This window comes from Haemaphysalis longicornis, unplaced genomic scaffold (genome assembly GCF_048455015.1).
Source record: "Haemaphysalis longicornis isolate Haplotype H1 unplaced genomic scaffold, Haemaphysalis longicornis Haplotype H1 scaffold_1, whole genome shotgun sequence".
Taxonomy (NCBI): Eukaryota; Metazoa; Arthropoda; class Arachnida; order Ixodida; family Ixodidae; genus Haemaphysalis; species Haemaphysalis longicornis.
Window position 1 is genome coordinate 327,220,024 of NW_027526203.1, and position 144,179 is coordinate 327,364,202.

Genomic DNA, 144,179 nt, shown 5'->3' on the forward strand with positions numbered 1-144,179 from the left:
GGCTGAGAAGCCCCTGCTGCAACCACGTTGACTGCAATCTTCAAGAGAGCAGAAGAAGTCGCCATAGTCCTCGCCCTCGTCATACATCAAGAGTACATCTATATAATCACGGACTATCAAACAGCCAGCCGTAACCATCTCATTGGCCGCATCTCAACTCACGCACTCGACATTCTCCGGCAACTACCCAAACCCTGACTCGGTAACATTGTGCGGACCGCGCCCTGGAAGGGCCTGGGGGCCAACGAAGCACACACGCTGTGGTTCATGATGACATAAAGCACACACTTGGCCCCCCACCCACGAGAACTCATCATTTCCCTCATCTCAACTGACTGTTTCCCTCCTCACCTTTACAGACATAGTTTCCCACTACCGAATATTCCGCCAGAAATTCCCACCATCATATCGACATTCTCTCGACACGAAGGTACTACCCTTCAGAAACAGGAGACTAACATGTACCCTCACAATACCCTCTTCGACACCATATTTCGCACACAATACACCGCTACATGACAACGCTGCCCACAAGTAGGCACACTCTTTCACGCTACAGTTGCATGCCCATCGCACACCAACTTTCTCCCCGCTCCCTAACATTACACCACATCCGTGGAAAGAGCTGCTGACCAGCCTGGACCTTGCCGTCAAGCGTACGCTGGGGGAGAGGGCCCATTTCCTCAGAAAGCACCAACGTATCCTGGACGTAGGGCCCCTGTCATTGAGAGAGCACCCCAAGATCGCACTTGCTGCTGTATAAAGTTTATTCGCTCGTTCGCACACTCACTCACTCCCTCACTCATTTACTCACTCACTCACTCACGCACTCACTCACTCACTCACTCACTCACTCACTCACTCACTCACTCACTCACTCACTCACTCACTCACTCACTCACTCACTCACTCACTCACTCACTCACTCACTCACTCACTCACTCACTCACTCACTCACTCACACCTAAAAATTATTGAGATCTACGTATGCGGCATAATTTTCAACTTTTCAAAGAACCGAGAGCTGGGCAAATAGGCGAAGGTTCATTGTAGGCAAAGCGCTATCAAACTAAAAACTAGTTCCTTGCGCTCTGTACCTTGCTTAAACACCGTGTTTCGAGCGTTTTTATCCCAAGAATATCTGAAATTGCTAACACGTCATTCTAGTAGCTGCAGGAAGCAGATATTACGGTAAATGTGTCATGCAACCTCTGCCCGGATGTTTTTTTACCATGGTTTATCGCAAGAAAAAGGAAAAAGAAAAAAAAAACGTTCAGAAGGCCCACTCAGATCTTCCTCCCCACATTAGTATGAGCGGATTTCGCGTATAGGAGCCGGTGACACGACCTGGTTCCCCAAGATAAGAGGCATCCCTCTCCTCAAGACGGGACTCCTCCATCTGGTGATCTGTCTCATAATGAGCACGATCGCGCTTCACGTTCCTTTGCCATATAAGAAAAAACAGGGATAGCTGTCCCTGCCATTGATTTGTCGAACAAGATTTTGTAATTTTTACTCAATGGGGGTCCTGGTTGGGAAACCATAATTGGCTCACGGATGACTTTGTGCTGTTTTTGTAGGAATGGCTAGCTCCTGTGATATCTTATCAGGTATGTCAGGTACTTATGCTGAGTGCTCAAGAAGTACATGCGTGGAGGCGTGAACCGGGATACTTGACCCGTAAAAGAATATTCAACTATATTTTTCTTCGATACATGTTTTTGCAGACCCCGTTTTTATAAACCGCCTGCTTAGCTTTGTCATTGACTAACTTTGATTGCAATGATTGGCTGTGCAGAAACGTTATAGTGAACCTCAGCGACGGCAGTTTCCAAGAGTGTTCCGCGCAGAGATAAGGGCAAGTATGTCCAGCGCCATCACTTGGTGATTTACAGTCCATGGCATAAAAATATCGGCACTTTTCGTTTGGCAGTACAAGGTGCGGTAAGACTTGCCAGGGGTTTATTTTTCTAGTGTTATTCTTTGTTACTGAGTTTTCCAAGTAGGGAATATGATATTCAGGATGTTTATGCATCGCTGTTCTTTTTACTTTGACACTAATAATCCCCAAAACAGTCAAATTTTAATGAAATAGGATACCTCTAGCCCATCGGCGTACAGATACAGCTATAGTTTTCCTTTCAGCCATGCGTCCTCAACTTCTTTGTCTAGAATGCTATTTCGTTACATTCACTCATTTTTACACGCTTGACTTGCTAGAGTACCGGCCACAGCAGCAGCGTATATATTTCCGCAGTGACGTGTTGGTGGCAGGTTTGCAGCCCCCTTCTGTCCACAAATCGATCGCAAGTCGGTCCATTAATTTCGGTACCAGGAGTATTTATCCATCTTCCCCCCCCCCCCCCCAAAAAAAAAAAAACGGTAGATATCAAAATTCGGTTCCTTTTGGAGTAAGATGAGTGGCACGAACAGAACAAAGACGGACCGAGGGGACCTAAAGGTGCGAATAAGGGTGGCGTGAAAAAATGGGCTGCGTTTATTCCCCGTCAGTGCAGCGAGCCCGTTGGAGTGTCTTTTGCGAACAGCGATATGTGTACGAATTGGCACGAAATCAGCGTCTAGATGGAAGTTCACCCCGAAGTTCTCTCAATGAGGATTCATTTTTCAAAGCTCCTTCCTTATCTCACGTATGAGACATGGGACACCATTGTATCCTTGACCCCGTCTCCCATCTCTCCAAGCTTGCGGCAAAGCTAAGCGTGCGGCAAAGCTAAGCGTGCGGCGTTCATTGTTTGTTCGGGAGAGAAGGACTTCCTCTTCACGCGTGGTATAAAAATGATAACGTTACGTTCACGCACAAAAAGCCAGCCTAACGCGTCAAAGATACCTGCAGGCGACGATCCTGCAACGGCGGTACACGAGACGATGCTGCTGCCCGTAACCACGGCAGCTTCCACCAGCCAGGCAATCAAACTGGTGCTGCTCTCCCTGCACGTCGCTCTTATCTCGAAGATCGTTGCGGTCTTAGCCCGCTGGATGCGCATGTAGTGGTGCCTGTGCAACGTGCCACACCCAAAGCAGCGGTGGCCCTTCTCACTCGCAATCGAAATGTGGATGAGCCTGGCCAAAATGGACCCCAATCTCAAGGTGACCGCAAGTACGTTTTTGTTGAAAACGCCGAAAAGCGCCAGCTTGCTGCATGTTGCCTTAGGAAACATTTTTGGTCCCACAACAAACCCCGTCCCTTACTCCTGATCACCAACCTACTTATGAGCAAAATTCGGGAGGGGGGGGGGGGGGGGGGGGCGGTTGGCATGGCTGACGAGCTCCGACCACTCCTCTCCGCGTAGCCTGGTGGAGAGGGCCCGGGTGGCCAGCGAAGGGTGAGGGTGTCCCGGACTAGAGTAAAGCGCCACCAGGAAGGTGCGGAGACATCAGTAACTAAGGGTCGCCTAAATAAAGGTTACTCCTCCTCCTGCAATGAACCTTTTTTACAGGTAGTAAACATAGAATGAATGTGTCGCAAACTTCATTGTTGGAGTGCAACTTTCGCTTGAAGCCGCATTTAGCCTTCGATGGAAAAATTTATGCCAGAACCAGTGATGAATTTTCACTAATACATAACCAAATGGCACTTTCTATATAATCGTGCTTTTCTACTTTTTGGAATGTTGTTGTAGCGCAGGAAGATCAAGCTTTTTGTTGTCTATGCTTTCGTAGGCTTGGTATTCCCCCAGTTGTAAACCTCCATACTTTCCTCGTCAATGACTGACCTTCCGAGAAGGAAAGGTGCGCGCTGTACACCTGGGCCATGGTACAACGGTCACGCTCCAATAACAAGGCAGGTGTTCAGATTTTCTCACCGCAAGAATTCTAGTGTTGCTCAGTATCGCCAAGATATCCTGCGTAATGTACTTTCAAAGACACATTTTAGCGCACCAGAGTTACGCTGCTAGGCAAAGGGCGAAGTGGCAGTTTCACTGCAGTCGTACACGAATTCTCTGTTAAAAAATTAATATAGGTCGCAGCTAGTCATAGGCTGCTTGTGATACTGCGCAGATGGGGTCGCAAGCGCTGTAAAGTGAACACCCTACCTTTCCTTTTACATATTCTCCATATAATTGAGACATTTCAGGCACTTTCCCAGCACTGGGAAAAAGTGATCTTGAGGTTTCATATCTAGTGCTCTCCTTACTCATTCCCATTTGCGATATTACGCCCAGCCTAAAATCGTTCTGCAGATAATGTTTACGCGTTCGTTATGTAGTTCTCCTGTAAGTTGGTTCGATTTTAGCCTGGAAGGGAGCGCTTTTCATCCAAGTGCTTAGTGCAGAGTTCTGAGGTTAACATAAGCGGAGCGAAAATCAGGTATTTTATTTATTTTTAAAGACCTTTGGCCGAGTAACAAAGCCCACTGCGATGTCGAAGGACAATTGTTGAACCATACCTCCTCCGTTTAGTGCGCGTATCCATAAGCGCCTTGGTGCCACTGTATGAAAAAGTATGCTCCAATGGAGTTGGGGGCCTCCCGCTCACTATCTCTGCATGTCGACCGAAACAATAGACGTTGGCGGCCGGAACATAGTGTGGCGATCTGACAGCCATTACGCGCTAATGAAGCGAGAAATAGGAGTTGCGAAGGAAGCACGTGCCGTGGTTTCCCGACGTGTGGCCCTTGTTTATGTCGAAATCACCCTGCCAGTTTTCTGTTCGGGTTTCTTCGGAAATTTCCGGTCACATGCCCTATACGCGAAGAACATGGAGCAGCAAGCATGAAGACTTGGATTTTTAGTTATAAAATTGAAACCAAGTATAACATTAAAAGCCACTAAGAAATTTAGAAACAAACGAAAAAGAAAGTTAATGGCGCCAAATTTCATTTATCGATGTTCAATGGGAAGAATACAGGGCGAGTCTCGAAAGATAACTTAAATAAAACAGCCTTCCTGCAAGCAGACTTTAAGCAAAACAGCAACACAAGATGTGCACTCTCGGGTATAATCAAGAATTATTATTCGAAAAGACGCCCACGCAAATATACACGCTTGCCTTTATACTGCAATGCGCTTGCGTGCTATATCTTTCTCTTTTATCTTTGGAGACAGCGCTAGGGGTGCAGATCGACGAAGCAGAGGTGCAGCGGATGCTACTACTGGAGATCAACGACGAGTAAGGTCGAAACGCTTCTTTTCACTAAAAAGATTCCATTCAGCGCTAGTCCTTTTATTACAGCGCTAGCCTAGCAAACATATACTTTCCCCAAACGTGGAATACACATCGAATGTGCATCGGCGGTTTGGGGGAAAGTGTGAAAGTATAAGTCTTTCCTTTTAAAAAACACAGGCCACCACAGAACTACTCAATGATTATTGTGTCTTTCTTGCAGCGTTTCGTATTTTTGACCATAAACAATGGCCCCTTAGCTGTAACAGTCATGACTTACCCATTCTAAAAGTAAGAATGAGCTCCTTGTCGCCATCAGTCAAATTTCTCTGCATTTTGTGTTTCCGTGACATCACACTCTTCATAAGTTCTAGCCCACCAGACACATGAAATTATGCAATAGCACATCAATGTTCCTGAACCTGAAAATAACTTGCCCAGTAAGAAGACAATGCAATCCTTCTTGCTCTCCATCAATAGGATTAGCGCGAGCGTAATAGCCCGAATGTTGAATCCCGCGCTCTGGTTTGACGCAATTGACAACTTGACTCAAGGATCGAGCGACTTTAGAAAAAGCGTCGAATTATCCACGAGTACAACAAGAGGATAAGTGCATGAAGATATTTCTGTTCAATTCTTTTTTTTTAAATTCTACTTCTTTCTTTCCGGTTTACTACCCCCTTCGTTGAATTGCTACGGCGATCACGACACTAACGAATGAACAGGAGTGTACGATAATTCTAAAAGGAGGGTGTGTCTGCCATACACAAAAGTGTCCTCCTTACTATCGCAGACAAACATAGGTTGGTACACAGTGCCTAAGAACTATTGGACCTTTCCAGATCGTGAAACAACGGTTAGCTGAATACAATCTGGGGAAAGTCGGATATTACTTGAAGCAATCTTCTATGGACCTTCTCATCCACATGCGCATGGTCGCTCAAAGGCTTGCTGAAGAAGAGGTGAAGAACGAAGTGGCGTCAATATTTATTGGGGTACTTTATCTTTCGCGGTCTCACTGCGGCAGAAAATAGTGTGTGCCTGTGCGTGTGTGTCTGTGTGCGGTCGTACGTGCACGCGCGCACGTGCTACAGGAAGTGATAGGTAATTGGGATAAGTACGATTCTGTACTTCAACCAAATGTTCGGTGAACATAAATACGTTCTGATCTATCGCCTCCATCTTGAATGCGGCCGTATTGCGTGGAAGAAAAAAAAAGGAAGGCACAGGGATTAAAAGCGAATGACAACCAAGAATGAAATAATAATAAAATTAATAGTATCACAGACGCAGCAGCAACAACAGCAACAACCATAATAATAATAATAATCAATCAATCAATCATTTATTTAACGTGCCCAGGAACAATAATAATAACAATAATAACAATAATAATAATAATAATAATAATAATAATAATAATCAATCAATCAATCAATCAATCAATCAATCATGTTTATTTACGTGCCCAGGAACAGCCAGAGGCCTGAGTGCTGGCGCACGGGTAGTTACATGAAAACAAAATACAAGAAACATATAGCAAGAAACAAACAAGCGACAAGACACACACAAATTGAAGTAGTGAAAATGACAGAAATAAAGCACAGGCGGAGCCTGGGTACAGGTAAAAAAATAAAAAAAGAAGATGCCTATGTTGCTCTGCCCGTCGTAAAGGCCACACGACAGGCAGAGCAACAAAGTTTGACAGTAATACAACAAAAACAACGGCAAGAGTGTAGAGACAAATTAAAAAACGAACAAATCACAGTAAACAGTTTCAAACATAGGCAACTATCAGTTGGATAGACACAACTGCAGAGAAATCAAATTCCAGAAAAAAAAAGAACGACAGACATATCATAGGTGTTTAACATACTGTATTCAACAGCGTTGTACGGTAAACTGTAAAGGATTTCTGAAAGATGTCAAGGCGTTCAAAGAAGCGGTTGTAACAATTCTGTATTCTGCGCACAGGAGAATGATTGGAGTTGCGCGCAGCGGTCAAGAACGGGCGATGCGACCTGGTGGGCCTTTGTGGTACACTAAACTCTAAACAGTTAAGCAGGTCTGCGCAAGAAAGGTCACCATGAACAATTTTGTGAAGAAATGTAAGGTCTGCACGCATACGTCTGCAGTTCAAGGAAGGGATGGAAGGGACTATGGATAAGTCAGAATCAGGATGAAAACTGTGATTGTGATGACGGTGCTTAAATATGGATAAAAACTTCTTCTGCACACGTTCTATTAATTCACTACTAGATTTGGAGATGCCGTTCCAGGCAACAGAAGCATATTCTAACTGTGGTATACATATTGCATTGTATAGCATTAGAAATGGATCTGGAGAAGAGAATTCCTTTGTAATCCGACACACATTTCCAAGGCTTCGGAGTGCTCGCCGGGTGATGAGCCTAATATGAGGAGAAAAAGAGAGGGTACTGTCGAAAAGCACCCCTAAGTCCCTAATCTCCTCAACCCTTTGCAGAGGAGCTCCCTCAATACTGTAGGAAAACAGCAGACGGTGGGTTTTCCGGCTGTAGGTGACAACCTTTGTTTTAATAATAATAATAATAATAATAATAATAATAATAATAATAATAATAGGAATAAGAAGAAGAAGAAGAAGAAGAAGATGAAGGACTAATCAATCCATCATTTATTTGCGTTCCTGGGAACAACCTTCGTGCTGGCTGGCGGAAACAAAACCACACGAAACATGATGTGCATATCTCACAAAGAAAAAATATGAGGGTAATAGTTGCGGGTACACACGATTAAAACTACAAATTTTGACATAATCACGCACAAACACACACACTTACAAGCACGCAGTCATGCACACAAGTAATGTCTAACAGTGAGGCATATCTGACTGAACTAAGACGAGACAAATAAAAAGTGAATAAAGAAGAAAAGAACGAAACAATGGCTTATGCTGAAGTCACAGAGTTTTGATAGTAAGTAAATCAAGTTCATTAACGCTGGGGTAAAAGACAAATAAAGAACAAGTAAACTTGACAGTTACGCCAATACAGCGTGTTTGCGAAACCGAGTCGGGTAATCATTGAATATATCCAGGTAATCCGAGTAGCGATTGTAGGTACATTGTTGTCGGAACATAAGGCACAAGACACGCAGACATTTGGTATTGGAAAAGGTATCATATTTCCTGGTCAAATTTTGCGACACGTAAAGAGGCAAATGTTGTAGGAGCTCATCACAAGACACCGTGCCGTGAGTAATTTTTAAGAGAAAGAGAATTTCAGCCTTATTCCGCCTGGAGGTTAAGCATTATAGAGTCAATGAAGAGCGTGATCCAGGGTAATAATTAATACTATCGTCGATGCGGTGGTTGAAAGTTGATAACTATTTTAGACCCTTTCGATAAGCATACGGTTTGTTTTGCACGTGCTATTCCATGCTACATGTGCATACTCAAGCTGAGTTCGACATATAGTTGTGTAAAGCTTGAGAAGAGAATCCGGCGCCTTGAACCCCTTCGACACGCGACACACAACGCCAAGTGATTGAAGACCTCTACGAGTAATTACCTGGATATCTGGAGAGAAGCTCAGTTTACTCTCGAAATTGAGGCCTAGGTCATTAACCTATACCACACGTGGTAGTAATTCACAGTTGATGCTATAGGAGAACAAGATGTAAGTTTTTTGTGTATGTCATTACCTTAGTTTTAGATGTGTTGATGAGGAGCTGGTTGCAGGAAAACCATTGCGAAAAGGACTAGATTGCTCTCTGGAGAGCGGAACAGCTTGTAGTGTTTGAAACAGATTGAAATATTTTAAAATAATAGGCATATAAAAGAAAATCAGAATCATAAAATACTGGGGACACATCATTTATAAAGATTGAGAAGAGAAGTGGCCCGAAAGCTAAACCCTGAGGGACACCACTGGTGGCCTCATAGAAAGAAGACTACTGGCCTTTTACACGAACGAAACATGACCTCTCACATAAATAATTGCATAGATTGATTGATTGTATGGTTTAACGCGCCGACGCAACGCAGGCGATGAGGCGAGCCGTAGTGGAGGGCTCCGGATTAATTTGACCACCTGGGGATCTTTAACGTGCGCCGAAATCTCGTAAACACGGGCGTTTTTGCTTTTCGTCTCCATCAGAAAAGCGGCCACCGCGGCCGGGAATCGAACCCGCGACCTCGTGCTCAGTAGCGCAACGCCTGAGCCACTGAGCCACCGCGGCGGGTAAATAATTGCATATCAGGGATATGAGGGATGGTTGTATATCAAGGTAAGACAGTTTTTTGAATAAGAGCTCGTGGCAGACGATATCAAAAGCCTTGATCAAATCAATGTCGACGACATCAAGTTGGCCTCTCCTTGCAGAGCTTGCAAACCATGCAGCATAAAGTTTGCGAGATTGGCAGTGGTCGATCGCCCTGCGAAAAAGCCATGCGTTTAAGGTAGTGATATGGTTTTTATATTGAACGTGAGTAGTTTATGGAGTATGGACTCAAACAGTTTAGGGGCAGCACATAGAACAGATATCGGTCAGTAGCTCGTGGAGTCCAATTTTCAATCTTACTCAAATACAGGAGCAACCCTTGCATTCTTCCACCTAGCGGGGACCCTGCCTGTCTTGAGGGAAGTTTGAAATCTTCACGTCAAGACTGGAACAAGGATATCATCAAACGCTTTCAGTACTGCGGAAGGAATGCCGTCAGGGAGGCACGAAAATTATTATCTTAATTGTTTTAGAGTTTTCGAAACAAGACTTTCCGAAACCCGAACTTCCGAGCATTTATAGTAACCTAGAGACAGTCGAGGAAGGGAAGCTGCGTTTTTTTTTTTTTTGCCATATGCATAACACAATTGTTGCGCAAAGGCCTTGGCCACGTCCGATATGCTATCTCTTCGTTCATCGAGGAGGTTCATGTTTCCCGGTGAATTGTTAGAGCTTTGTGAACAGACGTGGCGCCAAAGAGCTTTGACATTGCATGTTGCATCATCCTTGACCGCGGCAATGTTACTCGACCTATCGCGCTTAACCAGACATTTACAAAGAGATCTAAGTTGACGAAACTCGTTCTGCTACCTTTATTGCCCCGTTTTATTAGCTTCCTTGTGCGCTCCATTTTTTCACCCCAAAGCTAGTTTCAGTTCAGCCGAAAACCAACGCGGAAAATTGCTTTCTTTTTAATTTTTTTGGAACAAAGCTACTCAAGCCATAGTAAAGAAGTTCAGTACAAAATCGGTCTGTTCGTCAAAGTCGTTGAGGTTAGTTATTGGGGACAAGTCAGTGTTATTAAAAAAGTGAAATAAACCAATGTAGTCTCCACGACCAAAATGCAAACCGGGTGACTGTGATGAACGAGAGATACGTTATCTAATGAAATATATAATTGTGGGCAAAAATTATCAGCTTTTACAGTAAAAGGTTAGAATTACTGCGCGAGACCCCGACAACTTCCAAGTGGGTCTAGGTCTTTTCGGTTAAGGGCGGTTCGGTACAGGGCGTTTCGGTACGGTGTTTTCGGTACACGGGCATTTCGGGACACGGATATTTTGGGACACGGGCGTTTCGGGACACGGGCGTTTCGGGACACGGCCGCTGCGGGACGCGGCCGTTTTGGTACAGAACATTTCGGTACAAGGCGGTTCGGTACAGGTAGTTTCGGTACCAAAACGAATTCGAGCGAGCGTTTGAGGCAGCAAAATTCGCGTGCGTTTTTAACATGGAGGTGTCAAGCACGCAAATTTAACCTGTTTATTACAGCGGTTGTTGCTGGTATTTCTGCATTATTTCAGGCCAGCAAACATATATGTGGCCTTGCCAAAACACGCCTATCTAATTGCGGAACAGTAGCCAGAAAAAGTATAGCTCGTTTATTACTTCGTTTCTTTAGCGACAGTATCAACATGTATTTTCTCTCGCTTATTTTATCAATAATTGGCGACAGTAACTATTTTTTGCCCTTTTCAGAAACTACAATAACAGCTGCGTAATTAAAGGCCAACTGCACTCAAATTTTCGACAACGTAAAAATAATGTCACGCAACACTTCATATAAAAAGGGCGCGAAATGCAAAATACTGCGCTTCAAACATCAACGCGCGCGACGCAAACGGCTCGCGACATTCGCGTTTTCGGAAGCCAAACTGAATAGAAAAGGTGGCCATAGCGGCGGCCGGACGTGACGTACGTGAGGGAACGGAAGCGACCGCGCCAGAGCCGGGGGCCGCTCAGAGGCGCCTTCAAATGCGCGTGGTAGCGCCCCGTTTCGCTTTTTTATTTCCACAGAACAACTTCCACTAACGTTTGCCCATGATAATGGAGTTGGGCGCAATTCCGGCATCCCGTTGCTATCAATCGAGATGAAGTAGACCACCCGACACTAATTTTTTCCATCATAACTGCCGGAATAGCAATTTTTGGCATTGCAAGTAGAAAATGGACCCTGATTTACAAAGCTATTTGCTCGTATACGATATCGAAAAGCAGCTTTTATTATAGCCGACCCCTCGGCCATTACGTCGCCCTCTCTGAAGGGAACAAATCGCACGCGGGCGGAGATAAATCACTATTTCTACTATACATTACATGCAAACAGCTTCGTGAATATCGGCCCAGTATTTGTTCCCCTGTGTGCACATCGAGAATCGCATTATAAAAGGGATCTGAAACTATAAGCCCGCCTCCAGAGCTAAATGACGCACTAAAACACGAAAACACTTCCTATCTACCGCTGTTTTCTACTTTAACCAGAGACGGGTACTGTTGAAATCGTTTTACTTTCAAATAAACTAAATCTAACGCTCAAAGTAAACACTTCACTTGGGAATCGAACAAAAATATAATCTATTGTTTAGGAGAGGAGCAGTTTAGTTTTCGCACTTCCCAAATACGACGGCCAATATTTCTGCGGGTGTGTTTGTTACTACGAGAAAGGCTGATTTTGGTTCACTTAGCTAGGGAGACAAATGTCGCACAAATGTTTATAGCCGCGTGTACAGGAACTCTATTTGGGTCGTAAAACTTTTGGAGATGTCTAAAGGATAGAGGTGGCGTTGGGCCAGCCCAAATGAGGCCAATATTGGACGCGGAAGTGCAAGTGGTCAATAATTTATAATATATATTTTTTTTCTGTGGTAAATGCAATAGGAATGACAAATGTAAGGCAAGTGCTCCTTTCGCGCTATTTTTCTCTTTGAGTAAAAATATTACTTTCAAGTAAAAAGAGTTTTGCTAACTCCAACACGTTCGCAAGCGCCTGAATAGGTTTAGGCTTCTAATCATTTTTTTTTTTTGCATTGAGAAAAATGGGGGATATTACTGCCTATGCGGTTAGTTTAAACACTTGATGGCGACGCCGATACAGCGCGCTGGTGCAGCAGAGAAACCCCGGGCGAACGCATCCCTGCGCCCGGCGGAGCGCCCTGCAAGTCGCCGGAGAAGCGCGAGCTTCACGGGACAGGTTCCCCAACCTCCGTCACAGGCCGCTCGAAACTTGTTACGGCGACTCTCCGCCAGGTGCAAACGTCGTCTGCTCGGAGGTACTTTGAACGGCGGTACCTAGCGCTCTCTGTGATTACGAAGCTAAGGATTTCGCCATAATGATTTTAAGAGCATAGCCTACTTATTTCGACAAAAAAAATTTTGAGTGCAGTTGCCCGTTAAGCGCCACCGGAGGGGCAATGGAACATCTATCTTTCCAACGTAATGATGAAGAAGATCCCGCAATATTCTGGCATTCTGTATTTGTGGGCGTTGCTTTCTCCTGATAATGCAATGCATATACCAAGTCATTATCAATTCATTACCGAAGGCAACTGTTGTACCTTGTCACACGCTTCCGTCCCGGCCTTATCGTCTTTAGCAGTTAGTATGCTGCGTTCACTGTGTTTGTGAATTGTAAGTTGGAAAGATTCTTGTATCATAATCACAGCCATCTGCAATGTCTTCTGCAACCTACATAGACATATACTTGTGCCAGGACTGGTCACCTGTGATTTTCAGAGTTCTGCGGCAAATTATACTTGTCATAATTTGGAGAGATAAATGGCACCTACAGCTCCCCGCCATCAGTATTTTTAAAGACGATAGTCCTTCTTGGGCTCATTACACGCGGAAAATTTGGCCTCTCTGCATGTCAGTTTGTCTGCCTGTCTGCATGTCCCTCGGTTCAGACGCTCGGCCAAAGTTAAGGCAGAGGTTGAACGATAAGTTTAGAGGTAGCATTTTATAAACGCGTTGTTGATTAACGTGTAGTGGCTGTGTTGATTAGCTCGCATCATACATTCGCGGGTACTTCAAACGTATCGGGGCATGTAAAGTCCGCGGATCTGCCAGTCCACTCTGGTTACATGCCCCTCTTAAACAGCAAATCACAAAATTTCCACGAATCATGGCAAGCAGCTTATATTTTTAGTGTTTTGTAAACCTTCGCTCCACCTCCCACATAGCTACAGAAAAACTGTCCACCCAGAATAACCACCCCTATGATTTTGACGGTCGAAATTTGTGTGTGGGCTTTTCAAAATTTACTTTCGTTGGACTGCTTAAAATTTCATTATTCAAGTGAAAAGCTCCGATCTTTTATTCTCAGTGTTGCTGAAACAATTTGAACAGAGTGATTGTTCGTTGATTTTCCGCCTTGCACGTCTTTGCGATCTTCCGGGTACGGAGCTTCCGGTCGACAAAGTAAAATGAAGGCCATTAAACCGAAGTTTGAAGTATAGCGAAAAAATTTATGTGCACTGATTTACATTCGTACAAAATAATAAAAAGGGGGGAAAGCATTGGGATTGACTACTAGGGAAGGAATCTCTCTTCGGCGAAGCCGATGGGGCAGCGCACCGTACACAAAAATACAGAAATACTCAAATATTCGTCCTCTCGCGGGGTAGGATTTTTCTACACCTTCGCGTTTCCCATCCACGTCGTCGCCCACGTGATCGCTTTTGCTTCGGCGCATTTAGTGAAAAAAACGTGCCTTGGCACCCCGAACGGGTTGCCTCAGAAACACTAAATAAGCTAAGCTTAAGAGTAACGACACTGACCAACGGCGGCAGCCATTTTGGTGTCTGACGCCAGGGTGGCCAGCTTTATGCGCCCTATTGCGGCTTACGTTGACGGGCAGAATTGGTCCGGGCGCCGCTTGGCAACCATGGCAGCTGTGTTTACTTTTCGAACATTTAGAGACAGCGCGCCGGTGCGATGGGGTCAGGCTCGGTTACGGAAGCGTAGCTCATTTAGTGGCTGTAAGGTACACTAGAGCCACAAATTAAGCTACGCTTTTTAAGTGGATATAAGTTACGCTAGGCCACTCTCGTTCTTTCCCAGCGCGAAGCGATGCAGGCGTTTTCACCTTCCCGGCGGTTGAAAAGCCCAGTACAGGGCAGCACAGCATCGCTACTCTGTCTGGGGGCTTAAAACCTTACTCCCAACGTGTCATACAGCCACACTGCACTCCGAAAATCCGACTTATCGAAGACCGCGCACGCGGTAATACTAAGGCACCGAAATGTCAGCGCCCATGGGTCTTCCGAGGTAAACAAATGTCACGTGGCGCGGTTCGACCAATGGCCGCTGTCGGCGGCATAGAAAAATGACAGAAAAGAGTTCCGATACTCTGACACCTCCTCTAGTTGTTCTTGGTTCCCTTGGCCAACTGAAGCTGTAGCGCGTACTTAGCGGCATGAATGGCAAAGGAGGCCCGATAAAAGCGCGAGCAATTTAGGCGAGCTTCCACGAAAGCCGGCGCCATTCACGCTCCTTCCCTACTTCCCGTGCGGCCAGAGGAATCCGGGGAAGACAGGTGGCTTACCCCCAGGGCGAACGTGCATCGGGACTCCGCAGACTCTTCGGTCCAGAATGTCGGTCCAGAATAACAGATTTACGGGTTTTAAGGAGTTTTCAGGGCACAACACAGTTTGTTCTTGGTTTGATTTCTTTTGACAGGATCTTTAGGATATAATTTTGTAAAGACGGCATTTGGGCTCTTATGTGATTATTTAACGCCTACTTATGAATCCGCATACTTTTCAAGTGATTTCTCCTGTATATTTCTTGAGGATAGTTCCTCGATCCTCTTTTATTTGTTTACTTTTGGCATAAATGTTTTTGAATCGATTATTCAATTATTTAAACACATTCTTTTAATTTTTTTCTCTAAGTAGCGAGGTTTTTTTCACCAAAGTACCGAATGTGAGCTTCAGAGGTACCAATGGACTGCGATCCAATGTCGCTCCTATTCGGGGACGCTGCTTCGACGTGCATGATTGCTGCAAAAAATGTTGCTCGCGCACTAAGCGCTCTTCAGTGCAGTTAAACTAAATAAACACCTATCTTATAAATAAGAATGAAATGCTTTAACATTGTAGTTAGAAAAAAATTATCAGTTGGAATAGTAGCGCTAAAGTGTTACACTGGATTTTGCACTTACATCATCCCACGCGATTTTAGTTGCAGAGGCTGATTATAACCTGCAGCATGCCTGTTGCAGTCGGCACTTTTCTTTGTATATACCATGTGTAATGTTGCACCGACACCTGCTTTAGCGACCATCATTTTAATGGTTAATGTTGTGCTGCTCAAAAAGGTACTGATGATGGGGAGCTGAAGGTGACATTAGTCTCAGATCATGACCATATTATGGGAATTATACTATGCGGCAAAACGCTAAGAGTTACAGATGAGCAGCCTTAGCGAAGATGAATAACTGTATGTATGCTGCACAAAACATTGCAGAGGGCTTTCAGCGTCATTACACAGCATTTCCAACTTTTGATTCCCAAACACAATAAACCCGCCGCAGTCCCTGCTAACTACGAATAAGTCGGGACGGAAACGTGCGGCAAGAAAGAATAGGTGCATTCGGTAATGTATTGCTAATAAAGCCTCACGTACTTGCGTTACCAGAAGAAAGCAAAGCACACAATGCAGAATGCCAAGAAATTGCAACCTTTTCGTCATTACTTTATAAAATCACAGGTTTTGGCACTCATTTACGCAGCCGCTGTCGAAGGGACTCCGCAAAGTGCAAAAAGAGTTACTCTCACTGATTTTCGAAAAAAAGCAATTTATAATAGGTCGCCAAAAAACGAGTGAAAAACAATGATACTGTCACTGATCTGTTATATAAAAAATTAAGTTGCTAAAAACAAAATAATGAACAATTAGGTTTTATAAATGCTGCAAATATCCTAGCTAATATTTAACACATAAACCGACGTTTTTTCTGGGTATGACCATCCCCTTTCCTAAAATAACGCACAATTACGAACAAGAACATAACGTGCGCCGCCTTAAACGTTTCGCCAGAATTAGTCTTTGTACCGAAACACCCGTTCCCCGAAAGGTCCGTGTCCCGAAACGCCTGTGTCCCGAAACGCCCTGTGCCGAAACGTCCTGTACGGAAAATAACGGAGCCGCTTCCAAGCTATAGCCATACACAAGTCTAGGACGTTACCACACGAATTCATTATAAAGTTGCACTGATGCAAAGAAGTAAAAGTAACGAAATCTAGTAGAAAGTCACACTTGTAAGATGTTGGATGAGACGCCTGACTGACCAGCTGAGTCTCCAACGAAATTCCTGGTGCGCTAAAGACCCCAGTTACCACGAAATGATGATCATGCTGAGATATTACAGTAGTTTCGATTGTGCTTTGGGGTTTTTTGAAACAGTGGCATGTGTCTCGGGTGAAATGTAGTAAGTGCACACTAAAAGGCGTTTGCCCCGGGCACAAAGCACCTCTAACCAAATACACTCACTCTCTAATACAAGGTAGAGTCCGCGTTTACACTTAATGGAGTCATGTAGGGCAACAAGCACACCATCACCCCGTTGTTTACCGCGCAGAAGGCCACCGTCATTGCGGAAAACTTGGTAATGGGGAGGGAACAAGGTATTGCAGCTTATTTCCGGGCACAACCACGTTTCGGTCAGAATAATAACCGGCCAGTAAGAACTGACGAGATTTGAGAAAAATGCCGCTGACTTACTGCGAAGTACCCGGACGTTCTGGTAAAAGCAATCAAACTTGTTATTACTTGCCATTATCATCAAGTCCGTGCTGCTCAGCATGAATCATTTTCCCATATAAATCTCCACGGAAAGGGTAGAAGAGACTCTGCCGAGGTCAGAGCGGAGGGTCTTGGAGCCGCTCAAAACACGAGTCGTCCACGGCGACTTAGAAACAGGCATAAGAGTCATGCTTAGTCTTCAGGCGTTGGCACATAATCATGGCGGCCCCCACGCTGGACATGTGCGCAAAAACGTGAGCTGAAATTGTAAAAGGAACCTGTTTTGGGACAAACACAGCTTTTGGGGGCTGAGACGGCTGACAGCCACCAGTCCAGATCCCTCAGAGACCCCAACAGCCAGGGAACGCGGTACGGAGTGCTTGAGGGTGCATTGCTGCATGGGTAGGTCCACGCGAGGATGGTCCGGGCGAGGATGGGATTCCGAAGAAACCATCTTCGAGCTGGCATCGGTTGATACCCTAGTTACACGGGCACAGTTAACCACGGTTAATCGAATTGCGGTTAAGCGAACTGCGGTTTGCTGCGTTACACGACAGACGAAACTGCGGTTACCCCGCTAACCATGGTTAACGCAAACTGAGCTTGGCCACCTCAGTTCGGTCCCGCTAACCGCAGTTCCCGCAGCCTCAGTGCTCAAAATCTCCCAAGTTCGGACGCAAGTGGCGGCGCATCAGCGGAGACGAAAACAAACAAATCACCCGGCGTTCGGAGGAGTCGAAGGTTCTCAAATAGCGGATGCCCCAAAGCTACCCCAAGAGGCGCTTGCGTTCTTTGCGTCGCTCTCGCAATCAGCGCGACTGCCCGTCAGCAGCGGCTCGTTTCCCGATCCACCCGATCAACTACGACAGAAACTGTGCTAAATTTGTACATTCCACGCGTAGTTCGCCAACAAAATGGATAAAGAGGCAATCATGAAGCGTTTTCAGCATTCGGAAACGATCGGCGCACACGTCGGCCGTGCCTGCAAACACGCCGGCGCTCCTGCCCACATGGCACTGCAAGCGGCACGAACCCGCCGAGACCACGGGAGCAACAGCTTATCGCCACTCTTCGAATCATTCTGATCGCGGAAAAGAACTTCCACATGTGAGAAAGTAGATGTTAGTACGGCGAAAAATTGTGCTATGGATTGTAATTCGCAGGTTTAGAAATAGCCGTGGTCAAATATCCACCGTGATGCTCAGCCTGAAGATCCCAACACCGAGCAGACCTGAGCGAACCAAGCCGGTTGCGAGCTCTTAGGGAAGCCCCTCTCCTCACCGCGCGCGAGTGCGTTGCGTTTGGGTCTGAAGAGAATGCTTTAGCGATATTTCCTTTTGTCTAAACTGCTTCTGTGTTGTTTGTTATCGTGAAGATAAAAGTGTGGTAATTTATTTTTGTTACTCTCACAACCAAGTGACCGCGGTCACCACACTTGAAATTTCGCGTGTAACAGCCAAACCCGCAGTTTGTGATAGCCGCGGTTAAAGTTTAGTAAGCACGGTTAAACTTAACTGCGGTTACTTCCGCCGTGTAACTATTGTATGAGAGATGCGATGCCGAACGCGAAGCGCTCAGCGGCAACGGTCGGGGGGGCATTGTTTCCGCGGTCGACACGGTTGCCAGCGGCGGAAACTCGGCTAGCCGAAAGAGGGAGGGAGGCACGCCCCGCAACCGAGTCAAATCAGTGCGCAGTGCACGCACCTCCTGGCGCAGGGTCTTCAAGACGTCAGCTTGAGCTTCAGCGTTTGTCACGTTGTCCCAGCGAAACCACTTCTTTTCCTCCCCAAATTGGAAACCTGGTCGGAGAGAAAGAAAATTCCTTCCAGGGAGTCCACGAGAAGGGCGCACAAGGACAGCAGCTCGGCGCCTAGGTCAACAGGTGGGGTTGTGGCGGCTGTGCGGGAAGGGGTCGAGGAAAGGGCCGTGGTCGAAGAGACGCTGTAGTTTTTAGGGATAGCCAGCGCACAGGGCGACGTGGAAGTCTTGCAGGCATTACGGATGAAGCGCCGCGCACCAGACTTAATTGGCTGGAGGTCCTCGTCCGGCAACGTTTTGCATTTTGCGTGGGCACACGTGTTGCACTCACCGCAAAGAAAGTTCTGTTTTCCGTAAAAAACGCAGGAGAACAGGACATACGCATCCTTCCTGGGCGCCATCTTTGGAAAAAATAATAATAATAGTAATCAATCAATCAATCAATCAATCAATCAATCAATCAATCAATCAATCAATCAATCAATCAATCAATCAATTATTTAAAGTGCTCAGGAACCACCGAGAGGTCTTGATGCCGGCGCACACACACACAAAAAAGAAACACAAAAAAACTAAGTAAGAATAACACAATAGAATAAGATGACAATATTCAGAAGAAAACTATAAGAGACAGAATGAGTAGAGAAATATCAGGACGACAGAGCAAAAGTACATTAACACAGTATGAGAAATAGGTAATGACAATGGAAAAAAGTCAGATTATACTATACACACACACACACACACACACACACACACACACACACATATATATATATATATATATATATATATTTATATATATATATATATATATTTATATATATATATATATATATATATTTATATATATATATATATATATATATATATATATATATATATATATATATATATATATATATATATATATATAACAATGCGCCAGACAAACTGAAAGAAAAGAATGTAACAAATTGTACAATATGTGATGTTATCTTATAACGGTACAAACCTCGGATGAAAACGATAACTGTGACCCATCAAAAACATCGAGGTGAAGGAGATAAAAATTGTAAAGACTTTGTATCCTGTTGAGTGTTGAGTGCTGACAGAGGCGGGTAGTTACAAGAAACTGCCTGTGCTCTCTTGTTAGCTTAAGCGGAATCCGAAATTTAATACTATTGAGCAGTATAGGACAGGATATAGTACCGTGAACGAGCTTGAAAAGAAAGAAGAGATCAGCGCGATTTCGCCGGCAGCGAAGTGAAGGCAGTGACAATAGTTCAATGATGTCGGAACAAGATCCAGAGTCATGTTTAGCGAAGCGATGGTTGTATGAGCTTATAATTTTTTTCTGGATACGGTCAATGACGTTACTTTAGGAATTAGAGATGCCATTCCAGATCACTGACGCATACTCAAGTTGAGGAAGACATATTGCGGTGTACAATTTGCGGAGGGGCATAGGAGAATTGAATTCTCTTGATATTCTACAAACACAGCCGAGACAACGAAGACCCCGTATAACAGCGCGCTTAGTATGAGCTGAAAAATGCAAGGTGCAATCAAAGAGAACGCCGAGATCATTGACCTCGCAAACCCTGCATAAAGATACAAAATTGACAAAGTATAAAAGTGACATGCTAGGTGATTTGGGAGTGAAACTCATGACTTTGGTCTTTGAAATATTGAGAGAAAGGTTATTGTTTTCGCACCATTCTGAAAAAGAACACAAATCAGACTGCAACAAGCGACAGTGGTTAAATGAATGAATTTCCCTAAATATCTTTATATCATCCGCATACAAAAGGAAAAAAGAATTCCGAATGGCGGGAGAAACGTCATTAACATACATTAAAAAGAGGAGTGGGCCTAATGCCGAAACCTGAGGTACACCACTGGTCGCTTTGTTAAAGGAGGACGTTTGGCCATTGACGGCAACATTACATGATCTGTCACGAAGATAGCTGTGGAATAGATTCACAACAGTGGTGTCAACATCAAAGTGAGCAAGTTTAACCATAAGCATTGAATGACTGACTACATCAAAAGCTTGGCGGAGGTCACAGTAAATGGTATCTACCTGTCCTCTCTGGAATACAGGTGTAGATATTTGCGTCATGAAACTGGCAAGATAAGTGACGGTTTAGCGGCCAGGGACAAACCATAATAATAATAATAATCAATCAATCAATCAATCAATCAATCAATCAATGTTTATTATAGTGCCCAGGAACAGCGGAGGCCTTCGTGCTGGAGCACTCAGAGGGGAAAATGCAGCACTGTAGTACATCAACAATTTGCTAATAAACACTCAGTGAGCAAAAAAAAAAGACAGAAAGACTTACAAAAAACGGCAAAGAAGATTAGTAATAAAATAGTGCAATCCAACCGACTTTACACAATCAAGTCATGCTGGCGCACAGAAAAGGTATAAGACAGCAATGAAATGCATCAACAGCTGGCAAAAGAACAGTGAGCGAGCAAAAAATATGAAGAAACTACAACTTCAAAGAAGAATAAAAATACCATAGTGTAATTTTAGGCAACATTACACAATCAATAGAAACTGTAATGTCTGGTCAATTGCAAGAAGACATCTTACAATAAGCGTAACTATACGGAAGGGTGAGTGAAAAGAAGAAAGTTTTTATAAGATTCGGGAAGCGTACATTTTCAGTTTCAAATGGACGCATGAAGTGAATATAGCAACTTTTAATAATAAAAGCGGCAGAAAAAGAAAAATTCTACGATAATTACAGTCCCAGTATCAGCACAATACACGAATAACAGGAACAAGAACACGCTCGGTGAAGTCAATGCACACGTCAGGACGACAAGTGAAGAAAAAGAGCACTGCCAAGATGAACCTAGTGTGTCAGAGCTGACAACCCGGCCAAAAACTCCCGAAGAGGACGCTGAAAGATATCGAGCTTCTCGGAGTGAACATTATGCAGATGCTGCATCCTTTGAAGAGGAGAACGTGTGCTGAGAGCTCCAGCTGCTTTAAAAGGGTGGGCGAGCCTTGTAGCTTTTTGTGGAACGCGAAAACTGATTGATTCAAGTAGTTCCGGGCATAAAATAATACCATGAAGCAATTTGTACATGAAAATAAGGTCTGAGTGGGTCCGCCGGGAACTTAGAGAAACCGTTATAGGGATAGGCTCCGAAGGAAAACGATGCCTAAATATTGATGAAAATTTGGTTTGTACACGCTCTATACGTTGACAGTTGGAACTACAGGTTCCATTCCAAACGACAGAAGCATATTCTAGTTGCCGAATACAAAGCGTTCTGAATAGTTTTAGGAATGAAGAAGGAAACCGGAATTCTCGAGAAAACCTGCAAACAGCCCCAAGAGAGCGTAGCGCCCGCCTAGTAAGTTGAGTGACATGAGGTGAGAAAGTTAAGGCACTGTCGAAAAGCACGCCGAGGTCTCTGATCTCTTCAACTCTAGACAAGTAACCGCCGTTAATACTGTAGCAAAATAAAGTGCGGTTCGTTTTCCTGCTATAAGACATGACCTTTGTTTTTGTAGAGTTAAGATTTAATCTATTGTCTGAGCACCACTTGGAAAATGAGGATATATCTTGCTCCAGGGCAATGCAGTCATTAATGGACTCAATCCGTCTGAATATTTTAATGTCGTCAGCGTAAAGAAGGAAAGAAGACATCTTAATTGCGGCTGACACATCATTAACAAAAATGGAGAACAAGAGAGGCCCCAACACGGAGCCTTGAGGCACATCGCTTGTTGATCTGTACAGAGCAGACGTCTGCCCGTTAACGCTAACGAAACTGAACCGGTTATCTAGATAACTACCCAACAATGCCACGAGTGGTGTATCAATTCCTACCTGTAAAAGCTTTTTAAGTAACAGCGTGTGGCAAACAACGTCAAATGCTTTGCTCAGATCACAGTAGACAACGTCGAGCTGGCCCCTCTCAGAAATGGCTGCCGAGGCCTGTTCCATGAAGCAGGAGAGATTAGTCGTTGTCGACCTTCCTGATATAAAGCCGTGCTGTTTACTTACAAGAAGATTCTGTACAGAACTTGACAGTAATTTGTACAGCGCTGTCTCAAACAGCTTGGAACAAGCACAAAGGAGAGAAATTGCTCTGTAGTTTGTTGCATCCGATTTGGAGCCTGACTTGAAAATAGGACGCACTCGAGAAATTTTCCACGCGAGAGGAAACACGTTTGTTTTTAGACACTGGTTAAATATCACCGTCAAAACAGGTACAAAAATGCTGCCGTATGTTTTGAGAATAGCTGGAGGTATTCCGTCAGCTCCGCACGACAATGACGGTTTCATGCGCTTTAGGCTCTCCAAAACCAACTGCTCGTCCAAAAGCACTAAGCTAGAGCCCTGCACGCGATTTAACAATATGTTCATTTCAGAGACGTCACGCTGGCCGCATGTGGCACTGAAGTGCTGAGCAAAGTGGTTGGCGACATTATGAACTTCTTCCCCAGAGGAATCTACAAGATTGATAAGATCATGTGAGTTGTTCTTACGGGACCGGATGCATCTCCAAAATGTTTCAGGCTGAGAATTCGCACTACTCTCTACAGAATCGAGATAGAAGCGCTGGTCCCGCTCATAAAGGTTTTTACATAATTTACGGTAAGAGCAGAAGTTCTGTTTCCATTCGTCACTCCCGGTTTTCTTATACTTTCTGTGGCAGCGGTCTTTTAATTTAAGAGTCGTACGAAGTTCTTTCGAAAACCAATGTGGGGGCTTGGAGTGGTTTGGTTTATACTTGGGAATAAATTGGTCCATACCGCTTTTGACAATTTCGGTGAACCGTTCGACCTGTGCATTGCAATCAGGGAGTTCTTGAATTTCCGACCAATCAAACGAAGAAAAAAAGCTATACAAGCCAATGTAATCCCCACGTGCATAACAGAAGGGAGAGAGTTCATTATACTTTAGTGAGGTACCACAATGCCGAATCGAAACGGGAGCCGAAACTGAAAATGGAGGATGAAGCTTGTCGGGTTTGACAAGAGAGATATCCACCATTGATACTCGCGCGTTCTGAATGTTTGAGAAGCAGAGGTCTAAAATATTTTCGGAGCAGTTTTTGATGTTATTCAGTTGTGTCATGGATGTGAAATCTAGGAAGTCTAAAACAATGCGAGATTTTTGCTGTACGTAATAATTGTAATGATGGTTAGTTAGACTGTCCCATTGTACACCAGGTGCATTGAAATCCCCCAGAATGATAAACTGGTGATTTTGGTGTGAAGCGCAAACTTCTTCTACAGAAGTAAGTAGCTCATTGAACGAAGAAATAGGAACATCGGGGGGAATATAAAACGCCCCTATTAAGAGCCTCTCGCCCCCAGTCAGTCGGATGTCCAGCCAGACACACTCATTGTCGCCCTCAAGGTCTTGTCGCCTCTTACACTGAAGATCACAATCGACCGCAACTAATACGCCCCCTCCCTTTTATTTAGCCCCAGTAAAATTCCTATCTTTGCGGAAAACTTGGTAATTTGGAGGGAAATAATCATTTGAGCTAATGTCGCTACAGAGCCAGGATTCAGAAATTACAATAATTGGAAAATTTGAGGAAAGTACATTAGCAAAAAATTCGGACGCTTTAGTGCGAAGGCCGCGCGCATTTTGATAGTAAATGTCCACCCTATTGTTAGTTTTTTTTCACAATAATAATAATATTATTAATAATAATAATAATAATAATAATAATAATAATAATAATAATCAATCAATCAATCAATCAACCTTTATTTTTGGTGCCCAGGAACAACCCTAGGGTCTTGGTACTGGTACACCATATACAAGCATTCATAAAAACAAACTAAAATCAAGACAACACAACACAGAAAACCGTATATATGAAAGAAACAATAAGATAAAAATAGTTACAGAGATCCCAGAAAGCAAAAGAGCAAAAAAAAAAGGAAGCCTAGTGTTAGAAGCCATGACACCCGGCCAGCAAAACGTTGAAGGCACGTGAAAAATTGAAAATACACAAGCAAATACTCAATGCACATGACGGAGATAGATTATACACATAAAACAAAGGCTTTGTAACAAAATGTCAGGAAGTTTCAAAATGGAAAAACGAAGTTCAGCGTTACAAGCACTGACACTTAAACCGACAGAAATTCAAGCAACACAAAATCAGGAAAAGTGAAAAACAAACAAGCAAGATGATGATTTGCATAAAATAAATACGGAACAGAAATACGGCACATAAATGGCATAAAGGCACTTAAGTTACAACAGTTTTCAATTCATTAGAGAACAAAGACAAAGAGCTCTGGAATATATCAAGACGATCGGAATATTCATTATATGCACATTGTATTCTGCAGATGGACGAGCATCGTTTACTTAAAGCATCTGTTCTGAAAGTTCGAAATCTTCGGAAAAGTTTGTTCGGCAAGTTGACAGTGATAAGTGCAACCAAGTCATCACACAAAATATCACCATGAAGAAGTTTATAAAGAAAGATAATGTCAGCTCTCATTCGTCGACACCAAAGGGAAGGAATACTTTTGAGACAAGACGTGCTGCCGTTTGCGTCTTCTTGTACATGACGGAAACGGTGCCTAAAGATAGACAGGAACTTATTTTGAACCCTTTCGATGCGGTCACTATTGGACTTGCAAGTTCCATTCCAAACAACAGAACCGTATTCGAGAAGAGGTAAGCACAGAGCCGAATACAACTTTAAGAAAGGAAGAGGACTTTTAAACTCTCTAGAATACCTGCAGACAGCACCCAGACATCGAAGAGAGCGTCCGGTAATTTGTGTAACGTGGGAAGAGAAAGTCAGTGAAGAATCAAATAGTACTCCCAAGTCCCGAATTTCGGTCACCCTCAGCAGTGCAGTGCTTGCTATTTTATAGGAGTATTGCAGCTGTTGAGTTTTCCTACTATAGGAAACAACTTTCGTTTTTGAGGGGTTCAAAATTAAGTCGTTTTTGGTGCACCAACGATGGAATGACACGATATCAGCCTGAAGAGAATTACAGTCCTGAACATTACGCACTTCTCTGAAGATTTTCACATCATCAGCATACAACAAAAAAGAAGAATTTTTAATGGCAGAAGCAACATCGTTAATGAAAATGGAAAAAAGAAGGGGGCCCAGAACGGAGCCCTGGGGTACACCACTGGTTGCTTTGTACCTAAATGATGTTTGATCATTAACACTTACATAGCAATATCGCTCCTCGAGATAGCAACGTATAAGACCCCCTAAGGAAGCGTGAACATCTAACAGAATGAGCTTGGCAAGCAATAACGAGTGGTTGACTACATCAAAGGCCTTGCTCATGTCACAGTAGACCGCATCAAGCTGGCTTCTACCAATGACTGCTGGGACAGCCTGCTCCATGAAGCATGCGAGGTTTGTGGAAGTTGAGCGACCACGCATGAAGCCATGTTGATTAGGAATGAGGACGTGTTTAAGTGAGAAAGACAAGACCTTATGAAGAGATAACTCGAATATTTTAGAGGCAGAACAAAGAAGCGACACTGGCCTATAGTTCATGGGGTCGGTTTTTGGGCCTGACTTGAAAACAGGGAATACACGACAGATTTTCCATGATCGAGGGTACGTGCCAGACCGGAGACAGTTATTAAATATTGAGGTGAACACAGGAACAAATATATTTGCATACGTTTTTAGAATTGCAGCAGGAATACCATCTGGCCCAGAAGAAAACGAGGGCTTTAGCCGCTTGATGCTGGCCCGCACGATGTTCTCATCCAATTGGAAACAAGCGGAGTAACCGTCCTGGTGACAAGAGAGAATAATAATAATAATAATAATAATAATAATAATAATAATAATAATAATAATAATAATAATAATAATAATATAATAATAATAATAATAATAATAATAATATTCAATCAGACAATCATGTATATATATTGTGTCCAGGAACAGCCGTGAGGCCTTGGTGCTGGCACACAGATGGATATAAGTGAAAAAAAAGGAAAAAGTGAAAGGAAAGAACACTTTGACAACGTATAAGGTAAAAGAGTAAAAAAATAACTTTTACAATGTATATTACAAAGTATACCGCACAAACCACTACAAAACGTAGATAGCGTATACACTCCATGCAATGAACACAAACAAAACTGACAGGTTACAACAGAATTTGAAATTACATCGTACAGATAAAACAGAACATCTGCACACTACAGATAATCGTGGAACGTTATAACAGCAATCCATAAAATGGAAAACAACAAAAAGTCATATAAACAGCATACTATCCATATAGTAAGGCAAGCAGGTAAAAAGAAGTTACTACAATCAGAACAAGATCCATTCAGTATGGCGGAACAAAGAAATATTCCATATAGTTCCATGTAAGAGAATAAGAGGGAGCGTATTAGCGAATGAAAATTCTGCAAGTGTCTGAACTGAACTTATTGAGGGAGCTGTTAAAAATATCTACGTCTGCAGAATAGAAGTTACACGTCCTCTGCAGCCTGAACAGCGGGCAATGTCGGTTACAGGAACTGAGAGTACGAAACGGATGACATTTTCTGGTGGTTTTAAGAGGCACTGTTAGCTGGAGCTCAGAAAGAAGTTCCGCACTGCTAATTTGTCCATGTATGAGCTTAAAAATAAATAAGAGGTCAGCTGTATCGCGCCTAGCCTTTAGATCAGGCAGCACTTGCAAGTACCGTGGTCCGGAGCCAAGACGGTGATACTCGCGAGGGAAGCGATGTCTAAGTATTGACAGTAGCTTATTCTGCACTTTATCAATGGCCCCGCTGTTAGATTTGCATACGCCATTCCAGACAACCGAGGCATATTCCAGCACGGGACGACAGACAGTGGAGTACAGTTTCAGGAAGGACTTTGCACTACGGAATTCCCCAGACATCCGGCAGATTATGCCCAAGCCGCGGAGAGCTCGCTGTTTGATGGATCTAACGTGCGGTGTAAAAGTCAGCTGGTTATCAAAGCGCACGCCAAGATCAGTTGTCGTCGAGATTCGAGGCAAAGTAACATGATGAACTGAGTAGTGATAAAGCAGGCAGTCGGTTTTACGCGTGTACGACAACATTTTGGTTTTCACTGCTTTCACTATCAGTTCGTTCTCTTTACACCAAAGTGTAAATGCATCCATGTCTCTTTGCAAATGCCCGCAGTCGCTAAGACACGAAACTTCCTTAAAAAACTTGATAAAAAAATTAATAATCAATGTTTATTAGAGTGCTCAGGAACAGCGGAGGCCTTGGTTCTGGCGCACTGAGGAAGAGAAAATGTGGCACTAATATACAGCAAAAGCTCACAATAAGAACAGTCAACGAGAAGGACGAGCGAAGAAAAAAAGCAATAAAAATAAACCCAAAGGATAATAAAAAGGTATTCCAACCAAAATTAGACGATTAAGAAACTCTAATGGTGGATCAATGGCAAAAGTATGTGGAACAATAGTCACAGCATTTGGGTGAAGCAAGCAGACATAAAAACATATTCGCAGATATACGCGAAAATACGAAGCTTCAATTAAACATGAATGTATGAAACAAAATACAGGAAATGATTTATGAAATCACAGCAACAGAAGACCAAAAGTACCAGACCACTGTGGTTCCTCGCCGCACGATAAATCGTGTGCGATGGAAGGCAAGTAGCTTACCGTAATATATGACAAGTCAATCAAGCAATTACAGCCACAAAGCCACGAACATACAGGAATTAGAAACAAGAAACAAGAACTACGAAGACATTGCACACATAAAATTGACATAAAAAACTGTAATAATAATAATCAATCAATCAATCAATCAATCAATCATGTTTATTTACGTGCCCAGGAACAGCCAGAGGCCTGAGTGCTGGCGCACGGGTAGTTACATGAAAACAAAATACAAGAAACATATAGCAAGAAACAAACAAGCGACAAGACACACACAAATTGAAGTAGTGAAAATGACAGAAATAAAGCACAGGCGGAGCCTGGGTACAGGTAAAAAATAAAAAAAGAAGATGCCTATGTTGCTCTGCCCGTCGTAAAGGCCACACGACAGGCAGCGCAACAAAGTTTGACAGTAATACAACAAAATTAACGCCAAGAGTGTAGAGACAAATGAAAAAACGAACAAATGACAGTAAACAGTTTCAAAAATAGGCAACTATCAGTTGGATAGACACAACCGCAGAGAAATCAAATTCCAGAAAAAAAAGAACGACAGACATATCATAGGTGTTTAACATACTGTATTCAACAGCGTTGTACGGTAAACTGTAAAGGATTTCTGAAAGATGTCAAGGCGTTCAAAGAAGCGGTTGTAACAATTCTGTATTCTGCGCACAGGAGAATGATTGGAGTTGCGCGCAGCGGTCAAGAACAGGCGATGGGACCTGGTGGGCCTTTGTGGTACACTAAACTCTAAACAGTTAAGCAGGTCTGCGCAAGAAAGGTCACCATGAACAATTTTGTGAAGAAATGTAAGGTCTGCACGCATACGTCTGCAGTTCAAGGAAGGGATGGAAGGGACTATGGATAAGTCAGAATCAGGATGAAAACTGTGATTGTGATGACGGTGCTTAAATATGGATGAAAACTTCTTCTGCACACGTTCTATTAATTCACTACTAGATTTGGAGATGCCGTTCCAGGCAACAGAAGCATATTCTAGCTGTGGTATACATTGTGCATTGTATAGCATTAGAAATGGATCTGGAGAAGAGAATTCCTTTGTAATCCGACACACATTTCCAAGGCTTCGGAGTGCTCGCCGGGTGATGAGCCTAATATGAGGAGAAAAAGAGAGGGTACTGTCGAAAAGCACCCCTAGGTCCCTAATCTCCTCAACCCTTTGCAGAGGAGCTCCCTCAATACTGTAGGAAAACAGCAGACGGTGGGTTTTCCGGCTGTAGGTGACAACCTTTGTTTTAGTGGGATTTAAAATTAGGCAGTTTTTCCTGCACCAGACCGATAATTCCGACACATCCCTCTGCAAGGCACAGCAGTCCTGAACACCGCTAATGTGCCTAAATAGTTTGACATCATCAGCATAGAGAAGAAAAGAAGAGTTTGTTAACACTGTTGAAACATCATTGATAAAGACAGAAAACAATAATGGACCCAGCACGGAACCCTGGGGTACACCACTTGTTGCAGGGTAAACACTAGACTTTTTGTAGTTAACATCTACATAAAAGGACCGGTCAAGGAGATAGTTGGACAACAAGGCAACAAGGCTTGCGTCTACACCGGACTGAGCAAGCTTGTTAATTAATAACTGATGGTTCACCACATCAAACGCCTTACTGAGGTCAAAATAAATAACGTCCAACTGGCCGTTTTCACAAACTGCAGCCGAAGCCTGTGTCATAAAGCTTGCAAGATTTGTGACCGTCGATCGACCCGAGAAAAAGCCGTGCTGATTTGGTATCACAACGTTCTTGACGCAGGCAGCAAGAACTTTGTGCAGAGCTGACTCAAAGAGTTTTGAGGCGACACAAAGGAGTGAGATCGGGCGATAGTTAGAAACGGCTGACTTATCACCAGACTTAAATATTGGAAATATTGGAAAAATTCGAGCGATCTTCCATGCACGAGGAAATTTACCTAAAAGTAAGCAGTTATTATAAATGGAAGTTAAGACAGGCACAAAAATGTTCCCGTAAGCCTTCATGAGGGCTGCTGGAATTCCATCTGCACCACAGGAAAATGATGGTTTCATCCGTTGAAGGTTATCATTGACAATTTTTTCATCGAACCTAAGTGTGTTAAAATTAGAGTTATTAAACGATAGGCGTTCGTCGTTGCCATCTGGCAGTTGAAAGACAGAATGAAAGTACTGAGCAAAACTGGTGGCAACATCCTCAACCTCTTCACCATCGGAATTAAGCCGGCTAACGTGTTCTTTAGACGCCTTAGAACGGCCGCGTACATACCTCCAGAATTCAGCCGGTTTCTGAGACGCAGCAGCCTCTAACGATTCTATATAGAGCTGGTGGTCACGCCGGTAGAGGATTTTACAAAGTGAGCGATACCGACTAAACTCCGCTTTCCACTTGTCAAGCCCAGAACGCTTGGCCTTTTTGTGGGCGCTATCCTTAAGTTTAAGCGAACTTCGAAGTTCTTTAGAAAACCAGTGGGGAAATTTGGAAGGAACAGGCTTATAACAGGGAATATACTTTTCCATGCCACTTCTGAATATTTCGGTAAAACGTCGAACCTGTTCGTCAACATCATTGACATCCAAAACACTAGACCATTCAGCAGATGAATAAAAGTGATACAGCCCAGCATAATCTCCACGCTGGAAAGCATATCGCGGGACTGAACAATTGTCAACACCGCCAGAGCGATGCTGGGTCGCGACCGAGACAGAGACAATAAGAGGGGGGTGAAACTTGTCGGGGTGCACAAGGGATATTTCGGAGGCACACACTTGTACGTTTTTTAAGTTTGAGAAGCACACATCTAGAACATTACCACAAGAGTTTTCTATGCGGCAAAACTGCTGCATGGAGGTGAACGACTGAAAATCTAATAGCATGCTGCATTTCTGCGCTGCATAATGGTTTTTGTGCTCAAAGGAAAGACTGTTCCAGCGAATACCTGGGGTGTTGAAGTCTCCAAGTATGATGAGCTTATGGTTGGAGTGTGCATTTGAGACATTTTCTATGGATGTGAGTGTTCGATTAAATTCAGAAGGTAATACATCCGGGGATATATAGAATGCACCGACGAGTAGCTTCTCGCCCTTCGTGAGGCCTACCTCAAGCCAGACTGATTCGTCTAGGGTCTCGAGGTCAGCACGCCGCATGCAATGCTGTGAATGATCTACGGCAACGAGAACCCCGCCACCTTTTTGTTTAGGTCCAGTTAATTTTCTGTCGCTTCTAAAGATTTGATAGTTAGAAGGGAAATAGTCGGAAGACGAGATATCTTCGGAAAGCCAGGTTTCAGTAATGACAACAGCAGAAAATTTAGAGCATACAATATTTCTAATAAATTCAGAGGACTTAGTTCGTAGACCTCGAGTGTTTTGATAGTATATGTCGAAACTCTCGTTCTTACTGATCATTTTCAGTTATTTTAGAGCTGTGCAGCATACCAGGGTGGACCTTGCCTTGAAACGGCTTGAAAAGGCAGCCTTTTGGCCACATAGACGGGTCGCTCAGGCGCCTAAAACACTCCCCGTTAACAGTTACGCAAAAAGAATAGGAGTCGTACTTAGTCCTAAGGCGTTTGCACGACAATGGCGTAACTTGCACAGTTGACAAGTGGGCCAACAGTTGAGCAGATGTGGTGTTAGACGACAGTTTTGAAACAAAGATGGCCCTGGAGCTGCGTGGTCGGTGTACCACAACCAACTGAGAAGCTTCCGACGCACCCACGCGGGGAGGGCTCCTTTTCTTCTGCAAGTTCGTCAGCGGGCCATTAAACGCAGTGTCGGACCTAGGAGGCGGGGGCAGAGGGTGGACCGAAGGGGAAACCAAAGTGCTCAAGGCCGTAGCAGGTTGACTGCTGGGGCGGTCAACGAACGGCGAAGCGGTGGTAGAGGACAGGAAGGGGGCACATTCACCAGCTGCACCGGCAGCGGCTTCGGCGAACGACGACCTCGTAGGGTTACCAGACTGCGGTGACGTCACCGGCGGCATGAAAGGATTAGCAGGCTTCGAGGAAGCAGGCGGAGAAGGCGGGGGACGCGCGAGCTCCCCTCGCAGGCAGCGAACCTCCTCGCGCAGGGAAGCGACGATTGCAGCCTGCTGGGCAAGCCCAGCCACATTATCCCGTCGAAGAAGCCGGTTTTCCTCGCGCAGCTCGGTGACAACATCCCCGAGAAAAGAGAGGCTGGCGCAGGCTTCGGACAGGAGATTCTTCAACGCAGCTACCTCTGCGCGTAGGTCCGCCGAAGGGTTGAAACTTGCTCCGACAGGGGACGCCACTCGTTTGGCCGAGATGTTCGCTGGCTCACCGTCTTCGCTAGCTTGGTCACCGGGGTCGCTAGGCCTAGCGGGTGACGCCGCAGCCACACACAGATTGCAGACGAACGGCTGCTCACCGGAGATCAAACGCTGCAGTTCCTCGTCCGGAAGAACAATGCACTTTCCGTGCGCACGGTGTTTACACGCAGAACATCGAAAAAACTCCTGCCTGCCGAAGAAAGCGAGGCAGCAGAGGAGGCACTTGTCCTTACTGGGCGCCATCATGCAAAAAAAAAAAATAATAATAATAATAAAACAATAATATTGTAATTATAGCAGTAATAATAATAACACGACCGAGACAAGCAATCCCATACATGGTAGAATCTTTAATATATACGTCCACCCTGGCACAATTCGTTAAATGCTGACCTACCGACCTGCTATTGTGTCGTAACGACCGACGTCCTCAAATCATCGATAAGAGTGGAGTAAAAGAACGTGCAACTCGAAGAGATTTGATTGGTCACAGAATCTGTGCCAACGGTTCGAAATACTCTAAATACTCGTAACACTCTAAAAACAGTAATCTTAAACAGTACTTAGACAAGGCTGAGAACTGTTTTCGGGATCATGCATTCATGGGATAAAGGGACACTGAATGCAGTTATATTCACATATTATTTAATTCATCAGGTTAAACTCTACAGGGACTATAAGGCTGCGAGGAAGTTTTTTCGGCTCATTTATAGCCGTGTTTTGCAAGGATTGTGCGTTCCAATGATTTTTTTTTTGCACCACCCTCCTGCATATCCTGTTGATATCTATTTTGAAAGCACGCTAGCATATCCGCACGGGAGAATTAAAATATGTTGCGAAAGGGGGTATGTTAGCATGTTCTGGTGTTGTGTAGGTCACCGGGTTTCCAGGGTGAACGGAACACAGTCGGGACAGAAAGAGAACATGGTGCTCAAGCAAAACTGGAGTGTATTGACCCGGTGACGAGGTGAGAGAGAGGTCGATAAAAAAGAACCCTGTATTGGTGCAGTCGCAATTGCAAAGATTTTCTAGGTTTACCCCAGCCTGTGGGCGCATTTCTACACGCCCCGACTACACGAGAAGAAGTTCGCAAATACTATAGCTGCACCCCTGCACATATACAGGCGTAGCTAATTGGATTTTTACAGCAGCTTATGTTGCACGCCCACGCCACAGTGGTTCCTCGTGGATGCAGAGCCCAACCAGAACCACCAAAAACAGGCTCGCCAAATCTAGCATGTACCGGCAGGCAACTGCAGCCCGCCATCCCCACAGTCCGAGGAAAAAAGGAGGGGGACCTAAAAGGAGGGGGACGTAATTAAAAGTGGCGACATTTCGCCTGTGTGAGCGGCCCAGCCCACGGACGGCCTTATATGCTGGCGCCAATCTTAACACCTATGTGCCTGAGGGAAAGATCCCAATTAACGTTTTCATGCACTCAACCTCAAAAGGATTCTTGCAACCGCCTACCTTAAGGAACCAGCTCGAACAGTAGGACAGCGTCCTGTAGAGTTCAGCCCTGCAGGAATATCGTGCATGAGGAGACCCGTCACCGCATACATCCATCCAGTTACCAGAACGCGATCCCCCAAGGATCCAGAACGGCGGCACACATTGTGAAGGCATGGCAAGCAGTCCATTAGAAACGATCTACAGTCATGCCCGCGGGTGGGACTAGTGAAATGTTCCTCCAGCAGAGACCCTAGAAACTTCATTTACCTTCAAGGCGATGTACTTTCTTAGAAAAACAATCAGCGCACCCGAACGTGATACACGAACGCTGGAAGCATACAGCGCTTAGATAACCAAAGCATTCCTCCCAACTCAACAAAAATTACAACAAAAATTACAACAAGAAAGAAGTGATCAGACACGCAATAAGGAGAAATTAAGCTCAGTAACATGAGGCGTTACCGCATAAGGGGAAAAGACAAAGAAAATCCCGCTACATTTTAAACCCTTCAAAATAACCCCAACAGGATCTTTGAAGCAAGTCAGAAACAAAATAATAAGCACTTGAGCGTTGCCAAGGGTTCGAAGACGGCATTATTGCGGTTCCAATGCAAGCGCTCACGCTCTGTCTTGCCTGGCAAAGTCCTCTCCAGCAAAACATGAACGACTACCCCAGCCGTTGCTCTTCTCAGGCAAGAGGTAGTACCCTCACATTTTCCACAAACAGTTTTACGAGAAATCGTAATGCGACAACTACACCAACACTGTCAGAAAGCTCACGCAACGCTTGAGCTCCGCTTCAATCCTGGCTAACGACACTACCTTCAGTTGAGGTGCTACTAACCTACCTCTACGGAACTCTAGGTAGACTTCGAAGTGGACTACCTTGAAACAAATCTTAAGTTGGCACTTAGAGCGGTGGAAAAAAATGTCGGAATAGCTTTTATGCATATCAGGAGAGCGTTATAGGATTAAGGAACCAACTAGGGTCGAAGGTCATCATCATCATCAGCCTGTCTACACCCACTGCAGGGCAAAGGCCTCTCCCATAGATCTCTAATTATCCCGGTCCTGGGATAACTGCGACCAAGTTATCCCCGCAAACTTCTTGATTTCATCTGCCCACCTAACTTTGTGCCGCCCCTGCAACGCTTGCCTTCTCGAGGGATCCACACTGTTACTTTTAATGACCAATGGTTATCTTGCCTTCGCATTACACGGCCTGCCAACGTCCATTTCTTCTTAATTTTTACTATCATGTCCTTAACACGCGTTTGTTCCCTGACCCACTCCGCTGTCTTCTTGTCCCGTAATAATACATCTATAATCTTCCGTTCCATTGCTCGCCCAGTCATCCTAAACTTAAGTAATACACTTTCAGTGAGCCTCGAAATTTCTGCCCCGTAGGTGAGTACCGGTAAGATGCAGCGTTTATACACTTTCCTCTTCAGGGACAATGGTAGGCTGCCATTCATTATGTGAGAATTCCTGCCGAATGCACTCCACCCATTCTTATCCTTCCAATTATCTCCGCCTCATGAATGGAATCCGGGGTCACTACTTGGGCTAAGTAGATAGAATCGCTTACCACTTCGATTGCCTCGCCACATATCTCAAGCAGCCGTGCTCTCCCGAGCCTATTAAGCATTAATTTAGATTTCTGCAGAATAATTTTGAGGCCCATGATTCTACTCTGCTTTTCCAGTGCGGTAATCATGCTTTGCAATTCGGCCCCCCTGTGTTACTTTGCAAGGCAACGTCCGCAGCAAATCTGAGGTTACTGAAGTATTCTCCATTACCCCTCACGCTCACTGGATCTCAATCCACTGTTCGAAATACCTCTTGTAAACATGCTGTGCATAACATTGGACAGATTGTGTCTCGTTGTCTGACACCCTTTCTTATAGGTATTTTACTGCTCTCCTTATGGAGGACAATGGTAGCTGTGGACCCATTGTAGATGTCCTCTAGTATTCTTACTAGGGGTGTGGGAATATTCGAAAATTTCAAATATTACTCGAACATTAAATATGTTATATTTGTATTCGCTTCGAAAACTATCTATTCGAAACATTAAGAATGCTCAAACGGGTTGGAATAATCGGCTATTATCGAATATTTGGATTGATTACTTTAAGTCGGGGCATGTCTTTCAACTTCGGAAAAGGGACCACAACATCGTTTTCTTTAAAGCCACATATTTCGGCTTCTATGTTTTCTTTCCTGTGCGTTTGCAAAGTTTGTCCGCTGAAAACCGTCGCAAAGTGGTATAAAGAATACTTTTGCCAGCTGCGGTGACAAAATGTCAGTGGAAATGGCCGAAAAAACGGCAATTTTCGGAGTGCTGTATCTCCGCAACGGTGCCACCGGGCGTGGCCGTTTTGGTACCATTGGACCTGCCGAGCGAGAGCCTCTTTCCGGTTCTTACCGTGTCTTTTATCTTCGTTCATTCACAAATGCATGAATGGCAGAAAAAGAAATGCGCACAAACGAAGCCATAATTAGATGCTGAAGCGTGGTTGGCCTTCCGGCCGCGGCGCGCGTTGAAACGGCCCTCCTAATTGGGCGTCCCGGCGGCAATGCAATCTGGCGGCCGCCTGAACTGTGTAGTGCGCGTTTCTGGGTTCATTTGCACTGCCTCGCTCACCCAAGTTTCTGTTCGATCATTTTATCTGCTATGGTGTTCAACACGGGCATTATAGCGATGGCAATTCCTAAGATCACAAGCCGTATTAGGGGAAGTTGCGTGGTTCGAAAGGCGGAGATCATCGAACGCTTCGTTGTGCGCGTGACTTTACCTTGGAGGGTGAAGCCCAGTGTGCGCGCTTGTGATAGCGGTTCGCGCAGTGAACGTTTCGTCTTATTTGAGATGCTTGCACGCTTAGTTATTGCTAAGCTTGGCAGTAGGCTCGCTAGCCTTAGGAAAGAAACGGCCTACGCGTCAAAAGCTTCGGAGCGCACGGCGTAGCCGCTGTGCGTTGGAGCATCGCTGGCTGCACAACCTGGTACGATTGAACGCCAGTAGTTGTAATTAAAGGGACACTGAAGTAATTTGTAAACATTGCGGGATTACTTGCGCAAATTGTAGTCCGGAGTCCCCAGGCCATGTTACGACCACTCTGGGCGCGTTTACGCGATTGTATGCTGTCCTCCTCTCTTTAATGCTGTCCTCCTCTCTTTACGCTCGCCCATTTTCTGCGGCGTTTTCGTGTGACGTCGAGAGGAGCCGAGCTCGCAATTGGCTGCGCTACTGCACGGCTCCCCGGCCTTCAGACAGAGTCAGTCGGCCCAGCGTTTCGTCCGCCGGCCGCCGACGGGTCGTCGCAATTCGTTCGCTCAGTTGAAACGAAGGCAGGACACGTTTGTGAATGGAAGAATTGGCCTTTCTTTACTTGGTTAGTTTGTACACTGTATCTAGCTCCAAGTCAAGGTCGCTTCACACAAGCGCTGCACAAGCGCACATGCGACGCTTCGCTGACTGGTACGCCAGTAGGAAAATATAAGGCCTCTTGAAGGCGGGAGAAGAGTCAGCGAAGTCAATATAGGTACTAAGGAAATAAAATCAACTGATATTTTTACCGTACAGCGTAAAAATAGGGTGCGGGAAGCACTTTTTTGCGCTGGGCGAACAAGCACAGCGGTCAGCAGCACGACTAAGCATCTGCGAACGCTTTTCCGTCTACGAAATGCAATTGCTAGACCTGAGCTATTGGAAACTCGGGGGACGCTTACTGCACGAGCGCAATACAACAAATAGTCACCTAAGCTGCTTGAAATGCCAAAACCCGCCGCGGTGGCTCAGTGGCTAAGGCGTTGCGCTGCTGAGCACGAGGTCGCGGGTTCGATTCCCGGCCGCGGCGGCCGCTTTTCTGATGGAGGCGAAAAGCAAAAACGCCCGTGTGTACGAGATTTCGGCGCACGATAAAGATCCCCAGGTGGTCAAAATTAATCCGGAGCCCTCCACTACGGCGCGCCTCATCGCCTGCGTTGCGTCGGCGCGTTAAACCTTATAATCAATCAATCAATTGAAATGCCAAAACTAAATAAAAGTGTAAACTTGTTGTACAATATATACCTTATATTACAAAGGCCAGAAGAGCCCGTTCCGTGGCCGAGTGTTCTGAGGCGCTAGGTATGTTGTCGCAAGTGTTTTGCAAGTCACGAGTTCGAGTCCCCGTGGGTACGTGCTTTTTTTTTTTTTGTAAGCTAACTTTTTCGTTTTCTGCCGATGTTTTCTACATTGAGTTCACCTTTTTTTGGGCCGCAACGTTCATGGCTCCACGAACTAGCTCCACGAAGCTGGCACTGGCGCACTAGCGAATTCTCGTTGGCGTGCTGTTGCCATAAGCGCCGACTGCTTGCGGGCAGTGGGCACGGGCCAGAATGAACAGACCCTTGGCCTGGTGCGAACACGCTTTTTACGGTACATTCATGAGTGAGGCAAGCTCCAAATATGGGGGAAAAGCGCATGACATTTGGGCGTCTGCGGGTACGCGGAGGGCGTCCATGCACTGTGTAGGCCTCGGCTAGTGAATGCTACGATTCCAAGCCGTCCTGGGAGGCTTATCTTTATGCATATTTACGGCTGACAACATGGCAGAAGCGCGGTACGATGATTACTGAGTTATTGAGAATGCCCATCCAACAACGCCACCGGTTGTGTTTTACAGAACCGAAACCGAAACCGAAACTTGTTTGGTTGCTCACCTTGGACATCGTCCAATCATATGGTGCGGCTCCTCCTAACGTCACAGCTTTAGTTGGTGCGGCCGCCGCAAACCGCGCATGGTAGTTTTTCTTCATTCGTGCTTTGTAAAATAATTACCGATTTGTCAACCGGATAAACGCTGAAAAGTGTGCTAATTTGAGCCAGTCTACGCAGTGCAAGCAAAAACGGGAGCTTGACAAATTCACTTCAGTGTCCCTTTAATGCTTGTCACTTCAGATTTACTCTTAGGAGCGACCTGGCGGGCCATGTCAGGGATAAAAAAAGTATGACATGTTGCGGTATACGAGTGCTGCGATTCGGTCGAGCCATATCGCTTTCTTGCGCAACGTAAGACTGTCATGACCTCGTCCATTCATTTGGGAATGCAAACCACTTTGAACAAGTTTTCTATCATGTTTTATAGGCCGCTTAAGCTCGGTGCAAGATGGACAGAAAGAAACTTTTGTGAATAAAAAGTTTTCAGAATATTACTTTGAAATTTTTGTGGTGTTATCACAGAAGCACTTCCAGTTGCTATGCTAATTTTTATCAAAATTTACAAAAAAATCTAAAGGTTGATTTCGAACGCCACATTCCCCCTTAATTATTCGATATTCGATTCGATATTCGAAGCTAGATATTCGTATTCGATTCCTGTTCGAAAATTTTGATATTCGCACACCCCTAATTCTTACGTAATGCTCGCCTACACCCTGATCCCGCAATGCCTGTATAACAGCTGAGGTTCCTACCGAGTCAAATGCTTTCTCATCTATGAAAGCTATATATTTGTGGTGAGAGGTTTGAGTTGCTCCCCCTGACTCCTGACGTCAGCTTTGGGACTCGCACCGCGGTCGCCAGCTACACTACGCTTGTGAGGGGCCCCAGTGCCTATGCTAGAAATCGCCCGCTTTGATGCTTTACTGCATTAAAATATGGATTTACAGTAATGCAGTTGTTTTGTCAGCTTCTGACACCTCTGAACAATATCAAGCTTTATCCCGCACAAGCATGCAACACACGAGGAGAGGGAAAACAGCTTTCTTCAGAGCATCGGGCAAAAGGTAGTGTGTAAACCTTTCTAGGTTATTTTCGAGGTTCAGTGCTCAGAGCGTCTCGACAAGCATTCAAAATTCCTAGGGTTCCCTGATGTATTTTTGAGAGGCTTTTATGAAGGCTCAACAATCTAATGCTACACACCAAGCTGCAGCCCCTGCACTCGCATCGCAGAGTAGGTAATAAAACGGCTGTATTCCATTTCTTTCGTTGTTGAGTCGTATCAGATGAAACGTTTTATCTGTACCCAACACATTAATTTTTCTCCACCGACACAAACGTCTTATTAGGAGGTTTGGCTACGTTTGGGTGACTCACAAAGTTTGTGTGGATATTTTCTTCAGCGTGTATGGCATACATTTCCATCTTCCAAAATTGGCTTTCGTTATGGCTGCGTGCAAGAAGGTGCATATCCGTAGCGTACGTTGTTATTCACGTGCAAATACAATAAGAATTGTGCTACGCCACCGCGAAACGGTGCTGACAACATTGTCCAGAGTACTCGAAGGCGGCTTTTGTGCCCCGAAAGTCTATCGTACCCATCGTTATCATAACAAACTGACACTCAACCCGAGCGTTTATGATATGATTGCGGTAGTGAAGGCTTGATACACTCGCTAATGAACGCAATAAATAGTATACGTGCCGCTTTCCAGCATAACAAGAATCGAAACCGACGACATGTCAAAGGAAACTTTATGGTTTTATATACACCGTCAGACGTAAAGAACGAGTGCTTGCCTATTCGGGATGGTGCTCAACGAATTGAAGAAGATTACTCTTGTTCCCTTGTCCTGAACTGAGGACCCCGCCAAATAACCAGCTATGTTTTGCTGTCAAAAAGGTTTTCTCCTCCTCATTCTCTTGAGTGCAGTTGTACTATAACCCATTTCTAAATATTGGGAAGATACAGCAGTGGGAAATGTACCATAAATATTCCTTCAGGTCTGAACAAACAGTGTTGATGTATTGTTACTGTGCACGTGACTAGCATGCGTGTGTGCGTGTGCGTGTGCATGTGCGTGCGTGTGTGTGTGTGATATGGCGGAAACATGTAATGGTGGCGCACCTGCAGAAATTATGGAAACCGACTAGCTATAGGTCCTCTCCGTACTTCCTTTTTACACTAAGCACTGATTTTTATAAGGACAGAAAAGCAGTAATAAAAACTGGGCCTGTCATTCCTAAGTCCTGCAGGTACTTCTGCCTACCGAAGGGGGTCTAAGCAACACCCTTGTCATAACATTACCGCACTGAAAGTTGCAAGATGAAGCAGGTGATTTACTGATGCAGCAGACATAAAACATAAATGGCACATGAGATACATTCGCAACAGCATTTCCATGTTCGGAGCCTTACAGCACGGCGGCACAGACGGCTGTCGCTTGCTGTCGCGCGGGCTCCTTGAAGGTGGCTGGCGGCGGCTTGTCTCTTCTGGCATGCGGCACTACAGGACGACGACCCCACGGCGACTTCCCAGGGCTGACAAGCGCCGCTGCGCTTATCTAGCGTGCACAGAACGAGCCACGTCACCCTCCATCGCAAAGTCTTTCCACCGTACGTCCATAGATGGCAGTAAAGGTGGCGCGCGCCAGTTCAAACGGAACAACGCGACAGTTCAGAGGAGCGAATCCCTACATTAGCTGTGATTGGGTTTACACCTACAGATACCAGACGTGGTTGAAACAGCGACTGCTTTCTTGATTGATCGTAGGGTTTAACGCGCAGACGCAACGCAGGTGATGAGGCGCGCCGTAGTGGAGGGCTCCGGAACAATTTTGACCACCTGGGGATCTTTAACGTGCGCCGAATTCTCGTACACACGGGCGTTTTTGCTTTTCGCCTCCATCAGAAAAGCGGCCGCCACGGCCGGGAATCGAACCCGCGACCTCGTGCTCAGCAGCGCAACGCCTTAGCCACTGAGCCACCGCGGCGGGTAGCGATTGCTTTCTGGATGAAGCATTATGGCGCCGTCCCGTGCATATGAGCGCAGCCTCCGAGATTGAACCGACCACGTTATTGGTACCGTGCACAATTGCTAATGTTTTGCTCAATAAGCCCCCACATTGATCAAAAACCAGCACGCGCATATATACACACCGTAGGGTATTTCGAACTGCGCCTACATTTTTTGCGGCCCAGTGTGCATCGCGGCATACTTTCATGCCATGACAACGTGAAGTGCTGGGATGCGATACTTTCGAGCGTTCGGCAAGTTTGCAAAAACTGTTCTGCCATCTCCCTACATACGATTATGGGGAATCGTAATGCCTTCTGCTAAAGCGGACAGCCCTGACGACCTGGAATTTGTTTTTCTTCTTGCATTCTTGCTGTGGTCGGTTATTAGCAGCTGGCTGTTCCCTTTGTTCGAAAGATTGCTCGATATCTATTAGAAGGAGTGGCTTCGCAAGCAATGGGTGGGCGACGCCGGCAATGTTTCTTCGGGAGCGCTATCAAAAAGTATGCTTAAACTTGCGCCTTGAGCTACTCTATATATGCTACTATTACGTCTTTCATTAAGACAAAAAGTTACGCACACGCGAAGTCTGCTGCATACAAGCATGAAAAGTCAACCGAGTGCATAGAAACAGCAGGGACAGCGAGCCCGAATGAAGCAGACGACAAATGCGAGTATCCCTAGGCCGACGTCACAGAGGTGCGCGTCTCAGAGCCGCCCGTAGTCACGCTCACTGCTAATAGACCTTGAGTATATTCCGTGCATTTCTCTATCCCCTTATTGATCGTATAAATATGCTTTATTGTTGAATAGCCGTTACAAAACTCTGCTCGTTCATTAGGTTGACTGAAATCTAAGATTGCAGAAATTCTGATAGCGATGACCTTGGAGAGTACCTTGTAGACGACTGTCAGTAAGCTGATCGGCCTGTGATTTTTCAGGTCCTTCATGTCCCCTTTCTTATGGATTACGATGATATTCGCGTTCTTCCAAGATTTCGGTACACTCGCGGTCATTAGGCATTGCGTATACAGGTTTGCTAGTTTTTGCAGTACAATTTTCCCGCATCCTTCAAGGGGTCTGCTGTTATCTGATCCTCACCATATGCTTCACCCCCTTTCATTTCTTTCAAAGCCTTCTTTACCTATTCTGTCGTTACTGGTGGGATGTCTACCTCCTCTGAACTACTTCCCCGTTTGGTATTACCCTGGATGTCCCGGCTACTGTACAGATCCTATAGAACTCGTCGGCTACTGCGACTACTTTATCCCTATTTGTGATGACATTGCCCTCGTTGTCTTTAAGCGCATACATATGATTTTTCTCCATGCTTAGCCGCCTCTTCACGGCTTTAAGACTGCCTCTGTTCTTTACAGAACACTCAATTTTCTGCAAACTAAAGTTCATGTCGGCTGCTTTAGGCTTATTGATTAACTTCGAAAGATCCGCTAGTTTTATTCTGTCAGCTGGGTTGGAGACTGTCATGCTTTGCCGTTTCCTAATTAAATCTTTCGTCTCCTGGGAAAGCTTACCGGTATCCTGTCTAGCGATCTTTCCTCCAACTTCTATACTATTGCACACTCCGTGAGAATACGCAATTAAATTGTAGCTCACTTCCTGTGTCGTAAGCTCTGCTTCGTCGGTTGAAGGTATTTAAGCTTAAATTTGGGCCAATAATTGGGATAGGGCAGGTTATGTTACGCGAATAACGGAAAACCGGGGGAGCATCCGTTTAACGCAATGGCTACCAAAAAGACGCTAATGAAATGAGGGAAGGCTAAAGACCCTATAGAAGGGGGAAATACCAAAATTTGTCGGGAAAGAACGGACTCAGCAAGAGTCCAGTCTTGCACGCAAGAAACCCCTGACAAGAGCTGTTTGAAACCTATGGCACTTGCCTTCGTCGTGCAGGGACCATAAGTAGGCTGTTCGTGTTGATGAATGAAAATGAGTTTGTGCAGTGAAATAGCCATAACATGCTTGACGCAATTTGTTCGAAATAAATATATAGAGATAGCGCATTTGCTTACTTGACTAGCCACGGAGGCCTCAGTGCTGGTCGGGGGGGCAAAGTTGGTTTCTGTCGCTCATTCCTAGCGTTATTGTGGCTCCACAGACGACCTATCACACTGATTCTACAAACTATAATATGTATCTAAAGATGTACAGAAGAAATTAAGCAAGCACGTGTTCTATGACCACATCGAAAGGCACAGATATTGAGGGTCGGTTTGAACGTATTGATGTCTCACCGCTGACATTTTTCAGGGGTTCGAGACCACGGCCAGTTCCATCACCTTCACTCTCTTCTTGCTGGACAACCACCCCGAGGTGCAGGCGAAAGTGCAAGAAGAAATTGACCCCCTATTAGCAGACGACAAGGGCAGAGATGTCACGATAGAAGACATCAAGCAAATGAAGTACTTGGAGTGTGTACTCAAGGCAAGTATGGAGGGAAGGTTGCATGCCTCAGGCAACTTTTCTCCAGAAAAAGAGGAAACAAAAGAGCATTGCAGCTTACAGATTATTCATAATATATAATTTCTCGAACAAAATGCCAAGTAACCAGTTCTAATGCGGCTTTGTTTTGCCTTCTGTCCGACATAAATTTACTAACGTTAACTTCACTAATTGTAGTAAAAAAGCTTAACCAGTCCCCATGCCTCCATTGGCGTTGTTGACTGCCCGCTGCCCTTTCTCTCTCTCGCTCTCTCTCTCTCTCTCTCTCTCTCTCTCTATATATATATATATATATATATATATATATATATATATATATAAGATCATAATAGAAACCAAAAAATATTTATTGACTCGACGTTTCGGACTGGGACCGTCCGTTATCAAGAGTAATATCTTACAGAATGGAAGTGATTTATATACAGTTCAAGCACTTGAGGTTCCGAGGGCGGGGACATATGTTTAAGATTGGAAGCGAGGTGGAAGAGAGCAAAGCGCATTGAAACATGAGAGAGAAAGCCAGCAATAACGAAGCGCAAACTAGAAAAGCATAAATAAGTGAGAGAGGGTGATGGTAAGAGGAGAATATGGGAGAACTAAATTGAGAGAGAAAGGCACCGGTGGGGACAGGCAAACTAAAAATTTATAAACAACCGAGAGGACACGATAGACAGAAGCTGAGGAGCGATAGGGGACACATAATTGCGGGGTCGACAGGGGTGGCGAGTTGTAAACGCCCGCGGTGAGCGCCGGCGAACAATATGCAAGGGGTGTCATGCATGAGCGCGGGGGGCGCGTGTTGTTGTAAAGACGTTCCCTCATCCACTTTCCTCCACCCTTCCTGCTCAGTTCGCGCTAAATATATATATATATATATATATATATATATATATATATATATATATATATATATATATATATATATATATATATATAGGTATACAGAAAGAAATTTCGACAGTCTACAACGCCAAAGAAGGCATAGGGGAATGGTTGGACTACTTTTTTTACCGTTAGTGACGTTAGATTATTTTTTTTATTATTAATTACGTGAGAAAGAAGGAAAGAAAAACACCCGCCAAGAGTGGCGACCGAACCCACGCCTTTCGATTAGATCTCGAATGCCTTACCAATTCGGCTATCTGGGCGACTGTGTTCTCCTTCACTTTCTGGGGTATTTATATATACTACAACTGTATCTGACGCTTGAGGGTGGTAGCCAGCGCCACTCAGACTGCACGGGGAGAAGGGGACCTTTTTTTCAACCCCCGGGGCGTGACGCGAACGTCTACAGCCTGTCATAAGCGGGTAATATCTATATCTATATATATATATATATATATATATATATATATATATATATATATATATATATATATATATATATATATATATATATATATATATATATATATATATATATATATCGGTTGTTCGCTACCAAGCATCTTCACCCAAATGGATTTGTGAATATATAGACTGGTTTCTATCCCTCGCAGAGTATGCCATTCCTCAGAATTAGTGGCATGCGAGTGGCATGCGAATAACCGTGTTCGTAGGTATAGAAAGAGAAGTTCTCCGTTTTTTACGGTGAGGGGAGCGTGGCATGTGAGCTCGCGTGCTTCTGGGTGATCAACCTCGGCTCGCGTGCTTCTGGGTGATTCCCGGACCCTCGCGTCCGGTTGTCCCTGCAATTTGAACTTCTTTCATTGGAGGATGGGAGAATCTTCGGTGAACGTTTAGGCAATCTGTCTGTAATGATGTTTGAAATGCTGTTATGATAGTCTCTAATAATAGCTGTGCTTCTATTTGATAATATTGCTAGCTAGATGGCAAAGAGGATAGCTCCAATCTGCGCTTCTTCCGTTCCTGTGTGTGGGCGAGGGTCATGCAGTCATAAATATTGTTAAGGTAGTCCAGTGCGATGATTGTATGCTGAGTACTTTTTATGGGGACTGGCTTAATCGCTGACATGTCCATCATGGCCCCCGGGGGATGGGAGGGGGGGGACGTGGGTATGTCTTTTAGTCGACAGCCTTCCCGACTTTTTTTTTCCGCAGCTGCTTCCTTTGCGCTAGAAGCGTTGCTTCCATAATCTCTACAAGGCTGTTTGAAAGACCCAATTTCAGGACCTTTAAGGCGACCGCGAAAATTGGTACGTTGAGGGCTGCCGTACATACTATCGGGATGATGGCGTTAACTTGGTTTTCTGTGTTGAGGGTAAGTTTGTGCTATGGCAGAATGTAGAACCTCCGGCTTATAATCATCGCGTGCATGAGTCTTATCATTTCCTCTTTCACTCTTGCTGGTCCCCAGGTTATGGGTTTGACAATGTGCCTTAATTCGCTAATTTTGTTTTGAATTTTGGCGACCGGTTCTGATGCTTCACTGTGTAACCATGCCGTGGATTCTCGCTTTTGTGTTTTCTGGGAAGATATTCTGAAATATTTTTGGGTTGTTTCTTTTTTAGGTTCGTCGCGAGTTTTAGCCATTACTTTGCCCCACGCTCCTTAAAAGCACCTTAAAGCGGTGACAGAGCCGCGGGAAATTTGAGCACTCAATTAAAGTGAGTGCAATTTAGCGCTATGCGCTGGGTTTTATATTTTAATAGGAGACATTTTAGTTCGTGCCTCCTCATAATGTAGTTCTTCCTTGGTTTTGAGAGACTGCCGATTATCATCTGCCCCGGTTTTTCTTGACACAATGTTGTTGCGGAATTATTGACGATGGGAGAGCCGCTTTGGCATGATGGCGTCAGTTACGGACAAGGCTGGCGATGGCCTACCAAGCATTCCACGACCGACCGAGCGTTTTAATATTTTCATTGCGCAGTCGCTGCACCTACTGAATTGGCGTACATTTTCTTTTATCTCCGCCGTACTACCATTGTCCTTTCCACGTGTCAACTGGTGCTGCGCGTATTCCAGATCCAGGCGAGCCTTCGCATTTTCCTGTCTTAGTCGTAGCTTCCGAATGGCAGCGATGACGTGTTTTTGCGGACACTTGATGAGCATGGCTCATAGCGGATGGCTAGCAGGCCCGGCCAAATAAAAAAATACGCATATTAACGCTATCGCGTTAAAAAAGCATTCAGGAGGCCCACTCACAACTTTCTCGTCACTTTGGTATGAGCGGACTTCGCGTGTAGGACCCGGTGACAAGGCCCTTTTCCCCGAGATGGGAGGCATTCATCTCCTCAAAACGGGACTCCCCCATCTTGTGATCCGTCTCTCACGAGAAACGAGATCGCGCTTCGCGTTGCTTTGCCACATAAGAAACGAGGAGGATAGCTGTCACTGCCTTTTGATTTGCCGAACAAGATTTTTTTAATTTTATCATCCATTGTGGTCAGAGTTTGTGAACATCATTTTCTCACTGATGACTTGGTGCCGTTTTCATAGGAATAGCTAGCCCCAGCGATATCTTCTCACGTGGGTCAGGTACTTATGCTGAGTGCCGTGGAAGTATACGCGTGGAGTCGCAGACCGGGGCACTTCTCCCTTGAAAAATATTCAAAAATATTTTTCTTTGATACATGTTTTTGCAGGCCCCCTTTTTATGAACCGGCTACTTAACCTCTCCATTGCCCAACTCTGTTTGATTGCAATCATTGACTGTGCAGAAACGTTATAGTGAACCGTAGCGACTGCAGTTTCCAAGAGTGTTCCGCACACAGATAAAGGCAAGTATGTTCAGCGCTCATAACGTGTTGATTTACAGTCAATGGCACGAAAAATATCTGCACTTTTCGTGTGGCAATGTAAGGTGCAGTCAGACTGGTAATGTTTAATTTTAGTGGTATGCTTTTATACTAAGTTACCCAAATGGGGTATATGATACTCAGGATGTTTTATCCACCACTGTTCTTTTTACTTTGACACTCCTAATCCCCAAAACAGTGAAATTTTAATCAAAAATGATACGCATATACCATCGGCGTATCATATTTGATTAAAATTTGATTAAAAGGCCATAATTTTACTTTCAGCACATACGTCCTCAACTTCTGTGTCGTGAATGCCATGTTTTTACCTTTACTTATTTTTACACCCTTGACGGGCTACAGTGCCGGCCACACCAGCAGCGTACAGCTTTCAGCAGTGACGTGTCGGTGGGAGGTATGAAACCCCATCTGTCCACAAATCACTCGGAAGTCGGCACACATTCCCATAAATTTCGGTACCGAAAGTATGAATCCCATACTTCCTCCCCTAAAAAAACCTTGGGTATCAAAATGCGTTTCCTTTGGAGTAAGGTGAGTGACAAGAACAGAACAAATATGGAGCGAGAGGGCCCAAAGGTGCGAATGAGAGTGCCACAAGAAAGGTGCCGCCTTTATTGCTTCTCACTGCAACGAGCTGGTTGGAGTGTATTTGCCGTACAGCGGTGTGCGTGCGAATCGGCACAAAACCAGCGTCTAGAGGAAAGTTCACCACGAAGTTCTCTCAATGAGGATCCATTTTTCGAAGCCTCTTCCTGTTGTCACCTATAAAGTAGGCGGACACAATTGTCTCCTGCACCCCCTCCACTCGCTCCAAGCCTGCGGCAAAGCTAAGCGGGCGGCGTTCACTCTTTGTTCGGCAGAGAAGGACTTCCTCCTCACGCGCAGTATAAAAACGACAGCTTTACGCTTACGCACAAAAAGCGAAACTACCGCCTCAAGGATACCTGCCTGAGACGATTCTTCCGTGACGCTATTCGAGACGATGCTGCTGTCCGCACCCACGGTGGGTTCCGCCAGCCAGGCAACAAAACTGGTGCTGCTCGCCCTGCTCGTCACTCTTATCTTGAAGATCGTCGCGGTCATGGCCCGCTGGATGCGCATGTACTGGTGCCTGCGCAACGTGCCGCACCCGAAGCAGCGGTGGCCCTTCTCACTCGCCATTGAAATGTGGATGAGCCTGGCCAAAATGGACCCCAATCTCAAAGTGACCGCAAGTACGTTTATGTAGAAAACGCGAAAGCGCCAGTTTGCCGCATGTTGCCTTAGGAAACCTTTTTGGTCTCACCTTTCAACAGTGACGCTGTGCGGACTACGTCAACCAGTCTTGCGAGTCCGCCATCAGTGTACACAAAACAAAAAAAATGGCCGCATATCTGCTCCTTTCGTTGCAAATGTCGACGAAAGACAACAGTCTTTCGTCAACATTTGCCAAGTAAATGCCTTCCTTTCTTTTCCCGCTCACCTCTCATGCTGTTCCTCTCCAGTCGCACTCCTCCCAAGGTAAACACGTTAAAGGTTTGCTCAGGTCAATTTAAATTTGCCGCGTTCCACTGCTCCAGTCCAGGTGCCTCGATGCAGCTGGCCCCTACGGCGAAGACGCGTGTGAATCGAGGCGCCCTACTTCAACGTCTATAGAACCACGTTGCCCTACTCCACGTGCTTTCCAAGCAGAACTGGGAACATATCCCCTGGAACCTATCGTAACTGTTTCCGTTTGATTTCTCAAAATGCCTCTAGAAGCTGTAGTGACGCGCGTGACAGCAGGCGACGGAATGAATTTCTTTTGATGTAGCAGACGCAGTATTTAATTTCAATCAAGCATGCATGCATTTGTTATAAAGCAACACTGCAAATATAACTTATCTATTGATTTTCTGCCTTATATTTGCGTAATGTTTTGTTCTTGTTCAACAACGTTGACACGTATGATCAGTGCCACCGGTCTTAGGCGTTCTTATTGTGCAGCTTCTGTTTCACTTTGGCGGGTTGGCTGAATCGAGTCACAGACAGACCTGTTTCGTTCGCATGTTAATCTTTTGGTTGTAAGCAACTCTAAATTGTTTGTACGTTGATCTTTGGCTACAATGAACTTGAAGCTGTTTGTTTGTTGCTGTAAGTATCTGTAACTGGCAGCCTTCGGGCTCTGTTACTTTGTAGCAACAGGCGCTGCACTTGTTTAATTGTTTCTGGATGTTACGTTGTATCATTGATACCAGGATTTCTTGATAATCAATTTATCCTTTCAAGACAGACAGACATACAGACAGACCAAAATTTCTGCGTTTAAGTAGCTCAAAAAAGACTATCGTCTTTAAAAACACGGATAATAGCAGACCGTAAAATGCCCTGCATTTCCACAATAATACAGATTTCGCGAAAGTTCCACCTGTAATCGTTATGACAGCGTAATTGGAGATAATTGCTGGAACGAAATTTAGAAAAAATAAGAAAAATATAAAAATATGGCAGCATCTCCATTCCATGGATGATGGCGAGGGTGCGGAGTTCGGGGACTCGAAATGACATCCAAGTTGCGCACCGAGTGACATCCGATTTGTCAGTGGCTAAGGCGTTGCGCTCCTGAGCACGAAGTCGCGGGTTCGATTCCCGGCCGCGGCGGCTGCTTTTCTGATCGAGGCGAAAAGCAAAAACGCCCGTGTGTACGAGATTTCGGCGCACGTTAAAGATCCCCAGGTGGTCAAAATTAATCCGGAGCCCTCCACTACGGCGCGCCTCATCGCCTGCGCTGCGTCGGCGCGTTAAAGGAGCCATGAAGAGAAAACACAAGTTTGGTTCATTCGAAAGATTGCCTCGTTAGAACCATAACGACACCACTTATAACGCAAACTTCGCTCAAATAAGCTACATAATTAGGAAAAACGGGAATGGTCATGCGACCCACCAGCTCATTTCCCGCAACAGAACCTATGCCGTCACATGGGCTAAGCTCTGCGATTGGCGGAGGCCGGCAAAAGCAAACGCATGTTAGGCAGGGCTTACAGTTTGCATAACGAGCTAAATGCCCGTGAAACATACTGCACATTCTTTTTATGACAAAGAACGGTGGAGTAAACGGTTGAAGTTCCGAACGAACACGCAAGCGTGTGCGCCAATGCGTACGAAACAACCGCCTGGCCGAGCTCGACATCTCGCCGTCGCGCAGACGAATTTTCGGGTTCGAGGCGCTCTGACCTTGGAGGAAAAATGCCGTAAACACCGCGCATTGACGCTCGTATCTTTCTGGTCGAAGCAGAGAGCTCGCGCGAACGGCTTTCCATACACGACACCGGCCAACTGGCATAAGCGATACTGCTACTGAAGTTGAACTATTATTAACCGTAATAAAAATACGGCACATACGTACCAGTCTGTATTCGTCCGTGGCGACGGCGCTGACGAGGCAGCGGTGCCGACGGCAGGGCGTTCGTCTGTTGTGGCTATCGCGGAATGGTCGCTTTCCCGTCCACCGCGTATCCCACAACTCTTGCCGCTCGTGCACTTAGAAGCGTTGAGCGTTCAAGTGGTGTGAGGTTGTTAAATGCAAGCCCGAGCTCCTCGGCGAGAGTTTTGTTCTCCGGATCAGGCGATTCCATGACTAGGGCTGCGGGTGCACTAGGTTTTAGTAGCATTTTTAAAATGGCCGCCGTCTCGGTCGACTCCGGCGTGTGGGTGCTATATGGAGTCGACATACTAAGTATCTGTTTCATGGACCGGCCCGTGTGACACCATTGCTCACGTCACCAAATGTGCAATTTTAGCGGGAGATTTAAAATTTTGGCTTAAATTGCCTTATTTCTCAGTGAATAAAGCATCATTTGCTTCCGGGAAAGCGCTTGGGGTACTATGAAACACCTAATCTTTCGAATAAAACAAACTTCTGTTTTCTCTTCATGGCTCCTTTAAACCCTACAATCAATCGACATCCGATTTGCGCCCCGACCATCATTCGATTTGAGCCGGGAGTTGTACCTTGATTATTCCCTTAATGAAACCGCAACTCACGGCTGAAAGCGAATTTCGCTTGATTTTCTCTTGATGGTGGTGTGCTCACGGGTGGACGGTGACGGACATTTGGAGGTCCTGGTACTCCGCACCGTTAGAGGCGAGGGAGTAAGCCGTTTGACTCTCGGGTACTAACTCATGGTCGTAGCTTAATGGGTAAGACGACTGACACTGACTCTATTTGGTCTACCAGACACAGGTTCGAATACTGCCGGTGCCTGTGTGATTGCTATGCTATGCGCACGGACGCGGGCGGACATTGTGCGGTCCCAAGGTATTCCGCACCTAAAACATCACGGAAAATGGAGAACCATGTAATGCCCTGCATTTCCACAATAGTGTAGATTTCGCGAAAGTTCCATCTGTAATCGTTATAGTAGTGTGACTGGAGATAATTGGTAGGGCCGAATTTAGAAATACCAACGAATTAGGCTGTAAAGAACAGACACTCAAGCCTAGCGGCATAACAATGCTACCCATTGTAGACAATGCTCTCAATTTTGCAGAATTTTTCACTTTTTTGATGCTACAATATTGTTTTGTGTCTCTGTACTTTTGGCGTTGTCCTTCTTGCTATGTGTATTGCACATAGTTGATTTATCACCGTAAGGTTGTTCCGCTCAAAAGTTTAATCCTACCTTTTTAGAAACGGGGTATGCGAAGATTAATAACTTTTGTTTGTGCCGTTATCAGCGCTGCCGGTTAGCTTCTAAGGGCACTTTAACGTATTCTGAATATCAAATCTCCCTTCCGTATTTTCAATACTCCTAACACAAATGTGTTATGTCATTGTTCGGAGAGCCCAGTCGTATCATATATTCTTATATAAATCTCAGAAAGTTCTGCCCGGTATTCTTCCTAGGCTGCACTTTTTCTAGAGGGGTAGCTATATGAGAGCAACATAGTCGAGTTTGCAGGAATATCGACCATAACTGGTACCCCTCCCGATTCCGTTGTTAGGTTGAGGAAAGTAGTGCAAAAGAGCCGTAACACTCTCTCGTAATTACTTACACCAACGCAAATCGCAAAAAGGTCGGCACTGAAAAAAGTTAACTTATCAGATTCAAGTTCCGCGAACATGAATTATTTTTAATCACTCGGCCACTCCTGTGGAAAATATTGTGGCATGCACGCTGCATGGTAGCTGTATGGTAGAGGCGAAAAATGTCGCTTTGTAATGAACAGGCTTCAAAACAAATCTTAGAACCTATAATAATAACGACGCATACAGTTTTGCCACAGTTATTCGTATATGTAATTATCAACTGCAGTTTCAAAACAAGAGACACGTAACGGCAGCTTCCGAAACATTCTCGGATACTGAATGTCGTTTGGTGAAGCAGTTGTAAGATTTATCCGAATGCTCCTTTCAGAAAGCTTGTTAGCCATTGTATGTTCGCTACAACAAAACTATGTTGCTTTGAAATCAAATGAACTCATTACATAAGAAGTATGCTACGTGTAATTTTGTGACTCGTGCATTTCTTGTCTAAACAACGGCCTTCAAATCGTCTGTTACCTTTAATTTCTTGGCCCATTGATGCCAACACGCCAACATTTTCAACAACCCTTTGAGAATGCAAAATGGTTCATCAAGTCTCGCTTAATACAGAATTTTTATACAGAACGCTTGATAGAATTTCGCCTAATTAATCTGGTAAGAAAACAGTTGCTGCAATAACCTGCAAGCAGTGTGCGAATTCTTCTGCTAGGCGTGGAACATAGTGATAGGAACGTGTTAGATTACTTGTGCTTGTATGCACTGAATTCAACAAAATTCGCTATGAATAGAAAGAACGAGTACAAAAATAATAACAAATGGGGTACCATTCAGCGGTGCCTCACACAAATGTCCAATGTTTTATGCAAAATGAGAAATAGAACAAGTATCTGATGTTTCCCACCTTTTCTTTCTTGACGTGAACAATACACAGAACTTTTCAACTACTTTGACAGTATGTTTAAGACAATACACCACCAGGACATCACCGTTGCTTACTACGGCCCACAACCGTTCTTCCTCGCTACGACGCCGAAAACAATTGAAGTAAGTATCATTACTTAAATACTGTCTTCGACAGCCATCTATGAAAAACAAACCTTCACTGTCACTATCGAATGGTTTTTGACAGTGTCTATTGACGAGCAGCAGCAACTTGAACAAAGCATTTTTGTACAACATGATGCGACCATGGGTAGGAAATGGCATCCTGATAATGTAAGTAATTGCCATCTTTAGTTTCTTCTGCAAAAAGCAACAAAATCTTTGTTTCGCAACTCTCGTCGTATTGTGTTAGCAGAACCGTTATGCTCATAAAATATAGCGCCCAAAATCAATATACTGAAATGCGAACTTCAACCTTCCTCTGTAACCCCTAAGCCAATCGAAATGGAGTATCTGCCGTAAACAGAAAAGTTAGAAGTGCAAAATTGAAAACAATCAGCGGGAAATTTGCCTGTGATGGACGTCAGGAAGCACATTGGCCGTTCAAATAGTTAAAGAATACAACAGTTGCGCATTATAGAAATGTGAAGTGTATTTGTCGGGGTTTTTTGGTCCAGTTGTTCTTCTGTAGTTGAATTTATCACATGTTTATTTACTATGTAGCCCAAGTGAGACACTCGATCTTAGTGCGAAAGATCGGAAAACAAACAGAAGTCAGCTTCTTCTGTCACATGAATGAATGCTGCTTTAACGTCACAAAAATTTTCAATGGGGTTTGATTAAAATTTTGTAGTTGCTTTTATTTGTGTTAATAGAAAACATTTATTAACTCTAACGCTGTTTGCATGTGAAGTTCATGTTCACATTTGTTATTTATCCCTGCATGCGGACTGGAAAGTGTGTAATACCAGCCAATGTCCCAGCGTCTGCGAAGAGAACGGTATCAGGGAGACGATCTACAGATTTCCACACGCTTACTTGAAAAGGAACCCCGACGTTAAATGTAGGAAGGAAAATCGTACATCTAATACATAATCGACACTTAGGGTATTCAGGGCATTTTCCAGTGTTGCAACTGAGTTCGGTATCCTTACACAACTATTTTTTGCAATCAGTGTTCCTGTGCTGGTCAAGAACGTAGATGATCAGAACTCAAAATATTCCAACTACTCACAATATTCCTCCATACATGTATCTGTAGCAAAAAAAGATATACCAAGCTCCTGGGACCCACAAGTCGACTATTCAAAAAAGATACACTGCCCTTTCACTCCGTGAAAAATAATGGGCAGCAAAGCTGTGGTGCGTAGTGTTAGAGTCATATTTGCGGCTAATAGTCATATAATTTGCTTCCCAATAGTTTCGGAAAAACAGCCGTTACCGCCGTTTTCTGTAACCGTACTCCCTCCGTAGATGACAATGTATTGACAGCAGACAGTAATTCTGTAACGTTTATAATTTCACTTCAAACTCATTATTTCAAGTAAATAAAACAAGGCGTAGTGGTGGAGTCGTCTCAGCGGCTAATTGCCTTGCCATGTTTTCGGGACACTTTCGATAACACAACACTTACAGTCATTTTCTGTAATCACAGTCCCTCCATACATAACCATGCTTCATTGTGCAATTTCTAATGTGGGGAAGTCAGCTTACAGAAACCCAGCTTACACCCATGTCCCTATATTTTGCTTCACCTTTGACAACAAATGCATTTCTTGAAAGACAGTTCTTTCAGGAGCAATATAAGCCGTTTTTTTTTTCAGAATATGAAGGCCGTCGGACCCTTGTTTAATTCTTTATGAATTTTCTCCTCTTCGGAACCAGTTTTTACGCGGCAGGGCAGGGAGACCCGCTCCAAAGAGAGCGTGACACGATATCTGCAAAGACTGTCGTGATGTCCGGAACAGTTCCGCTGTTAAAAAACTGTGAGGACAGCCACTGACAGTTCATGCAGCATCAGTTACTTGTACAACTTAACTCTAGCGTTAGACCTTCTATACGGGGCCCACTTCATTTTTTTTCGTAGTTTTAGAAGAGAAAGAAAATAAACTTTAAGAAATAGTGCAAAAGCTTCAGAGAGGCGTCTTCATTCCAGGATGCCTTCAGCTCGGGCCGCGTCGACAGCCCTTTCGATCAAGCGCAGCTGACCATCGAGGCCGGAGCTGGCCAAGGCTCTTTCCCAAAACTCTATGGAAAGGAGGAGGTTCGGGCGTTCTGGGTTAGATTATTCACATACCAGGGAATTACAGAAATTTCCCTGCACTATTCGCTCTCCCGCACAACACAATCTTACTCAGGGACGAGAAAAAATTATTCCGCGTCCTACATCTTAACACTGCCCCACACCCCGCAATACAGACTTCACATCTTCGACCTGACCCAATTTTTGCACTTAGCCGCTTAGGTGTGCACATATCCACACGCCGCGGCAGCCGCTTTTCTAATGAAGGCAAAAACCTCAAACGCCCGCATGTTCAAAATTTCGGTTAACGTGAAAGATACCCAGGTGGCCAAAATTATTCCCGAGACCCTCACTACGGCGCGCCTCATCGCCTGTGTAGCGTCGGCGCGTTTAAGTTCATAGTAATCAACATTATGTATGGATGTAAGTGTGTATGTATGTATGTATGAATGTATGTATGTATGTATGTATGTATGCATGTATATATATATATATATATATATATATATATATATATATATATATATATATATATATATATATATATATATATATATATATATATATATATATATATATATATATATATGAGAGGGCGGAGGTTGTTTAGAGCGAGGCAGGAAGGAGGAAAGCAGAGTGGGTCGTCAATTTTCGGATGAAAGGAGCGAAATGGTGAGTGAGAAAGGGCGGCGTGGTTATTGCGACAGGACCCCGCAAGAGAGAAAGAGGGAAGACTACGAGAAGGCCGGGGGAAACAGGGGGGAATTGTTTAAGCTGGGCTGCGGTGGTGCCGGGCGACCTCAATTGAGGATTCCGGGAAGTTTGGGGCCAAGGTGGGGGCGGGGCGTCTTGCGGTTGTGATTGCAAGGTTACTAAACTGCGTGTAAGAGAGAAAACTCGTAAACAACAACGGCCCGTATAGTCCGAAGAATTACAGGTGGAGAGGCCAGTGTTCGTAGAAGAATAGAAGCGGTATCTGCAGGTATAATCCACGGGGAGGTTTGCGGTGAATTCAAGGACTTCTTTTCTGTTTTCTTTCTCTTTTTTTCTTTTTTGCGTTTGTGTGTAAATCACATAGTAAGACGAAATGCCGAAAGTCGAGGGAGAAGAGTGCGCGTGCTATGGCAAAACAGGCTAGGAGCAAGGCAGGAGAAAAAAAATGACGAAATGAATTGTATTCACGTAACAGCGAGGGGATGGGCAGGCACGGTTGTTACGAATCGAGATGCCCACTTTTTTTAAGAGCATTATTATTCTGTTCGATTCAGATATCGTAAAGTTTCTAAGCTCGAAGCATTGATTCCCGCTGGCTCAAGGCAATTGAATTTATGGATTAAGTACGATTCTCTGTATTTCCTGTCCCTTGGATACTTAAAGTTTGGCTGCAGAATATAGAGCTTGAGATCATCGAACTTGTGGTTCGGCTGGTGGAAGTGTCGCGCAACTGCTATGGAGGCCCTGTTATGAGTGTCATCCCTATGTCCATTCAGGCGTAACTTCATAGGTTGACTCGTTTCTCCAATGTACTGCTTTCGACGGAATGAGCATTCTAGCATATAAACAATGTTAGAACAATTGTACGTGAAGCTTGAAATAATCTTGTGAACGTGTTGGCGAATGCTCATTGTGTCAAAAGGCCTGTCTCAGTCTGTCTGCGTGCGTGTGTGCGTGTGTGTGTGCGTGCATGTGTGCGTGCGCGTGTGCATGTCTGCGTGCGTGCGTGTGCGCGTGCGTGCGTGCGTATGTGTGTGTGTGTGTGTGTGTGTTTTGGAAATGAGGGGCGCGTTGAGGAAATACAGAAAGAAATGTCGGCAGTCTACAACGCCAAAGGAGGCATAGGGGATTGGTTAGACTATTTTTTTACCGTTACTCAAGTTACATTTTTTATTAATTTACGTGAGAAAGAAAGAAAGGAAGAAAAACACGCGTCCAGAGTGGGGGCCAAACCCACGCCTTTCGATTTTACCTCGAATGCCTTACCAATTCGGCTATCTGGGCGAATGTGTACTCGTTCACTTTATGGGTATTTATATTTACTACAACTGCATCTGACGCTTCAGGGTGGTATCCAGCGCCACTCAGACTACACGGGGAGAAGGGGGCCTTCCTTTCAACCCCCCGGGCGCGACTCGAACGTCTACAGCTTGTCATAAGCGCTCAACTGGCGAGAAATTCTCTTATGCTACCTATGCATCAGGGCTGCCAGAACCAAGGCCCTCGCTAAGCTTTCGCTGAATCATATGGTTTGGGAATGAGGGGCTCGTTGAGGAAATACAGAAATGCCGGAAGTGTACAGCCCCAAAGGAGGCATAGGGGAATGGTTAGACTATTTTTGTACCGTTAATAAGTTACATTCTTTTATTAATTTACGTTGGAAAGAAAGGAAGGAAAAAAACACGCGTCCAGAGTGGGTACGTAACTCATGCCTGTCGATTTGATCTCGAATGCCTTACCAATTCGGCATTCTGGGCGACTTTGTGCTCCTTCCCTTTCTGGGGTATCTACATTTACTACAACTGTATCTGATGATTGAGGGTGGTAGCCAGCGCCACTCAGACTCCACGGGGAGAAGGGGACCATTTTTTCAATCCCCCGGGCGTGACTCGAACGTCGGCAGCCTGTGATGAGCGGTCGACTGGCGGGAAACCCTCTTTTGCTATCTAGGCATCAAGGCTGCCAAAACCGACGCCCTCGCTAAGCTTTCGCAGAATAATATGGTTTGGAAATGAGGGGCTCGTTGAGGAAATACAGAAAGAAATGCCGGTACTCTAAAACTCCAAAGGAGGCATAGGGGAATGGTTAAACTATTTTTACTGTTAGTGTAGTTACAATTTTTTTATTCATTTACGTGTGAAAGAAAGGAACAAATACACGCGTCCAGTGTGGGGACCAAACCCACGCCTTTCGATTTGATCGCGAATGCCTTACCCATTCGACTATCTGGGCGACTGTGTACTGCTTCAATTTCCGGGTATTGATATTTGCTACAACTGCACCTGACACTTGAGCGGGGTAGCCAACGCCACTCAGACTATATATATTTATATATATATATATATATATATATATATATATATATATATATATATATATATATATATATATATATATATACACATATATATATATAGAAAATAAGGGTTGGCAGTCAAGAAAACCTCGGAAAGCAAAAGGGAGGTTGTGGTGGGTCATAGAAACAGATGAAGAATTTTTTGAGTCAGAAAGAAAGTGGTGAAAAATTGCCCGCAGGGTGGTTTCCGAACCCACGACCTCCAGAATACCGGTGTGGTGCGATAACCACTACGCTACCAGCGATGCTGTTTCCCCGCCACTTTCTCGGGTATTTATGTTAAGGTATGTTTTTATTCCTGCACTTGGGGGTGGTAGCCAGCGCCACTCGGACTACTGGACGAATGGGCATGTCGAAGACAATCGAGTCACGGCCCGGGGGTTAAAAAGGCCCGGGGGGGTCCCCTTCACGGCCCGGGGGTCGCCTTCACCCCGAGTAGTCCGAGTGGCGCTGGCTACCACCCCCAAGTGCAGGAATCGAAAAATACCTTAACATAAATACCCGAGAAAGTGGTGGGGAAACAGCCCCGCTGGTAGCGTAGTGGTTATCGCACCAGACGGATATTCTGGAGGTCGTGGGTTCGAATCCCACCCGGCGGGCATTTTTTCACCACTTTCTTTCTGACTTAAAAAATTTTTCATGTGTTTCTATGACCCACCACAACCTCCCCTTTGCTTTCCGAGGTTTTCTTGACTGGCAACCCTTATTTTCTGTCTTATTTCACCGAGCCCCTCATTTCCCATTTCTGATTCGCTACATGCTTAGCGAGGGCCTCTGTTCTGGCAGTCTTGATGCCAAGGGTAGCTTGAGAGGGTTCAACGGTGGTCGACCACTCTCGACATGTCGTAGACACTCGAGTCACGGCCCGGGGGTTCAAAAGAAGGTCCCCTTCACCCCGAGTAGTCCGAGTGGCGCTGGCTACCACCCCCAAGTGCAGGAATCGAAAAATACCTTAACATAAATACCCGAAAAAGTGGTGGGGAAACAGCCCCGCTGGTAGCGTAGTGGTTATCGCACCAGATGGGTATTCTGGAGGTCGTGGGTTCGGATTCCACCCGGCGGGAATTTTTTCACCACTTTCTTTCTGACTCAAAAAATTCTTCATCTGTTTCTATGACCCACCACACCTCCCCTTTGCTTTCCGAGGTTTTCTTGACTGGCAACCCTTATTTTCTATATATATATATATATATATATACAGGGTGTCCCAGCTATCATGCACCAAGATTTAAAAAAAGAGAAATGGCGTAACTCGAAGAAAACCTAGTGCATAATGTTTGCAGTACTGTGAAGAAGCGGAGAGTAATTTTTTCGTTAATGAGACTTAATTAACTAATTGTAATTAATTATCTAACTCGAGAAATACTGTCCCAATCACTAAAGTGTCAATGAGGCACTTGTAGGTAACCACGAGGGGCATCTAACTGCGGTATTTTCAGCGATGAACTAATTGCGTACTCATTTATTCTGACTGATAAAGGAAACCCGCGAAATATGAAAAAAAGCACGTGACGACGCTTACGCGCGCATTGTAAAGCAGCGTCCCCAAACAAAGCTGATCGAAAGCAACTGCTTCGCGTGTTACCCGCCCGAAGAGACAGCGCATCACCTTGATAATAGCATGCATGGAAGGAGGAGCAGCAGCAAGATTCGCGGGACGCGTGTGCAGATAAGGAACAAACTCGGTCGCGATTTCTTCTTTCTTTCTTTTGTCTATTTCATTCTGGCTAACTCAGAGGCAGCCTGTTTGAGGGCGTTGCTTTACGGTGCGCGCGGAGGCGCCGTCACGTGGTATTTTTCATATTTCGCGGGTTTCCTTTATCAGTCAGAATAAATGAGTACGCAATTAGTTCATCGCTGAAAATACCGCAGTTAGATGCCCCTCGTGGTTACCTACAAGTGCCTCATTGACACTTTAGTGATTAGGACAGTATTTCTCGAGTTAGATAATTAATTACAATTAGTTAATTAAGTCTCATTAACGAAAAAATTACTCTCCGCTTCTTCACAGTACTGCAAACATTATGCACTAGGTTTTCTTCGAGTTACGCCTTTACTCTTTTTTTAAATCTTGGTGCATGATAGCTGGGACACCCTGTATACATATACATATAAGCGGAAGAGTTTGCATCGCATTGGAATTATTGGGGTGTACATGTCGTCTACGAACGCTGACACATATATTCATATTGATATTCTTAAGCTTTCTCCAGTACCACTTAGGCAGCAGCAAGTTGCAAATAATACTTCCTGTCAAATTGCTTATTAAAACTGCTTGTTCACATCACGGCGATAAAAAAGTTTTGTGTACAGTATATTTTTTTCTCTGAGCAACGCTCTGCTCAGGAACTCTTCGAGCAGGACATACTCTACATGTGGCCCAAAGAATGTTCTCTTTTCGCTCTTCTCCAGGGAAAAAGAGAAATGGCGAAGCCGGCGCAAGGTCATCGCACCTGCTTTTCACTCCCGTATCCTGGACACATACGCGCCCGTCATGAACCGCCGAGCTCGAGAAATGGTACGAAGATTGGAGGCCATGGTGGGAAACGGGTTTTTCGACGTCCTTCCCGCTGTTCGGCTCGCCGGATTCGGGATACTCTTTGGTGAGTCATACCTCGTCTCCCGACTCTGAGGGTCACAGATGAGACACCCATCCTCCTTTTTTCCACTAAATTATTTAGGCAGAAGCCCTTATCATACGCGAAAGTGAACGCTAAAAGTGACCGTGGTCATCGTCGGTGTCAAAACGAATAGTGCCGAAATTCTAGTGACCTTTGCGGCGGGAACTGCACAGTGGGGGAGTACGGTTGGTCTCTGCTGCCTTCGCTAGGATATCGCATTAACTTATTACTTCTCACCATGGGAGTATTTGTCTGTGATAATACAGCGGGCGCGTCCAACGGGATACTGCGCAGTGGAGGAGTGAGTTGGTGCTCCGGCGCCGGTGCTGGGCTTTTCCATTTCACACGCACGCGTCCTTACTGTCTCTACCAAGTTTTTACCATATTCTCTTTACTCCCTGCTTCTTAGGCAAAAATGCCTCTGTTGATTTATCTTGGTCAGCTGAGCGAGTAAACTGTCCTTAAACAGAGTGGGCATGCTCTGCTTTTCCAACCTCTTACCTCTCAAACGCGGAGTTAAATACATGGCTCTAATTCTATCACGACGACATGTCGCACGGTTCCACCGTAATCTCGTATACGTTGACGTATAATTCGATGGTTATTTGTGGTTATGAGGCTCTGCGTGTCTTGAATAATTGGGCTCTATGAACCCATACATAAGTTTAATTGCACCTTCTGGGTGGATGCAAAATGGCTTAAGGACTGCAAGAATATTTTCGCACCACGCCGACTGTGCGTGAAAGGCGGCCGAGAATAGCATCGGCAAGTCATTACCCTTAGTCCTAAGGTGTAGTTACCTTTCTAGTAAAACCCGCCGCGGTGGCTCAGTGGCTAAGGCGTTGCGCTGCTGAGCACGAGGTCGCGGGTTCGATTCCCGGCCGCGGCGGCCGCTTTTCTGATGGAGGCGAAAAGCAAAAGCGCCCGTGTGTACGAGATTTCGGCGCACGATAAAGATCCCCAGGTGGTCAAAAATTAATCCGGAGCCCTCCACTACGGCGCGCCTCATCGCCTGCGTTGCGTCGGCGCGTTAAACCTTCACAATCAAATCAATCACAATCAACCTTTCTAGTAAAGGCCTACAAGTTGTAGTAGTGGTAGAATATTTTATTTATAGAAACAGTGCAATCTGTTTTTGATTCGAGAGATTGAAGAGTGACCTAACACGTGAAGTTCGGTTTTACAAACTGGTGCCATCTGTAGTTACACGGGGCACCGTAGCTGACCGTACGTTGTCGTTTTCTATCACGGCCAACCTGAATACATGCATGAAAGTGAAAAAAAAAAAATTTATCGGAAGCGTCGTATGACGCTTCCGATAAATGTTCGGCAGTTAAAAATACCAAAAAAATGCCCAGCGCCCATGTGTGTGTGCCTCGCTGCGACCGCCCAGCATCCCCAGCGCACGTTTGTCAAGTCAAGCAAACTGTTATGATAGGGTTGATGACCTGGTACACCCAAGCTCGGGCGTCGGCGCTAATTAGCCCGTTTTCGTCGCCAATTCAATCATCGCCATCGGCTTCGTCGGTATCAGCTCGTGCCACTTGCGGCTCCTTATTGAAGACGGTGGTTCATCAATGATCAACCCTGCGTCATCCGCACACCTTCAACTCTCTGAATGACTACAGCAGCGTGATAAAAGAGGCGACTCCGTCAGCGCGGACCCTGGGCGACTCCTGTTTGACAAACAATTGAAGAGCTAGGACAACAGGGACAAGCGAGTCGACACGCACAAGGCAGTTTGAAGACCGTTCGTCAAACCCGCGTCATCCCCGCACCTGCAACTCTCATTGAATGAAGACAGCAGCGTGACAGAAGAGCCGATTTCGGCAACGCAGGCCGTGAAAGCAGCACATCGGCGAGCGTCGTGACTCAGGCACTCAGTTGCGGATCGCGCGTGGACAAAAGCTCTCCCCGCCTCAGCAGCGTCAACGCGTTCTCTCCCTCGTGGTCACGTGGGCAAGCAACCAGAACGGCTTCGAGTATGGGCGGGGCCTATTTGTTTCGATTTGTGGGTCCGTGATTGGACCACACTTTTGGGAGTTGAAGTCCCTAGGACAACTCTAGGGACTTTTGCTGGAACAAAAAGGCAGTGCTGCGAGCCGCCGAACGTTGCTGGCTGTGCAATTCGTTTCGAGGCACAGCATCCAAACTTGTAGCCATCCTGTATATACTTGAATAAGGTTTTTCTAATTTATCAGCACGCCTCAGCCTCCAAATCAACGTCTCCGGATACGTCACGATACCAAGATGGACTCCCGAACCCGGATCCGCAACAATACCCATTTCGGGAGATTGGCCAAGATTACGGCGACCGTCCGGCAGTTAAAAAAAAACAAGAAAATGGCGAGCGCTTGTGTGTGCGTGCCTCGTAGCGACCGCCCAGAGACCCCGGCGCAGGTTTGTCAAGCCAAGCATACCCACTTAGGGTTATTGGCCAAGATTGGCCGAAAAATGCAGTGTTCGCCGTATTCGTGGCAACACTTGCTCGGAACGAGAAAGACATGTCATAGCGTACATTCCTCCAAGTTGATGTCCAATGATTAACACTTCCAAAAAATGAAGGAAGCTGACACTTATATCAACAATTCTGGAGTAAAGGTCATTGCGGCAGCGAAGAAGAAGCAAATCGGCCGGAAAAGTGGGCTTAAACCGTCGTGATGGTCGTGAAAGTTAAGTACAGCTTCGCTCGGGGGCGTACCCAGAGGGGGGGGGGGGGGGGGGGCCGCCTCTTCCCCTCCCCCCCGACATTTTTTGGGCCATACCCCCTGCCGCTTCCCTGCGCCACCTCTCTTCTCCCCTCTCACACATTCAAAAGCACCGCCATATAAATCCTGGGCTTGATAGCTATTTGAGGCAATTTTTTTCGAAATGAGCCAAATCCACCTAAGGAGAATTTGAGGGAAAAAAACGAAAGTTTGGAACCGGACCTGAATGCAATGCTGTCAAAACTACTAATTGACATGTTTTACATGTAAGCTAGGGTAAGTCTACAGCGACAAGAGAATTTGAGCAATATTAAGGTAAGTTCGGATTTGGCTCGTACTCAGTTGAAACAGACAAGTTGGTGCGGCACTCTTATGAAAACTTTATTGCAATTGACTTTCAAGAATGGTACGATAGCGTTTTAAGCAGAAAAAGCAATAAATATGCAACGGAGTTTCAAGAACAGTGAAACTATACATGAAGAGCCGGTGAGTCCTCTTGGCAGCGTTAGCAGCTCTGTTCTAGTGGTTCCGTAGGGTACTTTTTTGGGCACACCTGAAGACACTTACGAAGCTCTTCATTTCCTTGTCATAAATTTCCTAAACGGTTCGCAAGAAGCCTGCTCATATCATCTTCTCCACCTTAATGAAGTAGCTCGTAGCCACAGTGAGGGGGGATTTGGCATGGCTTGTAAGTGGCAGCTAATTTGTAAGGTAAGTAAATGGCAAATATGGGAATAATAATATAATAATAATAATAATAATAATAATAATAATAATAATAATAATAATAATAATAATAATAATAATAATAATAATCAATCAATCAATCAATCAATCAATCATGTTTATTTACGTGCCCAGGAACAGCCAGAGGCCTGAGTGCTGGCGCACGGATAGTTACATGAAAACAAAATACAAGAAACATATTGGAAGAAACAAACAAGCGACAAGAAACACAAATTGAAGTAGCGAAAATTACAGAAATAAAGTACAGGCGGAGCCTGGGTACAGGTAAAAAAGAAAAAGAAGATGCCTTTGTGGCTCAGCTTATTGTAATGAATACACAACAAGCAGAGAACAAAGTTTAACAGTAAGACGACAAAAACAATGACAAGAGTATAGACACAAATGATAAGACAAGCATGATAAGTAAACAGTTTCAAAAACAGGCAACTATATTGGTTAAACAGAACCACAGAGAAACCAAATTTCAGCAATAATAATAATAATAATAATCAATCAATCAATCAATCAATCAATCAATCAATCAACCTTTATTTTTGGTGCCCAGGAACAACCCTAGGGTCTTGGTACTGGTACACCATATACAAGCATTCATAAAAACAAACTAAAATCAAGACAACACAACACAGAAAACCGTATATATGAAAGAAACAATAAGATAAAAATAGTTACAGAGATCCCAGAAAGCAAAACAGCAAAACAGGAAAAAAAAAGGAAGCCTAGTGTTAGAAGCCATGACACCCGGCCAGCAAAACGTTGAAGGCACGTGAAAAATTGAAAATACACAAGCAAATACTCAATGCACATGACGGAGATAGATTATACACATAAAACATAATAATAATAATAATAATAATAATAATAATAATAATAATAATAATAATAATAATAATAATAATAATAATAAATAATAATAATAATAATAATAATAATCAATCAATCAATCAATGTTTACTATAGTGCCCAGGAACAGCGGAGGCCTTCGTGCTGGAGCACTCAGAGGGGAAAATGCAGCACTGTAGTACATCAACAATTTGCTTATTTAATAAACACTCAGTGAGCCAAAAAAAAAGAAAAGAAAGAAATACCTACAAAAAACGGCAAAGAAGATTAGAAATAAAATAGTGCAATCCAACCGACTTTGCACAATCAAGTCGTGCTGGCGCACAGAAAAGGTATAAGACAGCAATGAAATGCATCAACAGCTGGTAAAAGAACAGTGAGTGAGCAAAAAATAAGAAGAAACTACAACTTCACAGAAGAGTAAAAATGCCATAGTGTAATTTTAGGCAACATTACACAATCAATAGAAACTGTAATGTCTGGTCAATTGCAAGAAGACATCTTACAATAAGCGTAACTATACGGAAGGGTGAGTGAAAAGAAGAAAGTTTTTACAAGATTCTGGAAGCGTACATTTTCAGTTTCAAATGGACGCATGAAGTGAATATGGCAACTTTTAATGATAAAAACGGAAGGAAAAGAAAAATTCTACAATAATTACAGTCGCAGTATCAGCACAATACATGAATAACCAGGAACAAGAACAAGCTCGGTGAAGTCAATGCACACGTCAGGACGATAAGTGAAGAAAAAGAGCACTGCCGAGATGAACCTAGTGTGTCAGAGCTGACAACCCGGCCAAAAACTAATAATAATAATAATCAATCAATCATATGTATATTTATTGTGCCCAGGAACAGCCGTGAGGCTTTGGTGCTGGTACACAGATGGATACAGGTGAAAAAAAAAGGAAAACAAAAAGTGAAAGGAAAGAACACTTTGACAGCGTATAAGATAAAAGAGTAGAAAAAAAAATTTTTAGAATGTATCTTACAAAGTATACCGTACAAACCACTACAAAACGTAGATAGCGTATACACTTCATGCAAAGAAAACACAAACAAAACTGACAGGATACAACAGAATTGGTAATTACATCGTACCGATGAAACAGAACATCTGCACACTACAGATAATCGTGTATCCTTATAACAGCAATCCATAAAATGGAAAACAACAAAAGAGTCATATAAATAATAATAATAATAATAATAATGATAATAATAATCAATCAATCAATCAATCAATCATGTATATTTATTGTGCCCAGGAACAGCCGTGAGGCCTTAGTGCTGGTACACAGATGGATACAGGTACAAAAAAAGGAAAACAAAAATTGAAAGGAAAGAACACTTTGACAGCGTATAAAATAAAAGAGTAGAAAAAAATAACTTCTAGAATGTATATTACAAAGTATACCGTACAAATCACTACAAAAACGTAGGTAGCGTATACACAACATGCAATGAACACAAACAAAAACTGACAGGATATAACAGAGTTGGTAATTACATCGTACTGATGAAACAGAACATCTAATAATAATAATAATAATAATAATAATAATAATAATAATAATAATCAATCATTTATCAATCAATCATTTATTTAACGTGCCCAGGAACAACCGAGAGGTCTTGATGCTGGAGCGCAAAAAAAAGAAACAAAAAAACTAAGAATAACACAATAGAACAAGATGACTGTTCAGAAGAAAACTATCAGAGATACAATGAGTACAGAAATATTAGGACGACAGGACAAAAGTAGATTAACACAGTATGAGAAATAGCTAATGATAATGACGAAAAGTCAGATAATATACATACATACATACATAGATACATACAACAATGCGCCAGATAAACTAAAAGAGAAGGATTGAGCAAATTGCACATGTGCTGTTATCTTATAACGGTAGAAACCTTGGCGGAAAACGATGACTGTGACCCATCAAAAACATCAAGGTCAAGAAAGTAAAAATTATAAAGACTTTGTATCCTGTTGAGGGTTGAGTGCTGAGAGAGGCGGGTAGTTACAAGAAACGGCCTGCTCTCTCTTGTTTGCTTCCGCGGAATCCGAAAATTAATACTATTGAGCAGTATAGGACAGGATATAGTACCGTGAACGAGCTTGAAAAGAAAGAAGAGATCGGCGCGATTTCGCCGGCAGCGAAGTGAAGGCAGTGACAATAGTTGAACGGTGTTAGAACACGAGCCAGAGTCATTTTTAGCGAAGCGATGGTTGTAAACGCTTAGAAATTTTTTCTGGACACGTTCAACTACGTTACTTAAGGAATTAGAGATGCCATTCCAGATCACAGATGCATACTCAAGTTGAGGAAGACATATTGCAGTGTACAATTTGCGGAGTGGCATAGGAGAATTGAATTCTCTCGATATTCTACAAACACAGCCGAGAGAACGAAGACCCCGCATAGCAACACGCTTAGTATGAGCTGAAAAATGCAAGGTGCTATCAAAGAGAACGCCGAGATCATTGATCTCACAAACCCTACATAAAGACACAGAATTGACAGAGTATAAAAAAGATACGCTAGATGATTTGCGCGTGAAACTCATGACTTTTGTCTTTGAAATATTCAGAGAAAGGTTATTGTTTTTACACCATTCTGAAAAAGAACACAAATCAGACTGCAACAAGCGACAGTCGTTAAATGTATGAATTTCCCTAAATATCTTTATATCACCTGCATACAAAAGGAAAGAAGAATTGCGAATGGCAGAAGAAACGTCGTTAACATACATTAAAAAGAGGAGTGGGCCTAATACCGAACCCTGAGGTACACCACTGGTCACTTTGTAAAAGGAGGACGTTTGGCCATTGACGGCAACATAACATGATCTGTCACGAAGGTAGCTATGCAATAGATTCACAACAGCGGTGTCAACATCAAAATGAGCAAGTTTAACCATAAGCATTGAGTGACTGACTACATCGAACGCTTTGCTGAGGTCACAGTAAATGGTGTCGACCTGTCCTCTCTGGAATACAGGTGTAGATATTTGCGTCATGAAACTGGCAAGATTAGTGACGGTTGAGCGGCCAGGGACAAATCCATGTTGATTATTATTCAATGCGTTTTTCACATTAAAAGACAGTATGTGGTGAAGGGCCAGCTCAAAAATCTTTGACATGGCACAGAGAAGAGAAATCGGTCGATAATTCGAGACATCAGTTTTGGAGACAGACTTAAATACTGGAAAAACACGAGCAATTTTCCTCATGCTAGGAAATGTGGAAGTAATCAGACAGTTATTAAATATGCTAGTCAGTACTGGGACCAATATACTGCTATAAGCTTTTAGTATGGCTGAGGGGATACCATCTGGACCACATGATAAGGATGGTTTCAAGGGGTTAATGCATTCGCTGATGAGATTTTCATCTAGCGACAGAGCATTGTGTGTGTTGATTTCCAAGTGTTGTTCGATAGTAGTGCTAGAGTCAGAGGCTTTATAAACGGAAGAGAACTGCGTGGCAAAACAGTCAGCGACGGCTTGTAGTTCTGTTCCATTGGAGTCCAGTAGTATTAAAGGCTCTTCACTTTTGTTAGACCGTTTGCGTACATACTTCCAGAACTCAGCCGGCCTGTCAGAGGCGCTTTTTTCTAAGTGTGCAATATATGAACTGTGATCCCGTTTATATAGGCGTTTACAAAGAGTTCGAAAGCATCGGAAATCTTCCTTGAGCTCGAGAGATGGAGTGCTTTTAAGCTTTCTGTGTGCGCGATCTTTATGCTTTAGAGCACTTTTGAGTTCAGACGAGAACCAGGGGGGATATTTATGGAGTTTAGGAGTATATTGTGGAATATATTTGCGCATACTGCTTAAGATAAGTTCCGTAAGCTGATCTACTTGGTCATCAACATTGGGTTTTTCAGTTACCATAGACCAGTCAATGGAGGATAAGTCATGGTGTAAGCCAACGTAGTCACCTTTTTTAAAGCAAATCTGGGCGATTTGTTGATGTTATTTTGAAAGCTCTGTTTTTCCCCTGACAGAGAGAGTGCTAGTTTAAGTGGTGGGTGAAATTTATCGGGACGAACAAGAAAAACGTCAGAAAGTGACACTTCAATAGGCTGATTGTTCGAAATACACAGATTTAATATGTTACCGCAAGGATTGGCAATAGAATTATGTTGTTGAAGGGAATTAAAAGCAAGAAAATCTAATAGCAGGCCGCACTTATTATCTATGTATTGATGGTAATGAGAATATTTAAGTGTTCTCCAGTCGATACCAGGGGTATTAAAATCACCAATAACAACAATCCTGTGCTTCCTATGTGAAGCTATGACACTTTCAATGGAAGAAATGATGTCATTAAAAGAGATTGGGGTAATGCTAGGCGGCACATAGAAGGACCCAATCAACAATTTTTCGCAGCGATCAAGGCTAATTTCGACCCATATTGATTCAGGAACAGTTTCAATGTCACTTCGGCGAACAGATCTCAGAGAATTATCTACAGCCATAAGTACGCCACCACCTTTTTGTTTGGTTGCACTGAAGTCACGATCACTGCGGAAAGTGTTGTAACTTGGTGGAAAATAGTCTGATGAGGGAATCTCATTGCACAGCCAAGTTTCGGTAATCACAATGACAGGAAACGAAGACGAAATAACATTAGCGAAAAATTCAGTTGGCTTAGTTCGTAGACCACGAGCGTTTTGGTAAAAGATGTCCAAATTACACACCTTCACTGTCAATTACAGACTCTGAAGGATGGAGCATATCATCATGTAGAATCCCACGGAATGGCTTGAAAATGCAGCCACGCGGCCACATTGAGGGGTCGTTCAGACGCTTCATGTTTTCTTCGTCAACCATGACGTAGAATGAGGAATACGACAAATATTTTGTTTTCAGCCGCCGGCAGGAAAGGGGACAAATATTTTGAGATTCGATGTGCTTCTTGAGGTCAGCAGTGGCAGTGTCAGGGCTCAACTTTGAAACAAATAGTGCCCTTTGACACGGCGGCCGCTCAACCACCGACAATGCACACGACTCCATGGCTCCGAGGAATGCAGGCCTGTTTCCCTTCTTTGTATTCTTTTCACCCTTTGTGGCAATTGTTGTCAAAGGGGGTCGGGCAGGATCGTCAACGCGTTGCTCCGAAGGGGATTGACGAGCTGGCGGCGTAGGGCAAACAGGGCTGGTCTCGGTGTCTCGAGGCGTGTCGGAGGGCGAGGGGTTGTCGGAGGTTGAGGGGATCACGGAAGCTTGAAATGGAACAACCGTCGGGGACTTCGCAGGCGCGGGGGTCACACGGCGGGCCAGCTCCTCACGTAAAAAACGAACCTCGGAGCGGAGGGAGGCGACGATTCGAGCCTGCTGTTCGGCTCCGCGGGAATGGTCCTTTCGGAGACGCTCATTTTCTTCGCGCATTTGCGACACTTCGTCGCTCAAAAAAGAAATTCCCTCCAGCGCGTCGAGGAGAAGACGGCGGAGACCGGCAATCTCACCACAAAGGTTACCCGGAGGGGAGAGAGAGGAACCGGTCGGGGGAGCGGTGGGCTGCGGAGAACACGTTTCCGTCGGGGATGCCTCCATCTCGTCGCTAGGCTTAAGGCCCATAAACGGTACCTCCGGCGGGGTCGTTCCGTCCCGTCCAAAATCATTCCGGCGGCCGGAACGCGGTGCATTCCGGCCGAAAATCGCTCTCCGCCAGAAGTTGGCCAACTTCAACTTTTCGCCGGACCGCGCTGATGACGCGTTTCGCCAGCCATCATCCAACGCCCTGATTGTATCCTACCGACCTCCTACTGGCCAATCAGGGCTATCAGAAGGTTTCAGGCTAAACAACATGGCGGCGTTGCTCAAGCGAAGCGATGCGGAGGAAAATAGTCTTACCGGCTTATAGTACGTCGCGACTATTTTGTGACTGCTTGAATCGAGGTATAAATCCACGAAGCATTTGTTTGTGCCGGCGGAAGCATACCTGCACGGCGCTTAGTTTGAGATCCGCAGTGCCGCGATATTATGGCAGCAAGCATACCCCGATGTGTATGTAGGTGACGGCTGGCCTGTCCTTGTTTTTGGGTGTGCGTGAGTGTGTTTGAAGAAGTTGACAGCGTCATTTGTACTCGCCATCGTCCAAACTGGACCAAGGAGTGACAAACCAGCAAGCGGTCAGTTCTGTGTGCGTCCGTGGGAGTTCGCGGTGCGGCAACGACTACGGCCAGGGTCTCGCGCCGATGCTCTGTGTACGGGCGACTGTTGTGTGCCACTGCTTTCTAAAAGTTCCGACCGTGGCCCGTGAGAGTTCGCGGTGCGGCAACGACTACGGCCAGGGTCTCGCGCCGGTGCGCTGTGTACGGGCGACTGTTGTGTGCCACTGGTTGTACGTGATGTGCTGCCGTGATGCTGTTCACCGCAATGACGGCGACAATTCGTGTAAGCGCGCGCACGATTTTAAATTTTATTGCAGTAAGCTAGACATCCACGAAGATTGTTGCAGACAGCAGCCGGCAGCATTTATTTACGCCGACAGCGTCATGTACACTGCGCAACAGTGCTCAACAGCACGCTTGCGCCGAAGTTTGTTTTGCGTGCGGGCGCTGGTGGCGTAATCCTACGGGCAGTGCTTTTCATAGGCAGGGATATGCTTTGTAGCAACACCATGCAGTTGTATAAGTACACGCAAAACCTCTCTTAACAGCTGACAATAGGAGTTTCAAGAGCTGTGTATTGAAAAATTAGTGAGTGACCCAGTCTACTCATTTGTCTGGGTTGGGTGTGTGCTAGGCTGATTGAGTGTGCTCTTGTTTGTGTCAGGAGTGTTGTCAGAGTGATGTCATTACAGAGTGCACGCTCGTTGGGGTAAAGCAGATATACTGTTCTGTGTTGCTTCTGGGGTACACCCACTGTATACAATAGGCTCGTCACCTGCTGAGTATACTGGTGTTTGTGTGAAACTGACTCATTCTTTGAAATCAATCGATAACCATTCCACATGGCCGAATGTGTACTGTCGGGAGTTCTGGATTCCGCGCAAGCACCAACCAAAACACACTGCAGTGCCACCTTGGGGAAGGGCGACTGCTGCCGAGATAAAGGCTGTGTCGCTTATTTTAACTGCACGCATCATAGTTTGCACCTATGCGTTGATGCAGTGTTGGTAAGCAGAGTGACTGAACCGTGTTGCTTCAGCTGCACATGTTGTGCCTCTTTTCAAAGGTGGCCCCAGTGAGTGGCTGAATTTGCAGTTGCTATATGTGTGCGCATTAATTGTCATCTGTGTTTTTGTTCTTTATTGTTACTCCATCTTCTTCAGTCATCGTTGCACTTCCTATACAATCTGAGACTCAAGAGTAAAATAATACATACTCTGGCCTTGTTTGAATGAAGCATGTCGTGTGCTTGAGTTCGTGATAAGGAGTAACAAGAGCGGCCCACTGGTTTAGCATATCATTATACGCTAATTACATCGTTCATCATTGCTCAGCGAGAACACTTAGGGAAGGTGTGACACATGGGCACCTGAAGCGAAACAGCTCAGTCCTTTTTCGTACTAAAAGCGTATCAACTCAGGCGAGCCAACGAAGGTGCATGCAGTTAAAATGGGATGCACAACCAGTGTGTCGACAGCAGAAGCTCTTTCGCGTGATGGCCCTGCAATACATTTTGGCCGCCACTTGTGCGGACTCCATACTTTTGCTCCCGACATTAATCAAATGGAAAAAGTTGGCTTGTTGCCATTTAGGAATCGTCATAGCACAGCTGCAACCTCGTGTAGTCTTCAGTGTTCCAGCTTTGTCTGCCTTGGAATTGCTGTGCTTAATTGAAGGAGTGGGCACTTTGGCTTCTTTCTGTGACTTCAAATTAAGGGAACGGCCGTTGTATACACAAAGGAGCCATGAAGACAGAATACAAGTTTGTTTTATTCGAAAGATTTCGCGTTTTATAGTGCCCCCAGCGCTTGTCCGGCATCAAATGATGCCGTATTCACTTAAAAATTGATCACTTTAGATTAAATTTTGATTCTCCATCCAAATCGTAGGTTTTCGTAATTTCAGCAATGATGTCATGAGCGCGTGTATTCAAGCGAAATTCCACTGCGTCATTCGGGTTTGCGGCCTTGCTGTCCGTCAGCCCTCCCAGGTGGTACTACTATAGTCATCCACGAACCGTTGTCCGCCGTTGCTTTGTTTTTGAGCGTATTTGCACCTGGCTTGTTTTCGTTACTGTAAAAAGTGATCGTCTCGTGAAACCTGGGGTATCCTCGACAAACGGTCACGTAAGACAACGCCGCTTACGCCAATCGGCCAGTGTCCTGTAAGACAACTTCAAAGCGGCGGAGTGCTGTGCACCTAAAACAAGCATAGTGCGCCCAGTATCAACAGCAGTGCGCATCGGTACTTCTATGCTTACGTGTGTTTTCGTAACTTCCACTGTTTACTGCACCATTCTTACTGCTGTAAAATGAATATGCATTACACTTAAGCGCAAATAGTTCGTTCGGAAAGCCTATAAGCCGTGCCTAATTTGCGTTTGCTTTTTCCGTCCTCGGCCAATCGCGCAGCTGGGCTGGTATGACATCATAGGTTCTGTTGCGGGAAATGAGGTAGTGAGTCGCATGGCCATTCCGTTTTTTTCCTAATTATGTAGCTTATTTAAGCGAAGTGTGCGTTAACAGTGGTGGCATTATGATTCTAACGAGGCAATCTTTCGAATGAATCGAACTTGTGTTTTGTCCTCATGACTCCTTTAACTAGGATCATGATTGCTTGGCTGCCTTCTGGCCGTCATGTCTTAACACACTCCTACTGAGAAACATTTTTCGGCAAAAGTGCTTTCCTCCTCGGTTGCCACCTGGACATTAATGAGCGTTACAAGTGTGTAAGCAGTGCCTACAACCTGATAAAAGCAGACTTGAATTTCGAGTTGTCAACTTTCCATGTGATGTGAGTGGTGGTGGCACAATGCACTTCTGACAGATGTAACAGCAGTAGCTATGCTGATGTAACAGCAATAGCTATACCGTCGCTCATGAATATAAAGCTCTGGTTTGGTTTGTGAATCAAACACTGCTGATTGCACTTGGCAGTTGCATGGTCAATTGCGATAATGCAGCTTTATGCCGTATTAATTGTTTAAACTCGGTGAGTGATATGTTGAGGATGGCCCTCACACCCACTGTTGTACCCAGCTGTTCAAGGTGAAACAATTATCGTTTTCAGCATAACTGTTAAGAGTGGAATGCTGTCTCGGCTAGTGCTTGGTGCGAAGCTGGATCATTCTTGCTTTCCCAAGACCACTTGTCAAAGCCTGCTTCAGCCACCACGATGTCATTACAGTGAAAAACTCATTTATTTACAAAGGGGTGGCGAGTCAAGATGGCGGACTGGGCTACCAGCCAGCTTCATCGTCTTCCTCCTCAGTATTGTAACGTGACATCTTTCTCGCTGGTGTCAAAATTTAAGGCGGCCAATATCGCAAGGCCCTGGAGGCCATAACATTTCCCCCATAACAGATGCAGCCATCTCTGCAAGTCAGTGAGTGTCACGTGGTTCAAAGCGTTTCAAGCAAGGTACGCGAGCCACTTGAGTTCTGCGACTACGCCGTCCTCAAGCAGTAAGCTGAACATGACATAGTTCAGACAACTAAGTCAGTGAAGGTCCACAAATGGGCTGTCTTAATGTGACAGCAGTTTCTTGCACAGTCCATGCTGTCGCTGACAACGTTACTAGAATATTTCTAGTAACGTTGGTCGCTGAGGTGTCCAGAGCAAAACCAGGTCTCCCCGCGAGTACGAATTTCCTGATGTCAGCTGTTGTAGCGGAGTTTCGAGCGGTCTTGTGACGGCAGTATGTGGAGACTAGTGAGTTTCTGAGCTTCTTCAGCAACGCAGAGGGTGTTTGATAGGCTGGTCTCGTCGTGAAAGAAGGGGAAGATGGTGTTGAGGTAGTTGGGGGAACACGTGCGTCAACTGGGTAGAATTGTCTCATTGTCTCATGCTTGGCAGTGTGGTAAGCATGGGTAATAAACGGCAAGATGTCGTCCCAGTTGTGGTCAGAAGCAACAGGCATGGCATTCATGTTAGTGAGTGTCCGGATGGTCCGCTCAGTGAGACCGTTTGTTTGTTTATGATATGGCACTGAATGGCAGAATTGAGACTCAGACAGATGAAGTAGCTCTTTAACGACGTCAGCAGTGAACTGGCGCCCCCGGTCACTCATGAGGACACGAGGTGGGCCATGTTGTAGTATACGGCGACTGAGAATGAAGTTCGTCACTTTGGCAGCTGTTGCAGATGACAATGCAGCTGTATCACTATGGCGTGAAAGGTAGTCGATGCACACGATCATCCAATGGTTCCCATTCTTTGACCGAGGTTAAGGGACCATCAAATCTATGCCCACTTTTTAAACTGGTAAAGGGGGGGAGGGGTATTCGCAGGGTGGAGTCTTCCCGGCTGAGCAGGCGTGGGGCATTTGTTGCGTTGACACTGGGGGCAACTCACCACGTACAGCTCGGTCGACTGTCACATTTTCGGGCAAAAATGAATGCTGTTGTGTGCGGTGAAGAGTGCATGCACAGTACCGATGCCCAGCTGTGGCGTAGTCGTGCATAGCATGAATTACAGAACAATTTTTCTCGCATTACTAGGAGGTGCCAGGATCCCCTCGGCGAGTAGCTCTTCTTGTGTTGCAGACCATTGTGAACACAGGAGGATTGGGTCTGACCGTACAGCAGTAAACAGTGCTTTCACTGAACCCGAACTGGAACTAAACCAAAAAAAAGAGAATAGCATTTACTGGCTCACGACAAAGGAGTTAGAACATCTGTTGTTGGTAATCCGCAGTCAATGTCATTTGGTGCCGTCAATCTGGTAATCACCAATGCACTTTTCCCCCGCAGACCAATCACAACACTACAAGCCCGCTATCTATGGTCGCTAATTGTCACATTTGTGGTCTTTATTCTTGTGTGTCACTTAAACATGAAGCCAAATGAAGTCTTGAATAGCCATACATACATTTGCTTCTCCTAAACAAGTGCAGTATATTTTTTCCCCATTGCTTAAATTTTTGTTGTTGATCTGTGGTAATGAATGTAACAGGTTATCTGCTGTTCCTTTTATTCATTTTGGTCCTTTTGCTGTTATCTGCTGTTACCTTTTTAGCTTGCCTAGATCAGTCCTGAGAATTGGTTATATCTTGTGAGGAAAATAAGGCATGCAAAGAAGGTAGCACTAGCAGGAAAATATCCCCGGTTTGCCTGCAGTGTGTACTGCACGTCCCATTCCGGCTTTCCTGTGGGCAAAACATCATGTAGAAAGCTTCTACTGTTGAAATCACTGTGCGACAGATATAAACATGAAGCTGCCTCCCCATACTGAATTCAGATGTCATTCAATAGCTTCAACTTCCACAACTAAACTAATTATCAAGTGTTTTCATCATAAGAGATTCTGTCAGAGAAGTACCTATTTGAAAAGAGCTACAGTTATGTCCAGTAATAAGCTAAAACAGCTTCTGCATTGAAATTATTTGCCACAAAAGTGATGAAACATAGGCCATCAGTTTGAATGGTTTCATTGTCAGCTGACCACCACAACATATAGGCCTGTGATTTTCCCTACCCTGGGGTAAACTTGTATGTGCACATAGCACTGTTACTAGTAGTGATGCCACAGGTTACCTACACTTTGCCCTGTAAGTGTATGTCAGTGAACAAAAATTTTGTTTCGCTTAAATGTGTTAAAGTGTGCACACCTATATGTTGTGTAAGTGACAGGAGAAGAAGTTCGAGGACACCGAAGCATATCTTATGGGTTTGGAATGCAAAAGCACTAGTGTCCCATTGCACGCATGGTTTTCTCCACAAGCAGCTGTTGGAATTTCTTGCCGAGACTGGCCTATACACTATTCTGTAGGTCATGAAGCCGCTTGCATCCCCTCACTTTCCTTTTTTTTACCCCTCTGTTACTTTGATGCCCTGTGTCAAAATTGTGCAATAAATAAATAAAAAGAATGCCACAGAGTGTTCCTTCAAGTGGGTATGTTCACATCACAGCCTATAGGAACTGGTGAATTCACCGTGAATTTTGAAAGCACCTTTCATTATCAGTCGCCAGTCCAACTCTGTCGGTATGTGAGAATTTAGTTTGTTATGAGTAAGGGAATTGGCCATGAGCTTCTAACAGCGGTCATTGTCATTGTCACCTTTTGAGAGAGTAAATGTTTATTGAAAGGGAGAAGAGGCCGGCCTAAGAAACTACTTGGGCCTGCTATTTCCCATTGGGGGAATGGAACTGGGGACAAAGAGAACGGAATGAATATGGAAGGTATGAGGAATGACAGTGAAATCGGCAAATGAACTATGTACAAGCAGTACAACCAATAAACGCCTCATGTACAATGGGTCGCTGAATCAGATTATTACAGGGCGAGTGTCCAAGTGTAGTATTAATGCTGCCTCAAGGATCTTTCGCTCACTAGAGTACTTTGGACAAGCACTAAGCAAATGTTCGATAGTTTCAGGACAACCACACAGAAGGCAGTCCGGGCAGTCCTCGCGTCTGATAGACTTTTAGGTCAATGCTACTCCAAGACGCAGCCGGTGTAGCAATGTCTCTTCACTTCTGCGAAGCCGAGGAGCGTGAGCGAGCTAGAACTTTTGCTCTGCATCGAGCCTGTGAAGCTGTTCATGTCGATTCTGCGGGCCAAACGAATGCAAGGCTGTAGCTTGTTTACGTGCTCGGTAGAGTATCGTGTTGGCATCTTGCCGTGTGATGGGTATAGCCAAGAGAGTTCCATTGCGGTGTGTCTGCTGGGCTTCTGCATCTGCCAATGGGTTTGTGAGAATTATGGGTGGGTATGTGAAGTTGCAGCCAAATGCGATTTGGTGGAACAGCCAACTGATGGCAGCTGTAGTCGTTGGCCAATATTCATTTTACCCTGTCATTACTACCGTTATGTCGACCCTCTTTACGTGTCAAGCAATGTCGAAATCACTGTACATTGAGCTGCATGTACCAGTTGTCCGCGTTTTCTAAGTAGAAAGCCACAACGCATTCACAAGACCCACTTTCACTTGGAACTATAAAACACACTAGCGACGGGGATTCGTACTGGGATCACATTTTAGACGTGTATTATTCCCATCCAATCCCGAATTTTAATAAAAAAAATCTGAGAGTTGACACTATAGCTGATTAGCGATCGCAGTGACATATAGTTTGCCTCGGGTGATAGATAGAAGTCAATCTGGCATAAAGCATGTACAGACCTACAGATGTGCATTTAATGTTGAGTTTATAAGTGCAAGGAAAATCAACCTTTGTCAGCCTGCAACCTTCAGTTGTTAAAATTTTGGGAAATATGAAAGCCTAAAATTGTTAAGTTGAATGAAAAGCAGTAGAACTTACACTGATTGTTGTCTTGAAAAGTGTTTTTGCTCCTCCTGCTAGTTTCTACCTTTAATTTTATGTGTGGAGAACAAAACTTCATGTAAAGTTCATTTCAATAGCCAACACGCCCCTCCACCATGTGTGAATCATTTCCTTAGCCGGTGCAGTATTGCATTCTGGGTCAATTTTCCTGCTTGGAACTTCTGATTATGCTAGGTGGCAAGTTGAAGGTGAACTTGAGTGAGTTTGTGTTGTGGGTGCCCAAGAGTTTTTGTGAGGGTGTAAAGGTGGGCAGGTGAAGGGCCGTTTTGTAGGCTTTCCATGGAAACACTGGTTCCAGAAACTTTTTTTTTCTTTCCAACCAATTCTGATGAAACTTCATGGGCTTGTTCAGTTTTTTTAGCTGATTTCAAATATCTAATTAGTTTTGATGTGAGGCAACTAGTTTCTGTGTTAATTAAAAGAATTCCTTGATTTATTTTTGAGAACAGTAGAAAAAAAAACTATTCAACAAAAGATTGCCAGCAAGACATGAATAGATACCAGAAGTGGTGGAGAATGAAACGTGAAGCAGTTTTTTTGTTTTGCAATCACATACAAGTTTACACCAACTCTAACTTCTAGGTTTGAACTACTACTGCTAACCAATTAAAAATAATGCTAATTAAACAACTACTGAAACACAAAATGCAAAATCTGCTTCCCATATCGCATGGCTTACACATTCAGCTTCACAGTGCGAAAGAAACGATCATTTCTAGCTGCACTACATGCTGGGATGTACTATTGGCGTCAAATGAAACGCGAACATTAAAATATGAACCGGAACGTGCAAAATTGAAAAGTACTGTTCGTAGAGTTCATATAATGGCTTGCTATTGTTATGTTTGGAAATCCCCTGTTTCGAACTTTGTTTTTGTAACTAAGCAACACGTCATTTAACTTGCATGGAAAGAAATCGTGCTATTTGTGTGTTCAGGTTCATATTTTCGTGTTAGCGTTTCATTTGATGCTGATAGTACCTCTCGAGAGTTTTGTATCACTGCGATACCACTCGAGGCGAAAAAGTGTGGAATTATGGGAAAATAATTATTTGTTTATTAAAATTGGGCTTCTATGGCTTTTATAAGTCGGTGGCACTGTTCCACATATGGAATTCTTGGAGGAAAAACTGCAAATCAAGAGAAAAGTGATACCTGAAAAAATGCTTTTTTGGGAAATTTTTTGGTCCGAAAGACCCATGTTCCCCCTTAACATATCAAATTTTCTTAATTCAGGGGGGTTCGACTGGAGTATAAGTCATCCTGTAGGTGATGCGACTAAGCAGCAGGGCCTGTTTGAGCTTGCTTGCAAGATTCATCCTCTCTGAGTACTGCGTGTTGGTGTCTTAGACGTTGAGTGAGGCATGTAAGTTGCGAACATGCTTTAGTGAGTTGGAGGCTAAGGGCAGCACTCGGGCCATCACGATGCAAAGGAACGCCAAGATTACACAGAGCAGAAACTTGGGGGATAGGAGTGTTTTTAATCGCCAGAGTAGAATTTGATGGGGTTTCGGCAGGTCTTTCTCGCGTGCGTAAGCGAAGCATCAGTAGTGCAGACTTCTCGGCTTGGAAGCGTAGTTCTTTTGGTATGAGATACGTGTTGATTGTATCTATAGCTTGCTGTAGGGTGTCGTGTCGGCTCCAACTGACCTTGAATTGTCCACAGTATGATGTTGTCGGCATAGAGAGTGTAATGAAGGTCTGAGATTTGGTGAAGTCTTATGGGTGAGTGGAGTAATTAGCATTGAAAAAGAGGTGATGTAACGGAGCCTCCAGAATTTTTTCTTCGCCTTTTTTGGCTGTAACAGCGTGTGTTGAGCCAACAGTCCGGTACAAAAGCCAAACATGGCATAAGGATACTGTCCGCTTGTTCAAGGTGCGTGGTGATTTTTGTATGTACCAAGTGTTCAAATGTTTTGCCAACAGAAGAGGTACAGGCGTAGTTGGAGGTTTGTGGATCTTCGGTATGAGGGTGATATCTGCTCGTCCACTGTGCAGGCAATTCAAACAGTGCTTGTGCGGGCTGTTGAGTTAGATAACAAAGCTGTTTTTCTTTGTAATGAATTCCTTGCTCTGGCTTGTATTTTTTTTTGTGTGCACTTTCATCCTTTCATGCTCTTTTATTACCTTTTTTGGCCCCAATCCTCCCCCGAAATGAAATCCTGGATACGTAACTGGTGGGTGGATGATGTTGCACCAAGAGATGTTTTTTTGCACCCCCACGCTCACGTGTCTTTCCCTTTGTGCTCCCATGCCACTATAAACTTGTAGTCCCTGTTTCGCAAACAATGCTGCGTGCATTTGCAGAATTCCAACCTTCAAAGGTCGTCATCAGTGGTACAACTGACAGCTGGGCATTTGGGCACATGTGGACATTAAATTTGGGTCTTGTTGAATTTATTTTGAGTGTTCTATTATCCTTCTCTGTCACTGAAGTTTTCTGAAATATGCCCAATTAGCAATTAGCTCGTGATATTTTGCAGCACTAAATTCACTTCAAGTAAATCCTATGGCTAGTTTAGAAAATGTTGAACTCCGATCGATCCGGAGGAGGAGGAAATAACTTTATGCGGTCGAAAGGGGAGGCCTATTTAGGCCTGTGGCATTCTAGACGACAGCCAAGATGCCTTAACACCTGGCGATGCCTTCCTTTGGATGGCCCACTGTTGGATTTCAGGCTTTTCGCTGTGCGGCACTGTTTCCCCTTGCTCCTTACTAGTGATAATAAATGTTCCTTTTGAATTTTCGAACCCATGTCTGTATACTGGGGCGTTCCCATAGCATGCGAGCCAAGGTCGCAAGCTTTGGGCAGTGTTTACATCCAGCGTTGTCTATTTCCAAATGGAAGGGCCAGTACAGCCTTGGGTTTGGATAAGTGATCATCTTGAGACGTCTACACGCCACTTCTTGTTTCTTGGTGAGCGAGGGGCCAGCAGCCGGGTGGCTTCGTCTTTCCCCTTTGTAGTGAACAAGCACGTCTCGGCGAGAACAGACGCGATCTTTGGAGTTGTCTGTGGAATGTGTGCTGGGGCTCTTGGTGGGTGAGATCTCGGGCAGCCTCGTTGGCCCGTTCGTTGCCTTGTAGTGCCACATGTGCGGGGGTCTGGTGTTTTGGTTCATCTCATGGCGGGTAAAGATCCTGCGTCTTCCGCTGGAAATTCTTCCTTTTGCAGATCGCTTGATGGGAATCGCTAATCGTTTTCCACACTTGGGTAGCTGCTATATAGGGCTAGGGCAAAGGCCAGTTCTTCGTCCTCCTTTAGTTGTTTGGGTGGAGCAGGGTTCAAGAACTTTTCTCGAGCAGTCGGTAGCGGCTGAAACCATAGCTCCACGTGGCTGTGTCAATACAAACAACGTGCCGATTTCCTCAAGTTCCTGGACTCACAGCTCTCTCCGCAGGGGTGGAGATGTTGTCGCCGACGGTATTCTCGTATAAAATGCGCAGGCTGTCTAATAGGTGTCTGCTCGCGGCTGTCTTGGTGAGGTGCTCTAGGTGCGCATTGTGTTGCACGGCTTGCGCCTTGATTTGTTCTTCGAAAGTGTTGCGCACACCCAACGCGTCATATTTTTCGTTTGGAGCGTACATGGGTATTCCTAGGACTTAGTCATGCTCATTTCTTGATGAGGCTGCTTGGTTTGCAGTCATTTTAAAATATTTACGGAATTGTGGAGTTGTTAGGGGTTTGTGTGAGGGAGAGGTTGGAAGATGGGTACTTGTTGTTAAGGGGGGGATATGGCGATCCACCCGCCCCAGTTGACTGAACAGTTCGCAAACTGGGGTCACTTAAAATCTAAGCTGAATAAACTTGCGCAAGCGCTGTTGGGTAATGAAATTGTAGGTTTAAAACTATATTATGACCCTTGATCTAAATTCCTGCGGAGGCTAAATAAGTGATGGGAAGCGGCAGCGTCTCGCGGTGTCCTACGGCTACGGGTCGAATATAATGACAAGCGGGAGGTCGGCGGGGGAGCGGGGGCGATGCTACGATATGAACTAGACACTTCTAGCTTCACTGTACTATCAGTTCCGTTCGCCCCTAACGAGATCCGCGGCTTGTTTGGTTTTAATAATCAGTATCCTGGAGTAGCTGCCTAGCGATGATAAATAAGGGTATCTAAACAAATGGCGTAAACATGCACAGCAAACCGCGGTATGTACGTGCGTTGCTTAAAATCAGCTGCCGACAGTTTTTACCTACGATTGCCTTTGTGCAGTCGCGCGGGCGCCGGCTGGCAGCTTGTTATGTAGCTTTGTGCTTTACACAAATATTGACGCCCAGGTGCAACACACGACGCGGGGCGCTGCGCGTTTCTCGCGCAAGCACGACCATTGCCCAGGTCAGGTTAGTTTTTCCAGACTGCTCTCACACTACTGAAGTTCGCGTAAATCCATATCGCGGCCTCTCAACGGCGAAAGTACACAACAAACGTCTTCGAATCGAGCACGCATTAATAAAAAAAAAGTAAGAGCATTGCACGCACGTCATTGGACTCGCCGGCCAATAAGATGGCTCTAGCGGCGCCGGAGTGCGCGGTGTGACGGAGAGACCGTTTCAACCCCTTCCGCCATCCGCCGGGCGTTCCGGCCGGCGGAATGATTTTGGCCGGAACGGAACGACCTCGCCGGAGGTACCGTTTATAGGCTTTTAGCGCCCGACTTGGTAGAATTGCACAAGTTGCAGCAAAATGGGCGCGATCCAGCCCTCAAAAGTTATAATAATAATAATAACCAGATTTACTCCATAAGGACGAGGGAGACGAGATAAAATGATAGTATCACACCTCGCAGTTTCATTTCGTTCACTTTGGTTCACGTTTTCCTAGACGTGCGGCGGCAGGTCATTCACCGATCTCCTCATCGCTCTCTGAACTCATGAGAAGACAGCTCTAAAAAGCAAAAAAAAAAAATCATGAAAACACCCACAAAACAGCCCGAACAGTCACACCAAAAGCGAAATCCCATTGGCCAAATGAATTTGGTTCGTTTTGATCGTGCCACAGCAGGGTGTCGCTCATTTTTCATACGAAGTAAGATCTGCGTGCACGTTTTTAGGGCATTGTCTCAACTATTTTCTTGCCACATTTTTTCTAGCGGGGAAGGGCACCGAGTCAATGTGGCCAATGGTCAACATGAGAGAGACGGGTGTGCAGCGGGTGATTGGGGAAAATGAATCCGGGCCGGGCATTGACGGACAGCACCCAGACTTTCGCCCGAGGGAAAATTCGGCTTCAACATTGGACTGAACTGTTTCTTTGTATTAGAGAGGTTATGAAACCCCGAGTACATAGGATGAAAATACGAGGCGCATTAAACAGCGCAGTCTCGCGATGTCGGAGTATCGTCAAGGTGTCCGCAGATAGCAACGAGTTTACCAATGGGCCGAACGAGAGTACGGAGGAGAAGCTCATTCCCGCCTTGCATCCTGAGCCTTTGCTATCGGCAAAGACAGCAGAACAAGCCACGCTCGCGACGCCGAGGAAGCGACAAGGCGCGTCCCTGGAAATAACAAGCTTCTTTACAAAACTTCCCTAGGTAAGCGCTGACGCGTTGACGCTTGCCACCATTTTTTATCTACATACGTCCTTGATCCCAAGCTTCCCTTTGAGCTGCAGATATCTCTGCCGCATTGCACTTTTTACACCCTTTTTAGTCAAAAATGGTGTAGTATAAGTGGAAAAGGGGTGTTGGGAAGCCATTGCACCCTTTTCAGGAATCTCAGCACCGTTTATTGGTAGCCCTACACCTTTTTTTGTGTGGAAGAGAGAGAGAGAGAGAGAGAGGAGGTGGAGGTGGAGGTGGGAGGGCCGTTTAATGTGAACTGGTCAGGTCAGCCCTGCCAGTGACAAGGCTTCTTACACCAGACGAGGGGTGACTACCATGATGAGTTGTGACTATTACACGTTAGTTGACCAACTTCAACACCCTTGGCTTTTGGTAGGGTGTTGAAAGGGTGCGGAAAAGGTGTTCAGCAGTTGATTGATATGCATGCATGCATAGTTGCACTGCGAAGTACAAGACATCTCCTCATACCCTCCTGCCCACCTCGTAAGAAATGTTCAAAAGCAAAAAAAAAAATGTTCGGCTGCAATGATCGCTCGTTTCTATAAACGGTGCGCCTCAGGGCCCAAGTTTAGCTTTGGCAAGTGAAACGTCAATTTGAGCTTATAAAATTAAACAGACTATATATACACACAAAACGTTTTTACGGCCTTACTGCCTAAACAATGTGTGGTATAAGTAGTATAACGGTGTTGGAAAGTCGTTACGCCCTTTTTCTTAGGTTCCGACACCCTAATTTGTAACTTAACAATCTTTGTATGGCGAAAAGGGTGTTGACCGACTGCAACAACCTTGGTTTTCTGTAGGCTGTTGAAAGGGTGTAATATAGGTGCTCAGTTGCAAAAAAAAAAATGGTTCTAAACCACGCTGTGAAGGTGGTTGGAAAGCAAACCTGTGATGGACCCACACAACAACTCCACATGCGACGTCAGTTTAATTCACACACCCGGCTCTAGAAAGAGTGAAACCAGAGATTCTGGCAGCCGTTACCTGGGATTCGCGGGGGCGCCGTACCGAACGCAGCAGCGTCGGCCACGACAGGGCTCGAGCGGCGGACACCGCCGCTGTAGCCCGGACGTGCGTCGGCAGGAAGAAAACGGAGAGGAGTGTGTTCCGAAGGGTGAGACAGCGGAACCTAGCCATCCTGATGTGCTAGCTGGGGCTACACCACCGCGTGACACAAGCACAGACACCGACACACTCCGGCACGTGAGCTTAGTGATTCCCATTTATACAGATTTAAACTAAATAGTTTCGTAAGTTTAAGAATTGCGAGAATGCCGACTGAACTTTTATAATCGCCCTTTATCGGAACCAGCTGCTCCATTCGTATTTTGTAATACCTGTTAAAACACAACCGAATTGGTATTCAGCAAGTTAGAAACCGAAGTCCCATTCGTCACAAGCAGTACGCAAAAGGTGGCGTTTCTCTAGCGACCAGATGTCTGTAAGTGTTCTCTACATTTTGTTTTCCCGCCCTGCAAACCAATCCTTAACGTAATTTTACCGTACCACCACCTAATTCCGTCGGGTCCGGGTTACCCAGGAGGTGCTGTCGAACAAGTTAATCAAGCCGCGCGAAGTAAGCGCGCAATGGATGCAAAGCTGCGCCAAGACTAAAGCGACCATATTCCTCGGACACCAACGCGGGACAGAAAATGCGGGCCGTCGGATGGGGGGGGGGGGGGACGGGTGTGAGGAAGAATGTGGCACATGAACAAAATGATAAACTGCACTTCGCATTACTTCATCTTCCCCATGTGGCCTTCCTGGGCAGCAACTGATACTTGTTGCTTCGACGAATTTCCGTCACCAGTTCTTCATTTTTGCTGTAGTACCGCTTCACGCGTCATGTGCAAATTAATCTCAAGCAACATCATTGCTTTCAGCGTGGTCAAATGTAGCGGCGTCTTCTCTACCGTCCGCAAGAAAAACGCCCTTTCCACTGGTGCGTTTGTGCCTGGCAAGCACATGGCGTACTCGAGGATTGTCTTGCATGTGCAGCTTTCCCGCTCATGGCAGTCCTTTCAACAGTGATTACTCTGCAATTTTTTAGCGAAATGAGAAGTACTTTTGCACAGCTAATATTTGGGGTGAATGCTTGCTTTGTGCACAGTTTCAAGTCGCGCACGTTGCGCGACTGGGTTCCTGAGCCATGGGAACTATCCCATAGAAATGCATGGGGAGTTAGATTTGACAGCGAATTACACAAACAAATAGTCAGAAACCTGAAATGTTCTTTTAGCGTTTTAATCTTCACGTTGACTTCTAGCTTTATGCCAAATATCATTTTCCTAAAGTGGTTTTTCTAGGTTCCCGAGAGGTTGTAATTTTGAGCGAGAAAGCTGGGTATGGATATTGTTGCAAGGCACGTCATTTGTTCCGAAGTGATGAAGCACGTCCACCCACCGCTCATCAAATGCAGAAGGATGTGCTGAACGGCTTGTTGGTACACTGTGTTTCTTGCTTAGTCCCGTCTTCTGCGCTGTTTTCTTGAAGTTTCTGAAACGGTTTCTTTTGATTCTTTCATTCCTCCAGCTTTTCATTCGTGACCAAGGGCTTGATATCCGTCTTCCATACTTTCGCCCGACGGCGCGACAAAACACTGTCCCACAAGCAGGCTGCCGGAACAGGGGGAACACAGCCGAAAAACTGGGCCCAAAACAGGCCCAACAGCGTCGCTAAAATAGACGAGAAAGCCGACTGAACGGTTCCGCCGACACGCCCGCCAGGGTGAGCACAGGGAACGCTTTGTAATAGCGCCCTATCGCCGCGCCCTCTAGACTGCACTCCGCTAGTGAAAAGCGCCCTCTGCCTCCCCAGCCGCGTTGTGAGTTCCGTGTCCTGCACGCCACGAAAGAACCGCTGGCTGGTAGACGTAGAAAGCTCTGCTTTAAAGAACCCTGAGCTCGGGGTCATCCTGGCTTCTTCCGGAGTTGCTACGTTTCGCTGGGTTTCGCTAGGCTATGGTAAGTTATGTTAGGTTATGCCCTTCCTACGCTCGCCGAAGTGCAGAGGGGGGAGGCCAAGTTTAGCCGGATTTTACAAGGCTGTTCGAGTGTGTCCCCCACGCTGATAGCGGATTCAAAGGGGAAACAAGGTAGGTCGACCCCCAGCGCCGCTGTTTCTGCAGCCTTGCACAACTAGTGCAAGGAGGGCCAATTTTATTGCGTTTTAGTATCTGAAAAATACTAGTACCCTTAAAATAGTATAACAACAGCTGCGCATACGCATGCCCCTCTGGTTGCCACACTCAAACAAGCTTGAAATCTGGCTTCATTCTTATAAAACCCTATCTGCGGTGGTTAATCCTTTACAGGTGGCACAGTTATTTTTCTTTGTATTTTTTTTCCTAATGCCACTGAACCTAGCTCAAGCTTAAACAGCTCAGCTTGTAATAAATTGTGTCAGTGCATATTGTTTTAAGCCTTGCGAGGCACAAAATATCCCTTCGCTTGTAGAAAATGTTCAGTCCATCCGTATAACGGATATAAAATAGCTCCGAATATGGAGGAGGTCCTTCGCATCTTTTTTCGCAGTTTTCCACACCCTAATTAGTAGTTTTACAACCCTGTGGGAGAAAGCGTGTTGAAATAATGAACACCCCACTTGGTCGGAGTTGAAATGGTCTGGAATAAATGTTTGGTATTCAATAAACTTTTATGACTTATTGAACATAATAACTACCTCACGATTAAAACGTTTTTGCAAATCCGCATGCGTACTTAAATATGCTCACATTAAAATGCATAATTGCAAAATTATCGCTAAAATATTTGATTTCTGCGACAAGCCCACTGACTATATCGGAGGACTTTCCTCTACCGGCTATAAAAGCAAGAAGAGCAGATGTGTTATGGTGTAAGTATGCACTCGCTCTCCTGATGCATCCGGTTGGTTTATTGCTCAATTCGTATGTGGTCCATGTGCGCGGGTTGAAAGTGTCTGCATGTCATGCTGCGCACTCAGGCGAGCCACATTGTCACGCGTAGCTGCACTGCCCACGCTCTTGTTTTAGATTGTTTACAAAACACCATTGTTCCATCCTTACACCTTTTTTAGCCAATACAGCTTTTATAGCTGCGTGCCATGGGACAAGATTTTTACACATTTTCGGAAAAAAGGGGTATAGAAAGTTTGTGTAGCTTAAGTGGATGTTTGCCCCTGGATTTGCTTCGTCTTATGATTAATTAAGCGATCCATTGATTGAGTGGTTGATTGATTGATTTACTGATTGATTGATTGATTGATTGATTGATTGATTGATTGATTGATTGATTGATTGATTGATTGATTGATTGATTGATTGATTGATTGATTGATTGATTGATTTGAAGACACCTCGGCCTACCCTCCGTCGCCATCTGTAATACACGTTCCTCAAGCTACCATTATTCAAACTTCGGGCATCAGTTCTGCATCCTCTCTCAAGCCACACGATCAATTCCACCAAATATTCTCCCTTGTCCTCTCTCCTCACTCGGAACCGGCAATCGTACAGCAATAATTCATTCAACGAATCGCATACCACTGGTTATGCCTCTTGAATAAGCAATTGTTTTCCCGAGCTTCTGTCCACACCAATACTAGCGGCTTTGTCTCATCTCAAAACAATGTTGGCAGAATGCGTGTGCTTTCTACAGACCAAAGTGTACTCGTTCCTTCTTGAGCTGGCAAGGTCGCCAAGAACAGCCGAGCCTAATGTCATTAAAGAAGCAGTAGCTACGGCGTCATTGAATCGCTGACTTCAGAGCACCCCACCAGAGCACTAAGATATTCATCCGGTAATTCACTCACAAATATTTTCAATGGACACTCCACCACCCATGCCCATGCCGCTGGACATCAAATTACCTTTCAGTGGTTTCCGGGACATTGTGGAATTGGCAGAAAGCAGCAAGTAAATGAGGCTGCGTGTGATAGACTTCAATATCGAGATTTAAAAAAAAGTATGGTTTTCGCAAAATGCTTTACCTGGGGTAGGATGTTAAGTAGCGGTCAAACTAAAACGATTATAGTGCATGCAAGAGCATGACCATTAAAAGACCCTGGCGTAACTTTAACGTCTTTCCATTATACTGACCTGCTGCGGAAGCAAGTGTGCTCAAAGACATCCCTGCAAATGGAAACGCCTTACCATCGCATTCGCCTGAACAAGCCGCCACAGTGATAGCAGTGGGACCTCCTAACCAACTATGGTAACTGTGGGGCTGAGGAGACAACACTCCACATTTTATTATGCTGCTGGTCTGCTCACAGCGGAGGATCTGTTTCAATAAAGAATAGTTTGTGTCGGCGCAAGTGTAATCAGGCCAAACCTAGTTTTGGTGCTTGACCATTTGCTGCTTGACCTCATCGGTGCCCCTGAAAAATATACTACGATCGCCGGGTTTTCTTTTTGTGATCAGCCACAACGCCACATTTAAGGGCATGTTTAGCTGAAATAAAACACATGACAGCCTGCTATTCTACTTGGAATGAGCCGCTACGCCACTATAAAAGGCATGCTTAGTAAATGACAGGACAGTCTGCTATTCTTTGTAACATAAGCTGCAATGCGGCTATTAATCTTATATTTAGCGGAAATAAAGGACACGCTTTATGGCACAACGACCACTTTTCCATCAACGGAAGCATAGATCTTCATTCTACGACAAAACATTATGCGACAAAACATTTTTTCTCTTTTAGGTGAGCTGCTACCTATCCTCGTGACAATACCGTTCATCGGGGCATGATATTACTTAAGGTAGCAAGTGGTCATCTTCGTTCTTACGCGTTGGACCCCGCACAATATTACGTTTTCTTCGTTGTTTCTTGATCTACTGTTCCTGTATTTAAGTATCATTTATTGGCGCGCCTTAACTAAAACACGCAGGGCGTAATGAAAAGGAATAAAGTTGTCGGGATTTCATTTCGTGACCTGAGATACGTGCATTGAGCGGTAGGTGAGGCTCAATAATAATAAAGACCTTGGCAATGTGTCGTGACATTTAGAGAACTGCTTTCTCTAGAGGCAGTACCACATCGTCGTTATTTGACGAAATGATCCTTCTCAAGAAAAACCTACTGTATAATAAATTAAATTCATCAAAACCTTGCGCAGCGTGCGAACTGATGCACAACCGTCTATGCTTTTTGGATTCAGCAGCTAAGCCTTAGCCTGGCGGAAAAACCAGCGGGACTAATCTGTGGTGCAAATCCGCACCTGCCTACATAAGAATGTTTTGCTAGAATTAAACGCCTGTAAAAACAAGACAGACTATCCCTCCCCCACCACCCTCCTCCACCACCACCACCCAGTGATTTCTGATTGAAGCTCTTCAGCACAGCATGTGTACACTGAGTTAGTCCACAAGGAATGCTTGAAAATACGTGCACACTGTTATATTAGCCTTCTGACTACAGTGTACATTTGTGTGTTATATTTTTATCATGTGTAGAGACGGCGCTAGGAGTGCAGATCGATGAAGCGGAGGTGCAGCGGTTGCGACTGCTGGAGATCAATGACGAGTAAGCACGACATACTCTCTCAACACTTTGCTAAAAAGTGGTTCTTCTATTAAGAGGCCTCCTATGGAACGTTATGTGCCCAAAACGTGCACTGTGCATCGATTGTGCTTTGTCGGTTTATTTATAAACTTTCCGCAAAACATCTGCCGTTGTGGCACATGATTTATACCTCAGTTATACGACCAACCACAACCCTCAATGCCTACATTTTTTTGCGGGCTGCCGCAAGGTATTTCGCCACCTGTCATTTTTTGTTGTAAGGGCAAATGGCAATAACATTTTTATTTACGCAGTGCACCTTCAACGTACATTGCAAATTCCGGTGTATTTATTATAACTACCTAAACTTAGCCAAAGCTACGAATTCGCCGCGAAGAATTAGGTCTAAGCCAGCCTCAGCCTTCTCAAACCAATTGGAGACAGCAGGAAAGGTTTTAAAATACAAGCGCCTGTTGGGAAACGCATGCATGTGATTATATGATCGTTCAGACAGCAGAAGTAGCATAAAACTAATCATCCCACCTTCGTTGTAGTCTTCCCACCTCTTGCAGACAAATCATTGCCAGCCATATTTTTTAAATGATCTTTGGTAATAAGACTCACTTATTTTTCGCCTGTAGAATCAGCCAAGGGCTCGCGACAGTATCAGAAGAAAGCAATACTGCCACAGATGGGCCGCTAAGCTACTCGGGTTTACTAAAGCTTTGAATACCGTAATTACCCGATTCTAACGCGCACCTTTTTTCCGGAAAAATAGGTCGAAAAATCGCATGCGCGTTAGAATCGGATACGAAACCGAAACTGCCGAAACAACGGAAATTTCTTCTCGCCCATCGCCATCTCAAGTTGGCGCCAAAGCTTTTAGCAACAATTTTTCGGACGCAGGAAGCATAGGCGCCCAGGCTATTCTATCGGCGTTCACACAAATCGTCAAATCGTTCCACTTGCTCACTTGAAACAGCAATGGCAGCAGCGGCTCTCACGCGTTCAAAACGAGTGGACGGCTGAAGTGTGCGCCTCTGGAGAAGTTCGCAGGATGGGCGTGCGAGGCGTGGGCCACGATCCCATCGATCATGGTTGAACGTTCGTTATGAAGTGTGGCATCGCGAACGCGCTTGACGGCACCGAGGACGAGATATTGGGGTCAGCGGAGAGCGACGAGGAAGGAGATGGGTGAGATTACTTCGAGAAATAAATCGCCCGTTTATCTCGCATTCGTTTTTATTGCTCACAAAGTTCCGTGCGCGTTACAATCGGAGGCGCAAGTTTTTTTGTTTTTTTTTGCCAGGAAATAGGGTGCGCGTTAGAATCGGGGGCGCGTTAGAATCGGGTAATTACGGTAAGTCGTTTTACCAGTGCCTCCAAACGTGAGAAGTTAGCTTTGGAAATAAAGTTCTGTTAAATCAAACTCTAATAAGCGTATAGACCTGCGTACAGACATATCCGAAATAAAAACCCTGAGTTATCGAATTTCAAAGTCAGCGTTGGAAGGTTTTCTCAATATCATGCAAAATTTCTAGGTATTTTATGTGATCAGTAGGATGATATTCTTGTAAGCGTCTGGTACACCCCGTTCCATTCAACAAAATCATACTACAACACATCAGGAGCCCTCTACAGGGAAATAGTTTCATAGTAAACCGCTTGTCTCTTTCCGTCTAATTATTTTTTCTCCCCATCAATAGGATTGGTGCCAGCATAATAGCACGAATGTTGAATATCGCGCACTGGCTTGATGCTATTTACAACTTGACTCAAGCGTCGAAGGACTTCAGGAAAAACGTCAAATTTATCCACGACTACAACAGACGGGTAAGCGCATTGAAAGTGTAGTTCATTTCATTTTTATACATGTAATTATTTAATTCATTTGGTTCCCTTTTCTCTCCTTTTTCCAAGATTTTTAAAGGGTATTTGTACAGACGTATGAATGGTTGCGCCAACCGAATAATAATGAAAGGAGGAGACCGTATATTCCTTCGGGAACGACGTTCCGCTTACTATCGACGAGACATCTCGATGGTTATAATAAGAGCCATCACCCCGTTCCAGATCGTGAAACAACGGCTAGCTGAATACAAGGCGGGGAAAGTCGCAGCTGACTCGAAGAAGTCTCTTCTAGACCTACTTATCCATATGCACGTGGTGGATGGAACGCTTACCGAAGAAGAGGTGAAGAATGAAGTCACTTCAATTTTCATTGGGGTACGTTATTCGCGCTCTCACCACAGTCGATGTTCTCGTGCATGCCTGCACGCTTATTGAGAAATGTAAATTAGACTTCTATGACTCATTTGATTGATTGTAGGTTTTAACGCGCCCACGCAACGCAGGCGATGAGGCGCGCCCTAGGGGAGGGCTCCGGATTAATTTTTACCACCTGGGAATCTTTACGTTCGGAAAAATCTCCTAGACACGAGCGTTTTTGCTTTTCGCCTCCATCAGAAAAGTGGCCGCCGCGGCCAGGAATCGAGCCCGCGACCTAGTGCTCAGCAGCGCAACGCCTTAGCCACTGAGCCACCGCAGCGGGTAAATTTTTAGTCCTAAGTAGTAGTTTCTGCCGTCGGTGGCAGACAGTGCAATCACGTTACTATGGCCGACTGGCAAAAAAAAAAGAAAGCGATGATAGAAGCGCGCCGCATTCAAAACAGTTGCTGCTCGTACTACGTTATCGATACCCTCCGCTTTTCGACACAAAATTTCCTCGGTGCCGTCCAGTCTGCCTACGTGCTTTTAAGGCGAAAGCCTCGCGATACGTATAAGCAACTTCTTTCCTAATACATTGCACTTGCGACTTCTTCCTCGTTTTCGTTTCTTTGTCTTTTGGCACGGATGAATTAAACGGCTTCTTTTCTGCTATTACGTGTTTGCGTCAGTTTCTTGTATTTTATTTGTTCGTCTTAGTGTGCAAGCAGACTCGAACACGCCAGGGCCTCCCTAGAATCGGGGTTCCGCGAGGATGGTGTGCAAGTATCCTACTCCAGTGACATCACGTTCAAGGACGTTCACGTTCACAGTGTTATGAATTTTGCGAACCCGGAACGTTAGTTCCGCAAAGCTCCAAATTGCGGGCCAATCCCCCAAGTGGCCATGTGTTACAAAGGAAGGAGTAGCAACAAGAACAACAACTTTTCGGATTTGTTTGCTTTATTTTATTTCCCTCTTCTCCGCCTTTGTTCGAAGAAGCTCTCCATAGTCGTTTTTTTTTCTCATACAGATAAATCCCCTCATAAGCCTCTCTTCCTTCGCTCCCTTCCCACTCCCGCTTACCCTCCCTCTGGCCTCACGTGGTTACTGTAATTCTTAGCTCTCCAATTTACTCGCTTTTCATGCTCGGCTTCCTGCCATACGACGGTGACGCTGAAGAAAACCCGTTGAAATGTGTTAAGATCTCCTCTGACAATAGGCACGTGCCGTTCATTGTATTTTAACGAGGATAATGAACAGATGCAACCGGCCATCAAGCTATCGGGGTATGAGTCGCACCAGCATCAAAATGATGTGGAAGAGGCAGGTAGGATTATGTCATATCCAGGCGCGAGGACATGACGTGTCAAGGGAGAGAGAGAGAGAGAGAGAGAGAGAGAGAGAGAGAGAGAGAGAGAGAGAGAGAGAGAGAGAGAGAGAGAGAGACAACCTTTAATAGAAAAGGATGACCACTGGTCACGATGGGGGAAAGGAATGGGGAGGGAGGGTAAGAGAAAATACACAAATAAATGCTGGTCGTTCTCAGTAGACTCAATAACTGGGCCAGTTCTTAGAACCTGCAATTCCTGGGCCAGTTCATGGTGATCACAAGAGGGTTAGTGCACATACAGGACCCGCTCAAACAACCCGTGCCAGACCGCTTTTAATTGAATAAACCGCTATTTCATATAATAGTTGTGCATCACTTTGTTGTGGATCGGGATGGGGTTGGGGAGATTTAAATGTACGGTGCGTGGCGAAAGCTGGGCACCACCAAACTAGGTGCAGGTGAGGGGTATGGGAAGAAGATGAACCCCATAAGGTGCGTGCGCGAGAAACGAGCTGAGTTTGGACATGCGTTCCTATCGGCTCCACCCCTGCCAATAAACCACCTCATTCGGCTATGGGTGCGTCGACTGGCTCCTTGACAGTATATGTAATACGCAACGCCGCCTGTATAAACATTGCCAAACGCGTCACCGGCTTTCCGATGGGAGTGGTAGGGACGCTTAGTTCAGGCACTCATCCGCTATATGGCGCGCGCCGGCGGACGTCCTACCTTACGTCACCGCTCGCAAGTCGCCAACGGTGCACCCACTTTTACGACGTGAGTCTGTAAGCTTGCCTGTCAAGTTTCAAGAGCCGTTTCGCTCCCATTTAGCCGCGACGGGGCGCTGGTTCTGGGGCGCAATGAGAATCTTGTTAGCTTGTCGCTCGCTTCATACCTGCGGCATTTTTTGAAAGATGGCCGTCGGAGGCGGAACTTAAATAGTGTAAGAACATATAATTATTCGGTTAGACAAATAGCAAGCAGAAAAACGATAGTTTCAGATGGTACAGCCATTATTTTACTGATATTTCTTTCCCTGGAGGATTTAGGGAAGACAAAAATTCGTACACATTTTTTGTTCAGGCGCTCACTTCTACCATTACTTTTAAAAAATAACCCATGTTTGTGAATTTCAGAAGATTACAGAAAAAAGGATAAGCAGCTGAGGATCCAGCCATGCTGTCCAGCCGTCTCTACAGTACAGTCCTCAATTTCATAAGTGGGTACCGATGCGGAGTACGAACAGCGTGGACAAAACAAGGCCGAAATGCGGAGGGGACAGAGGGGGGATGTGTCACTTAAAAATTTTGGGTCCGTGATCCAAGTAGGGAAGCGCGCGAAGCCGGCATCAGCCTACGGCAGCACAAGTGGTTTTTCGTCCGCCCTCCCGCAGGCGGTTTTATCAGCGACAGACCAAGACAAACAGGCATGGTGAAAAACAAGAAGGCGTAGGAGCGTCGCCTGGGGCACTCTAGACAAACTGTCAACTATTTTGCATAGTTTCCGATAAGCGGCGCTGGCCAACGGACATGAAAGCATGCAGGAAGGCTACGGAGCGGGAAAGGGTAGGAGAGAGCAGAAGGAGAATGGCTGTTTGGACATTTTTCGCTCACGCGTTAGGCAATGATTATGCAGGCGGCGTTGGTAATACGTGTAAGCTGTCCTGCCAGAAACCTTTTCACAAGAAATGCCCGTCGCGCAACCCCTAGAGGGAGTCTGTCTGCCGCGCTGATGATAAAGAAAACGAACAGTCAAGCAACGCTTCGTTCGAAACTTTTTTGCGAGCAGACGATAACTGAAGCGCACGCTCCGGCTGCAGACGGATAGACACGCGGTAGGAACCTGCCGAAGCCATGCCTGCCAAATCACCTAAAAGAAAGGCGAGGTCTTGCAAACACGTCTCCACTGATCGTATTGTACACACACCGGTTGACGGTCGACTGGTGGCGGTCGATGGTGAAGTCGCCACCAACGCTTCCGTAGAAGCTGCTCGTCGCGTAAAACCGCAGCGCACACTATACTGGCTCCTCAACGGCCACGGAGCGAAAGCCGCCTCTAAGTCGTTGCAAACAGGGGTCTGTCGCCAGACGACTGCACAACCAATGCACAGCACTTTTCGAGAGCTAAAAACGAGCTCGAAATCCTCCTTCGTTTAAAACACCTGTCGGGGTAGAAATGTGCCTGCTACGGCAACCATAAAAATAAACCACGCCGCAGCAGCGGCCACCACGGGAGACCCGAGTTCAACTCGGCCGGGAAAAACCATGCCCAAGTTGCCCCCGAGTTCTATGTCAGCGAAACACACCCAACCCATTCGTGGGCGCGGCGTAACAACCGAAGCCACACCCACCCATGGCGTCCACTTTGTGTGGGCGTAGCGTCGTAGCCACGGAGTCGTCATTTGATGCCCGCTAGTAGCGACGAGAACTTAGCACAAAACAAAAATGGAGTCCCCAGGCCACCGTTAGCCAATGGTGCCACAGTCGCGGGGGTGTTCGGTCCGAACTGGAGTTCACTATTGTACGAACCGAAAGGAGAGGCCAAGACGAAACGATTTTACCACGGGAGCCTTCTTCATACAACGTGAAAACACAGTCGATGACAAGTGACACAACTTCAATGTCTAAAACGCACTCACCAATGCTCAAACACGGTCTTGACACGGGAGGATTTCTGATAACCGGCCGCCGTACACACTCAAGCAAGCCGTTAACAAAAGCCATATTTGAGGGTCGGGAGCAGGGCCCGCTCCGTTCGCTACAGTCGACCGCTTTGCTTGCTTGGTTTTTGCGCAGAGCTGCACTGGAACTGCCCTCAGGCCGCGTGGTAAACATAATTCAGTGGAAGAACAGAACACCGAGAAAAACGGACCGCCCCGCCCCCCCCACTGGACCTGGCCAACAGCGAGGCTGGGGATTTCAAAGTAGCAGTGGGGTTACCTAGGTTAAGCTAGGGAATGAGTATTGCAAATAGATTTCAGATGGTGCTGCATGCGGAAGATAGCACAAGCTGTACTGTATCAACGTAAGCAGCCCCAATACAGCGCGCTGAATATGCCAGGCGTGCTGCATTCCGGCAGTTTCCCTCGAGGTGTATCGAATGCTGCACTATCTCTACTTTCATAACCCAAGCAGCTCAAAACTCGGGAGCAGGCGGAACTCTGGCCTTCTGGAATAGCGCCCCAGTTCTAAATTTACCCAATTGGCAGAAAACACTGATATTTGTCTGCGGTACTTTGCGACCCCTGTCTCTACAGCACTAGAGGCGCTTTTTGGCGATGTTTTTAAAGCCTTGCGGGTTTTGAAAAATAGTTTAAGAAATTGTTGCTGGGTCCCGTTAAAGAAACAAGGTAGGGCTTTCAAACGCTTTTCCGATGCCCAATACAGCGCAATTGTCCCAAGATAGTCGACGCAAACTTTAAACGGTGATCTCGGGTTCGACAGTAGAACGCATTCAGCCCTTTCTCCAGTGTATCCAAGTAAACCTCTTGTAGGTGTATTTTATGATGCCCATTCTTTTATGCAAAAAACGAGAATAACTGTTTTTAGTTCGCGGAGAGTTCGTTCGCGTAAAATCGGCTGGAACAAATTTGCGCCACTTGTGCATCGTCGTGCACAGTGCGTGCTTAAAACACCCAGGTGCGCGCCTCTATAGTTTTACCCTGAGGTAAAGAAACATGGCGCTGTGGCTTCTGGGCTGCCCCGGAGACAATTCACTACATGTCGCAATATGACCTGATTAGTGAAGTTTAACCCTACACTATAGGACACATCCTGTGATAGGAGGGGTGTTACTGTCCCGTTATGGAACCTTCATCGTCCCAACATCTACGATAAACTGCTCGCGCGATTTCGCATTCTCATCGTATGAAAATATTCTCAGGGATCCCACTACTTTTTATCGCTCTTACCTTCTTTTCCTGTGGCCCCAAAGAAGTGTAGCCCAACAAGATCTTTGGTCACACAGATTCTTGCAAAGATACATGACGAATATAAAGATGTAGCGAAAAATGTAACCCCGTCCGTGCTCACCGCCTTTGTTCATGTGACGGTGTGCCGGAAGCTATAAATAGCTCATCACTGATATTTTTGCAGGGGTTCGAGACCACGGCCAGTTCCATCACCTTCACTCTCTTTTTGCTGGGAAACCACCCCGAGGTGCAGGCCAAGGTGCAAGAAGAAATTGACGAGCTGTTTGCAGACGACACGGACAGAGATGTCACGATAGAAGACACCAAGAAAATGCAGTACTTGGAGTGTGTAGTCAAGGCAAGTATGGAAGCGAGGGTGCGTGGTTGAGGCTCTTTTTCCCCCAGAAATGAGGGGAAACAAAAGCATTTTATTATACAGAAGATTAGGCTTACGAGAGACATACTTTTTACTCACAAATTACCCGACCCTATATACTCCCTCTCTCCTGTCTCGATATATATATATATATATATATATATATATATATATATATATATATATATATATATATATATATATATATATATATATATATAAGGTTAGTAGAGACAGAGACAAACGAGAAAGACTTAGAAAATAAAAATAAGTTTACTGACGTTTCAGGGAGAGGACTCTCCCTGCAACGTCAGTAAACTTATTTTTATTTTCTAAGTCTTTCTCGTTTGTCTCTGTCTCTACTAACCTTATTTTTTTCGCGCTCTGTGTGAGTTTTTATCTTTTCAGTCTATATATATATATATATATATATATATATATATATATATATATATATATATATATATATATATATATATATATATATATATATATATATATATATATATATATATGAAAACTTAACAAGGCACAAACCACAACGTTTCAGCAAAGAGACGTGCCTTCGTCAAGGCAACCCCTCGCCTGGGTGGCACGCTTTGTATAGGGGTAGGTCCCCAGGTTAAAGGAGAGAAGGAAGTGGAATTGAGAAAGCGGATTGGTTTGGGAGTATGTAGCAGGAGATATTGAGGGGGAAAGAAGGTTGTATAGTTTGAGCCACGAAGTCGGTAAGCGGGAAGTCAGCCGGAGGTTGATATTCTGGGAAATTCTTGGAGAGAAAGGATGCGAGGGAGTTTGTTGCCCGCCGCGCGGCCTAACGAAAGGTTCTCAGAAACACCGGAAGCAGAACAGGGGGTGAGAGGAGTCCTTCTCAGAAGCTATCTGCAAGCATCAGGTCAAAAGAAAAGGTAGAGAAGGGGGGGAATAACTAGGTCCAAGTAAAAAGAAACAAGAAAAAATAACAAGAAAAAGGGAGGAAAAACCACGCACACACACACAAAAAAGAAAAAAGCAATAACCGCACAACTGAAATGGCACGTGTCTTCAGCAGCAACATTCCTGTAACAGGCCCTTTCTGAAACTCAAAAACGAAAAGATAAAGTTAGCGGGACGTACGCGGCAGAATACAAAGTGGAGCAAAAAAGACAGAAAAAAATAAAAATAAAATGGAATTCCAGCGAAAAGGTTGGAGGGATGCCTGCGCGTACTACACTGGAAGCTAAGGAATGAAAACAAAAGGAATTACGTGACCACATAAGGAGCAGAGGGAGGGGTAATAGTCTTTGGATAAGGTATATGCAAGACAGTGCCTATTTCTGTATTCCCGGTGAATATCGCAATGATTCCAAGTTGCCCCCAGACGCATTAATTCCAGTGGGCTCCATGGAGTTGAATTTGTGATATAAACAAGATTCTTGGTATTTTCTGTCCCTAGGAGACTTAAAGTGTGACTGAAGTATATGCAACTTAAGTTCATCAAAATTGTGGCCTGGTTGGTTGAAATGCTGCGCTACAGCTATGGAGGATTTGCTAAGAGTATCTTCCAAGTGACCGTTAAGACGTAGGCTCATAGGTTGACTCGTTTCGCCTATATACTGTTTGTAGCACATTGAACATTGCAACATATACACAATGTTAGATGAAGTGCACGGAAAACTTGAATTAACCTTGTGAACATAATTACTGGTTGTGCTTTTTACAATGCAGTCTGTCTGCAGGTGCCTGCAAGTCTTGCATCTGGGACGGGAGCAGCTGGCCATGACTGGTTGCTTTGAAGGCCCTGTTTTATCATGCACTAAAATATCGTTTAGATTCTTATTTCTCCGGTTGGTAACCCTTGGTGCTTCTGGGAACGTATTTTTAAGTCGGGCGTTACTGGCTAAAATAGGGTAGTATTTCTGCAGGATATTGTTTACGTTTAGGAGGGCGTTTGAAATCTTAGTTATTAGGGCAGGCGGCCTGGCGCTTTCTTTTTGTCGCTGTTGGTTGACCACGTCATCCATTTTCAGATTAGATGCACCTTGGTACGTCATATTGAGCGAGCTTTTGGGGTGGTTCCTGTTCGTTAGGGTGGACTTGAGTTCGTCTGGATGCTTTACGTAGTCCCTGTCATCACTGGATACTCTTATAAGTTTGGTGGCCTGTCCTACAAAGATCCCCTGTTTGCAGTGTCTCGGGTGACATCTTCTATAATCTAGATACTGCTGCCTGTCTGTTGGTTTTCTATAAAGTGTAGTTTTAAGTTTTCTGTTGTCAAGAATGACGGTAGTATCCAGGAAGTTCACTTCTGTTTCAGAATGCTGGCAGGAGAATTTAATAGTCGGATGCGAAGAATTGAGATGAGATATAAACGTTTCTAGAGTCGCGCGACCGTGTTCCCAAATCATGAAGATGTCGTCTATATAGCGGAGGTAAACCTGAGGTTTATGCGGAAAGGAGTTTAGTGGGCTGGTTTCAAGTTGCCCCAAAAAATATTGGCATAGGTCGGCGTGAATGGAGTATCCATGCTGCTTCCAAAAACTTGCAAAAAGTAAGATGAGTCAAATTCAAAATAATTGATAGTTAAAACTAGTTTTAACAGAGCTTGAAATGGGGCTAGTTGGTTTTTTACTCGGAACAATTCTGGCGCTAGGCGTTACAAGGACGAGGATTCATTTGTGTGTGTAAACTGTCGTCCTGGTCCCGCCTAGCGCCAGCAATGTTCCGAGTTTAACAAAGCTATGTACACTTCTGGCGCATGTTAGTGCGGTTTTTCCGATAAAGCTTTTGAAATAGCTTCGATTCCTTCGTGCAGCAACGTCAAGAGTACCAAGGAGGGTTCCACGGGGTAGGCGCCCACCCTTATTTACCTCTTCTATTATGTGGAGAAGGGGGGGGGGGGGGGGGGTGTCCTGAACGAATGAAGGAAGAAGAGCCGGAATGTCGGATAGGTAATCAATTTCCCGGAATATCAACCTCCGGCTGACTTTGCGGCCCAACTATACAACCTTCTTCCCCTCAATATATCCTCCAACATACTCTCAAACCAATCCGCTTTCTCAATTCCACTTCCTCCTCTCCTTTCACCTGGGGACCTATCCCTATATAAAGCGTGCCAGCCGGGCGAGGGGTTGCCCTGACGAAGGCAAGTCTCTTTGCTGCAACGTTTGCGACAATCGTGGCTTCTACCTTGTTCGAAGTTTTCTTTTCTTGTATATATATATATATATATATATATATATATATATATATATATATATAGTGAGGGAGACGATAGCGTTTGTCCAGTTTCTTAGATTATTTAATACCCAACAGTTTCGAAAGGAGGACCTTTCTTCTTCGGGGGTTGTCTTAGAACAGACAGAAAAACGCTTATACACACTTTGGATCCGAGGGCTTCCCTTTCTCCTCACCCTCGCCAATGAGAACTCTCGGGGAGAGTAAAAGAGCGGGAGCGCAACAATAACATGGCGTAGCTATACTACAGAAGGTGGGAAAAAGAAAGAAAAGAGGAAGGGAGAGAGAAAAGTTGTGAATGGGAAGGAGGCACAGTTGCGGCATTGATAGACCGAAAACAGACGCATAAAGTTCAACCAATGTGCGTCCACAGAAAAAAACGGCGTTCTGCGTCTGGGTGCGGAGAGAGAGAGAGAGAGAGAGAGAGAGAGAGAGAGAGAGAGAGAGAGAGAGAGAGAGATACCTAACATTTGGAGAGTCGAAGCTCGAAAGAGCCTGAACGAAAGGCTCTGGATGGCAGCGACGCATGCCAACTCCTGCCCACTGTTGATCAATGGCAAAAAAGAACGAAAAAAATTACGCCCACATCCCCTCGCGGGAATCCTGGTGTGATGCGACGCTGAGGGGGGTTCAAGCGCAAGCGGAGAGCAACCGTCGAGAGCGGCACACCGGTTATATGCGCAGCGGTCCCGAAGGAGAGGAGACCACGGAGAGAGAGAGTACTGCACATGCGCAGCACCGCGCGCAGCTCCGCCCACCGGCGGAGTGAGAGCGCGCTAGGCCACAAACCCGCAGATGTTGAGAGAGTGTTCCCTCTCACCTGGGCACGTGCCGGCGCCAGAGCGTCTGCCGCGGCTATGACGCAGCACAATCCAACACAATCCACTTTAATCCAATCCAATCCAAATCCAATCCAATCCAATCCAAGCCAAGCCAAGCCAAGCCAAGCCAAGTCAAGCCACGCCAAGCCAATTCAATCGAATCCAATCCAGTGGCCCTCGCGAGAGAGCGTTCGCTATCGGAGAGGAGAGGGGGTGAGCGGAGGAAAGTGCGGACGCCGACGACGACTACGGACGCACGCAGGAAGGACAGGGCCGCCGACAAGAGATGCTCTCAGCGTCGCATCTAAAAAAAGGCATTTGTTAATGTCGGTTTGAGACCGTCATTAGACATAGAGATGTGCCACGTGGCCCGCAGGTGGCCGAAGGAAGAAAGAAACTGGACAAGCGCTATCGTCTCCCTATACCTTTCAACCTTTCGATGGTCGCACCCATCTCATATAGCCTCCCTTGTCTGCGGTGTTCTTGTTCCAGCCAGACCTGGGGCGTGTAACAAATGGCGGCCCATGTGACAGAGTTCAAAGACTTCACGTACAGAATATAGGAGACGCTGTATTGATGCACAAAGCGATATATGCAAAGCATTCCCTTCTAACACCTTCCTGAAAAGGGGAAGATTGCTGCCACGAGGACCGTGTGGCTCTGTGATTGAAACCCGGGTGAATCCACTTAACTGGGCACATCTGCACTGAAAATGATCTCGCTAAACTGGTGCGTCAACTCATCACGTGACATGGCATGTGTTTCAGATGAGGCGGCTCACTGAAGATATAAAGGCACACCGCTACGCCAAGCTGTCTACCGACTGCTCAGATATTACGACACAAAAAAGAGTGCTCTATCGAATTAACACTGGTGCAGCGGTGGCGTAGAGGTAGAGCATCCGCCTCGCGTGCAGAAGGACAGTGGCTCGAATCCCGGTGCAGACGACTCCCACCGGATATAAAAAAACCGCGTCTTGATGTAATTGCATAATGGGGCTTGGGGTGCCGCCTGACCACGGAGACCATTGCCGGCAACGGCCACAACCTCCCATGAATACGCCAAGTAACCCACGGCCCTCAGCCTCCAGTGGCTGCGAAGCAACTGACCACGGCAGCGGCCAGACCTATGACGCAGCAGAGGGTGCTAAGAATCCCTGGACCAGGACAGGCCGCCATTAGAATCTGAACCTGGCAACGTTTAACACGAGAACCTTATCTAGCGAAGCGAGTCTAGAGGTCTTGTTCGATGAATTAAAGGGAATTAACTGGGATGTCTTAGGACTTAGTGAAGTTAGGAGGACAGGTGAAGCCTTTACGGTGCTGAAAAACGAACACGCCCTATGTTACAGTGGCCTAATGGACCGAAGAGAACTGGGAGTAGGATTTCTAGTCAATAAAATCATAGCTGGCAACGTAGAAGAATGCTACAGCATTAACGAAAGGGCAGCAGGTGTTGTATTTAGGCTCAGTAAGAGGTACAAACCCAAGGTGCTACAGGGCTACGCGCCCACATCCAGCCACGACGACCAGGTAGTGGAACGCTTCTATGAAGATGTGGAATCGGCAATGGCTAAAGTAAAAACACAGTATACCATAGTTACGGGAGACTTCAATGCTAAAGTAGGCAAGAATCAGGCTGGAGACAAGGCAGTTGAGAACTATGGTCTTGGCTCTAGAAGTAGCAGGGGGGACCTACTAGTCGAGTTCCCAGAACGGAATAACCTACGTATTATGAATACCTTCTTCTGCAAACGGGAGAGCAAGACAGTTGAGATTCGAGAACTATGGTCTTGGCTCTAGAAATAGCAGGGGGGACCTACTAGTCGAGTTCCCAGAACGGAATAACCTACGTATTATGAATACCTTGTTCTGCAAACGGGAGAAGTGAAAGTGGGCGTGGAGGAGCCCGAATGGGGAGCATAAAAATGAAATAGATTTCATATTATGCGATAACCCTGGTGTCGTGCAGGATGTGGAAGTGCTCGGAAGGGTAGGGTGTAGTGACCACCGTGTGATAAGTTTTCGAATTAGGCTAGATTTGATGAGGGACCGTAACAAGCTAGTACGAAACAAGCCGATTGAGCTAACAGTAAGACGTAAAGTAGAATAATTCAGGATCGCGCTGCAGAACCGATATTCAGCTCTTACCGAGTAAGCAGAGTTTACAACACAGGAAGGCAGCGACAACCTTACACGCGTTATCACACTGTGCAGTAGAAGTCGGGGGCACGATGGCTAGACAGGATACTGGCAAACTTTCCCAGGAGAGGAAAGATCTACTTGGGATACGGCAAACCATGACAATATCAACCCCACCTGACAGAATAGAACTAGCGGAGCTTTCGAGTAAATCAATAAGCGTAAGACAACTGACATACGGAAGTATAATATGGAGAGGTTCGAATACGCTGTAAAGAACGTAGGTAGCCTGAAAGCAGTGAAGAGACGTCTAGGCGTGTGGAAAAATTAGCTGTATGCACTTAAAGACAAGCAAGGCAATGTCATCACCAATTGGGATAAAATATTCACTGTAGACGAGGAGTTCTATAGGGATCTGTACAGTAGCCGGGACATCCAGGATAATTCCGAACGAGAAAGTAGTTCAGAGGAGATAGACATCCCACCAGTAACGACCGAAGACGTAAGGAAGGCTTTGAAAGAAATGAAAGGGGGCAAAGCATCTGGTGAGGATCACATAACAGCAGACCTCTTGAAGGATGGCGGAGAACTTATGCTTGGAAAACTGGCAAACCTGTATACGCAATACCCAATGACCGCAAGTGTACCGGAATCTTGGAAGAACGCGAACATCATCCTAATCCATAAGAATGGTGACATGAAGAACTTGAAAAATTACGGGCCGATCAGCTTACTGTCAGTCGTCTACAAGGTATTTACCAAGGTAATCGCTAACTGAATCTCTGCAACCTTAGATTTCAGTCAACCTAAAGAACAAGCAGGGTTCCGTAAAGGCTATTCAACAATGGACAATATTCACACGATCAATCAGATGATAGAGAAGTGTGCTGAGTATACTGAACCCCTATATACAGCCTTCATAGATTATGAGAAAGCATTTGACTCGGTCGAAACCTCTGCAGCCATTCAGGCATTACGAAACCAGGGTGTAGATGAGCATTATGTAAGAATGCTAGAAGATATCTACAATGGGTCCGCAGCTACCATCGTCCTCCACAAGGAGAGCAGTAAAATACCTATAAGGAAGGGCGTCAGACAAGGAGACACAATCTCCCCAATGTGATTCACAGCATGTTTACAAGAAGTATTCAGAACACTGGATTGGGAACAGGTGGGAGTAACTGGGAGTAACGGTTAACGGAGAATACCTGAGTAACCTCAGATTTGCTGATGACGTTGCCTTGTTCAAGAACTCGGGGGAGGAATTGCAAAGCATGCTTACTGAACTGGACAAACAGAGTAGAATCGTGGGCCTGAAAATTAATATGCAGAAAACTAAAGTAATAATCAATAACCTCTGGACAGGACCGCGGTTTGAGATACGTGGTGAGGCCGTGGAAGTATTAAGCGAATACATCTACTTAGGCCAAGTTGTGACCCCGGATCCCAACCATGAGGCAGAGATAATTCGAAGGATAAGAATGGGGTGGAGTTCATTCGGCAGGCATTCTCAGATAATGAATGGCAGCCTACCATTGTCCCATAAGAAGAAAGTGTATGGCAGCTGCATCTTACCGGTGCTCACCTACGGGGCAGAAACTTGGACGCTAACTAAGAGGGTTCAACTTAAATTGAGGACGACTCAGCGCGAAATGGAACGGAAATGATAGGGACAAGAAGAGAGCGGAGTGGGTTAGGGAACAAACGCCTGTTAAGGACATATTAGTAGAAATTAAGAAGAAATGGACGTGGGCAGGGCATGTAATGCGAAAGAAAGATAACCGTTGGTCATTAACGGTAACAGAGTGGATCCCCAGAGAAGGCAAGCGTTGCAGGGGGCGGCCGAAAGTTAGATGGGCAGATGAGATCAAGAAGTTTGCGGGAATAAATCGGTCGCAGTTAGCACATGACCGGGGTAATTGGAGAATAATAGGAGAGGCCTTTGCCCTGCAGTGGGCGTAGATAGGCTGGTGATGATCGAATTAACAGGTGCTCTGCATGGCTAGTCAGCGCCCAGAAGTGGTTTGTACTGTTGAGTAAAAATCAAGGCAGACCACTCCATCGAAATAAGAGGGACTCTGGCTAGTCAGCGAGCGGAAGCGATTTGACCTGATAGATGAAATTCAAAACAGGCTGCAGGCTTACAGAAAGGAAGTCCTTTAGGAGGTACGGGTATGACTCGTACCCCGTACGGGGAATGCGAGGAATCCCCCGTAACGGCTGTGGCCCGCGCAAGTAACGTCAGGCAAAATTGTGCCACGGGATTTCTGCTGACGACGAAACTGTATGGTGCATTATATACGTATCTGTCTCTCTACGTTCACTACCGGCATTTAAATAAAACGACTAAGAAGGATGGTTACCCGCGCCCTCGTATAGACGATGCCCTCGATTGCCTTCACGATGCGTCCTTGTCGTCTATAGACCTATGGTCTGGCTGTTGGCTGATTGCTGTTGACGCCATTGACCGCGAAAAGACCGTTTTCGTGACGGCAGACGGCTTGTACCAATTTAAGGTCATGCCGTTCGGTCTTTGTAATGCACCTGCAACATTCGAAAAGATGATCGACTCGCTTTTGCGCGGTTTCAAGTGGTCGACGTACATCTGCTACTTGGATGACATCATCGGGTTTGAAGCGAACATTCAAGACACACCTCCAACGTCTTTCGGACATCCTTGCGGCCTTCCGTCGTCCCGGCCTCCAGCTCAACGCGTCCAAATGCCATTTCGGCGGCCAACAACTTATGATCCTGGGACATGTAGTTGACGCTGATGGTGTGCGACCTGACCCTGACAAGGTGCGCGCCGTCAAAGAGTTCCCTGTCGCTGGATCTGCGAAGGACGTTCGCAGCTATTTCAGCCTGTGTTCTTACTTCCGCCGCTTCACCGAGAACTTCACTGACATAGCCCCCACTTACGCATCTTCTGAAAACCGATACCTCGTTCTCGTGGGGCTCCACACATGCCACGGCTTTTTCCTCTCTCATTGACGTCTGACCCGTTGTCCAATTTTGGCCAATTTCGGTGATACAGCTCCGACAGAAGTTCGTACTGATGCAACTGGGCATGACATAGGAACTGTACTGGTCCAGCAACAGGCCGGACGCACCAGTGTGATAGCGTAAGCCCGGCGCCTTTTGAACCCAGCCGAACGCAACAATTCTATAAGTGAGCGTGAATGCCTCCCAATTGTATAGGCTGTAAGCAAGTTCCGTTCGTATTTGAACTGCATGTCATTCGCTGTAGTCACGGATCACCATGCGTTATGCTGGCTTTCCACTCTAAAGGACCCCACCGGGCAACTTGGTCGTTGGGCATTATGGCTGCAGGAATACGACTATTGGGTCGCCTACAAGTCTGGTCGAATGTACAGGGACGCGGACTGCCTGTCTCGTCCCCCTGTTGACCCCCATGACTTGCGAAAAAATGACGAGGACCCCGGCGTGTTCGCTCTGTCGGACTGCCTCAACATTGCTGACCCTCTGCGCCGTGGCCCGTCGTTTTGCAAGATTATTGATTGTGGGGTTTTAACGCGCCGACGCAACGCAGGCGATGAGGCGCGCCGTAGTGGAGGGCTCCGGATTAATTTTGACCACCTGGGGATCTTTAACGTGCGCCGAAATCTCGTACACACGGGCGTTTTTGCCTTTCGCCTCCATCAGAAAAGCGGCCGCCGTGGCCGGGAACCGAACCCGCGACCTCGTGCTCAGCAGCGCAACGCCTTAGCCACTGAGCCACCGCGGCGGGTACTGTGGGAAAGACGAATGCGTATACTAGGAACCTGGCGCAGTAAAACAAGCCGCGCGGGGGCGTTATCGTCGGGGTGGGTCGACGCTCGCGCGATTACCTTCAAATCGCACGCGACTGTACCACTACCCTACTTTTGCTTATAATTCTTCTCGCCTCAACACTGCTGGCTGCTCTCCTTTCTTTCTCCTTTTTGGACGCGACCCTGCCTTGCTATTCGACACCGTATTGCCTTACTCGGGGACGCTGAGAACCGAATACGCACGAGACGTCGTAGCGCACGCTGATTTGGCCCGCTAGGTTGCCCGCGCCAGGATGTCGACAGCACAAGAAGCCCAGAAAGGGCGCTATGACCACCCCCATCGCGATGTGTACTTCGCCCGCGGAACTTTAGTACTCCTGTGGACCCCATCGCGCCACGTCGTCCTGCCTGAAGAGCTGCTCTGCTGTTTCACGGGCCCTTACCGCATCCTACGCATGGTAACTCCCGTGACCTACCAAATTGGACCCTTCACACATTCGCCGTCATCTCATTCAATGTCGCAACTTGTGTACGTCTCCTGTCTGAAGCCGTATTATTCCCGCGATCCAAGCTGCCGCTAACCTCGTTCGGTCGTTTGCACCGGGTCGGTGCTCTCGCCGCCAGAGGTTATGTCTCGGGCTCTTGCACCTTGGCAAAGGAAATGGCTTCGATGAAGGAGCGAAGATTATCCAGGTGTTCAATAATTATGGCCAACCTCTCCTCCAGGGATACGCGCCACTGCACTGGTGGGAAGCCAAGCTGGTACATAGCCTTGGAAAAAGGAGGCGATGACGCTGAGAGCCTTGCGGACGTGCGCGCTGTTACTTGGACATTGGAGCTGCCTTAGCTACCGGCTTGTGTTTGCTTGTTAATACAGTTTAATACTAACAGGGCTTTCACTGCCACGTCAATATATATATATATATATATATATATATATATATATATATATATATATATATATATATATATATATATATATATATATATATATATATATATATATATATATATATATATATATATATATATATCAAATAGATGCAGTCCTTATTTCCAGTGCTATTCGGCTACTTGAAGGTGTTTTATGCGCCGAACGAGGTGATTGTCATTTTTGTATGGTACAGGTCTAAAGAAATCACAGTCGAAAAAAAATCCGCCCTGATCGGAAGCGGAAATGGAACCCATGACCTCCACATAACGCGTGCAGTGCGCTACCAACTGTGCTGTCATGGCGGCGGATTTCCTCTGGACTTCAGCGGGGCCTTATTTTTAAGGAGGTTCACAAACTGGTCAACTAACACCGCTCCTCCACAACCGCGGGAGACGCGGGGCGTCTTTCGTTATCCTAACGGCTCGCCACGTGATACGTGGTCAAATATCGGGGTAAGTCAATGGCATTTCCCGACTGCTGGAGCCGGAACCCTCGTAATGTATTGTGCAGAACAAAAATATATGAAACGAGGGATTCCGTAACAACACACATCAAAGATGCAGTCCTTATTGCCAGTGGTATTCGGCTACTTGAAGGGGCTTTATAGCGCGGAATGAGGTGATTGACATTTTTGTATTATACATGACTAAATAAATCAGTCGAGTAGAAAATCCACCATGATCGGAAGCAGGAATCGAACCCACGACCTCAGCGCCCTGTTTTACACCGCAACTGCCCGGGTATCCGTTCCAGCTGCTGTGCGACAGTTTTTCTTTATTTATTATGTCGCTCAAAATCTGTTTAGGGGAAAGCGTCCTATGTACGTGCATGGTAAGCCTTATTGTGCCGCACTAATCCCCAGTGGTTACCACCGGCTCGCATGGAAGGGCACTTCATTCGACCCGGCACGAAAAGCAGTAAGAAGCGCAGGAAGCATGCAGGAGAGTGATGGTGGGCCTAAAAATGAATTACCCTCGAGCTGTGCATGTGCGTATGCGGAAACAGAGCTGCTCCGAAAATTACAACACGCGTGCTAGTATCAGTTGTCCAGCATGGTTATTTTACTTGCCAAGTAGTGACGACAAACCGAGATTGTTCGATGCTTGTAACGCTTACAATTTATAGGAATCCATGCGGCTTTATCCCCCTGTGCCCCTGATTGCCCGCACCGTGGACGAGGATATGAAAGTTGGTAAGGATGTTTCTCCAATTTGTCATAACGGTTGGACCGTAACTTGTTTTTGGCACGCATCCAGAATACATGTGCGCTCAAGATTGATATCTGCATTCTCATACGTGTTTTACGGTTGGGTCTTTCCCACCTGTAGGAGAATACACCATTCCCAAAGGATCCGCAGCCGTGGCTGGTATATACTTCATACAAAGACACCCGAGGTTCTTCGACGAGCCGGACAAGTTCATGCCAGAACGCTTCCTTGACACCAAGGAAAAATGTCCATTTCTTTACATTCCATTCTCCGCTGGGTTGAGAAATTGCACGGGTGAGAACCGAACCCAGGGGACCTTCATTAATTTCTCCGTGACGAAACGTATACGCAACCCGAGTTTCCAGCAATTTTCCTGTTGCCACTCAAATTGTGAATACTTTTTAATGAAACTGGGCTCTTTAGAGAACGAGTAAAAATTTGGCACCTAACTGCCAACATCTACAATGCTGTAGACATATATAAGCCTGACTTCAGTTCGAAAAACGGCTAACATAGTTTATACTTTTTATGTTCCCTATAGTTATTTTGTTGGCGTTTTACCCAACCCATCGATGTATTGACAATGCATGAGCTACGTAGGACTGTCATTATCTGCTGATATCTTGCAATGCACGGGTGATATCGCTCTAATTAGCTAAACTTTAGCATTGAACTGAAAAGTTGCTTTATTTTGCATATATCATCACGCTTTATATGCTTCCCTCAGCAAAACAATTGAATTTCTTTCAGAACTCTTACCAGAAATTCAGTTCGGTGCTTGAAAGTGGTCATAAGGTGCGGGACCTGTTTTCATGGCAGTGGTGCCAACAAAATAGTGTTCTCTTTCTTTGCCAGGTCAAAAGTTTGCCGACCTTGAAGACAAGATTCTGCTGGCACAAATCATGCGGCGCTTCACTGTAACATCCAAACTGCGAATGGAAGAGCTGCAACTCTCCCTCGAAGTTGTACTGAAGGCGACACAAGGGATCGAAATCCAGCTTCATCCCCGTGACAAACCCCCGAGACCACAATGAGGTTCTGCATTAGCGCCCGCGTTCCCTGCGGGTTGGTTTGAATACAGCGCGTCCGGTTCTCGGGTTTGCCCAATGCGAATGCACGTCAATTCATGGTAATATTGTATAATGCCGGCATGAGTAAGAAGGTATTAATAAAACACCAACGGATACCGCACTCAGTAATCAAATTCACTAACCCGTCGTCACCGAGTGTTGAGGTATAATTCTGGTTATAATTGTTCAGACAAAACCGGGTAAAATCACCTGTGAACGCAAAAACTAAAATAGCAATAACGATGGTAACGACAAGACTACGAAAAGTTTAGCACTGTATCATGTCAACAAGAGCTGAAGCAGAACTGTTGTCGGAAGAAGATGCCAAAAATGCGAGCATAGGAAAGTCCAAAAAAAGCAACAAACGAACACGTTATCAGCCAGACCATACATCAATATATAGTATCTCCATATTAGGTCGTACTACATTGCTCGTCAGTCACATGTATTAGGCGCTATTCTTCACGGCAAAAAGGAAATTTCTATATATTGTTTCCTTGTCTTTCGACTATTCTATCCACAGAACGCATATGCGAGTAGGTTACACAGCATCTCGTTGTACATCTAGTATTAGGCAACTGCAACATTTTTTTTTAATTTTCTGTTAGATTAAAGATTTTAAAGAATAAAAGAAGTTTTCATTTCGGTAAAACCATCAGCTCTTCTGCGTTGTTCAAAATAAATCTTGTCAATTTCTTCGTACGCTGCAGAGTTCGGCAATGTGTTTATGGTGTGTCAGGTGCTACATGCACGCTCCGTATTCAAAGCGCATCCTTAAAAAAACGTCTTTATGCCGAAAGGCTGCACGTGCATTGAAGCCCACAAGCTTACATAAAAATTTTAATAGCACTGGTCGAGAAAAATAATCAGGTGTTTTCATTCTTGTTTACTTTTTTTAGTAGCAGCACTTAAATATCTGATCGCCAATACTATTTTAAATTGTTATTTCATCGAGGCAGCGGGAGCCCTGCATTAGGTTTATGGTCAAAATATTGGCTTCAGAACTCAAATTTTTAAAGCCGTTCCCGACACTTCTTGAAAGGGTAATAAAGAACTTTCCTGGCGTGGCTGAAGTGATTATAATGGACGGTGCGAATGTAATAAAACAAAAGCGCTTGCGACAATAAAATTTTTCACCTGTTAAATAGGTCGCCAAGACGGCTTTCGAACGAGCTGTGTACGCGCGTTCTGTGTCTTTCTTGAACATTAACCCTTCGATTGAACCGGCGAGAATACAAAACAGAGCGAAAGCGGAAGCAGACTTAGAAGGCTCACAAAACAGGCACCGCGCGTTCAGAAAGACAAGACCGCTGGGAATGGACATTGGGCAAAAGGGGGAACGGCTGCCCTGTGAACCCGCAGCAACCTTAAGGCAGCCATAGCTACATCCTCAGATATGGCGCTGTGGGTGGGGCGTAGGATGAAGAAATGCGGGCGAAGAACTGGTATATGGGGGGAATTTCCGCCCGCATTTTTTCCCGCACTCTTGGTAGTCAGAAGGGCTTTCAAAAGGAGAGGCAGGTTTGTCCGCGTCGTCGGGCACTAAACGCTTCCCCTCACACAAAAAAACGTTACCCGTTCGCACTGCCCTGGCGGAAACACGTGCGTTGTTTTGTCGTTTATTCCCGCCTATAAATGAAATCCAGTAGCTCAAAGTGACCAAGACGGTGGGTACTTTAGACATTTGCCCCTTCAGAACTTTCCGCTGCTTGACACAAAAGCGCATGCCGATTTTTACAGTATCTATTTATGACTCTAAATAGACCACGCTGGAACCCCAAAGTGAAGTTTATAATTTTTAGTCACACATGTAGTGTTAAATGGGGCTGAGGTCCCTACGTGCTGGCGACAATATTGGCTTAAAAAGCGAGGGGGAACAAAAAGCCCTCCTTATGAAGTTGTGAATGCAGGAGCAGTGTGTTCTAATTTCCGCGCGGTGCCTTAATAGCGTGCCGGGAATCTGGCAGCTGCTGCGCCTCTCAATGAGGTAGTAGCGTGCGTGCGAACTCGGCAAGGTTCCTGCTGGCATCCCGTTTGCACTCTTATCCCTGTCACCCTTTCTCCTTCGCGTCGTTTTCTTTTCATCTCCCTCACCGGGAATGAGAGCACTGGCGTACGCCGGGAGGGGGCCGCCCCACGCGAAATTTTCGATACCGGCGGCCGGAAGGGGGGTGGAGAGCGGAGCGAGAGGCGAAAATAACGCTGCCCATCAAGCAATCATGACTACCCATAATTGATTTTGCGTGGACAAGCTACACTCTACGCTCCAACCACATGTGGCTTAGGTGTGTGTTTTCCCCACGATGACCAGCCATGTTGCCACTTGAGCTGAGAAAAAGTGAACAAAATCAGAGCCATGTGGAGTAGGACGTACTCTCCAAGTATTTGTACTGTTGATTTATGTAAATATTGTGATACTGCTTTTTATATATTTTTTTTGTTTTTGTGTTTCTTGCCGTTAATAGAGACAGCTTGTGCTAACGTGAAAATGTGATCTAATTAAGTAGTTCCGCAGCTTGAATTAGTGAAAGTGTTTCCCCACAGGAGTACTTCCCACTTTGCGACACCAATGAATCGTTCCGAGTAACCGGTCAACTCTAGGTATGCACATTGAATGAACGAGGTTAGACTGTACCATGATTTAACAACACGCATTTGTTTTCAGAAACACTCGATTGGCGCATGACTTTATTCCATGTGAAGGTGCCATTGGAACAGACATACGTAGCTGTAATGTCTAAGGAAAAAGAAATCCCATCTTTCGTCGCAGCAGCAATTTTTAGAATAAGCCCGTCGGCGCATTCATGTAAACACGCAAAGTGGGACAAAAATTTCTTGAGAAACAGGCATCAGCGAGTGATCGCCAACAGCAATCACGCGCCGTAGCCAGCCACGTTGACGTCAGAAGGGAAGCCTCGAAAACTGTGGTGTCGCACGTGGCGAGGTCCTGTGCCAAGACTAAGTAAGCCTGCGCAGCGGCACGCGCTTGTTTTTACAAGCAAGAGGAAGCGTCGTACGTGGCTCAATAACCGTCGGTAGAAGACGGGCGGCAGCAGGTAGCGTCAGAATGTCAGGGAACAAAAATAAACGAATAAATAAAAGGAGAACGAAAGAACAGAGGATGAAGGGGAGAGAGAAAAAAAACGGTCACGGCCGCCCTTTTTCGAATAGATAAACACCCTTGATGTGTGATGAAAGGAATAATTATCACAAACAAAAGACGACACACAGAATGCCGACAGGATGTGGCCTCCTCCTGTCGTCTTCCTGCGTCGTTTTCCTGCGTCGTCTTGTAATGTACTGATTGTTCCTTGCACCTCATGATAAACCAGCCCCGGTTTCACAACACCGGATGAAGTTTTCTTCAGTAGTAAGGGTAAACTAAACCTTTGGACAGACATGGTTTGGTTTGTGTGCGTGCATTTTTGTAGCCATATGGTGAATAAACCCGGGCTTTGCGCGAAAACGACACCACACACAGGAAGGACGGGACGAGCGTAAACCAGGGGCCGGAAACTTCGGCTAGTTTCGATATCACAAATAAAGTGCCATCATGACGCTGGTAGCCAAGCGAAAATTCAGCAACTTTTGCATATGTGGCTTTATCTTTTCAACATACACAGCAATAAAGTAAAGTGATGCCATTATGGGTATAAATAAAATGTCTTCTTTGCTGTTTCCTTTTTTGCCACCCCATTTATTTATTTACTCGCTTCATTCGTTGCGCCGACGGGCGGCGCTATCGCACTTATCTCTTCTGCTGCCACCCTGTCCGTCTGCTCCTGCCGCTTTCACTGGGTGCACGTGTAGAAGTTTGTAGTATGCCTTGAAGGCGAAAATTTTTGATTGTAGGGTTTAACGCGCCGACGCAACGCAGGCGATGAGGCGCGCCGTAGTGGAGGCCTCCGGATTAATTTTGACCACCTGGGGATCTTTAACGTGCGCCGAAATCAAGGCGAAAAATTTTTTTTTTCTGTCTGCGAGTGCGAACGGGCTCATAATGTCAGAGAAAGTGAGAAAAGGACACAACGCGTGCTTCGATGCTGTGCGGTGCGACAACTCCGGAAGGAATAGCACAGCGAAATTTTTCCGCTTCCCAGCGGACAGCAGGTCAGCACACTTTTTATTCAGTCAGAGTTATGAAGAAGCAAGCGCCATCCTTATCAAAAAGCTGCAGGGCGAACCGAAAAATCTTCTGCTGCTTCTTTACAGTGAATTTCTTTTTGTTTGGTACACTACATTTGTCAGTGATGTTGTAAGCATGCCAGTTCTTCATGAGCCGAATTATGTCAGCGGACACACCAGACAGAAGTTTCTCTTCGGTATCGGTTTGGTGAGCGGTTTCTCTTCATTTTCTTTCCACCAGAGAAAAGCTTGAAATTATTGGCATAAATGCTTCTTCGACGAACTGGTTTGGCTTTAGAGCGTTCCGACGATCAGTTTCTTATAGTGACATTGCCACCTTTGAATGCTTATTAACACGAAAGAACCCTCAAAATATTTACGTGGTAGCTGACCGCTTGCGTTCCGCGTTACGAGAAGCTTGAGTTACCTGCGCGACGGCCAAGCTGCGCTTCGCTTTTCAATCTGTGCTAGGTCACATTTTTTGTACCTTGTTTGCACTCTCAATATCTGTTTCGCTTTTACGTGTTGTTTGTTGATATCCATGGTGGAATTTTTATACTTACTAGGTGTGACGTACGGGGAAATTTCGCAGACAATTCGCTAGCTATAAAAGGTTTTTTTGGGCTAGCAAGTTTACGAGAATAAGAATATGGAGTGGTTGTTAATGGTGGCGAAATGGGCTGGTCATTTCACTTCATAATCAATGTATTAGACAGGAACGCGTGTTTTTATGAAACATGGTTTCTGTAGAATTGTATTATGTACAGCAAATGAACGTACTGACCCCTGCAGCAATTTTCTGTATACGATGAATTCTACGAAGATGTCTCTTATGTTTGTGTAAGCGACACAGAATGCGGACATTTGTACTTACTATGCGATATACACAGCTCTGTGCTAAATGTGGCATGTGTTGAACTTTGCTTGCGACACGTTGCTAATACAATCAGCGAATAAACCACATTTCCTGCCTACTACTTTTTATGCGCCAAACATAATTGTCACGCTTCAGGGCGTGCGGGCTCGCGCGTACACAACTATAAAAGATATCCAAACAAATGTTTTGTGCACGTGCTGAGAGTCCAAGCAAATTAGCAACTCAAAGCTGTCGAAAACAAGATGCGCATCAGCAACACAATGTGAAAAGCAAAATGCAAGCGGTGTTTGTTCACGCTTGCGGCACACGAAGGCGACAGTCGCGCTCGTTCAGCCCGTTGAAGACGATAAGCGGCATGGCGTTTTCTCCTCGCCCATCAACAAAAGCGTTGCCATAGCAGCATGAGTGATTTTTTTGTTGTTTTTTGGTTTGACAGTTTGGCCTACCAAGCACCAGGGGACAAATTGGCGCTAGTGGGGCAACTATCGGTTACCTGGGGGGTATACCAGCTGACCTAGCCGTGCGTAAACTCTCAACTAAACTTTATTGGACAGATCATACAAATATAAGTACACTGTTATCTGGTCACACATGCGCATTCGTACAATTAATGCAATCTTTACAGGCAGCTCTATCGCACGCTACAGACACATGTGAAGATATACAATCTCTGGTTTATGAAGAAACACCGATGTGTCACTTACGCATCATTCTCCCTTCTTTCTTATAAAGTAGGCCTCTAAAATTTCCGTGCCTTCGTGTGGCTGAACTTAGTCAAAACTGAGTTGCGAAAATGTTGCTTAGGATCTATATTGTTATGGGGCGAAGAAACGCGCCTGTCTGTCCCTCCCTCTCTCTCTCGCGCGCGCGTGCGCACGCACGCGAGAGAGAGAGAGGGAGAGAGAGAGAGAGAGACGTTTTATTCCTGGTCAGGCTTAGTAGGAACTGGTCAGAACGCAAAAGGGTGCGAGCGATTGATCTCCGGACGACGAAGACATCTTCACGCCGGCAGTGGCGAGACTCCATTCATAGGATGTTTCTATTTCTCACGTCCAAACCGCGCACCTTAAGCCAGCCTGAGCCACCAGCCGGCGTCCAACGACACGCACAGCGCCATGTGTCTGGGCTTCTGTTTGAAACTACAGGGCCGTCACCAGGGGCGCGTGTTCCCTTTCTTTGTACTGTATTTCTCCTCGTGTCACACGTTTCTTTCGTATTTACGATACCTCGAGCCCAGTGTTCGAAAACGTTGCGTCGACGTATGGTAGCCGCTATATGACCAGCGTGTCACCGCGTGTACCTGCGTTTTTTCCTGCCCGTGCCAAGGATTTCTTAGATGGAGTACACGCAGCTGTTTCCGTTTTGAGTTTCTTGTGACAGCGTCAGTTTTGGGTACGACTGCTGAACGTACCGGAATCGCGTAAATAAGCGTAATGACACTTTTTTGTGAAATACCCTCCCTCTCTTCATGTTTCATTTATGGGGCGAAGCCCCTTAAGGGCTTGGGTAGTCGGCGTCTCCTGTCGTCATCGTCATTTCGCGTAGTCACGGTACTATACAACACCGGGACACTCGTTTTTCAATGGCTCGTGCTAGAACGCTTCGTGCTTCAAAGACACAAAACTTCTATATCAAAGCTGTATATCTGATACGCCCCCCCCCCCCCAAGGGTTTCATCGCCGTGGGCAAAAACGCCAAGGCGCCAAGAATACACTTATACACTGCATGCTTCGCCCCTCCCCAGGTTTCGAGTTAGTGGAGATGGCCCTGGAATTTTTTGGTTCTCAGTAATATTTTGTGCCTTCCGAAGAGTACTTGTTGTTCACAAAAGGACCCTGGTGTTCTTAATTTTTACTGTTGACTGCGCAATCTTCCTTGAGAGGCCTTTTTTGTGGCGTTGGTGCAACACAGTTGCGCACAGAACTGAAGCTAGGCGTACCGCGTAAACGGCCACATCGGGAAGCCAGAAGGTTGGGCACCAGAGCTTCCTGTATTAAAATGCCTTGCTATCCAGTCAATCTTGATTTGACTGAATGCTAATATTTTGTTTTGCACAATACTGCTACATACGAGCTAAAGCTATCGCCAAACAAAGTCCGGCCAAGTACGTCCCCCATTTGTAGTTTCTTTTACGGGATACAGGCAGCCCGCTTTTCTGATGGAGGCGAAAAGCAAAAACGCCCATGCGTACGAGGCGCACTTTAAAGATCCCCGGGTGGTCAAAATTAATCCGGAACCCTCCACTACAGCGTGCTTCATCGCCCGCGTTTCAAGTCCCACAATCAATCACAATCAATCGGGATTCAGGCAAGGCATAAACCGCCAACGCAAGCATATTAAATCTTCAGTAAAACCTGCAGCTATATAGCACTTAGTTATCAACAACCGGCCAGAACGTCGACGTGGGCAGCTGAGCATAAATAATCACGCACTCATCGTCGGACGACAGTGACTGTTGATTGTGAAGCTTTCTCGTGACGGATTCATTGGTTGTCGACTGAGTTTTCCAAAACTCTTCGACGATCTCGAAATGGAGTCGGATGGACGCCGGCTTCATAACGCAAGGGAACCAGGTTCTATTCTGGCCACGGGAAGCGTTTTTTCTTTCACTTCTGCCACGATCATTCATCATCATCAGAAAAAGTTGGCTTTCCTGCAGGGCGTTTTCGCGTTACAAATGCATCAGTGAGAACACAAAAGCTTCGCTTTAAAACTAAGCATTAAGGCGCATAACACCAACATCGGGACAGGAAGGACGTCAATTAGGTGGCCTCATTACCTATTCACCATTGAGCGATTTCTTTTTCCTCCTTTAACGCTTCTTCAGTACACCTAACACCCACTACATAATAGTGCATGGGCACGCAATCGTAAACGTCCCGCGCGTCGTAATATTTCAAGAGGCAGACCAAAGCGGAACGCGTAATGTGCCTACTAACGTGACGTTTGTCGCCTGCACGAAAGATAGCTGTGCGGCCTCTTTCCTTTCCTGGCAGGATTGGTTCGGCCTGGTAGCCCCATGGCCCCATCGGGAAGCCAGAAACGATGTTACAGTGGTTCCGACTTCTAATTTGCCGATGACATATATGGAAAAACTTGCATGGTTGTCAATTGCGCGTTCGAGCGTGGATGTGAGTTCCTGTTGTAGAATTTCCTTTTGGCAAGGGAATCCAGTCTACCCCTTCCGCGCCAAGGAAACCGCTAGTAGCGGCGATTCCTAAAAGCACAATTGGTGGCTCTTTTGATCGTGGTTTCTCGTGGTACCATTGGCTTATATTGCTAATGTCGAGTCCCGCATTAGGTGACACAAGGAAAGGCTTGGTTAGCCTGCCTGCCATCGCGCTTGGCATCCTTAACTTCATGCACAACGTGGTCACCCCTTTCCTGTAAGGGGGGGCTGTTGTCGAACTCCAGTACGTTTCCAATGCTGGTGATTCGACATCCGAAATTAGCGCTTTGGCAGCTAGCACCGCACGCCAGCCAGGCACTATTCGATGTTCGGCGCCGCATGCCCACCGCATCCGGGCCAGTAATAGCGGGCCAGTAAATGCAAGGAAAGCGCCTTCAGACGTATGCGCAGTGTAAGTCAGCGGGACAGGATCCCTACACGGCTTCCTCATGATGCACTGTGGCAACTACCTCTAGTGCATGACCTCGAGCACCAAATATTTGGGCCGGTGAATGGTTCACAATGGGATGAATCTATGCATGCTACAACGTAGGCGCAACATCGGCTATCCACTTCACCAACGATTTATTCATCGTCCCCATCTGTTAGATCTTGCCGGTACATTGATTTCAAATGTTTTCATAGTGGCAGCCAAAAAAAAGTAACGTCACGGCAGCATGTTCACAAATACTGGGGGCAAAATATCATGCGGACGAACGCAGTAGGTGCCTGCCACTTCATTTTCTGGGGACTGTATCTTCGTATATTCCGAGTTCTCTTCCCATTCCTTTTTTGCATAACGATGAAGTGCGGTCAAAATTTATTCAGATGTAATCTCTTTGGCCAAGCACAATCACAATGATTTTTTTTTTCCTTTTAATAAAAAAAAAAACTTGCCAACAGCTTTTTTCTTAAAGTTCCAACTCCCCGCCCGTCGCCTCGCAGCTGAATTAAAGGCAGTGGGATGTTGGTGATGATGATCATGATGATGACGACGACCACCAGGTCAACAAACGAGCTTTTATATCTTGAATGAACCTGTGACCGTGCTGCACTGTCGATCATGAAACAGGAGCGCTTCATTTTAATGACAGCAATTTGATCACGGCTTAGGTGTCGTCTCGCGGGCTTTAGATAATAACAAACATATATACTGCGCGGCACAACTGGTACGAAACTACGCCAGGATATAAGCCAACCGAATGAACACTAAAGCGCACACTGGCATCTGATTTTATTATTAATTTCACTCAGTGCAACACAAGCAAAGTATAAAACAATGCACGATTAAGAAAATACGGAGGCCGACACAAAATGCACGAAGGGAACAAAACCAATTATACTAGTGGTTTGACCTCTTCAAGATAAAACAGGCTACGTCGCCACTCTGCCCACACTGTGATGTGCGAGAAACCCTGCAGCACCGGCTCTGTGAATGTGCTCGATTCAGTGCTCAAAGAGTATCCCTCGCAGTGACTTTGGGACTGCCGCTTTCTGTGGACATGCAGCTAAAGGACGTTTTAGGACCATGGGCTTGTCCCAAACGTGCTTTACGGGCTACCAAAGCTCTGATAGAGTACCTGCAACACACAGGTCTAGACCAGTCGCTGTGAATAACTCGCCGTATATTTACGCATCAACTTCTTGAACATCATCACCATCATCTTCATCACGTCTTCAACTGGTGTAGCAAGTTAGGCATTTTAGCCCAGCTAACATTGCCAGACTTCATTCAAGATCTCTCTCTCTCTCTCTCTCTCTCTCTCTCTCTCTCTCTCTCTCTCTCTCTCTCTCTCTCTCTCTCTCTCTCTCTCTCTCTCTCTCTCTCTCTCTCTCTCTCTCTTTCTCTCTCTGGACGCAGCCACGCTGCAGTTCGGAAGGAAAAGGTACTGAGTGCGCTGAAAAGCGTGTATGAGCGTAGAGGTTCATACATCTTGAAACCTAGGTACACCTAATTTTCTAGCCTAGGGAGAAATCCGGCGCTGCGATTTTCCTCCACCATCGGGGTGGATGGGTGCCAGGGGATTCCGATTGGCACTTGGTAACTTACAAAATGTTCTACGAATTGTATTGCCGGCCACTTCCCCTTTCGTAGTGGTTTTTTTTGGCCCCCTTATCGCCCCCGGGATGGCGTTGGTTTAAAAAGTCCCCCTCGTGCTGTTTTCGGCCGCTAATTGTAGACCTACTCCGCATGTCTAATGTTTTATGTAAGCGCGCTGTTCGGTTTCGTACAACGTCTATTTCTAGTGACTAGGTTTCTTGTGTGCAGTACAATGTGTATAGAGCAAATCTTTTATTTCATGAATGTTTACTTCTCATTTGCGCACCCACAGAAACACTTTCTTCCTAAGCAATCCGAGAGAGAGAGAGAGAGAGAGAGAGAGAGAGAGAGAGAGAGAGAGAGAGAGAGAGAGAGAGAGAGAGAGAGAGAGAGAGAGAGAACACTTTATTGGCTGAGGAAGCGACCAAGGAGAATTGAAGTCCTTATGTTGGCGACGGGTAAGGGCTGAACGTCCACCCCACCAGGACGTCTTCTCCTTGAGTTAGGTGGGCGAGCTCGTGGTGACCGTAGGCCGATGCCTTTCGGCGACCTCTTCCGCCAATCGGAATCCTCCACTTCCCGTGGTCCTCGTGAAAGCGCTGGTGTCGAACTTTACGTTGACGCTGTATAGTGCCAGGTTCCTATCTAAGACAGTACTATATTAAAGTATGTGTGTACGGCCCTAGGGCCCAGAAATGGTGTAACTAAGTACACAGCCTACATTTAATCACGCATTCCAAAGCTAACATGCTTATGCTTCGGCTGGGGCCCCACTTAGGGCCTAATCGCCGGAATGGGCTTGTGTAATCGGAGACGGGACAAATTCTGCCGTAGTCAAAAGGGGTGGCGGAAATACCCTGTGAGATACAGCCCCCGTCGCTACTGGATGTTTTGTTTAGCAGGCCGGGTGCTAGCCGCGCAGCCATCGAATTTCTGCAAAACATTAAAACTTACCCACCGTGGCGGCTCAGTGGCCGGGCGTTGTACTGCCGAGGGCAGGAACACGGGTTTGATCCCGGACGCGGCACCCGTTTTTCTGGTTAAGGCGACAAGCCAGAATTCAAGGACACCTAGGTGCTCCTTATGATATAGTGAATGCGAAAGCCCTACTGTTAAACTGCAGACAGATGTGACGGTATTGTGTGCGGCGCACCATTCTCAGCTGCTGCGAATGTAGACGGTTCAGAGTCCATCGCCGCATACACCACTCCGATAGAGCTGTAGAACAAATGGCGCGTGGAAAGCAGCGTGTTGGTTCTATGCACAGGCACGTGTCCAGTGGTACGCATTTGTCCTCTCATTATCATGACCATCCTGCTTCCTTTGGGACGCATTATTTCTCTTTCGATCATTGTAAGGCAGAAGCTTTCCCGATCGCCCCTATTAGCCATATATGTACACTATTAGCGCAACTGTGCTTCGCTACTGACCTAATTACTAAATGTGTAATTACCGTGCTCAAATTTTCTTGTTGTACTGAGCACATCCTCTAGCACTGGTTCGAAGTCGAAGGCCACAATCCCTTCACTAGGTTCACCTTTATTCAGCTGGAATGATTGGTGTGGGCGGTCCAGGGGTTTCACACTCGTGTCGCATTCAGGGGGCCCTGGTTCGAATCCCACCTAGCGCAAACTTAATTTTCTTTTCTACTCAGTGACGTACTCAGTTTCTGGCAGGTTCCTGACAAATGAGGCGTCATTTCGAGCATTAAACCACCTGCCCCTTATCATTCCAACAATAAGCCATTTTGCCCGCCGTGCGTCGGCCATTTTCTGTACCATTCGCGAGCCGTTTGAGTGCCACGAGCGCGGGCTATTTCAGCGACGTCCTTAACTAATAACGCTAACCCGTTAATATCGTTAACTAATAATAGCGGGTGGTAAAGATGATCTGATGGTCGAAACAAATCCGGATACCTCCACTACTGCGGCGCGCGTCATACCTCAGTGGGCAGATTTGGCCCCCACTGCGAACACACACACATAAAAAAAATTACGCACTGATGCTTTTTAACTCCCGACGAACACCGGTTTTGATTTAAAGTATTACGTGAACTATCACCGTGTTTGTCGTTTCAAACACGACCACTCCCGCTCGGCTCTACCAGCGTACTACGATCTACACCTTGCGAGCCCCATGCGCGAGGCTAAGTCTAGTTCAGATTCCATTAGGCACGGTTCGAAAACCGTGCAATCTCCGGACGCTGCGCATGCGTTATCTCGTAACGGTTTCCTTTCTCTATACGACTACCCTATAGTAAGGGGCTTGGGAAGTAACGCGGTAAAGAAGAGAGCGATATTGGCGTTTCGCCTTTTCGCTTCATGCGGTTTAGGAAGACGCCCCCTGCTTAGCGAATTTAAGCACGTTTCACGTCCAAACGAGCATCGCCAGTCGCACTGCAGTCCTATAAGCACAATATGCGGGTTAAAGTAACTCCAGCTTAAATTTTCCGAGTCTCAAGGGTCGCACTATAGGGACACACGAACCATTAAGCATGTGGGAAATTATAAGCAGGCTGACCTGCGAAGAGGTTGGGATGAGACCCAGATTCGCACTCTTGGAATATTCAGAGGTTCGCGCAACTTATACATCGAAAATGAAGATTGCGTACGGCGGCTAGAACCTTTGCAAACCCGACATCCCAGTGTGCGACAACGCCACTCTATACGCTGCTTGACAAGCAAGATTATAACTATTTTTGGGTATTTATCCGCAACATAACGCGAGTGAAGTAAAGGGTGATGGAGGTGCATGAAAACGCTTGCGACAGACACCTTCCGCGGCGGCTCAGTGGCTAAGGCGTTGTGCTGCTGAGCACAAGGACGCTGTGACTGTTTTTTTCAGATGGAGACCAGAAATACAAGCACCCATGTGTCGATATATGGGCGTACGTCAAAAAGTCACCAGGTGGTTTAAGTTAATTCGTAGCCCTCCATCGCGCTGCGCCTCACAGCTCGCGAGTAGCGTCTGCGAGTTGAACCGCCATCTTTTTGATAAAGATTACCAACCCGGCAGCAAGCTGATAGCGATTTCCACGTCCTCTGCTAGCTGGTAGCTGTTAACGCTAATCCGTGTCTGACCATTGCTGACAAAACGCTATCAGTGCGATTTGTTTTTTTAGAGGACTAGCCACTTACATGTCCGCATTCACACGAAAAGAAATGACTATAAGAATAAAACCTTAACCACAAAGCGCCATAAGAAAATTTGCATATTGCAGTATATTTTGCAGCTGCATCTTTTTACCGCAATGTATGTGAACAGCTAATAAGACGAAACAACGACGCTGCTAGAAAGCCCATTCTTTTTGAAGTATCCTTAGACTAGGGAGACCATTTTCCAATAGGAACAAGGCTAGTCTACTCTCGGCACTCAATTGCTTTATTTATGCAGGAAATGCAGTCGTTCACCGATTGCGTCTAAACGAGTCAAGCTGAATGTCTGACACGGCCAGACGAAACGGAACTCAAAATTTCGGTTTCTGAATTGCACCAGCGTGCATAAGCAAATCCAGCAAAACAACTTTTTATACTCTTGACGGCACTCTAAAGAATAGCACACAGAGGCACCATTAGAAAAACAGCTTACCCGCACCCCCGGTTTTCAAACGAATATCTGCAGATACAAGGTAATATGCCTCCCCTGAGACATGTGGGCGAATAACGCCCAGAGCACGTGAGAGTAAAGGTGGTAGCTTCATCTGGCGTTTCTGCAGCCTTATAATGGCCTCCCGATAGTTGGCGACCTTTGCGGGCAGTCGTTTAGGTCTTGCCTCGAAGTGGTTCCACAGAGATATTGAACGTTGCATGAAAGTAGAATAGACGAAGTTATACATGTATGATCAATTTGAAATAAAAAAAGATTACTTTGAGGGTTTTATGGGGCGAACCTGCACCTGCGCTATGCACGCAATACCACACTGTCTACGTGCACTGTAGAACCAAGACTTTACACAAAGATTGTAAGCGTATACCCACGCTGTGTCAAACAGACCTTTCTTTGCTTACTATTTATTGCGCGTTTTAACCGACGCACTTTGATGTCATCTGCTCCAAGCATATGCCCCAGTATAAAGCGAAAACAGCGCATTCTTAAATGTGTCATTGAGCTCTTCACGCTCAGGTTCGCAAAAGTAAGCTTCTGCGCTGCGTTCGCGTGCATGAACGGCTCAGCGAAACCCGCGCACCGCTTCTTTGATGTTTTGTCATACCTCGAACGTACCTTACGTTAACGGCAGCTAATAACGCATGTTTTCAAAGCGGCTACACTACTTAGAGTAATATAAAGTGTCACAGGCTTTACACGTGACCTAGAGCATACAGCACAGCGTAGGGCCACTTCCACACATATCTCACTGCAGTTGTTCGCGACCGTGAACACGACTATATATGTGCGCGTACCACTGTCAGCCTTCAGAAAACGTCATAACCAACTTCCCGCCGCGGTGGCTCAGTGGCTAAGGCGTTGCGCTGCTGAGCACGAGGTCGCGGGTACGATTCCCGGCCGCGGCGGTCGCTTTTCTGATGGAGGCGAAAAGCAAAAATGCCCGTGTGTACGAGATTTCGGCGCACGTTAAAGATCCCCAGGTGGACAAAATTAATCCGGAGCCCTCCACTACGGCGCGCCTCATCGCCTGCGTTGCGTCGGCGCGTTAAACCGTATACAATCAATCAAATCAAATCAGTCATAACCAACAAGATTGATTGTAGGGTTTAACGCGCCGACGCAACGCAGGCGATAAGGCGCGCGTAGTGGAGGGCTCCGGATTAATTTTGATCACCTGGGGATCTTTAACGTGCTCCGAAATCTCGAACACACGGTCGTTTTTGCTTTTCGCCTCCATCAGAAAAGCGGCCGCCGCGGCCGGGAAGGGAACCCGCGACCTCGTGCTCAGCAGCGCAACGCCTTAGCGGCATAACCAACTTAAATGAACCTTCCCGCGGTGGTGGCTCAGTGGCTAAGGCGTTGTGCTGCTGAGCACGATGACGCCGGTTTTATTTCCGGCTGTGGTGGCCGCTCTTCTGATGGAGGCGAAAAGCGAAAACGCCCATGTTAACGAAATTTCGGCGAACGTAAAAGATCTTGAGGTGGTCAAAATTAATCCGGAGCCCTCCACTACGGCGCGTCTCATCGCCTGCATTGCGTCGGCGCGTTAAACCATACAATCAATCAATCAACTTAAATCACACCCGTGTTCGGCCAAAAAATTGGATCTCATACGTTTTCTACGCCGCTTTTCAGAGCACACAGCACCAGTCATGCCTAATTTCCTTATTTGAACCTACGCAGCGCCCAAAGCGCTTCAGATAGCAGGAAAGGTGATTGCGAATGCTCCCTTCTACCCGGAACCTAATAAAACATTCTCACGTTTCGCTCAAGGCGTAAAATGTTACCCATAGATAAGTAGCAGAAGTTACTTTCTTTACGAGAGACTGTTCGCACAAGCTGCGGGTGGCCAGTGCACACGAAAACGACGAAGGACAGCTTGTAAATTTTGCCTTTGCACCACGCGAAGAAGAAGTCGAAAGAGCCTTCACTCGCAACTATTAAACTTCTGACAGGTGTAGCCACTTTAATCTAATTGCAATAAAATTTTCAAATTTATAACAGTGCATTTCGGTTAGGTGTAAAATAAACTACTTATATTCTCGCGCTTACTTCGGCAGTTTATCTAGGTGTCAGGAGTTCCCGGAATCTTGGGTATTTCCTTGGGCCAGATCTGCCGGAGTGTCCTATTCTCAAAAGTTTTTCTCTCTCCATGTTTCAGGCTTGCGTAACAAAATTAACGGCGATAATCGTAAATGAACACAAGGGGAAAGCTGGTTTCCAGTACGTACGTCGCATCTCGCGCGCTGTAGGCACGTCGTTTCAAGCGCACAGCCATGATGGCATCGAGCTGAGACGTACGGCCACAGGTTGTGCTATGTGACATACGGTGAAGGTGACAGAAGGGGACATAAGAGGAAGAAACTTGGCGCCGTACTACCTTTAGTAGGTTCAACGCCCGATGACACCAAGGATTACTAGATTAACGCTTTGGGACGGAAGACGAGCATCTTGGATAGGGGAAAAAACTCGGATAGAAAATATCGCAGTTCCAGTCAAGATAAAGAAAGGGACTTTGGCTGTAAATGTATAGCGACATACTGAAGAACCCTTGACTGCCACGGTAACAGAATAGCTACCGAGAAACAGGACCCGAACTTCAGTACGCCCTTGCTCAAGCGGTGAATTAAGGGGGACGGATTAAGAAAATGCAGAACACAGAATAGACTAGCGCAGGTCAGGAAAGGGGTGGTTAGAGATCTGTGGGAGAGACATACGTCCTGCAGTAGACTTGCTTAAGATGATGATGAGGACGATGATAATGATTATTATTATGATGATATAATGGTTATGATGGTATTAATATGACATGGCTAGGTATCGCGGTGCGGCTTGAGAAGTCAGTCAGGGGTGTGGTAGCCATTAACGGGACGGGGTCACTGGTGTCCCATAGTATTATGGATAGGAAGAGAGAGGAGGTGCCTCAAGTGCTTATAAAGTAGCACTACCAAGTCTACATGCCTGTCTTGTACCTGTACTGGTCATATTTCTGGAGATAGAGTGTGTTATTTTACTGAAAGTAGAAAAAAAAAACATGAGATTTCGACTTGGGGATACCAGCTCTGGGCAGCTATTCTATGCGTGGCAAGAGGAGGAGAGGACGCGTGAATATAGAATGGCCGGGATAGATAAGATAAGGGAGAGATGATTGTATTGCTATATACAAAACATGCTTCTCTACGCATCCAGTGTATGCACAATATTTCCCTCTAGCTGCATTGCTGCAGCTTGGGAAAAAGCCGCTGCAGACTTGAATACCTGGTGTACACACCCTCAGCATGGCCAGTGACCCAGAAAGACGGCCTCAGAAATAACCAGAACCTCTAAACTGCCCACTGAACTGGCAACGTCTTTTGTATGTTCTCGTAGCCTGTACAGCTCCGAGAACCCGTTAAATGGTCTCTGGAACACGTTGCACCCTCAAAGAAATTGAGCGCTGATTTGGCTTCACTGAAGGGCGTTCATTTTTTACACGTATTGGGGGATCACAGGAATTTAAATCACTCGCCTTTTGTATGGTAACCCCTTCACTAGCCGAAAATGCTACTTGGTGGTCCTGTGTAAATGGTTTGTAATGCATGAGCCACAGCCACAGCTGCGGCTGGCCTGGACTCAGCCTCAGAGCTATCGGTATATGTATGTATAGTTGCTACTAATATGTTTGTATAGAACTCTGGACTAACCTGTTTGAGCGCCACACAGGACAAGAAAAACTTCTTGATAATACACGGTATAGAAAGACGGATCGACGTTTGCGGATCTGAGAAAATTGTTCACGCCATGAAATGGCAGCCGCACGACTGCTTTCGAGTGCGTTGTTGCACGAATCTACAAAATGTATGATGCACATTTTTCCTCCGGCAAAGTGAAAGACAATGAGAGGGAGCTGCAAAGTTCTAGTTAATGTTAAAGGTAAGGTGGAGAGGTTTTATAACTAACAGGTGCCGGTGGTCTAACTTCATCTGCAGCACTGTACTTCCTCGCGATGTTCGATGGTGTGTACGATGTGACGGTCTCAATTCCTGGTCGCGGAGGCTGTCTCTGTGAGAAAGATGAAAAAACAAAACATCTACTCAAACGAAGTTTAAGCGCATTTCAAAGATCTCCGGATGGCCGAAATAAATCCGTAGCCCTCCAGTACTACGGAACTCCTCACATCCCAAGTGTATATCTTCAGTTAATGAAAAAACAAGAAGAAAATCAAACGGGTATTCTTTCTCTAAGGCAGAGGATGGTAGCGCGCAAAGCAGATCTTTTATGGTCATGCTAGCTTTCTTTTTTCGTTCTTATATGCGACTAGTCTGACAACGAGATATACATTAACATTCAGCGTAACGCGTAGTGTGTGCCCTCACACCAGTTTTCTGAAAATGGGCTACAAATCTCAGTGATGATAACCGACCACCCTTCTTAGTCTGTGCCTTTACCATCTCGAGATAGAACGGATAGCAATGCTCAGGTGCAGCTGCGTCATGACCTCCATGCACTTTTACCTGGTACCCGAACCGAAGGGCAGCTGAGCTCACTACGCATCCATGCGCACATAGTGACGGCGCGTACGCCCTCAGCATCACGCAGGCCGCTGTTGTGCGGTGTCCAGTGGTAGAGCTAAACACGCCGCATATTCATAAAACTTCGGTCCGTTGGCGTAGGCCGCAGGTGTGCGAGCTGGCGAGCCCATGTTTTTTAATGAGCTTCTGGCATTTTACTTTTTTTTTTTTCATTCGAATCGCCTCGTACCGAAGCCCCTCAAGGTGGCTTCGGATTGGCGGGTCACGCATACGGAAATAGCCTTGCACGGCTCAAGGATCCCCGCGCGGGCCAGTTGACGCGATGCTGGCCATTGCTTTCCCCGTGCCGTACAGATAGGGCTGCGGTCAGGGCGATCCCTCAGGGCCCACACGTTGCACGTGTAAATTTAGAAGGGCTTGCGTTCTACGGCGCCCACCTCACACGTGCGTCTAGTGGCGCATCGAAAGCTTGTACCTCTCCTCTATCCATTCCTTTTCCTCCTCTTGGACCATTCTTTCGCTCACAACAGCAGGAGAACGTCTACCCAATGACCAGGGTGCCACGCAACAACCATCAACTAAACAGCCTTTGAAGTGGTGGGGTATTGCAGTAGTCTTTAGTATTGCGAGTGCGTATTCCATGTGCAGCATATAATACGTGGCTGTGTTTGCGCAAATGTTCAGAAAATTCCCTACAAGTTTGTTTCATGATCACTTAGAAAGAATTATAATATTTTAGTCATTTATTCATAATATATACAATTCTATTGTATTTCATACCCAATAAAAAGTAAGAATGAGGCTTGTGCTACAAACATTCGCGCTGAGTGTAAAGAGGCCACAACACAAAGAACCGCAATATTACACAGCATCGACGATGGAGGGAGGTAGGTTATCTAAATTATTCAAGAATTGTTTGCAGGCTAACATAACCCGATACCAAGGCTTACTATTAGAATAAAAACCGAGATAAAGCAAAGCCTCGGTGCAGAGAACCTTAGAGTGTGATACATTTCGTGAGGTGTTAAGGACAGGTTTAGGACCAGGAACCTATTTCTGATGAAGACGAGCCACTAGTACGCCTATGCCAAAACGTGCACAAAATCGCCTGTGGCAGATGAAGCTCGCGTCAAAGCAACTCTGGCCTCTACGGCACGCAACATAAGTTTCATCCAGAGGCAATCGCTGCCCCAAGCGCCTTCCTCGACTAAAAGAAGCGTGCGGCCTGGCTGTGCACTGCTTTTTCCGCCGCCACCAAGACCTTGCAGCCGCGTGTGCTCAGGATATCGCCGTTCCAACGCGCGTGCAAACCCGCGCCGACACCCTGGGCCGCTCGTCGACATGTTCACTCGGCTTGCGAATGTTTTCTTTTTTTTTTTTTTGCTTTTCCTAATGGGTGGGCTGTTGTTTCATAAGTCTTAAATCACGATAACATGATAACAGCATGCAATGTACCATTGTCCCTAAACGGTAGAGGATTCAGTGTCATTCTGTGTCATTATACTTTCTGAAGGCGGATGACCAGGGGAGCTGTTTGTGGGTTATTGATTGGGCACAAACTCCCTCTCAAACCGCGCCGTCGCGCAGGGAAAGAGTTCGGTGGGGTTGTAGCTGCACCGACGTCTTGAGTTTTCGGCCTCGTAGTATTCGGGTTATTGATAGGCATCGCGCTTGCACAGGCATCCACGGCCCGATTGTCGTCGTTGGTCTCATTCCGCCGCGTTCGGGCCAATTGGCGCTGATTTTTCATTATTAGTAGGTTTCACTGCGCAGCGAATACTGTGGGAAAGCCAGCTTACAAAAACCAAGCTTACACAGATCTTTCTGAAGTCGGCACCACATTTTCGGGGGCGATATACCACATCGTATATCAAAATATGAAGCGCCGGTGGCGAACACGTCTCCAAAGGGAGAAGGTGAGCCGAAGGGAGGAGGAGGCGGATTTTCTCGTCCTACAGGCGCAATAAAAGACAGGGGATTTCGCCTGTAACTGCTCCGCTGGAAAAGCATTCCAAGTTTCAACAGGGCACGGAGGTGTTAACGCCCAAGCCCAGGAACTGTTGACCTCTGCGAGAATGTCCTAGCCGAGAAACAACTCGAATTAGCCCCAAAGAAAACGCAGGGCTGTAATTATGCAATAGAGGTGTTTATACAATGCAAATAGCGCTAGAGGAAGACCACTACTCAACAATGCTGACGCGTGGCATGAATGATACGATGTCCTCTCTAATGGTCCGGTATCTATAGACAATGAGAATTTTGATAGCCGCTACGCTCAGCCATTTGGAATTGTTGCGACAGGATTTGGACGCGGGTATCTGGGGACGCTGGCTCTTTTCGCCGATTGAAGTAATGCGTCATTGATGCGCATGAATTGAAGGATAAAAGGTTCGAGCGCACCCCATGCATCTGGGTGGGTAAGCTCATGGAACGTAAGTCTACCACATTTCAAGCGTCAGCGTTACTTTTTTATATATCTACAACTCACAAACCGTATTAAACTGTTAAGAAAGCAGAAAGTTTAGCGGTCGCTGATCAACACGTGCATACACCTCAAAAGTCTTTCTACTAACTCCCGCCACCGGGAACATAAAGTACGATACGAACAGTTTACTGAGTAAGCCCAGACCGACAAAAGGATTCCCGCGCCATGTGACGGAGCTCACATGTGTCACAGATGTGTACATTACGCTTGCCAACCCTTTCGTGACAGCAACGCATCTGTTCGCTTGGTTTCATTGAATGTGCATTCGACACCAGGAGCGAAACCGAGGTATGGCTTCCGTAGCAACGGACTGCATATACAAGAGGCGTGTTGCAAATTACGTGACCCTACATACGGATGCCGCAAGTGGAGGTAGCATTTATCTGATATACTCTTGCCAGGGCGCTGTATCGTGATATTTGAGGGTATATAAGGGCCTGAATAACTGAATTGGATCCAGGCCGAGCACTGGCAGCATATCCAACGAAATCGTGAAAATAGATGTGCAGTGAAGACAAAAGAAAAACACGCAATGTAAGTTTTGAAAAATGTTGTGTTCAATTTCATGGCGCATAGATCCACTGTGTTGTGTGCTTGGGCACCAGGCAAATGTTTGTCCGTAACGACTCATGTGCGACTAGGTGATGGCCCTGGTGCTGCAAACGGAACTTCCAGACTAGCCTATGATGACATTGGTAGGGCCACCTTGACAACCTACAATGGCCTAGCCGGAAAAGGCGAGGCCAACACCCAAACATACCGATGAAAATAACGGTACTTTCGCGCTCAATGGACGCAGAGAGTAAACACGGGCGGTGTTCAAGGCCTAATAAACATACAACAAACAACCTCAGAACTGCTCCTGCAGTAGGGTAGTGAACACTTAATATATTTATTTAATTATGTATTTATTTTTTATAAATTTTTCTATGAACTTGTATTCTAAAATTACTTGTTGACAAAGGTAAATAAAGTTGAAGGGCACCTCGAGAGACGGGGCTACCATGAAATACTCTAGAACAAACTTTTTTTGCAGAATAGATGAGAAGATACGTATGCTACAAAACCATACGCAGGCGTCAATGGATTCATATAACAAATTTCTAAGTGGAAGGAAAAAGGAAGCGAGCTAAAATGAAAAAAAAAATAGTCAGGGGGACTCCGCGCATCATGGTAGCTTACCTTACTCAATTACTTCTAAGCCACTCCCACAGCATACGTTCACGCTGGGTAGGAGAGTTTGCAAGAGGAACAACTCCAATGTATAGGGAAAGTCATGCAGAAAAACAAAAAACCGGTCGCTGCCGATCCGTCGGGGGAAGTACACGTTTCTAAAAAGGACCGCGAGGTAAACATAATTCCTCAGTGGCCCATAAAATAGCCGGATATGCAAGAGCTTTTTCCTTGACGTTTTTGGGAGGCATGAAATTTAAAAAAAAGCATTTTAAGGGACCACTGACGCCGTTTACAAGGCCTAAAGGTGGCGTAGAATTGTTCGCCAAGAAGAGAACTCTTTTTTCAGCATATTTATTTCTTCTTTCACCACCGTGCATCATATTTCTTGGTGCCCCACTTGCACCAAGAAATATGGTGCACGTGGTGTTGTGGCGTAGTGGACGCACAGATGATATTTATCCGTACCATTATTGTGGCGTATTGGTACCGATCATCACCCGCCTTTCCACTAGAAGGGTCTAAGCGTGTGTGATAAACAACAATAGTAAACACACATTCTTTCCTGCAGAAAGTTTTCTGGAAACGTCTAGGAGTGAATCTACTGCATTTTCTTTGAATTTCGTGACACAAACTAGCAGTCAGCCGATTTGTAACCGTGCGACACTGCATGATAATGTGCGCAGTAGCTGGTGGTCAGGTGACTCCATGAGAAAAGGGATAAAATCAGAATTGCGCTTTGCCGACTATGTTGTGGCGACGCCATAATTGTCGATCTCGCGACCGAATTGCAGTGAGTTGCACAATCTCGATCGTTCCGAGGTGGCTACTACACCTAGTTCAAAATTACTCAGCGCAATGAAATTTCATAGAGAGTAAGGTCATCCGAGCGTAGCAGCACTCGCTCTAGCAAATTCGTTTCCCAACACGCTTTCGAACCATTTTACCGATAACCGTGGTGCGAAAATAGCTGTGGAAATTGAGGTCTGATACGTATTTTAGCACTGTAAGCAATACTAACCTACAATAGTGAATTAGATAAAACAGTTATACAGTTGCACTGAATTACCAATGCACCATATCTCAAGCTACACTCGTTTTCTGAGACCGTGTTTACCTCCAATCGAAGCCCGTGGATTTGGCAGTGGCGATGAAAGGATCATTTTTCGTCGCTTTAAGAACTCCTATAGTGTGAAGCAACCACTATTAAAGAATGCGTGGAACGTAGCCCGGACATCCCGGTTGTCAAACGCCGTATTGTTTGCTGCGATATCGGTGCGTAAGAATGCGCGGTATCAGCCGATTTTTATGACTACACTTCTGTCCCAAAAGAATAAGCGTTTCTCGTAACGTCGGGAACCACAGAGAATTGTTCAAGTTTGTTGCAACTTTACTGTCACGTAATGATGTGAAAGGTGTGCAATTGGTATGTATAGAACTGTCTTTGCCGGCAGGCATTGTGTAATTTGTTTTACGATAGGTGGCAACTGACACAACGTAAATACTTGCCCACCCTTGCCTGTAAATGGCCACGCATGCACGCACACACGTACAGGAGTTTCGAGATGGGTTGGAATTGGCTAAGGACGTTTCCTGCGAAAAACAGGCGGTGAGGATCAGTCGTTGTGTTAAATTGTCGAGGGACTTGCCGTAACGCTCTATTCTTCTAACAAAACATCCCGAGCGCTGGCCGTCATTTTCTTTACAACGGAACGCAACATTTTAGTTGCGTTAGCCGCAATGAAAACAAAACTATTGCTCAAGAACCGACAGCTTACGGCCGGCATGCACCTTTCTCGTCATGCGACGCTTTGAAGGAAATATAAAAACAGACAAAGATTTGATGACTCAGCCCTGCAATCGAAGCACAGGCTCCGCCCGGTGCACATTCGCTCGGAGCACCTAAAAGAGGTATTGGATGAACGGTGGCTGTTTTCCCGCTTTGGAAAAATTCCGTGCACATCGGTGTCTTAGCCACTAATGAAAGCCTTCCGGAAAAAAGGAAGGCTTTCAGCGCGATGTACGCCTCCCTCAAAGGCGAAATGCGCACACGATTCACACAACGAGCCGCACTCCAGTGATCGCCCTAAGTGATTACTAATAACGACCGTCTGGCACGCGCGCGCGCGTGGCATAGGCGTTCACCACAAGGAAGAGAGCGTCACTGTAAATACGCGATCGAAACGCCTCTTCAGTTCATACGTCGACAGGGCGGAAGACCAATGGATTGCCTCCATGCCTCGCTTTTTCCACCACTTTTATGGCCTGGCAGGCTGTTAGTAGAGCGCCGGGTGGCCGTGAACGATTGCGAAAGAAACGACCGGAATAGGCGGATGTAGAAGAGACGGCTTTGCTGTAGGCTTGCCTAGATTTGTGGAACAGGAGAAGTCGTGCTCGATGTAAACAACTGGAATACGTGCGGAATTCGTCCGATCTGGCGGCCACAAGCATTAGCATACTGGATATAAGAAGAGTCACCGAAACATTGTTTATTCCCGCACGATAGGCTGGTGTGCGGGATAGAAATAACCTGAATTCTCGAGAACTTCTTCCGCTCTTACAACCACCGACCTACAAATACTGGTGGCTTTGTTTATTTACAATGGGCAGACAGCTTCAGTAAAAGCAAGAATGATGAAACGACGGTTCTCTGATACCATAACGCATTTCCCTTGTTTTTTTGTTTAAATGCCCTTTAAACGAAATGAAGAGGGAAACGAACACGCAGTATTCATTAAACAAATGCCGGAGTTAAACAATTTGATGCAGTTTAGGCGCAGCACGAGCAGGATCAGGATTTAAGGCCTGGGCTTCTCGCCACCCACTGGCACCGTAAATGCTCATGAAAGTTCAAAAGTAGCACCTAAGGTCACCCGAGGGGTGTTATCGAGAAGCTTCTTAGAATGTGCACGGGCACGCAGCGTTCCTTTGAATTTGTCGTGGCCAAGTTAGTCAGAGGTAAAACACTTTTTGTGTAATCTTGCTTCTCTTGTGCATTTCCATGCATATCTCGCCTGGGGAGGGGGGGGGGGGTGGGGGGTGGGGGGGGGAGGGGGGCGGGACACAACAGCGCGCATCCTAACAGCGCAACAACAAAGCATGACGGTGAAAAAAGAGTACGCTTATGTTGGGGCCTGCCAAAGTGCTATAATCTAGTGCTTTAACAGTTGCACAAAGATTTTTTGGTGTGCAAAATGCTTTCAACGAGTTTCTTTTTACATCTGGCGGCGTTTTTAAGAACGCCGCCAAGTGCCTAGACCCACTGCAAGATTTAGTTCAATAAAAAGCAAATGATTCACCTCAAAAGGGACAAATAGAAATCAGTTTTACAATGAGGCTAAGAAATTACAAGAAAACCGATACGAAGCATGCGCTTTCCGTACTTTAATACGGTGTCCTCCTTTTTGAGCGACCTTGGCACGTGCCCATTACAAATTGGTGAAAGTTCCACTTCACTGGTTGATAATTGCGATTTTGAGTACCAGAGGGACCATACCCAAAAGTTTAATCCTGTCTGTTACTTCACTAGCATGCTTGTTTACATCAAAGACGACTTTTGTTATATTTCGTTTAACTTCAGCAGTCGCAAGTTTTCATTGCTAGATACGGCTTGTACTTCTATGTGCATTGTAGGCGCCTGTAATCAATGAAGTGTGCATGACACCCTATTTTTACCAATATTGCCTATTCGAATTTCCCAATTCAAGTGAGACGAACTTGTTACGCAAATTCGTAAAAATGGTGAAATCATGTTGAAAATTTATAGTTACAACTGTCGTACACACGACAATATAGACAAACAAAATCGCTCAGTAATCCTTAGCTTGTTTCTAGATGTGTTTCTACTTTTATCCTATTTATTTTTTTTACCGGTGGCATAAGTCTGATTTTTCGCTCTTGAAATTAGATTAAAATGAACCTGCTTCAGCCATGCCTTAAACAACTTTCTGTGGTCTGGTCCGCTCCAGTGGACCGGATTTAGGAATTGAACGCCCGAAAGACCAAATCGGTCGAATAACCATGCCTGTACTACGATTTGAATGTAGAATGTGTGACCTGCGCTGTAGTAAGACGTTATGCAAGCCTCGTGGTCATATAGCGCAATGTAACACAGCAGACCTCATTTTTTTTTCTAGTCCATTCGTATGCGATGGCGTGTCATTGCCCGGCTTCGATCGTTTGATCGTAGTGCCTACACAACTGCGGTGCATGTTTAATGAAGACCAACGATACTTTACAGATGTTTGTCCGTAGTTGCGTATGTCTCTCATGTGCATAAAAGTATTGAATTTGCGATTTCAATTTTTTGCGCTAATCCCCCGAGGAGCTGGTAAAACAGAGCAGTACTCCAATAAGCTTGAATAACAGAAAGAGAAATAACCACTAGAAATATGTATGAATTTATTATTTTGTAATGTGCCCTTACAGTATCACCTGTTAAAGATTTTATTCATTCATTCATTCCTGGCTTTGTTTTTCTTGAAGAGATGATCATCTAAATCATTGTGCGCCCTTGATGAGAGGCTCTTGGTATGCAGTCACAGGGACTAGATCAGAGCTGCGGGGAAATTTACATGATGGTAAACAATTAAGGGTGTGGTTCGACAGTAATATAATTATCATGGATAAACATAAGACTCAATTGTTCCTTTTAGCCTCATGTAAAATATACGTAAAAAATTAGTGCCCTTCCACTCCGGAAAGAAGGATGACCTGCGAAGCTGGAAGCAGTACACAAAATGCACGAAACAAAACACGTTTGTTTGTAATTGGCGATCGAGCAGTTGACACTCAGCCCAATGAAACTTTGAATGACTTGATATTTATTCTAGTGGACAAACGTGGAGCTGTCTGCGTCCCAACCACGGGGTAGACATCGTACTGTCTGCGTAACACACCAACCCAATCCGCTCAACCACTGACTGCAACGGGAAGTTCGCATTGGGGCGGTGGACGTACGCTTTTCAACATCTCGCCAGCAAAACGGACATGCCATCAGTGAGGGCATGAAGCCTGCCGCTACGCATGCACGCCCCCCCTCCCCTTGTCTTTTCCCGCCCCTCCCAACTCGTGCCTGATAAACCGGTGGCCAGTTATGTGCGCGTGCTTAGAAGTGATAGGCACCACCAAAATTGCCGCTCTGAACGTTCTTGAAGCTCAACAAGACGTATTGGTTCACTTCGACGTTGCTGTTCATCCGGGCGCGATTCCCAGCTACTCGGCGAGCTGGAACTTGTGGCGGAAACGGCAGCGGCAGCGATTTTCTGTTGTTTTCGCACCCATTCGCGCTTTTTTTCGGGCGGACGATCCTTCTACTCTCACTGTTCTTCCTCCGAGCGAACGACACGCGTCTGCCCATAGGGAGTGGAACCCGCCGCGGTGGCTCAGTGGCTAAGGCGTTCTGCTGCTGCGCACGAGGTCGCGGGTTCGATTCCCGGCGCGGCGGCCGCTTTTCTGATGGAGGCGAAAAGCAAAAACGCCCGTGTGTACGAGATTTCGGCGCACGTTAAAGATCCCCAGGTGGTCAAAATTAATCCGGAGCCCTCCACTACGGCGCGCCTCATCGCCTGCGTTGCGTCGGCGCGTTAAACCCTACAATCAATCAATCCATAGGGAGTGAAAACATTGAAGGACTCGAGCTTTATTCTTGTGGAGAAACATGTGGCTGTCCGTTTCCGTACGTGTCGTAGGCATCTCACTGTTTGTTTAACTTACCAACGCAAGCTCAAACCATTTGTCTATTGAGGACAGCTGACAGTTCGCATTGCGCCACGAGACTTCCACGTTTAAATTTACCGCCAGCACAAAGCGCATGTCATCGGTAGCGGCATGAAGAATAGCTGTGCATGCACGTCCCCCTGCTTCCACACCCAACCAGTGCACGCATAAACCGGCCACCGGTGATGGGTACCTGCTTAGGTGTGAAACACACCGGAGAAAATGTCGTGCGGAAAACCTTTCATGCTGAAAAACGCTGCGGCTTGGCTCAGCTAACCTTGGATATGCAAAGCAAAAGCTTGGCTCAGTCTGGTTGAGCGTTGGTTTCGCGTGGGGAACCTTTGATTTAGCTGTATTGCCGACTACGTCTCAAAGCCGTTCGGTTCCGTGCAGCGCTTACTGAAGGAGGCCGGGCGAACGCGGCGTTCATGCATGGCGAACACAAGGTTCGTCTTCGCCTGGCGTAAGACGATTCACGTTGCCCGAAATGTCCCAGCGCCGCATGCATGGGGGGCTGCGGAGGTGGTTGGCTGCCCCGGCCGCAGCGGCGGTGGCGACCGCTGTCGGCGCCCGCAGGCGTTAACAGCGGCCCCGGCGAATCACGCGATGTGCTTCGAGGGGTGTGTCGTGTCTCCGGTCAAAAGGTCATTAGCGCATCCTCCACGAAATCGCTGGACGAAAGTACTGAAGCTTTTCTTTAAAAGAATTATGAGCTCATGTGGGCGTTCAAAGCGGGCAAGTTGCTCTGGTAACGCCTGATAAGGGCACTACCACCGTTATAAGCCGATTGCGCAGCTTGTGAAAGAGGCATCGGTGGTGGCGAGGGGAATAACAGGTGTGAAAGCGGTGTGGGCGGTGGCGAAAAGAAGCGCCGCAGCAGCGCCGAGAAATCGGATTCAGCGGAATGAAAATTGGGGGGCTTAAACATATACTGCTTCGCAGTAGAAGACGTACTGACCTCTCTGCTCACATCAAGTTTCAGTAATTTTAGTTATCCACGCGGTAATTACAGCCGAACAGTCAGAAAGATACAAGTTTTAATTACCCAGAACACTTATTTAGCGCACGTTAGTGCCAAGCTTAGGCAAACGGGGTGTTTGTTGTTTGTTTGATTGATTGATTGTAGGGTTTAACGCGCCGACGCAACGCAGGCGATGAGGCGCGCCGTAGTGGAGGGCTCCGGATTAATTTTGACCACCTGGGGATCTTTATCGTGCGCCGAAATCTCGTACACACGGGCATTTTTGCTTTTCGCCTCCATCAGAAAAGCGGCCGCCGCGGCCGGGAAACGAACCCGCGACCTCGTGCTGTTTGTTGTTTGTCACTGTATTCAATAGGCCCGTATGCTCCCTATTCCCACGGAAACAGATCTGTGTACGCGTTTTTACGAAGCAATTGTTTTACCACATGTTCTAGGTTTACACGAAATACCGTAGAAAGTTTGGTGAAAAATTGCGTGAAAATCTACGCTGTAGGCTACATATATCCACAGCAATGATAGTACTTTATTCTCATCAAAGAATCCTTATATTATCTAATGATTTGCGTTATCCAAAGTGTAGCTTACGATCCCATCGGGCGAAATAGTTTTCCGTTGCTTAAAAGCGAGACCCAGAACTTGACCCACGTGAACTTATCTTCCGCGCAAGATACCCGCAAGAAATGTGAACCTGTACGCACGTTTTATGCTCGACAGGATGAAACGTGTCGGGAACACACCAACACATTTAGGCATAAACAAATAAATGCAAGCTGTACAGATTACAGGTGAGCCGTGCGTTTTTCTTGTCACGTGCATCCTCTTGGCGAAGTAGAACCGCACATATATCTAAGAGCCGGCATGCCTGCAGTAGGTGCGCTTGCGATGCGCATGGAGGCGGGGCGCTTGTCAGAAGAGCTTAATTACCAGGTGATAAAACAGAGACGTCCGTGAAACTTTGTTTCCTCTAAGAGTGTTCTTCGTGCGTTCGCGGGCGTGAGGTTGTATTTACATCTTCACAAGGAGCCGCCTGCTTCTGGCCGAAATGTTTATCCGTGATGTAAGGCTTAAGTCGCTGTCGTGCCAGACGTTTTTCCGCCTACATGACGCGACTAAACCCCGTGAAGACTGCGCGTTAACACAGAGCGGAGCCAGTTCAAATATGCGGCGAGGAGGAAAAACGTACGTCTTATGCACATTTGAGGACGTATCTGACGGGCTTCTCTGCTTGCCCCGCTTGGGCAAAGGTGAAGGGTTGCGAAGTTTCCCCGCCGGTCATAGAACTGTACAGGAAGGAAAAGCAGAATGTCCTCGCCAAGGTGTCCGGGAGAATATTTGCAAGTGATGCTTAGGTGCTGACATGAGCCGTGCTTCGGTGAACTGGATAAGGAAAGTCATATTTTGTCTGTGGCACAAAACTTACGGGTAGACGAGGCAGTATGAGAGTAGCAGTACACTACCCCATCGCCCGGTGTAAAATGCGCAATGCTTGCTTTCAAGCGAGTCGAACGACGCGAAGAAATGCATGCTGCCCATGTATATTATGTATTTTTAAAATGCGTTTACTTAGTGCGCGGAAAATCTTCGCATGGGTTCGTTCGTCGTTTGCGATTTGGATCCTTGAAGGTTTTACGATCTATTGGATGCACATTCAGCGAAGGTTGGACTCAGCTTCAAATTTGGCCTTCTTTAAGGAGGGATGGTAAATATCTTCACCAAAATAAATTTTGCCCTCCCGGAACCTTATTTATTATATGCTTGCCGGTTTGACTAGTATGTAAATATTGTTCCTAAAATTGTTCATTGAAACGAAAAAAAAGTCCGTGAAATGTGCGCATTAAGTTGAAGCGTTTTAAATCTGCTGTTAGTAAGAACAGCTGTAACAAATAAAAACACCCAAACTTTCTATACCAGAAAACTCCCACCTCCCCTCGCGGGAAGCCCTGTGTAAATGCGACGCATAGGGGGTTCACGTTGCAGCGTTGGACAGCGGAGGAACGGCGCTGGAACGATGGAGCGGAGCGGCGCAGGCACCGCGTTTTATAGCGCGCATAACGGTGAGGGGACGCGCCGGCGCCAGTGCGTCTGCCGCGGCTATGACGCAACACAATCCACTTTCATCCAATCCAATCAAATCCAAATCCAATCCAATCCAATCTAATCCAATCTAAGCCAAGCCAAGCCAATCTAATCGAATCCAATTCAATGCCCCTCGCGAGAGAGTGTTCGCTATCGGAGACGAGAGGGAGTGAGCGGCGGAGAGCGCAGCTCACGCGGCGAGGAGACTGGGGGAGGGGCGGACGCCGACGACAACGCCGACGACGCCGGATGCAGGGGCAAGGCGAGTGAATGAGATGCAGTCGCATCTAAAAACATTTTTAATTTTCCGTTGACAACATTTCAGTATCGTACGACCTCCAATATGATTTTGTGGTCGTAATATTCGCGGTATTCCATCTCTCGTGAATTGGAAAAGATTTTTGGTCCCCTCGTAAGTAACGACGTTCAACTGTAGTCTGTTCCCCCAGGTGTTAAAATTATGTGTAAAGGAAGAAGGAAGCCTTTCGCGATGGGGCCGTGCATCGCAGTGTTGTTTTACAGAAGTAGCCTTTGATAACGTACCCAAATCCATTCAGTCTCCAAAGATCGTTGTTCTCAGCAATATAAGATCACACATATTGGCAGACCTTCCAATTGTTGCTACAAAACGTAGACAACAAAGTTATTTGAAGGGTACAAAAAGCCGACCTTACAATAG

The 144,179-nt window shown here is 45.7% G+C and overlaps 1 protein-coding gene and 1 non-coding gene across 4 annotated transcripts; both read left to right on the forward strand.

Moving 5' to 3' along the window:
- The first annotated feature begins 4,410 nt into the window (after positions 1 to 4,410).
- LOC144151920 (cytochrome P450 4V2-like) lies at positions 4,411 to 117,818 on the forward strand. 3 transcript variants are annotated; one of them, XM_077683098.1, is made up of 11 exons: positions 4,411 to 5,130; positions 44,253 to 44,426; positions 54,105 to 54,217; positions 61,780 to 61,970; positions 91,705 to 91,774; positions 93,460 to 93,586; positions 93,827 to 93,979; positions 99,386 to 99,559; positions 111,585 to 111,651; positions 111,788 to 111,961; positions 112,523 to 117,818. In XM_077683098.1, the coding sequence occupies exons 1-11, from the start codon at positions 5,023 to 5,025 to the stop codon at positions 112,699 to 112,701; spliced, it is 1,530 nt and encodes a 509-aa protein (XP_077539224.1). In that variant the 5' UTR covers positions 4,411 to 5,022; the 3' UTR covers positions 112,702 to 117,818. The 3 variants fall into 3 exon arrangements, with proteins under 3 accessions (XP_077539224.1, XP_077539232.1, XP_077539218.1); XM_077683106.1 differs by lacking the exon at positions 4,411 to 5,130 and adding an exon at positions 54,303 to 54,388 and having other exon boundaries at positions 44,298 to 44,426; XM_077683092.1 differs by lacking the exons at positions 4,411 to 5,130; positions 44,253 to 44,426 and adding exons at positions 47,589 to 49,382; positions 54,303 to 54,388.
- Trnai-gau (transfer RNA isoleucine (anticodon GAU)) lies at positions 59,894 to 59,966 on the forward strand. The gene has a single exon. It is a non-coding gene; the product is annotated as a tRNA-Ile (tRNA).
- Positions 117,819 to 144,179: the final 26,361 nt, after the last annotated feature.

Excerpts from the sequence above, each read along its gene's own strand:
- LOC144151920 (XM_077683092.1), top strand. The coding sequence starts at position 49,151 with ATGCTGCTGTCCGCACCCACGGTGGGTTCCGCCAGCCAGGCAACAAAA. Across the intron at positions 93,587-93,826 it reads TCCACGACTACAACAGACGG|ATCGTGAAACAACGGCTAGC; the intron begins GTAAGCGCATTG and ends ACCCCGTTCCAG. Across the intron at positions 111,652-111,787 it reads GGACGAGGATATGAAAGTTG|GAGAATACACCATTCCCAAA; the intron begins GTAAGGATGTTT and ends TCCCACCTGTAG.